General features: G+C 56.9%; 4 protein-coding genes and 2 non-coding genes across 11 annotated transcripts in view; 4 read left to right on the top strand and 2 right to left on the bottom strand.

Moving 5' to 3' along the window:
* The window catches only part of DPP8 (dipeptidyl peptidase 8), a 51,708-nt gene extending 43,371 nt beyond the window's left edge, over positions 1-8,337 (top strand). For both annotated transcript variants that reach the window (XM_055125271.1, XM_055125270.1), the window contains 2 exons: positions 1,480-1,591; positions 3,562-8,337. In XM_055125271.1, the coding sequence (XP_054981246.1) occupies positions 1,480-1,591; positions 3,562-3,684 (235 nt within the window). In that variant the 3' untranslated portion in view covers positions 3,685-8,337. The remainder of the gene's footprint in view (positions 1-1,479; positions 1,592-3,561) is intronic.
* A 16,686-nt stretch (positions 8,338-25,023) lies between these two features.
* IGDCC4 (immunoglobulin superfamily DCC subclass member 4) lies at positions 25,024-65,542 on the top strand. 2 transcript variants are annotated; one of them, XM_055127743.1, is made up of 20 exons: positions 25,024-25,129; positions 34,872-35,216; positions 36,276-36,417; positions 43,918-44,054; positions 45,427-45,567; positions 48,647-48,802; positions 49,455-49,868; positions 51,182-51,346; positions 51,879-52,016; positions 52,545-52,715; positions 54,045-54,263; positions 54,522-54,623; positions 57,152-57,335; positions 57,833-57,960; positions 60,410-60,580; positions 60,724-60,861; positions 61,614-61,719; positions 62,082-62,316; positions 62,747-62,908; positions 63,137-65,542. In XM_055127743.1, the coding sequence occupies exons 1-20, from the start codon at positions 25,060-25,062 to the stop codon at positions 63,527-63,529; spliced, it is 3,717 nt and encodes a 1,238-aa protein (XP_054983718.1). In that variant the 5' UTR covers positions 25,024-25,059; the 3' UTR covers positions 63,530-65,542. The 2 variants fall into 2 exon arrangements, with proteins under 2 accessions (XP_054983718.1, XP_054983717.1); XM_055127742.1 differs by having other exon boundaries at positions 54,027-54,263.
* A 3,863-nt stretch (positions 65,543-69,405) lies between these two features.
* On the top strand, positions 69,406-107,919 carry IGDCC3 (immunoglobulin superfamily DCC subclass member 3). 3 transcript variants are annotated; one of them, XM_055128844.1, is made up of 14 exons: positions 69,406-69,548; positions 72,049-72,354; positions 99,691-99,835; positions 100,150-100,280; positions 100,529-100,666; positions 101,282-101,440; positions 102,187-102,352; positions 102,583-102,830; positions 102,987-103,151; positions 103,420-103,611; positions 103,722-103,826; positions 104,561-104,699; positions 104,773-104,959; positions 105,204-107,919. In XM_055128844.1, exons 1-14 carry the CDS (start codon positions 69,434-69,436, stop codon positions 105,330-105,332), a joined length of 2,325 nt encoding a protein of 774 aa, XP_054984819.1. In that variant the 5' UTR covers positions 69,406-69,433; the 3' UTR covers positions 105,333-107,919. The 3 variants fall into 3 exon arrangements, with proteins under 3 accessions (XP_054984819.1, XP_054984820.1, XP_054984821.1); XM_055128845.1 differs by lacking the exon at positions 103,420-103,611; XM_055128846.1 differs by lacking the exons at positions 69,406-69,548; positions 72,049-72,354 and adding an exon at positions 87,085-87,335.
* Positions 107,920-111,125: 3,206 nt separating this feature from the next.
* LOC129402750 (U5 spliceosomal RNA) lies at positions 111,126-111,241 on the bottom strand. The gene has a single exon (XR_008628796.1). It is a non-coding gene; the product is annotated as a U5 spliceosomal RNA (small nuclear RNA).
* Positions 111,242-118,625: 7,384 nt separating this feature from the next.
* Positions 118,626-118,741, bottom strand: LOC129402751 (U5 spliceosomal RNA). Its single transcript, XR_008628797.1, has one exon. It is a non-coding gene; the product is annotated as a U5 spliceosomal RNA (small nuclear RNA).
* A 1,656-nt stretch (positions 118,742-120,397) lies between these two features.
* The window catches only part of PARP16 (poly(ADP-ribose) polymerase family member 16), a 19,973-nt gene continuing 2,049 nt past the window's right edge, over positions 120,398-138,321 (top strand). For both annotated transcript variants that reach the window (XM_055129434.1, XM_055129433.1), the window contains exons 1-5: positions 120,398-121,145; positions 131,245-131,382; positions 132,861-133,067; positions 136,068-136,239; positions 137,741-137,882. In XM_055129434.1, the coding sequence (XP_054985409.1) occupies positions 120,972-121,145; positions 131,245-131,382; positions 132,861-133,067; positions 136,068-136,239; positions 137,741-137,882 (833 nt within the window). In that variant the 5' untranslated portion in view covers positions 120,398-120,971. The remainder of the gene's footprint in view (positions 121,146-131,244; positions 131,383-132,860; positions 133,068-136,067; positions 136,240-137,740; positions 137,883-138,321) is intronic.

Below are 138,321 nucleotides of genomic sequence, written 5' to 3'. Positions count from 1 at the left end.
ATGTGCGGCACTGCTGAGCCCCCACCCCAGCCCCTTAAGTATATATGTGGTTTCACTACTTTTTTTAAGTATATTATTTGTCTATTTAGTTGGTTTTTTGGGCCATGCCCAGCAGTGTTCAGGGCTTAGTTAGTCCTGGTTCTACTCTCAAGGATCACACCTTTTTTTTTTTTTTTTTTTTTTTAAAATTTTATTGAATGACCGTGAGATAGTTACAAGCTTTCATGTTTGCGTTACAATCTCACAATGATCAAACACCCATCCCTTCACCAGTGCACATTCCCCACCACCAATATCCCGGGTATACCCCCCCTTTCCCACCCTCCCCCTCAAGGATCACTCCTGGCAAGCTCAGGGACCAGGCAAGTGCCCTACCCACTATTCCGTGTGTGTGTCTGTGTGTGTGTTTGTATGTGTGTGTCCGTCCCACTAGACTATCTCCCTGGTGTGTGTGTGTGTGTGTGTGTATGTGTGTGTTTCCCACTATACTATCTCTCTGAGCGTGTGTGTGTGTGTGTGTGTGTGTGTGTGTCCCCGTCCCACTAGACTTATCTCCCTGGTGTGTGTGTGTGTGTGTGTGTGTGTGTGTGTGTGTGCGTGCCCTACCCACTATACTGTCTATCTGGCCCGTGGGGGGGCCTTCCTATTCTATCCCACCCCCATGTGCTTGGGATACACCCAGCAGAGCTCAGGGCTTACCTTGAGTTCAAGGGTCTGCTTTCAAGGGTTGCTTTTGGCAAGCCTGGGGACCATGTAGGGTGCCAGGGATCCAACCCGGACAGGCCATGCGCAGAGTAAATGCCTTACTTGCTGTACTATTGTTCAGACCTTCTTAGTAAGGAATATTTTATTTATTTGTTTTTTTATGTTTTGTGGCCTACTGTAGTGCTTAGGCTTACTCCTGCCTCTGCACTTAGGGATGACTCCTTCCAGCACTCTGGGGACCATATGGGATGCTGGGGATTGAACCTGGGTTGGCTGTGTGCAAGGCAAGCTCCCTACCTGCCCACTGCACTATGACTCTGGACCTTTTATAAAAATATTTTAATAGGAGGGGCTGGAGCAATAGCACAGCAGGTAGGGCATTTGCCTTGCACATGGCTGACCCGGGTTCAAATCCCAGCATCCCATATGGTCCCCTGGGCACCGCCAGGGGTGATTCCTGAGTGCATGAGCCAGGAGTGACCCCTGTGCATTGCTGGGTGTGACCCAAAAAGAAAGAAAAAATATATATATGCATATATATATATATATATATATATATATATAGTAATGGGAACATCTGAACTTTTTGTTTAATCTTTCATGTCATGTAGTATCTGGTTAACATAAACTTAATATGAAGATGCTGTACTATTTTATATCCTTATTTTAATGCTATAGTTTTAGGAGTTAACATGGTTGTTATTTGTTTAGAGGAGTTGAATGGCTCCCCCAAGTGTTCTACTGTTTTGCCTAATTCTCTGATTTCTCCGCCAGACCAAATCGTTTACTACTCTTACATGGGTTTCTGGATGAGAATGTCCATTTTGCACACACCAGTATATTACTGAGTTTTTTAGTGAGGGCTGGAAAGCCATATGATTTGCAGGTGAGTTATTCTAACTTTTCTAATCAAATTGAGTAGTGATCAGGGTTTGATTACTTTGAAATCTGATATACTATGGAGCAAAGCCAAATAAATTTTTAGCTGTGGCCACTCTCTGCTTAAGAAAACTTAAGTAGTAAACATAGGTAGTAATACCTGTAGTTGGATAAAAAATCAGACTCTTAAAGCCAGGCTGGAAGCTGACCTGAGTATGTGACTCCTGTATCTGTGTTTGCCATCTTATGTATGAGACCAGTTTGTAAGCATAGAACAGATGATGGGATTTTAATTGTTGTTGTTGGGGTTTGTTTGTTTATTTTGTTTTGATTTTGGACCACATCCAGAGGTGCTCAGGGCTTACTCCTGGCTCTGTAGTTAGGCATAACTCCTGGCATTGCTCAGGGGCCCACCACTATACTATCACTCCCGCCCCTCTTTTTGCTTTTCTTATTCTCCTTGGAAGGTTGGAGTATGCTGCTTGATTTCCTCTTCTAAGAGTATTCTTCAGACCTGATTATGTCATCTTGTAATTTTTTTTTTTTAATTTTAACATTGGAACAGAAACCAACAAGTTACTCCTTTTCATCATAATAGAAAACGATTTTTTGGGGCTGGAGCGATAGCACAGCGGGTAGAGCGTTTGCACACGGCCGACCCAGGTTCGATTCCCAGTATCCCATACAGTCCCCCTGAGCACCACCAGGGGTGACCCAAAAAAGTGAAAAAAGAAAAAAAAAAGATTTTTTAAGGCCAGAGAGATTGTACAGAAGATGGAATGCTTACCTGCATGCACCAACCCAGGTTCAATCTTCAGCACCCCGTATTGCCCATCAAGTCTACCAGGAGTAACCCCAGCATCCCATATGGTCCTCTGAGCACTCAGGGGTGATTCCTCAGTGCATGAGCCAGGAGTGACCCCTGTGCATCGCTAGGTGTGACCCAAAAAAGCAAAAATTTAAAAAGTTGTTTACAAAAAACTGTTCTGGCACCAGAGAGATAGTACAGTGGGTAGGGCACTTGCTTCATACTAAGAAAAGGTTGTTGCTGTTGTTAAGTTTTTTTGTTGTTGTTGTTGTTTGCTTTTTTGGGTCACACCCAGCAATGCTCAGGGGTTACATCTGCCTCTGTGCTCAGAATAAGTCCTGGCGGTGCTCAGGGGACCATGTGGGATGTTGGGGATTGAACTCGGGATGGCTAAGTGCAAGGCAAATGCCCTACCTGGTATATTATCACTCCAACCCTAAGAAAAGTTTTTGTTGTGTCTTTGGGCCACACTCCTCACTATGGCCTGCTTTGCTATTATCAAAGTAGGTTTTGTTTCGTTTTGGTTTTGGTTGGTTGGTTAGTTTGTAGTTTGAGGAGACTGTGTGGGGTGCTGGAAAGTGGGGTTGGGCCACACCTGGCAGTGTTGTTTGTCACTCCCAGCTCAGCTCTTAGAACCATACAGTCCCAGGGATAGAACAGTGGTTGGCCACATGCACAAGAACCTTGACCCCTATACTGGTCCTTAAAGTACTTTTGACCTGACTTGGAGATCCTGTGGCCTATCCCTAAAATCTTTTAAATTTAGTATAGTGGGGCCGGAGCGATAGCACAGCGGGTAGGGCGTTTGCCTTGCACGCGGCCGACCCGGGTTCGATCCCCGGCATCCCATATGGTCCCCCAAGCACCGCCAGGAGTAATTCCTGAGTGCAGAGCCAGGAGTAACCCCTGAGCATCGCTGGGTGTGACCCAAAAAAAAAAAAAGAATGTAAATTTAGTATAGCATCAGGAATTATTTTTTAAAAGGCCTTTAGATTCTGTGTGTGTGTGTGTGTGTGTGTGTGTGTGTGTGTGTGTGTGTGTGTGTGTGTATCTTTGAGAGGTTATATTCCGTATTATTCATTCTGTTCAAACTCTGAAAAGCTTAGGAACAAGATGTGTCATGAAATTCATGTTTGCTTTCTGATTTATTTGTTTGTTTGTTTGTCAAGATCTATCCTCAGGAGAGACACAGCATAAGAGTCCCTGAGTCCGGAGAACATTATGAACTGCATCTTTTGCACTACCTTCAAGAGAACCTGGGATCACGTATTGCTGCTCTGAAAGTGATATAATTTTGACCTGTGTAGAACTCTGGTTGTACACTGGCTTTTTAACCAAATGAGGACTCTTAATAAAGGACATAGAGATCATTGCATTTTGGTACCTGACACATACCTTCTAAAGATCCATTTGGTGCCATGCAGCTCTCTACAGCTTGTGGACAGGGATCTGACACCGTCACCACAGCGCACAAAAGCAAGTGACACACTTGTGTGGGATGCCGCAGTGCCGTGCGGACTATTGGCAGGAGGAGGACAGCAGCACCGTGCATCCGTACTACCTTTTCTCACTTCTTAGAGCATTATAAACCTCATGGACTTAATTAGTGTATTTTTACAGTTATAAGTTTGTTCAGATATGAAATTATTAATTGGTTTGGTTCGATTCCAGAATTTATGACTAGTTATGGATTTGAGAGCACTTAAATGTAATTGAATAACTTATGCTTCTTTTTGGGGTGTATCCAGCATGTTCTGAACTAATCACTATTCAATCTATGATTTAACCAGTCATTCATGATTTTTTAAGAATAACATAGTGGCCTCCTAAAGACTTACTTTGTTTCATTCAAGCTCTGGCCAGTTTTTAGCCAGTTTAAACTGTATCTAGTATAAATAGTTCTCTTTGATGATCTTACAGAGTGGGTTTTACCTTTCTGCATAAAAGCGAGTAACTGTATGAGTAGCATGGATTTAATTAGTCTTATACTATCAGTAATTACGGGCAGAAACTTTTTAATCAAATGACTAGAGCTTAAATATTTGCAGGCAATTTATTTTCCCTAGGAAAAGGATAAAGTTCACTTTCACTTGTATTTTTCAGGAAATAGTGGTTCTATAATGAAATGTTGCAGAGTTTAAGAGCGCTGGAAAGAAATTGTGAAGTGGGGAGACCAGGGCATGGAGAAAAACAGGGAGAAAGTGGGAGTCTATACACTGCCTGAGCAGAAATGTATCTAATGTTACCAAAAAGTTTGGAAACGAAATTGGAACTTTAAGTTTCTAGAATATCGGGCTGAAGAGAGAATACAGCAGGTGGGATGCTTTTCTTGCACACAGCTGGACCCAAGTTCAATCCCCAGCATTCTATATGGTCCCCACCCCAGCCTTGCCAGACGTGAGCCCCAAGAATAGAGCCAGGAATAAGTCCTGAGCACCTCTGGGTATGGCAAAAAAAAAAAAAAAAATCTGGACTATTAAAACCAGAATTTAATCTTACCATCACAGTTACAAACTATTTTCCAGGGAGAATTCCTTAGAGTTGATTTTATAATTTTTATTCTAATGTATTTTTCTTTATTTTTAAAAAATTTTTTCTTAAGTGGAAAATCTTAATTTAAACTTTTTCCATCCTCTTAAAACGATATAGGTGGGGCCGGAGATAGTACAGCAGATGGGACGTTTGCCTTGCACGCAGCCGACCCAGGTTAAATTTCCAGCATCCCATATGGTCCCCCAGGCACCTCCAGGAGTAATTCCTGAATGCAGAGCCAGGAGTAACCCCTGAGTATCACTGGGTGTGACCCAAAAAAGCAAAATAATAATAAAAATAAAATGATACAGGCATAATTTTAGCTACTACAAGTTTAAAATGAAAAGGTTTCCCAGCAGCTTCTCACCACCATACTTGGTCTCGGGCAAGGCATGACTCTCAGTGCTGAAAGACCGTAAGGAGTGTTTTGACTCGTGGTTCTCACATTAGCCTGCAAGACAACTCCTAGGCAGTGGTTTGCTGTCCTGCTGTCCTTCTGCAGCCGTGGGGTGCCAGAGGGGACGGCCGGGACAGTGGCAGAGCTGTCAAGGAGCTCACAAGCCTCTTTGGAAAAACTGCCAACGCTTTTCAAAAGTGTTTTCAAAAGTATTCTTTTTCTTTCTCACCACCTCAGAGGCATAAATTTGTCCCCTAGAACAAGTAGCTTCCGCTAGTGAGGCTGTGGCTGCATCCCAGGGGAACTTCATCCTTGGGGCCAGGCAGAAGTGGGGGAAGTCCAGAAGCGGCAGAGTGACCTGCTCTCTGGCCTGGGGCGGAATGGGCTGCCAGGGTCTGAACATGTATACTGTATGAGTACCTCACTCTTTCTATTGGCTGTGTATGGATTGATTTTCCTGTTTACGGTATTTGCCCTTGCAGAGATTCATCTATTGTGGATTTTGGGGGGTTGGGGGGGTGGGTTTGGGGTTTGGGTTTGGTTTAGATTTTTTGCATTTTTTTTTGTTTGTTTTTTTGTTTTTGCAATTGATTTGGGTAGTTTTCCTTCCCAGGAAGGTATTTTCTCCCATGACTTAAGTGTTTATCTTTCTGATTGAAGGTGGGTTTTATTTGTGGCCTATAGTTGGTCTCCACGGACCTATCTTAAAGTTGTGAAGTAGAAATGGTATGCAGTGGCTTTCAGCTGCATACTTGGAACCTCTTATCCACGAAGGCTGTCTCTTCCAAGTGGCATCTCTTATTTTACCAAAACAACCTTAAGGAACCTCATGTGCTCTTGAATCCGCAGGTAGTTTTCCTTCTGAGTCTTTCTTTCTCCTTACCCCCCACAAGGAAAGCTTGTCGTCTCCCCACCCACCCCTTCAGTGGTACCCTCCCAAGGCACTAGACCAGATTCACTTGCAGAAAGATTTCACTGAGTTGAAGTTTTCAAACCAAGATGAAATGCATCGTCATCCATTCAAGTAATTGGTAGAAATATCACCCAGGCTATGCATACCCTGTCTGAGAGTAGCAATGTTTTTAAAGTGAAGAGTATTTTAAAATTCGCAACAGTTGGGGGCTGGAGAGATAGCACAGCGGGTAGGGCGTTTGCCTTGCACGCGGCCGACCCGGGTTCAAATCCCAGCATCCCACATGGTCCCCTGAGCACAGCCAGGGGTAATTCCTGAGTGCAGAGCCAGGACTAACCCCTGTGCATCGCCAGGTGTGACCCAAAAAGCAAAAAAAAAAAAAAAATAAAATAAAATAAAATAAAATTCGCAACAGTTTTGGTGAGAGTTAGGAAATTCGAGAAAGTGCAAGTTGAAACATCAGATGAATTTTGTGCAAGCCTGAGAGACAAGTGCGCTTGGACACCAGCACCCCAAGAGTTGTCTTGAGCAAGGGGTCCAGAAATCTCTTACAGTTCATTGTCAACACTGGGCTGGAGAGATAACACACTTGCCTTGCAGCAGTTGACCCGGCAGATTCAGTCTAACTCAAACAGACGCAGTCGGATCCTCACTTTTGGAAGTTTGCATTTGACTGATTTGGTAGGATACCAGGAATCTGCATGTTTAACAGGCCTTCCTGGAGTTTCTAAAGCAAGTCCTTGTAGACTTGAAACTCCCGTGAGGAATGACTTGGTTTAAGAAGATCATAAATGATTTTGTTTTGTTTTAACATTGAATTGATAAGAAGCTGAAGCAATGTCAGGTAAGCTGCTCATCGCCGACCTCTCTCTGCTGCTGCTCCCAGAGAGGGATCTCTGCCGTGGGTCCCTGTTGCAGGACTTGGCTTTGGAGAGCGTTTCTCCCCCTCCGTGCTGTTCCTGGTTTGTGGATGGGAATGGAAAGCCTCAGACATGTGGATGAAGTCACGGTGCACTTGTGACCTTCCGAGAGACTCCGATTTAGGTGTCAAGGCTTAGTTCTCTTTACTGCCTGTTCTGTTTTTTTATAGAAGGCGTAGCCCATCTCACATAACATTGTTCTCTCTTTAGGTGGAATGATTCCTGCAAGATTTCATTATTATAGGATCATAACAATTCAAGTTATTGTATCTCTGATATAACCTAATGTTCTCTTTTATTAGAGGAGGAACCTATGTATAGAGAACAAGAAATATATATCTATGGCCACGTAGCCAGTTGGGCGTTCATTGGGTACGAAACTCCATCCAGATGTTCTAACTCTTGGTAGTTAAATGTTAATGTAGAAAAGGCAAATTTTTAAGAAGTATTTATTAATATATTCCTATAAAACATTTTAAAGATAACATAAAATGGTTAATTTTTCCATTCTAAAGTAAATGCTAAGCATGCTTATGAATGAAGCAGAACTTCTAATTAGTATATGACATTCTGAAGTTAATTATTACACTAAATATGTCTTCCCTGGTGAGGTGAGAGATTTGGGGGTTGGGTATTAAGTGCTTGCTTAAGTCTGGAAACCCAACTTAAAGCTATTTGAAGAAAGAGAAGACCCGTGACTCTCGACTGATGGAGTGGGTGTCCAGTCCCAGCTACCTAACAGAATCAAGGACGCTTTTTCTCACTCTCCTCCCAACCCCATCTAGCCTCACCTATCCGATGGCGGCCAAAATGTGGAGACGTGTTAGTGCCAAGTGCTCGCTCTGACTTTTCCTATTTTGTGGAGAGACAGCTTTAGGTAATCATTTCAGAAGTCCCTCACAGAGAGAGTGAAGTAGTGTTTGTATGTTTGTTTTTAAATAACCTAAATGCAAATTTATGTTGTATTCAGCGCAATTGGAGTTCAGGTCTTTAATTTTAGAACATAAAGTGCCTGCTGTTTGAAGCACTGACTTGTATAAAAAGAGAATTGCATGTCTCACTCCAGTAAGTTTATGGGTTTCTCATTTTCAGTTACATGGCTTTTAATCATGTAAAGTGGAACATTAGTTTTGTTGCATTTTATTACAAGTTCTTTGTTTCAATAAAGATGCTGCTAAAATTAGTTGATGTAAATGTTCCTTTTTCCTCCATTCCCCATGTATGCAATCTTGCCTTGATTAGTGGCAACTGGAGTGATCAAAACATATGAACAAGTTTGTGTACATGTTGGGTCCAGGGTGCAGTGGGAGGCTGTTTGCCTTGCACGTGGCTGACCTTGGTTCAGTCCTCAGCGTCCCATATGACCCCCATCCCATTACTACCAGAAGTAATTCTTGACTGTAGAGCCAGGAGTAACCCATGAGCACCACTGGGTTTGACACCAAAACAAACTAGAAGGGTTGGGAGTTTACAGTATAGGGAGGTTAAGGTAAGTATGTGGAGTTTCCTGTATAAACACCAGAAAAATGCATCTAGGGGCTGGAGCAATAATTCAGCAAGGAGGGCATTTGCCTTGCACATGACCTACCTGGGTTCAAACCCTGGCATCCCATATGGTCCCCTGAATATTGCCAGGACTAATTCTTGAGTGCAGAGCCAGAAGTAACCCTGCCAGGTGTGACTCAAAAAGAAAAATAGGGGCTGGAGTGATAGCACAATGGGTAGGGCGTTTGCCTTGCACGCGGTTGACCCGGGTTCGATTCCCAGCATCCCATATGGTCCCCTGAGCACCGCCAGGAGTAATTACTGAGTGCATGAGCCAGGAGTAACCCCTGAGCATCACCGGGTGTGACCCAAAAAGCAAAAAAAAATTAAAAAAGCATCAGAACCCAGAGGAAAGAAAGGGCTAGAAAGATAGTGCTGAGGCACTTGTTTTGTGCATGACTGATCCCAGTTCCCTAGCACCATAGTCTTCTGAACACCCCAGGAGTGACCCCTGAGCACCACCAGAGGAGGTATGCAGGGAACCCTGTGGTTCCAGCAGTGGGGGCTGGGGGTGTGAGTCTCTTGCTGCCTTGGTGGAAAGTGAGCATGAAAACAGCTGCTGTATGAGAATTGGCAGCTTGTTTGGCTTTTGCAGTTTCTTGGACTTCAAGGTCCATCAGCCCGACTGTCCATTGGTCTGTCACTGTGCCCCTGCCACGCTGGAGGACATTTGGCTCCATTGAAATGGCTGATATGATGGGCTGGAGCGATAGCACAGCGGGTAAGATGTTTGCCTTGCATGCAGCCGACCCAGGTTCAATTCCCAGCATCCCATATGGTCCCCGAGCACCACCAGGAGTAATTCCTGAGTGCAGAGCCAGGAGTAGCCCCTGTGCATCGCCGGGTGTGACCCAAAAAGCAAAAGAAAAGAAAAGAAAAAAAAAAAGAAATGGCTGATACGGGACTTAATGCAGATTTGGAGCCTGCTGGGTGGCTGTGTGCTCCTTTCTGAAAGTTTTCAGTGCCCAGACTTGAGTTTTGTCTTCGTCTGGGGGCCACACCTGACAGTGCTCAGGGCTTCTCCTAACTCTGCGCTCAGAGATCACTCTTGTTGTCTCCAGGGGAATCTGTGGTGCTGGAGATTGAATCTAGGTAAGCACCTACCCACTGTACTATCGTCCCAGCCCTCAGAGGAGTTCTTTTTTTTTTTTTTCTTCTTTTTGGGTCACACCCAGCGATGCACAGGGGTTATTCCTGGCTCATGCACTCAGGAATTACTCCTGGCGGTGCTCGGGGGACCATATGGGATGCTGGGAATCGAACCCAGGTCGTCCGCATGCAAGGCAAACGCCCTACCCGCTGTGCTATTGCTCCAGCCCCCCTCAGAGGAGTTCTTGCAAGTTTGAGGAAACAGTTGCCGTGACCCAGTTCTAGGTATTCTCTCACATATGCCCGCAGAAGTGGCGCCTGGTTTATTCTACCATCCTACTCAAAGGTTCTCTGCAGAAAAACCCACTGGCCCGGTAGGTTCTGGAAGTCACCTGCCACCCTGCTCTTCTCTGAAAGGAGCTCTCTGTTGGCTCGTCTCGGGCACAAGACGGGCAACTGCGCCCCCAGCACTGTGTGACCAGTGCTGTCTGCAGCTCCGTGCTGGGCACTTGAAGAGGTGCTGCCTGATTGCTCGGAATCGTCTCGGCTGTCCCTTCCTCACTGCTAGAGGCCCGTGCTGTGGAGCAGGGGGACTAGCGCACGGCCACTTGCTGCTGTCTCGTTGGTTTGGAGGCCACACCTGGTGATGCTCGGCGCTCGCTCCTGGCTCTGCTCTCAGGGATCAGTCCTGGCGAGGTTCAAGGGATTATATGAGGTGTCGGGGATCAAACCCGGGTCAGGGGGCTGGAGCGATAGCACAGCGGCTAGGGCATTTGCCTTGCACACGGCCGACCCAGGTTCGGGTTCCTTTAAATGTTTGGGAATTGGGCCTGAGCGTCGAGGGGTATGATTCAAAAAAGCAAAAAAAAAAAACCAAACCCCGATCAGCCTTGTGCAAGGTCAGTGCCCTCCCCCTGTAGGATGGCTCCACCCCTGCGATAGCAGCTTCCTAGCCTGGGGAAGGAGGTTCAGGGGAAGTTCGATTTGACTTCAAAAAAGGGGTAATCCTTTCCATTCCCATACTTTTTTTTTTTTTTTTTTTTGCTTTTTGGGTCACACCCAGCAGTGCACAGGGGTTACTCCTGACTCTGCACTCTGCACTCAGGAATTACTCATGGTGGTGCTCAGGGCACCATATGGGATGCTGGGACTCGAACCCGGGCTGGCCCCCTGCAAGGCAAATGCCTACCCGCTCTACTATCGCTCCAGGCCCAATTCCCAAACATGTAAAGGAACAATTATGTCAAAATGAGAAGAGCAGGATGAAAGACTGACAGACCCTCAGCATTGAAATACAGAGACAGGGGCTGGAGTGATAGTACAGGGCATTTGCCTTGCACGCGGCCAACCCGGGTTCGATTCCCAGCATCCCATATGGTCCCCTGAGCACTGCCAGGAGTGATGTGCAAAGCCACGAGTAACCTGATCATTGCCAGGTGTGATCCAAAAAGAAAAAAAAAAGAAAGAAATACAAAAGCAGTTGCCACATTTTAGGAGGGTGGGGACTGAGGGGTTGGAGAGGACCAGACTAGACGCAGTGGTGAAGGGTTCATGTGCTTCAGTGGCTGCAGTAATTTGTCTATGGACACTATAAACTGGGATCGTTAATTTAGGGAGTCAATTTTTTATATAAAATTTTAAAAGTAAAAGCCAAACTGTTAGACGGCGAGGAAACAGATGCAGGCCACAGCCTCTGCTCGCAGTGGGCTTCCCCTCACCCCTCCCCCTCCCTGCTGCCCAGCCTGCATGCTGCAGGTGCCCATGTGTCTCGTTTTTCTGGCAGGACGTGATAAGAGTCTTGCTTTGTGGCTAGTTCCTAGTCCTGTTCATGTGGCTGACACTCGGGCTAGAGAACCCTGACCGTGCCAGCCTCCTAACTGCCCACCAGGACAGGCCTCTTTCACTTGAAAACATCCTTCCTGGTCAGACCCAGCCAGCAGGGCCTATGGGGGGCAGAACCTTCCTAACTGCAGAGGTACAGTGGTTACTTGTCTTTGGGTTTTCTTTTGTGTTTTGTACTTTTTTTTTTTTCTTTTGGTCTGGGGTGCTTAGAGGCCAGACCTGGCAGTGCTCAGGACTTATCTGGCCCTGTAACTAGGGATCACACCTGGTAGTACTCATGAAACAATATGCAGTCCGGGAATTGAACCGGGGTCAGCTGCATGCGAGGCAAGGATCTGATACCCCCTCCCCGTACCTCTCTCTCGCCCCAACACTGGCTTTGGATGCTTGTCTCTGCTAGGTACTTGCTTTGCGGGCTTGGGCGTGTTTACACACATTCAGCTACTTAGGTATGAAATAGGAATATTTAAGCACCGTTATTCCTGCGTTTGCCCACCTGAGCAAATCGATGAACAATGGGATAACAGTGCTACAGCGTTACAGTGATGCCTGCATTGTCTTTTCAGCCTCAGAGCATCAAAGCATTTTCCAGTTAAAAAGTACTTGGCCAGGGGCTGGAGCGATAGCGCAGCGGGTAGGGTCTTTGCCTTGCACGTGGCCGACCTGGGTTCGATTCCCAGCATCTCATATGGTTCCCCCAAGCACCAACAGGGTAATTCCTGAGTGCAGAGCTAGAAGTAACCCCTGTGCATTGCCGGGTGTGACCCAAAAAGCTAAAAAAAAAAGTATTTGGCCAGGGGCTAGAGCGATAGTACAGTGGGTAGGGCCTTGCACGCAGCCAATCCTGGTTCGATCCCCCGCATCCCACCCAGTCCCCCGAACCCTTCCAGGTGTGATTCCTGAGTACAGAGTCAGGAATAAGCCCTGAGTATCGCCAGATACGGCAAAAAGAATCCTTAAGGGGGGCTGAAGAGACAGTGCAGTGTGTAGGGGTCTTGCCTTGTACACGGCTGATCCCGTTGGATTCCCACCAAGAGTAATTCCTGAGCTTCCCTGAGTGTGGCCTCAAAACAACAAAAAAGCTGCTGTCCTTGCCTGCAGTCAGCTTGTCTTTGAGCTTAGCACCACAGAATCCCCTGAGCACTGCCAGGTGTGGCCCAACGCCCACCCCACATGCACAAATTAAAAAATAAAATATAATGAAACAGTGATGGAGAGATAAGAGTTAAGGTGCTGGGGCTGGAACGATAGGCATTTGCCTTGCATGCAGCAGACCCGGGTTCGATTCCCAGCATCCCATATGGTCCCCTGAGCACCACCAAGTGAAATTCCTGAGTGCAGAGCCAGGAGTAACCCCTGAGCATTGCCGGGTGTGACCCAAAAAGAAAAAAAAAAAAGTTAAGGTGCTATGGCTGCTCTCCACACTCGGGCCGATTCTCACCCATGAATGAATCCTCAGAAAACCCAGGTATGTGGGATTTGTGACTGAAAACTCCAGGTTCAACAGAACCGTGAATGGGTGACCTCCCACTATGTCCCCCTGTTTTCAGCAATTTGGCACTCACACCTACAAGCCACCTCTGGCTGGTGCCAGATAATCTCATCAGCGGCCATGATCCAGAGACTCATTGTTCTGTCTCGGAAGAGAGCATAAAATGACTCGTCATAGCCATGCTGCCAGACCCCTCACAAGGCCCCTCCTGACCCCAAGGGACCCAGCCCTCGCAGCCAAAAATCTCCAGAACTCAACTGCCGCCATGCTCATGGCCACTCTCCACATGCTCAGGCGGAGACTCACCCACGAGTGACTATCCCTGAACCTTGAGACATCTCAGACCTGGCACCACCCATACTCCAAGAGTAGCACAGCACATTTGATGGGGTTTAAAGTAGAAGGCAACAAATCTTAAGAGGTAAACATATTTTTACATATATCCATATATGCCACCACCATGCTCAAGGCCACTCCCCACACGTTCAGACGAGCCTTAAGCATGAAGGGACCAGCAGAAGAACCCAGGTATGTGAGGGACCCGGGGCTGAGATCTCCAAGCCTGCTCGGATTGGGACTGGGCCTTCTCCACCCAGACCCCCAATTTTCCAGTAGGTTGGCAGCGACACCCACAAACTGCCCTTGGCGCCATGTATTTCACCAACAGCCAACATCCAGAGACTATAAGACCAAGCTCCTGACATCTAATAGCCTTGTTCTCCCTCTTGGAGAACCTGACAAGCTACCAAGATTCTATTGCCCCCACGGGAGAGCCTTGCAAGCTCCCCATAGTGTATTCATATCTCAAATACAGTAAAAGATATATACATACCTCTCGGAGAGCCCGGCAAGCTACCAAGAGTATCCCGCCTGCATGGCAGAGCCTGGCAAGCTACCCATGGCGTATTCGATATGCCAAAAACAGGAACGATAGGTCTCATTCCCCTGACCCTGAAAGAGTCTCCAATTGTTGGGAAAGACGAGTAAAGAGAGGCTGCTAAAATCTCAGGGCTGAGTGTAATAGAGACGTTACTGGTGCCCGCTGGAATAAATCGACGAACACACGAGCCTCAATCCTTAACAACATATTAGTAATCTCTTATAGAAGGGCTTAATGACTCCTGGGTGAAATACAACAATCTTCACACACTCTCCTCTAGGGAAAGTTTTTGGAGTAATTTCAGCCACTTATTCATAACAAACAATACAAAATAAATTATTTCAGTTCTGCTTTGGGGCAGGGTTGGGGTTCAGGATGGAAACATCCAAATTATGGTGGTGGGAAGGTGTCATGGCGGGATTGGTGCTTGAATATTAAATGCAATCAAATATTGTGAACTACAAAATAAAATTAAAAAGAAGAGGGGGCTGGCGTGATAGCACAGTGAGTAAGGCGTTTGCCTTGCACATGGCCGACCTGGGTTCGATTCCCAGCATCCCATATGGTTCCCTGAGCACTGCCAGGGGTGATTCCTGAGTGCAGAGCCAGGAGTAACCCCTGTGCATCGCCAGGTGTGACCCAAAAAGCAAAAAAAAAAAAAAAATTAAATAAATAATTAATTAAATTTCATTTATTTATTTATTTATTGCACGCGGCCAACCCAGGTTCCTTTGCCAGTACTGCTTCTGATCCTCAAATACTGCCAGGACTGACTCCTGAGTAGAACCACGAGTGAGTCCTGAGGGTGTGACCCCAAAAAGAAAAAAAAAGAAAAAACGTTAATGGAGTCAGGAATAGAAAGCATAAACCCCACTTATTGTACCCTGGATTTAGTCCCTAATTAGAAGCTCAGGCTAGTAAGGGTTTTTTTTTTTTCTGTTTTTTGCTTTTTGGGTCACACCTAGTGATGCTCAGGGGTTTCTCCTGGTTGTGCACTCAGGAATTACTCCTGGTGGTGCTTGGGAGACCGTATGGGGTGCTGGGGATCAAACCCAGGTCAGTGCGTGCAAATGCCCTACCTTCTGTACCATGTCTCCGGCCCCCAGGCTAATAAGTTATTAAGCAGACGGACCTGATGTTTGAGTGCCTCTAGTCACATATCACCACAGTGGGGTAGGGAGCAGGGGCACAGAGTCTGTTCTCCTTTTATTTTCATGTTTTTGCTTGGGACTGGAGCGACAGCACAGCGGGTAGGGTGTTGGCCTTGCACTCGGCCAACCCGGATTCGATTCCTCTGTCCCTCTTGGAGAGCCTGGCAAACTACCGAGAGTATCCCGCCCTCATGGCAGAGCCTGGCAAGCTACCCGTGGCGTATTCGATATGCCAAAAACAGTAACAAGTCTCACAATGGAGATGTTACTGGTGCCTGCTTGAGCAAATCGATGAGCAACGGGATGACAGTGACAGTGACAGTTCTTGCTTTACTAGGCAGTGCTCCAGGGCTGCTCTCAGCTTGGGGGTCATTCCTTGTGGTGCTCAGGTTCCAGAGTCAGGCCTCCTTAACTCAGTCCAGCCCTGCTATCTTAACATTTTTTAATTCTGTTTTTTGTTTGTTTGTTTTTGGGCCACACCCAGCTGTACTGAAAACTTTATCCTGCCTCGACTCAGGGGACCCTCTGGGGTGCCGAGCATCAAATCTGGTTGGCCGCATGCAAGGCAAACGCCTTCTATGTTGTTCTATCACTCTAGCCCTATTATCTTAAGTTTTTAAAACTAATGCAGAGCCATAATAGTCTCTGAGGTAGAGCAGTGGGGGGTTGTAGCAAAAGAAAAGCTCGAGTCAGAACAGGTTCTTAAAAGTCATCTTTCAGGGGCTGGAGAGATAGTACAGCGGGTAGGGCGTTTGCCTTGCATGCAGCCGACCCCGACCCCGGTTCGATTCCCAGCATCCCATATGGTCCCCTGAGCACCGCCAGGAGTAATTCCTGAGTGCAGAGCCAGGAGGAACCCCTGTGCAACGCCAGGTGTGACCCAAAAAGAAAAATAAAAGCCATCTTTCAGTTGGGCCAGAGCAATAGTACAGCGGGGAGAGGGTTTGCCTTGCACTCAACCGACCCCGGTTCAATCCCTGGCATCCCATATGGTCCTCTGAGCATCACCAGGAGTAATTCCTGTGTCCAGAGCCAGGAGGAAGCCCTTAGCATCGCCAGGTGTGGTCCAAACCCCACCCCGAATCATCTTTTGGGAATCCTCCTTTAGAAGAGCCCTCTCAGGGCTGGAGCGATAGCACAAAGGGTAGGGCATTTGCCTTGCACGTGGCTGACCCGGGTTCGAATCCCAGCATCCCATATGGTCCCCTGAGCACCGCCAGTAGTAATTCCTGAGTGAAGAGCCAGGAGTAACCCCTGTGCATCGCCGGGTGTGACCCAAAAAGAAAAAAAAGAGCCCTCTCATCACCTGGGAGCTTCCCTGTGTTCCTTTCCCACCCCCTTTCCCACCCCTTAAGTAAAGTCTTTCCTGGGGGAAATCACCTTACCAGGCTGGGAGAGAACACGGGGCTTAAGGCATACACTTGCTTTCGTGCTGTCCATCCCTGGGTTAATCTTTGCCAAAACCTGAGTTGCTGCCACATGTGGCCCACCCCCCACTGCCACCCCCACCCCCAACAGAACATCTGACCTGCTGCTTCGCAGATGAGACTCCGAATCCCGGAGCCAGGAAGCGAGGCCCCCAGCTCAGCGGCTCAGAATCCTGAAAACTGGAACCTCATCTTCTAGCTCTGTCTTTCAGAGCAATGTTCTCCTGAACCGGGCGAATTGGCTCAAGTGAAGCTCCAGCTGCTGCCAGGACGGCCCTGGCAGATGGAGGGAAGTGCGAGAGTCACAGGATCACAGCCACTGACTCCACCTCCTCCAGAGCAGATCCGCTTCTGGCTCGGAAACCTGTTTCCCAGCCAAACTCTGCTGCTTCCCAGGCCCCAAGGCAGGACGGGGGATGTGGCTCGGCAGCCAAGCACGTCTTGGCACCACCCGCCAGAAGTGTCCAGAATCTGCTGGGTCTAGAGAGATGATTCACAGGGCTGGGGAGCCTGCCTTCCCTGCACAGGGCCATGGCTTCATGGCACCACCTGGCCCCTGTCACACCACCTCATATAGCCCGGGAGGGGGGTGGGGTCTGCAGCACCAACATCCCAGCATTTGACAGCTGCAACTAAAGCCCAGAAAAGGACTGCAAGGCCACACAGCTGCCATAAAGCAGAGCTGGCACGGAGACATGCCAACTGAGGTATGGGCACAGGACACCTGAGTGGACTCTCTAGAATTCCTTCCGTAGAGCCAAAGCTGTTACTGTTAGATCCTGAGACAGTGCTTCCTTTGCACACCACCTACCTGGGGTTGGTCCCCAGTGTTCCATCTGGTCCCCGCAAGCCCTATCAGGAGTGATTCCTGAGCACAGAACCAGGAGTAAGGCCTGAGCACTGCCGGGAGTGGCAATAAATAACAAACACAGTACATAAAAGCAAATCACAGGGCTTGGGCCAGAGAGATAAAACGGAATAAGTGCTTGTTTTGCACGCAGCTGACCCTGGGTTTGCACGTAGCACCCCAGGAGTAAGCCCTGAGCACAATCTCCCCCCACCCCAATACCTTCCCAAATAAAGAATGTGTCCTAGAATCAGAGAAATATGGTATTTGTCTGAAAGCTTATTTTCTTCAGGGACCGAGCTCAAGCTAAGCCCAGAAAACATGCCCTAGTCAGGTCTTGGATATGAATCTCCCAGAACTTGGCCGGACAGAGAAGGGGGACCATGGGAAGGACCAGGGGATCTAGAATCTGACAGACGAGGGTTCAGGTTCAACAGACATGGTCTTAAAGTGGGGACTCGGGAGTGGGGTTCTAATACCCCTTTCTCATGGAGACGCAGTGAGGCCAGCGTGCCAAGTATGGGCCTTGGACACGGGAGAGGAGAGGAGGTGTGAGCTGGCACACCCACACGTGTCTCACCCCATGTCCTCCAAGGAATCCAGAGCTGCCAGCGGGAACGGTCCAAGTTCTCGGCCCCACCCAGCCCCAGAGAAAGATGGATGCTGAGTGCCGGGAGGAACATGACTCAGCCCCGGGGGATGAGAACATCGGGTTCTGACGCCAGAGCGAGGAGGCTGAGCCCAGCGCTCTGCTCTCCGTGGCAGGGACCAGACACTGCCTGTCTTGGCCACTTACTTCCGTCAACACCCTTCTACCTGTGAGCAGATGCCACCTCTGCCTCTCAGCTGGGGACGTTGTACGGTGAGCGCCTGCCCCCTGCAGGATGCTCCCTCACGGCTGCAGCTGAATCCCCCACAGCCAGTCAGGCCGAGGGATCACTTCTCTCTGCCCCCGCCCAGAAAAGCTCAAGTCCCAGGGATGTGGGTGCCTTGCCCACGGCCACAGAGCTCGCGTGGAACGTGGTCCTGGCTTCCACGGCTGCGGGCCCTGCTGGGAGCTGAGGAGCTGCCAGGGTCAGGGAAGGCTCCGGGGGAGCACTAGCCTTAGTGCCAAGAGGTGCTGAGTGCCACAGTTAGGCCCCGGAAATCAGTGGGTTCACCCTCTGCCGCTAACCCACGGCCTGCTGTGTCACCAGAGGCCCATGACTTAACCTCTCTAGGCTTTGGCTTCTTCAGAACAGAGCTGTTGAGATAGTACGGCCTCAAAGCGTGGCTGAGGACTTTGGAGAAAACGCACAGTGCTCATGGGGGCTAACATTTGCCTTGCAAGCAGCCAACGTGGGTCTGGTCTCCTGACAACCCATATGGTCCCCTGAGCCAGCTAGGAGTGATGCCTGAGTGCTGAGCCGGAGTAAGCCCCGAGGGGCCGGAGCGATAGCACAGTGGGTAGGGCACTTACCTTGCACGCAGGCGACCCGGGTTCAATCCCTGGCATCCCACAAGGTCCCCCAAGCACCACCAGGAGTAATTCCTGAGTGCAGAGCCAGGAGTAACCACTGAGCATTGCTGGGTGTGACCCAAAAAGCAAAAGAGAAAAGGAGTCAGCCCTGAGCACGGCTAGGTGTAACCCCCAAAAGACAAACAAAAAACACCCCCCAGTGAAGGGGCTTTTTCCTCGGGGCAGCGGTGAGAGAGGGCAGGTCGCACTCCACAGGGGCTGGGGGGAGTTTCCGGAAGCAAGAGGTCTGGGCAGGGGTCTGTTTCCCTGGAAGGGGCTCCTGCAGCTGGAGGGCAGAGTAAGAGAACCAGGGGGGCCTCTCCTCTTCACCTCAGTAAACTGACTTCGAATGAACGGTGGGAAAGGCCTCCTCTGACAGGTGAGAGCAGGGGAGAGGGGTGAAGGGGAGCGCATCCACACAGCCACTGGCGCGCCCAGATGGCCTGCCTCACCTACCTTTCAGTTGGGCCGAATTCCGTGTCCAGTAGCAGGAGGGGCAGCCAGGGACCCCCCCCCAAAGAGAGCATATTCAGGGGCCCTCAGGAAAGGGGGGTGCAGGGGCCGAGTAGCAGCACAGCGGGTAGGGCGTTTGCCTTGCATGCAGCAGATCAGGGTTCGATTCCAGCATCCTTGAGCACCGCCAGGAGTAATTCCTGAGTGCAGAGTCTGGGTAACCACTGAGTACTGCCAGGTATGACCCAAAAAGCTGTCACTGTCACTGTCACCCGTTGCTCATGGATTTGCTCGAGCGGGCACCAGTAACGTCTCCATTGTGAGACTTGTTGTTACTGTTTTTGGCATATCGAGTACACCACGGGTAGCTTGCCAGGCTCTGCCGTGCGGGCGAGATACTCTCGGTAGCTTGCCGGGCTCTCCGAGACGGGCAGAGGAATCGAACCTGGGTTGGTCGTGTGCAAGGTAAACGCCCTGCCACTGTGCTGTCGCACCAGCCCACCCAAAAAGCTAAAAAAAGGGGAAAAAAAAAACGGATTGTACAAGGACCCACCTGAGTGCTGGCCTGTAGGAGGGGGCAGGCCTCAGGCAGGAGCCAGCTCTGGGGGCGCCAGCCAGGCGGTGATGGGAATGGGGACGAGAAACAGTGTCTGCTGGAATGCAGGACCCCGTGGCACCCTTTTTTGATTCAAAGCTAGTTTTCTCCCTGGTGCTGGGGATTAACCACTGTGCCACACGGCCAGTCCCTTTAAGGTCCCGTTTATCTTGGTTACATAGGCATACAGCCAAGGAGACAGCTTCTAAAACCAATCTCTGGATAGATGAGGAACGAATTTGAGTTCATCTTTTTGGGGGCCACATCCTGCAGTGCTCAAGGATCTCTCCTGGCGGGGATCAAACCTGGGTCAGCTGTGGTCCAAACACCAAAACCAAGTACTGTAGGACGGGTCCCCTGTGTAGCGCCAGCATCTGCCTCTCGGAGCTCCAGCGGCGTCTGAGACCCGCCGAGTAGGGAAGTGGAGGAACTGTGTGGAGCAGAAACGGGCCATGTCCACTGAGTGGTAGAGACACCCAGTGCGGCCTGGAGCCGCCTGTGAAGGAGCAAGGACTTGAATCTGGAAGGGAGTGACTTAGGGGTCACACTCGGCAGTGCAGGGATGCAACCTGGTACCGGGTGTAGAGCCATGTCCATATGTGTTCAGCATTTGCTCTGCTATTTGAGCCACACCCCTGGAGTGGGGAGTAGAGGGTAGGAGGTGTCCCAAGGGCCTGGGGCCAGTCCCAAGATTACATGATGTCAGTCTACTCAATCTGTTGGTGGCCAGGGATGCTGTCCTGCACGGGCCCAGCAGGCCACCAGGGTCTCCCTCAGCAGTGCTGGTCCTGTGGTTCTTGCAGATCAAACCTGGGCCTGCACCCCTGAACCCTGAGATATCTCCCCTGTGCCCCCACCAACAACACCACCCCCCACAACACACACACACACACACACACACACACATTCACTTTTATTTTGCAGTGCCAGAGGTTAAACCCAGGCCTCGAGCTTGCAAGATAGGTGCCTTCCTCTTCAGCCACATACCTGTCATCATATTCACTCTTTTTTTTTTCTTTTTGGGTCACACCCAGCAATGCTTAGGGGTCACTCCTGGCTCTGCACTCAGGAATTATCCCTGGCTGTGCTCAGGGGACCATATGGGATGCTGGGAAACAAACCCGGGTTGGCCGCGTGCAAGGCAAACGCCCTACCCGCTGTGCTATTGCTCCAGCCCCCATATTCACTCTTTTTGGAGAGGAACCGCACCCAGTGGTGCTCAAGAAATCATGTCATAGGGGAACTAGGCTTCCAGCATGCAAAGCACTACACACAGCTCTTTGAGCTCTTCTCTGGTCCCCGTATTAATCTTTTTTTTTCTTTTTGGGTCACACACGGCTATGCACAGGGGTTACTCCTGGCTCTGCACTCAGGAATTACCCCTGGAGGTGCTCAGGGGACCATATGGGATGCTGGGAATTGAACCCGGGTCGGCTGCATGCAAGGCAAACGCCTTACCCACTGTACTATTGCTCCAGCTCCCAACCCCCGTATTAATCTTTTTGGGGGATATTTGCAATGGTCCTGGTGGTGTTCAAGGAATCATACAAATGCAGAGATCAAATCACAATCAGCTGCATGCAAGGAACATACCTTACCCCTGTACTATTTCTCCAGCCCCTATAATTTTGGTGGGGGCGGAGCACGCCTTCCTTGCTCAGTGCTCATTCCTGGCTCTGCACGCCTGGCTAGTCTTAAGGGACGCAGGCTAGCTGCACACCACACAAGTGCCCCACCCACTGCACTATCTCTCCAGGCCTTTATATTTACTTTTTTTTTATTGGGGGGGGTCATACCCAGTGGTGCTCAGGGCTTACTCCTGGCTCTGCACTCAGGGATCACTCCTGGTGGGCTCGGGGGACCATATGGGATGCTGGAAATCAAACAAACCCGAATTAACCACATGCAAAATAAATGTCCTTCCCACTGTGCTACCACTCCAAATTCACTTTTTTTTTTTTTGCCACACACAGTATAGCTCAGAAGTTACTCCTGGCTCTGTGCTCAGGGAATCACTCCTGGAGAGCTCAGGGGACCATATGGATGCTGGGGATTGAAACCAGGCCGGTCTTGTTAAGACAAATGCCCTACTCACAACACTGTCTCTCCAGCCTCCCATATGCACTTTTCATGGCAAGGACGCTCCAGAACTCTCGGGGTGAATGTGCATTACACTCCAGTCCTCCCTCTTTCCAACAGGAGAAAGCTGAGGCCCCCGAGGGAGTGGAGGGAGAGACAGTCGCCCAAGCTGACCCAGGAGCTGTCCCGTGGCCAAAGCAAAACAAGAACTGCAGCTCCACTCTTCATTCCACGGGATTTGGCTGGCCTGACCCAGTCTCGCCTCAAATCTCCTCCTGACCCCACGCCTATGTGTTGATTTTTTGTTTTGTTTTGGGGTCACACCCGGCAATGCACAGGGGTTACTCCTGGCTCTGCACTCAGGAATTACCCCTGGCCGTGCTCAGGGGATCATATGGGATGCTGGGAATCGAACCCGGGTCTGCCTCATGCAAGGCAAATGCCCTACCCGCTGTGCTATCACTCCAGCCCCGAACGCATATGTGTTGAGCGATGAACACAGAAATCTTCCCTGTGCACTGGTGGAGGGATGCGTGTTTGATCATTGTGTGATCGTAACCCAAATATGAAAGCTTGTAACTATCTCACTGTGATTCAATAAAATTTTTAAAAAAAGAAAAGAAAAAGAAATCTTCACTGGATTGTGTGTGCCCCGGGCTCTCACTGCTGGAATTCAGGAGGGAACCTTGAAGACCAAAATGGGGAAATAAAAACACCCAAAAACCCATTCCTCTTGCCATGATGCTACAGTCTGACTAGGAGGAAAGACAGATTATGGACAAAGTAAAGCAGAACAGGCTTGAAGAGGTGCAGAGCGTAGAGTGGGGGGAGTCATAAGGTGGCAGGGGTGGGGGTACACTGTGTGTTGAGGGGCATCCCGAGGCTGGGAAAGGAGAGGCGGGCAGAGGCCAACTTACAGCAAGGAGGCAAACAGGCCAGAGCAGACCAGGGCTGCAGGAATCTGGCTGTGGTCAGAGATGGTATTGGTGGGTTTTGAGTAAAAAAATTTCATGATTGCTGGTTTTAGCTTGTGATCATTTTAAGGCCACACCAGGTGGGGGCTGAGGGTCCTCTCTTGGCAGGCCTCAGGGGATCTTGCGACACTGGGAATTGAACCCACATTGTCTGTGTGCAAGGCAAGCACCTTACCCACGGTACCATTGCTCCAGCCCCTGATCTTATTCACATTTTAACAGGGTGCTGCATAGCGATGACTCGACAGAGACAAGGATAAAAATTAGGAGGGTGGGGGCTGGAGCCATGGCACAGCGGGTAGGGCGTTTGCCTTGCATGCGGCCAACCCGGGTTCGAGTCCCAGCATCCCATGTGGTCCCCTGAGCACCACCAGGGATGATTCTTCAGTGCAGAGCCAGGAGTAACCCCTGTGCATTGCCAGGTGTGACCCAAAAAGAAAAAAAAAATGAGGAGGGTGGTGAGGAGATTCCGCCACAGCCCATGGGGGGCAAAGGGGTGTGAAGATGTGGCCTTAAGGCATCAAGGTCCACCCCAACATTTGGGGACCACATGTCGTGGTGGCTCAAGGACCACTCCTGCCGGGGCTCCAGGCACTCTCTGTAGTGCCAGAGTATGAACGCAGGTCTATCACGTGCAAAGCAGGCTCTTTACATGCTGTGCTGTCACTTTGGGGGTGGGGGGTGGGGGAACCGCGACATTTTTTTTTCTTTTTGGATTATACTCTGCAAGGCTCAGGGATTACTCCTGGCTCTGCACTCAGAAATGACTCCTGGCAGTGCTTGGGGAACCATATAGGGTGCTGGGGAGTGAACCCGGGTCATGCAAGTTGCATGCCTGGCAAACTCGCTACCTGGTGCACTATCAATCACTCCAGCCCACCCCAACATTTTTGACCCAAGTAACAAGAAGGCTGAAGCTGCTAGAAGCTGAACTCGGGGAGACGGTGAGAGGAGCGTGTCTGGGGACAGTTAGCTTCCATGTGCCTCTTGCCAGTGCAGTGTTCAGCAAACAGCTGGATCAACAAGGCTGAGCTTCCAGAGAGGCGTCCAGGCCAGAGCACACACAGCTTAAAGGCATCATTTAAAGCCTGGATGAAACAATGTCACCAAGAGAAACAAGTGGGAGAAAGACAATCAGGTTAGGCCGAGAGAGCGAGCACAGTGGATAGGGATAGCCTTTGACCACGTATGGCTGGCCAGGGCCCCACCAGGATTGATCTCTGAGCCTGACAGAGCCAGGAGTAAGTCCTGAATACAACCGGGGGTGGCCCAAAAGCCAAAAATACATAAATGGATAAGTAGTAATAGGAAGCTAAGACTGTGGGGAGGCTCGGCCCAGGCCCCTTCGCTTAACACCAGGTCCTCTGAGGCCGGTGAAGTCCCGGCAACAGAGAGGATCATAGAGGACGCCCAGCAGACCGGGCCACTCAGTAAAGAGGCCTCTTGGTCTTAAACGGGACCTGAAAAAGTCACCCAGTCTGTCCTCAGCTCGCGGGGATGGTGCCTCCCTGGCTTGAGCATCCGCCTATCTGGGGGACCCTGGAGCGAGCCGCTGGGCAGGAAGGAGGAAGGCACCGTTGAGTTGGAACCCAGGGCCCGCTCCTGCGCGTCTGGAGGCCAGTCACTTGTGTCCTGTCGTTTCCCGACCCTGCTCGTCCCTCCCAGCGCTGCCCAGTGGCCCTGGACGCGGTCGTGGCCGGCGTGGGGTGGACGTCCCGCTGGGCCCGAGAAAGGGAAGGGGCCCGGCCACGTCCTGGGGGGCGGAGGCCCGTGGTCCGTGACGCTGAGCGGGGTTCGGGCGGCCGGGGCCTGGGTGGGAGTGGGGGCGAGGGGCCGCCTCGAACCCCGGGTCCGCGCGGGCCGCCCCAGATGGCGAGGCGGTCGCCGCGGCCCGCGTCCCCCCGCGCGGCCGGGCCCCCGAGGCCGCGCCCCCGCCCGCGCGCCGCGCCTCCCGGGCCGCTGACGCCCCGCGCGCCCTCCCGTGGCGGCGGCGGCCGGGCGCGGGCAGCGGCGGCGGCGGCGGGCGCGGGCCCATGGCGCGGGGGGCCGCGGGCCGCGGGGCCGGGCTCCTGGCGCTGACCTTGTGGCTGCTGGCGGCGCGCGGTAAGGGCGGCCCGGGGCCCGCGGGGGGTGTGTGTCCCGGCGCGCACGTGTGTGTGTGTGTGTGTGTGTGTGTGTGTGTGTGTGTGTGTGTGCGTGTGTGCGCGCGTGTGTGTGCGCGCTTGCGCGTGTGCCGGCGCGGCGGGGCCGAGCCGGTGCGGGGCCGGCGTCCGCGGGGAGCGCCCTTGCCCGTGGCGGGGGCCGCGGCAGGACGTGCCGGGCCCCCCGAGGGGGCTTCCGAAGCCCTCCGCGGGGCCCGGTGGGTGTGGTCCCCGGCCGGGGCGTGCGTGTGCGCGCGCGCGCGTGTGTGCGCACGGCGGCGGGGGCTCCCCCCGGCCAGAGACCCCCCTCCGTGGCCGGGAAACCAGTTGCTTTCGTGGAAGTGTCCAGCGCTCGCTCTCGGGGTGGACGCGTGTCACTCCGGGCCCACCCCCACCCCCGGGCGTGGGGGACCGACTTTGGGGAGCGCGGACGACGGGGTCGGCGCGGCCTCCGCAGCCCCCCACTTCCCCGCGGGGGGTGGGGTGGGGTGGGGTTGGGGGGTCGGCGCGCGCGCCGGAGAAGGGCCCGAGCCCGGGGCGGCCGGCGGCGGCTCCCTCCCGCAGCCCCGCGGGCCGTGCGCGTGTCGGGGCGGCAGAGAGCGGAGGGAGGTGGCGGGGCCGGCGCGGGGGATGGGCCGCCGGCTTTGTTCGCCCGGTTCTCCGCTTCCCCGCAGAGGGGGGCCGAAGATGTGTCCGGGGCGAATCCGGGAGGGACTTGGGGGTGGGGGTGGGGAGGGGGTTTCTCTCCAGCTGCTGCGGCTTTGCAGGGACTGCCAGGCCACGTGGGAGGGAGGCCGGGATTGAAGGGGAGGGGTGGGGGTGGCGGGGCAGGAGATTCCAGACCCGTCTCCTGCAAACCCCAATTGCAGGTGGGAAAGTGGGGGCTGCCCCCACCCCCTTCCCTCTCGACAGAGACCATTCTCCTCTTGGGCAGGGACTGGGGGCGGTAGGGGCGGGGCTGTCAGGTGGCTCGGGCCGCGGGGGTACCAGCGGGGTCGGTCCTGGCGCCCAGAACTGAAGGAAGAGCCGTGCCCAGGCGCTGTGCTCTCCCAAGGATCCAGGGAGGAGCTGTGCTCGCCAGCCAAGGGGCACGGAGGCCCACACGGCTGTGGGCGCTAACGTGAGGGGCCCAGGGCTCCCGTTCCCCAGCGCCAGCCTGCACAAGGGGTAACCGGAGGGGCTCCCTGGGCTGCAGTGGGCACTGGACACAGCACGTGCTATAGAGATGGGCAGTTGCGAACCTTGTGAAAACGCGGCGGGCCAGGGACACTTGGACTTAGCAGCCTCCCCTAGACCAAGGTCATTCATTCATTCATTCATTCATTCAACAAACCGAGGTAACTTGTGCAGGTGCCCGCCTAACACCCTCCCACCCCCTCCAACAAAGATTTCAGGACAGGGAAGAGGCTGACGGGCAGAGGGGCCTGCCTTGGACTGCTCCGCGGGCACCTGGGAGGGGTCCTCCAGGACTGGTGACCCGGGAACTGAGTGCAGGGCACAGAGGGAGGAGGGGGACGCGGCTTGCAGGCTTGCGGGCCACCGAGTGCACCGAGTGCAGTCTGGCTGGAGTCGCAAGCACTGGAGGCAAGGCTGGAGCAGGGACCTTGAGAAAAGGTCCAAGCCAGGACCAGACCCGGCTCTGAAGGCCTCAAGACTCCACTAGGTTCAGGCATGAATCCTGGGGTGTGGTTTTTGTTGTTGTTTTTAGGGGCGAGGGGGCACACCCAGCGGTGCTCAGGGCTTACTCCTGGCTCTGTGCTCAGGGATCACACCTGGAAGTGCTCAGGAGACCTCATGGGGTGCCGGGGATTGAACCCAAGGCAAGCGCCCTCCCTGCTGTGCTGTTGCTCTTGCCCGAGCCCTCGGGTGGATTCTAAGATCAAGTTCGCAGTAGCTGGTTGGCGCCAGAATGGACAGGGGAACAGGACTGAGGCTGTGGGAATACTGCAGAAGTAAGGGGGTGGCATCTGGGATAGTGGGGTGCCAGGAAGCTGGATTCTGAGGCTGGTTAGAGAGTAGACTCAGTCGGACTGGAGGGCGATGGGTTTGTATGGGCTGCGAGTTGGCGGATACAGTAGACGCTTTATGACCTCAATATGGTGGAGTGGGGAGGGGGGATTGTTTGGGTCCAACGGTTGCATCCACATCTGTTCAAGCCTGCGGTAGGGAGCTGGGAAGATGTGTTTTAGGAACGGTACTTCTGTCTTTGGGGGTAATAGAATGTTCTGGACGGTGTTTATTACATGCAAGAAATGCGGCTCTCGGGGCTGGAGCGATAGCACAGCAGGTAGGGCATTTGCCTTGCACGTGGCTGACCCAGGTTCGATTCCCAGCATCCCATATGGTCCCCTGAGCACTGCCAGGGGTGATTCCTGAGTGCAGAGCCAGGAGTAACCCTTGTTCATCGCCGGGTGTGACCAAAAAAGCAAAAGAAAAAAAGAAATGGGGCTCTCTGTCCATGCAGTCAGAGTATGGCAGACTGGAGACTCTGAGAACATGGGGGTCCTCACCCAGCAACAACCCCCTCCTATCTAGAGTGTGGGTGTGGGGTGGCCCTTTTGGACCCTAGTTGGAGGTAGGAACCAGGTGGAGCACAGGTCCTCTGGGCAATGAATCTTTGGTGGGGGTCAACTAAGATTCTCAGGAGGTCCAGAGGGCTCCCCATCCCCCCAGTGATGCTCAGCTGTCAGGCTGAAAGGTCACATCCTGGACTGGAGGATGCAGGGCAGGACCCTCCTGGGTCCTCGGGGCCTTCACGGCTACTTGGAGGACACTGGGGGTGGGAGTGGGGGGCTGGGGATTGACCTTAAACCCTGCTCATTCTCTCTGATCCCGTGAGAGTGAATCTTACCCAGGAGTTACGTGAAGTTAGTACTGTCATGGTAATCACACACATGGCGGAAGGTGAACTGCAGCCTGTCCTAACAGGGTCTCTCGAGGGGTGGAATCTCACAATTAGAGAAAGTTTCCCATCGTCCAACGTCAGGGACCGCAGATACAACTTCAGCTTGAGCCCATTTCACAGATGAGACAACCCAGCCATTTCCCAGAGATTGAGCAGGAGCAGGGGGGCCGCTCTCCTCGCCCCAAGAGTGACCACACTTTCCGAGGTCCCTCATGTGAGGCTGAAAATCGGGGTGCCCTGCCCCTCACATCTCTCATCACTTTTGACTCCAATGCCACCTGGGTTCTGGAATCCTCCCCCTAACCCCTTACCCACCCACTGCCTCTAGTTTGGCCCCACTGCATCTGGGGTACCCAGAATACCCAGAGTTTCAGGTGCAGAAGAAATGTCACTGCCACATGGACCTAGGACCTCCCTAGATCCCCCAGCATTCTCAGGGGTGGGACCCTTCCCCAGGCTGGCCAGAGGGGTCAGGGATGGGTGAGCTGCAGAGCTGCAGGGTGGGGCTGCCAGGCCCGGAGGAGGGTGACCTGCCTTCTCTCCCTGTCCACCCAGGGCTTGGCATGGTCTGCCTTTGGGGTCTCTGGGCTCAGGAGGTTCCGTCCACTCTCCCAGGTGCAGGCCGAGGCTGTGCGGGGTGTCCCCAGGACTTGCTGCCTTGTATTGTGGCCCACAGGGCAGAACTTGTGGGGACCAGGAGGCAAGTTCACACAGGAGAAATGTGTGTCCCTCTCTGTGTCGTGACACCTACTGGTGCTGAGATCAGTCAGGCACCCACCGCACAGAGCCAGCTCTGGGCCACACCAGGCGGTGCTCAGGGCTTCCTGCTGGCGTGCACTCAGCGACCACTCCCGGCGGGGCTCAGGGGGTCGTAGGAGATGTTTGGTGCTGGAGATCGAACCAGAGTCGGCTTCGAGCAAGGCAAGCGCCTTCCCCGCTGTATCATTACTCCAGCCCAGGGAGGATTATTGATTTATTGATTTTATCTCACCTGAAACTCATGAGTTCTCTGCCCTGGAACTGTTTGTAGCACAGAGTTTCTTTGTGGATGTGTGATTCTGTTTCTGGACCTTATCAGCATTTTAGGAGGTGTCTACTAGGAGCAATTGTAGTATGCGAGCCGGTTTCCACGTCATCCCCAGAGGAAGGAAACTAATACAGTTTCTACTATTACAGATGAGGAAACTGAGGCTTAGAAAAGCATGGCTAGAGCAGGGGGCAGGGGGTGGGGTGGTGGCATAGTGGGGAGGGCGTTTGCCCTGCACACAGTCAATCTGGGTTCAGTCCCCAACATCCCCATATAATCCTTCGAGCATCACCAGGAGAGATTCCTGAGTGCATCGCCAGGTATGGTACCAAAACAAAAAAGGAAAAGGAAAAAAAGAAAAGTGTAGCAGGGGGGATAGAACAGGACCTTTCAACACCACCCCAGGTGGACCTGAACATTGCCAGCCACAGCGAGGCACGACCCAAGCCCATTGACCCACCCCCCTCAAAACATAGGGGGGTTGGTGTATTGTCTTTCAGGGTATGCTTCTGTGTCACCTCCCATCTGGTCCAGGAACATGTTTCTGAAGCATCTACTATGTGCCAGGCCCTATGGGTCCCGAGTACCGTGCATAGACGAGTTGACGGGAGGGGCACGTGCCCTGTGGCCAGAGACCTATACAGCCGATCAGTGCCTGGCCCTGAGTTGGCCCCCACCATCGAACACCCACTGCCCGCAGCACGTGTCCGGTGCCAACCTCAGTAACAGGAGCCTGGCGGGGCAGAGAGACCAGGACAGTCTGGGAGAGGCAGGAGTGTGGCGAGACGGGCAGAGCCGTGGCCAGCTGCGTCACGCCACCGCGCCACTCACACACCAGAGTCACATCTCTCCTCCCCCAGACCCCCGCCGTGGGCTCCCCCCTCACCCCGGCACAGTCTGACCCCTTACTGCAGACCTCCCGCGTCTGACCCCTGCCTGCACACGCATCTCCCGACAGTCAAGGTCCTGCCTGCCCAGCCTGTCCCTCCCTCTCTCACCTCTGCAGTCAGACTCTGTCTGCCCACGAAGCTCACCTCCGTAAAGGAAGGCGGGCACGAGTCCTCTCAACACTCAGATCACACCGTACTCTGAAAATGGAAGGAATGGGGGGTTGCTCGGCTGCCCCCACCTCCAGGCTGAGTCTTCTCCCCAGAATGGTGCTGGCGGGCTAAGGGACCTGGAGCCTTCCAGGCGGCTGGGGCTGAATGTGCAGTCAGGGCAGGGAGGGAGGTTTCTGGAAGGACCCAGGTGGGTGCTGGAGTCACGGAGCATTGCCCCCAGACAAGGCGTAAGTCTGAGGGGCCTGAAGTCCAGGCACCACAAGGCCAGGGTCGCCTTAGCTTTGTGAGGGCAGCACCGGCTTGGCCTCTCTGTCACCCCTCTGCCTGATTCCTGAACCGTCTGCCTGATTCCTGAACCGTCTTGGGGGGGTCTCCAGAAGTGGGAGCCCAGCCCACGGCAGACAGCCTCTCCCCCCACGGCCCCCCCTCCACCTCCCACCAAGCAGCACAGGGCCGGCTGGCGCTGGCCTCAGCAGCGAATCTCCTGTCTGCTTTCTGAATTGGCCTCGTCGAATCTAATTCACGCTCTAAGTGGGTAAAGTTGTCTGTCAGGGATGGGAGATTGAAAGACGCCCTGCGGCCCCCACGCGTTGAAACTGTCTCTGTGTCTCCTCACGTTGGGAACGAGATGGGGCGGCCCCTAGGGACAGAGCTGGCCAGCGAGTGTCCCCTGAGCAGCTGGAGGGTGTCGCCGTCATCCTGAGCGCCTGAGCTGAGAAAACTGGTTTCTTTTTGTTTGTCTGGGGGCCGCATCCTTCCATGCTCGGGGCTGACTCCTGGCTCTATGCTCAGGGACCGCTCCTGTGCAGTGTCAGGGGCCTCCCCCGCTGTCCTTGCTCTCGGGGAGAAAGTCTGAGAACTGGGCTGACCCTTCATCTTAAAATAGAAACACGGGGCTGGAGCTATAGTCCAGTGGCGAGGGCGCCTGTCTTACACGCGGCCAACCCAGGTTCAATCCCCGGCACCCATGGGGTCCCCCGAGCCCTGCCAGGAATGATTCCTGAGTACAGAGCCAGGAGTAACCCCTGAAAAATGCTGGGCGTGACCCCCAAACAAAACGAAACAAAAAATAATGGACATGCGGAAGTCCCAGGACTCTGACTCCAGCCAAGCAAACCTTGTCCTCCCTCCTCTGGTGCAGTGCAGAGGGGACATGGGCAGGGGACCTGCAGTCGGCTCTGGACATATGTGGGAAGAAGCTTCCAGCCCCTCTCTGCCCCACCCCCGCCCTGCGGTGGGGCCCCAGAGGTTGGACCTTGGGCAGGGAGAATCATTTCCCGGATCCTTGGCCTCTCTTTTATTTCGGGGGGGGGGGGGGAGGGTCACACACAGCGATGCTCAGGGGTTACTCCCGGCTCTGCACTCAGGAATTACTCCTGGCGGTGCTTGGGGGACTGTATGGGATGCCAGGGATCGAACCTGGGCCGGCCACGTGTGAGGCAAACGCCCTACCCGCTGTGCTATGGCTCCGGGTCCCGGCAGTTTTAGGTTTTTTTTTTTTTTTTTTTCTTTTTTGGGTCACACCCGGCAATACACAGGGGTCACTCCTGGCTCTGTGCTCCGGAATTACTCCTGGCGGTGCTCAGGGAACCATATGGGATGTTGGGAATCAAACCCGGGTCGGCCGCGTGCAAGGCAAACGCCCTCCCCGCTGTGCCACCTCTCCCGCCCCTAGTGCAGGTTTATCACTAGAAGGGGACAGGGCGGATTCCCCAGACTGTCTCCCAGAGAGGAGCCCCTCCGGGCGTCCATTCTCCCTTTGTAGAACGACACACACAACACACACACAGCACAGTGCTTCCCCCCACCCCCAGTTCCCTGAGTCTCTTCCCCACTCTCCGCCCTGGCGGGCTGGGGAAGGTGGACATCTGCCGGGCCATGAATATTCAAGAGGGCGCGGAGCCGCCCAGCGCCCGAGCCAGCGGCCCCTCTGGCCCCCGTCCTGCCCGGCTGCTGACATGCCCAGCAGCTGCTCCGGCCCCAACTGCTCACATTGTTCCCAGGCAGGGGATTTTCCAGGCCCGGGACTCGCTGGGCGGGGGTGGGGGGAGGCGGCGGCTGGAGGGCTCGGGGGTTCTTGTCCCGGGGGCCTCTTGCTCCTGAAACTCAACCCCACGGCTCAGGGCCTGGGGCAGCTGGGCCCAGCGCCTGGTAAAGGCCTGTAGCAGCAGGGAGGGGATCAGTCTCTGGGCAGCCCCGGGCGGGCCCCAAGAGCCTGGACGGGGGAGCCCCTGGGTTGAGTCATCACTCCTGGTGTTTATCGAAGCATTTGGTCACCTTCATTTCATTCGGGGAAACGGAGGCCCAGATCTCCGCTGGAGGACTACAGGGAACTTGGCTGCCCCCCAGGCTGAAGGCTGTGTCCTGCCCAGCCCGGGGCCTGCGATGTTCAGGGGTCTCCAATGAGAGGGGCTGACCTCATGTCCAGCTAACTCCAGTACAGCCCAGCCAGCAATGCTGCTGGACAGGCCGGCAGAGGTCACCTGAGGGACCGGGAAAGACAGTGGCTAGGGTTCTGCCTGTTGGTAGGTCCGTCTGTCCATCTTTGGCCCCCACCCTCCCCATTTCTTTTTTTTTAATTTTAAAATTTTATTTTCGTGGGGCTGGAGTGATAGCACAGCGGGTAGGGCGTTTGCCTTGCACACAGTCAACCCGGGTTCGATTCCCAGCATCCCATATGGTCCCCCGAGCACTGCCCGGAATAATTCCTGAGTGCAGAGCCAGGAGTAACCTCTGAGCATCGCCGGGTGTGACCCAAAAGCCAAAAAAAAAAGAAGGTGGGCCTGGAAGTCGCAGGCCAGCCCGTCGGAGATGTGGCTGGGAGAGCCAACAGCTCTGAGGAGCGATAGTATAGCAGGGAAGGCGTTTGCCTTACACGCAGCAAACCCGGGTTCTATCCCTGGCGTTCCATTTTGTCCCCCGAGCAGTACTAGGAGTGATTCCTGAGTGCAGAGCCAGGAGAATCCCCGGAGCACCACTGAGTGTGTCTGCCCTCCAGAAAAAGAATAGCAGGGGAAGGAAAGGGGGAAGGTATCCGTGGTCTTTATGTGTATGTATAGGTATGGCCAGAGCAATAGTACATCAGGAGGGGCATTTTCCTTGCACGCAGCCAACTCAGGTTCCTTCCCTGCCATCCCATATGATTTCCTGCGCGCTACCAGGAATAATTCCAAGCCAGGATCCCTGATCACTGCCAGATGTGGCCAAAAGAAAGAGAGAGAGAGAGAGAGAGAGAGAGAGAGGGAGGGACGGAGGGAGGGAGGGGGGAGGAAAGGAAGGAAGGAAGGAAGGAAGGAAGGAAGGAAGGAAGGAAGGAAGGAAGGAAGGAAGGAAGGAAGGAAGGAAGGAAGGAAGGAAGGAAGGAAAAAATAGGCACAATTCCAGCAGTTGGTACAGGACTATTGTGATTACCCAGGTGCTCTTCCAGTCTTGGCAGGTTAGGGTTGTTTACTAGGTTAAAAATATTTTCTTAAGGGGCTGGAGCAATAGCACAGCGGGTAGGGCATTTGCCTTGCACGCGGCCAACCCGGGTTCGATTCCCAGCATCCCATATGGTCCCCCGAGCACCGTTAGGAGTAGTTCCTGAGTGCATGAGCCAGGAGTGACCCCAGTGCATCCCCGGGTGTGACCCAAAAATAAATAATATATATATATATATATATATATATATATATATATCTTCTTAGGGGCCAGAGTGATTGTATAATGGGTAGGACATTGTCTTGCTGTAGACAACCCAGTTTTGATCCCCAGCGTCCCATATGGTCCCCAAGCATTGCGAGGAATAATTCTCGAATGCAGAGCCAGGAATACCCTCTGAGCATCATCGGATGTGACCCCCAAACAAACAAAAATAATAAATGTCTTCTTAGGAGGCTGAAATGTTAGTACAGCGGGGACTGTGCTTGCCTTGTACTTGGCTGACCCAGGTTTGGTTCCCGGCATCCCAGATGGTCCCCAAGTCCCATCAGGAGTGACTCCTGAGCACAGAGCCAGGAGTAAGCCCTGAGCCCTGAGTGTGGCTCCCCCTCGGCCCCCCAACCCCAAGGAAAAATATATGCACTGGGGCCAGAGAGATAGCACAGCAGGGAAGCTACTTACTTATATGCTGCTGACCCCAGGTTCCATGCCGGACACCGCATATGGACCCCTGAGCCTGCCAGGTGTGGCCCCAACACAAACAATTCACATTGACCTGTATATGGTGGTCCCTCCCCTGGGATCGCCCCTTCCCCCGGGGCTCCCCCAAACTCTTCCCTTTATGGCAAGAGCTTATGGAGTCTCGGGCAAGAACGGGGCCCAACATGGCGTAGGAGACAGACACTGCTTCTGGCTGGCCGCCTGGCTCCAGGGAAGGACCCTTGGCTCTTGGCGCGGGGGAGGTGGGGGGCATGGGGGCCAGACTCATCGGGCACCTGGGCGACACAGGGCGCCAGTCACTGCCCCGTCCCAGTGGCTGCCGTGTTTCCTCGCCTCTGTGCCCTGAGCTCTGCAGCCCCCTGTCCCGCCGTGCGGCCGTCCAGGGTCCAGGCTCAGCCCTGGTCGCCGGGTCCAGCGGGTGGGGGCGGGGTTGCTTCCTGCGCTCTTGTGGGCAGAGGGGCAGCGCCCGGGGGCACCCAGCCGTTTGTGGGAGTCTCCCTGGATGTGCCCAGGGCTGGGGGGGGCTGGGGGCACCCTGATGGCTGTTCCCCCCTTTGTCCCCACCACGCAGGGGAGCTGCCGCAGCCCCAGGAGACGGTGACGGTGCAGCTGAGGTGCGGCGCGGGGCCGCTGCGCGTGGTCCTGGGCCCCGGGCAGGCCGCGGCGCTGGACTGCGGCCTGGGGACCGTCGCCGCTGCCCCCCCGACCCACGTGACGTGGAGCAAGGACGGCGGCGCCCTGCCAGAGCACGAGCACCTGCACCTGCTGCCCAACGGCTCCCTGTGGCTGGCCCCAGCCCCGGGGCCCAACGGCACTGACCAGGCAGCCCCTGCGGGCGTCGAGGGCAGCTACTCGTGCCTGGCCCACGGCCTCGGCGGAGCAGTGGCCAGCCAGACCGTCCTTGTCCAGCTTGCCAGTAAGTGCCGCCCCGGGGCCACACTGCCCTCAGGAGCCCGGGTGGGCAGTGAATGGGCCCTGCGCCAGCCACAGGCCCCTCTGCGTGGAAGGGCCCCCTCCCGGCCCTGCCGCCCTGCTTCCCGCCACTTCCCTTTGAGTCCAGACGCTTGCCTCCTACAGGAAGCCCTCCAGACAGGCTGAGAATGGGGTCAGACCCACAGAGGTGCTTCCTCGTGGGGCCCCCCTCCACGAGGGGAGACTAGCCCCCCGGCCCACCACCGTGTGGGGGCTCTTGGGCACAGACCGGGCAGCAGCGTTCTCCCTGCTGAAGAAGCCCGGTTCTTCCTAGCTCTAGGGATACTTGTTGTCACACCCAGCAGTGCTCAGGGCTTACTTCTGGCCCTTCACTCAGAGACACTCCTGGTGGGATTTGGGGGGGCCACCTGGGGTGCCGGGGATGGGGGCTAGGCTGGCTGTGTACGGAGCCGGCACCCGCCCCACTCTGGTGCTGTGGCGTCTCTCGGCCTCTGAGAGGGCCATGGTGTCAGTGCAGAGACCGATGCTCCTTCCCCCGCCGCTCCCCTGGGGACCCCCACTCTCCCCCTGCCTGCCGGGGACCCCACTTCTGCCCCCAGCCTGCCGCCTCTCTCAGCACCTCACTCAGTTTGACCTTGCCCTGCTTGCACCTGTCTGTGTATGTTCCTTGTGTGTCTCTGTCTGTCCATGTGTGTGTCTATGTTTGTGTTTGTGAGTGTGTCTATCTTTGTGTATCTGTGTGTGTGTCTGTTTTTGTGTCTATGTGTGTGTCTATGTGTGTCTGTGTGTTTCTGTGTGTATGTGTGTTTCTGTGTGTCTGTATCTCTGTGTGTCTGTGTATGTCTGCATGTCCTGTGTTTCTGTGTGTATGTATGTGTCTATGTCTGTATGTGTCTGTGTGTTTGTGTCTGTGTGTGTCTCTCTGTGTATATCTGTATGTGTCTCATTGTTCTGTGCGTGTGTCTATGTCTGTGTGTGTGTTTGTGTCTGTGTCTCCCGGGCTCCCCTGCGGCCCACCCACATGCCACCATCCTGTCCCCAGCACTCCCAGATTTCTCCCAGCACCCGGAGCCTCAGGCGGTAGAGGAGAACGGGACGGCCCGGTTCTCGTGCCACACCGAGGGGCTGCCCGAACCTGTCATCACCTGGGAGAAGGACCAGGGGGCAGTGCCAGAGGAGCCCCGGTGAGTGCCTGGGAAGGGAGGGGCGGGCGCCAGGGGCCTGAGGTGGGGTCTGCCTTCCCCACCTGACTCCACAGAGCTCCCCACAGCCGGTGCCTGCTCCTGGGGGAAAACTCCCAGGAGTTGCAGGACTTGGCTGCCGGGAAGTGAGAGCATCCTTCCAGCCCCTTCCAGCCCCTTCCAGCCCCTTCCAGCCCCTTCCAGCCTGTTCCGGCCTCTTCCAGCCCCTTCCAGCCCTTTTCAGCCCCTTCCAGCCCCTTCCCTGCCTTCCCAGCCCTCCCTCCCTCTTCCAGCCCTCCCAGCCCTTGTCCAGCCACTTGTCTGATGGAGAGAGGGAGCAGAGGGTCGGAGTGGACCTAGGTTTGTGCAGGGCCACTCAGTGTCACTGGCAGAATGTTCGTTGTTTTCTCAAAGCCAGGAGGCTGCTGGGAAGAGTCTTCTCTGGGCAGGGTTTGATCTGAAGCTGGAGGCTCTGGATGGTGGCAGGATAGACCCTGAGCCCCCTTCTCTGCTACATAGGGCTATGTGACCCCCACCATGCAGGGGGCAGCAGCATCTGGTGGGCATCATTCCTGCCCACCCAATCCCTGTCCATCAAGGCAGGAGAGAAGTTGAGGCCCTTGGTTCCCCCTGTGGCCTCCTGGGCAGACCCTGGGGTGTAAGTGTGACCAGCAGCTCATCTGCTAGGAGGTCTCTGGATAGCCCCGTGACCCCACGGGCTCTCGCATCTTTGGAAATGTGACTCCAAAGGCCTGGTCGCCATGCCTCGACCCCCGTGGTGCCCTGGAGTCGTCCTCTCTTCTCCAGTGGAGGTGGCCTTGCTGGGCCTGACACTGCAGAGTGCCACATCCCCTAGTGCCAGGCCTGCCTTCACCCTGGGCGGTGCCCACAATGTCTGGGTAGCACAGAACTAAGGGATGCTGGGGCAAGAGAGACAGCACGGCAGGTAGACAGACAAACCGGGCTCATTCCCACCTCCACATATGGTCCCCTGGACCCTGCCAGGAGCGACCCCGGGTCTGAGCCAAGAGTCAGCCCTGAGCACTGCCAGGGTTGTTTTTAGTGTTTTGTTTTTTTAAAAAGGCGGGGGGGGGGCTGGAGCGATAGCACAGCGGGTAGGGCGTTTGCCTTGCACGCGGCCGACCCGGGTTCGATTCCCAGCATCCCATATGGTCCCCTGAGCACTGCCAGGGGTAATTCCTGAGTGCATGGGCCAGGAGTGACCCCTGTGCATTGCCAGGTGTGACCTAAAAAACAAATAAAATAAAATAAAATAAAATAAAATAAAATAAAAAGGCGGGTGGGCTGGAGAGAAAGTACAGCAGGTAAGACGCTTCCTTGTGTGCAGCCAACCCAGATTCGATTCCTGGCATCCCACATGGTCTCCCAAGCACCACCTGATTCCTGAGTGCCAAGCCAGGAAAATCCCTGAGCATCTCCAGGTGTGGTCCCAAACCAAAACCAAACAAACCCTAAGTGAACACTAAGAACTAAGCACTCCTGTTGACTTTGGGGACTCCTCAGCAAGTCCCTCGCTCAGCTTCATCCCCCCACAACACAGAGCCCCCAATTTGGACCCAGAACAAAACCAAAAAGGCATGTACCCCTATACAACCCCTCAGGCCCCACCAAATTATCCCTTTTTTGTTTTGGGTCACACTCAGCAGTGCTCAGGGCTTTACTCTTGGTTTTGTGCTCAAGGATCACTCCTGGCAGTGCTCAGGAAACCATATGAGGTGCTAAAGAGCAAGCCCAGGTTGGCTACATACAGGGCAAGTGTGTCCTACCATGGGGCACAGTGGGTAGGGTGTTTGCCTCGCACATGGCCAACCCGGATTCAATCTGCGGCATCCTATGTGGTCCCCCCAGCACCGCCAGGAGTAATTCCTGAGTGCAGAGCCAGGAATAACCCCTGAGCATCACTGGGTGTGACCCAAAAAGCAAAAAAAGGTTTTTAAAGTTTGTCCTATCTGTGGTACTCTTTCAAACCCCTAAATTACCCTTTTAAAAAAAAAATAATTGTGATTGGGGCTGGAGCGATAGCACAACGGGTAGGACATTTGCCTTGCACACGGCCGACCTGGGTTCGATTCCCGGCATCCCATATTGTCCCCTGAGCACCGCCAGGAGTGATTCATGAGTGCAGAGCCAGGAGTCAGCCCTGAGCATCACCAGGTGTGACCCAAAAAGAAAAAAAAATTGGGATTGTGGGTCCGGAGAGATAGTACAGTGAGTGAGTCAGGCATTTGCTTTTGCCTTACTAGTATTCGAGCTAGGTTTGATCCCCAGCACCCCATATGGTCCTCCTGACTCTCATCTGGAGTGCTCCCTGAGCACGGGCAGTTGCGGCCCTCCAAACAGTCACAACAAAAAGGATTGTGTTGCAGTGTGCACTCTTCCCCCTCACACAAACAGGCGTTCTCTCCGTGTTTTCTGTAGAGGTGGCCCGGGCAGGTGTGGCTGGAAGGCGGGTGGTTGGGGGAGGGACCCCGGGTCAGAGATGGACGGAGCATGCCCAGATCGCAGCGCGTGTAGCTGGGACAGAAGCTTCCCCTCTGACCCCTCTGTGATTTCGAGCTTGTGTTGGGCAAACTTCGGGGTCTGAAGAAGCCCCCTGCTGCCCGGGATCCGGCTGGGGCTCCGAGCAGTTTCTTCCCTCGCGTTTCTCAGCCCGCGGCGGGACTCCTGCGTGTTCCAGCCTCCCGGCGCGGGCATCGCCCCGCGAAGTCACTCGGGCCTTTCCCAGGAGTCGGGAACTGCTGCTTCCTGGACTCCGGGAGCATTCGACCCAAGTCCTCTGAAAAGTGATCCTCGTCTATAAATAAGCCGGGATCACATGTCCCCTGCACACTGGGTGGGGGAATAAAGAAATGTCTAAAGCAGCCACTCGGTTCTGCCCAAGGTATGTATTTTTACACATGCTCAGATATAGCACATGTACAAATATGCTATTCATAAACTCCGGGCCTTGGCTGCCGGGGCCATATGGCGCGGGCTCGGCACATGTGCAGTTAATAACACGCTCAGTGGGGGTGGGGCATAGTTTCGGAGCTGGGGGGGAAGCGCCAACCCTCAGGCCCCTCAGGCCGTTCCTTACGCTAATTTCTAATGATAGGGGATAATCTTTCCCTCCCCGGGACCCGGTGGGCAGTGAAAGCTCTGCTCTCCGAAGCCCAGACACCCGCCAAGCCCCTTCATGAGTCCCGTCTGTCCGTCGACCACTGCCGCAGTCACTCACTTAATATATTATTTCCCGCATCAACTCTCCTCTGTAACTTTCACACATACCGAGAAGGCGCCACGAAGACCGGACCCTCCCCAGAATCAGACGGTGCCGTGAAAGCAAACAACCCCTGGAGCACAGCGTGTGAGGGGGGGCTGGAGAGCAGGACCCCAGGGAACTCCTCCTACGCGCAGCCAATCTGGTTTGGTCTCCGACCCCCATCATCCCCACAGGCTGCCAGGATGCCCCCTGAGCCCAGAGCCAGAAATAGCCCTGAGTATCACAGGGTGTGGCCCACACCCACCCCACTCCCTGAAACAGTGTGCTGGGGAAAAAACCAAGAAGTGTGCTGGAGTCACGTGGAGTTGGGTTATCACTATTCACTCACACTTTTTTTTTTATGGGGTGGGGGCTTGGGGCACCCAGCAGTGCTCAGTGCTTACTCGGGGATCACTCCTGGTGGGCTTGGGGGACCCTATGGGATGCCGGGGATCAAACCCAGGTCGGCTGTGTGCAAGGCAAACGCCCTACCCGCTGTACTGATGCTCCAGCCCCTATTTCATTTCTTTTACATTTTTTCTGGGGGCTGGAGCGATAGCACAGCGGGTAGGGCGTTTGCCTTGCACGCAGCCGACCCGGGTTCGATTCCCAGCATCCCATATGGTCCCCTGAGCACTGCCAGGAGTAATTCCTGAGTGCAGCGCCAGGTGTCACCCCTGTGCATTGCTGGGTGTGACTCAAAAAAAAAAGTTTAAAATTTTTCTGTTCCAGGGGCTGGAGCAATAGCACAGTGGGTAGGGCATTTGCCTTGCACGCAGCCGACCCGGGTTTGATTCCCAGCATCCCATATGATCCCCTGAGCACCGCTAGGAGTAATTCCTAAGTGCAAAGCCAGGAATAACCCCTATGCATCGCCAAGTGTGACCCAAAAACCAAAAAACAAACAAACAAAAAATTTCTGTTCTGGATCTTGGGCCATACCTGGCTATGGGCAGGGCTTACTCCTAACAGGTCTCAGGGGACCGTAGGGGGTGCCAGGAATTGACCCTCAGGTCAGGCATGTGCCTGCCACACGGTGCCCACCCTCTCTGGCCCCAGACTTGAAGAGGTGAGCTTTAAAGGTGGCCCCATCTTGCCTCTTGGCCACAGCAGGGCCCCAGTGCCGTGAGCGTCTTCCTCTCCTGTTGAGCCCAGTGGAGGAAATTCTCACAGGAGCCCTGGTCCTGGCTTCCCACAGCAGCTTCCCTGGCATGGCTGGGGAATTTTCTTTGTTTGGGGGGAGGGGGGCTTGGGGGTAACACCCAGCATTGCTCAGGGGCTGCTCCTAGCTCTGTGCTCAGGAGTGATCCCGGGCGGTTCTGGGGATTCGAACTGGGGGTAGCAGGGTGCAAGGGAAGCATCTCCCCTCCTGGGCTCGCTGTCCAGCCCTGAAGCCGGAGAACACTGCGGGGCTCAGAGGCCTGGGCAGTCCACAGCCGGGGGAGGGTCTGGGAGCCCCAAGTAAATTAGGTGGAGGGGCTGGAGTGATAGCACAGCGGGTGGGGCGCTTGCCTTGTACATGGCCGACCTGGGTTCGATCCCCAGCATCCCCACATGGTCCCCCAAGCAACAGCCCGAGTAACTCCTGAGTGCAGAGTCAGGAGGAACCTCTGAGCACCGCTGGGTGTGGCCCCAAACCCAAACAAGCAAAATAGGTGGAGGGAGACTGGCCAGCCCCTGGCTTTGTTTCCAGGTGCTCCTGTGTGTACGCCCCTGTCCCCTCACCCACCTGCAGCCTGTGCAAGCCCGTTCCTGGCCCTGAGTTCCGCTCTGTCCACCTGTCCCCTCCCTGTCCCTGTGCTGCTCTGGCCCTGAGTCTGCAGCAGCTGGAGCTCAGTGGCCCCAGGCGCCTCTCGGCCGTCTGCCTTCTCCTGGGCTGGACACTGCCCCCTGCCCGGTTCCCACTCAGACCTGGGTCGGCACCGCGAGCCCTTGGGGACGCCAGCTACAAGCCGGTCAGGGGTCGGTCAGAGTCAGGGGGGTCCAGGAGGACCTTCTCCCATGCCCAGTCTTCCTTTCATGGCAGTCAGCTGACACTTTGCTGCACGGCCTCTGGGCCTTCCCGCCAGGCTGCTCCGAGAGGGAGTGTCTCACCTGCCGGCCCACCCCCCACCTCAATGAGGAACTTGCATCTGGGGGTGGAGGGACCCCCAGCAGGGCTCTGGAAACCAGGGCTCCCTCCCAGCTGTGATCCTCAGCCACCTGGGCTGGTAGCCAGTGTGAGGAGCTGAGAATGCCGTGTTTCTCGGCCCTCCGTGCTGGGGAGCCCCGGGCTGTTATTCTGGCGGAGCCCCGGGCCTCAGAGCTGCACCCACCAGTGCTGGGGACCTTGTGATGCCAGGGATTGAACCAGGGTCATCCCACTGCCAGGCAAGTGTACTCTCTCTGGCCCCGTGTTTTTTTTTTTTTTTTTGCTTTATGGGTCACTACCCAGTGGTGCACAGGGGTTACTCCTGGCTCATGTACTCAGGAATTACTCCTGGCAGTGCTCGGGGGACCATATGGGATGCTGGGAATCGAACCTGGGTCGGCCGCGTGCAAGGCAAACACCCTACCTGCTGTGCTATCGTTCCAGCCCCTCTGGCCCCAGTTTCAATTTTTTTGTTTTTTGTGGGGAGGCAGGGACCAACGGAAATGTGCAACATGCCAAGGGAACCAATCTGAGGGGCCGGAGTGATAGTACAGCAGGTAGGGCGTTTGCCTTGCATGTGGCCGACACAGGTTCAATCCCCGACATCCTGAGCACCACCAGGAGTAATTCCTGAGTCTAGAGCCAGGAGTAACTCCCGAGCATTGCTGAATGTGACCCAAAAAAACCAAAAGCCAAGTGAACCAATCTGAGATTCCTGAGTTAAAAGGTTTTGTCAGTGGATCTGAGCGATAATACGGCAGGATGGTGCTTGCACACAGCCAAGTCAGGTTCGACTCCCTGGTACCCACATGGTCCCCCAAACCCCACCAGGAGTGATCCCTGAGCACAGAGCCAAGAGTAAGCCCTAAGCACTGCTGGGTGTGGCCCCAAAACAAAAGCAATAAATAAATAAATTAATTAATTAATTAAATGTCAGCTACACAGTGGACCGTTTCTGCCGACTGGCACAGGTGAGGGGAGACCAGGGAGTCTTGGCCTGCAGGATTGCAGGGGGCTCTCTCAGACCGGGATTGGGTACCCCCAAAGCCCATGGTCTAGTACCAGCTTAGGGTCACGATCTTATGGCAGAGGTCACCAGCCCCAGCAGGGTGGCAGTGACTGTCTGGCCCTGCCTGGCAGCCCAGGTGCGGGGCAGAGCTGTGAGGTGGGCAGAGACTGCTCGCAAGGGCAGCCGCCCAGCCGGGAGCCTGCAGTGGGTTCCGCTGGGTTTTCTGAATCCTCTTGTCCTTGCCGCTTTCAGGGAGCTTGAAGACAACGATGGAAGGAGGTGCCGGGAAGGGTCAAAGGGTTCCCTTGGGGCTACGGGGCCAGAAGTCACCGTGTCCCGAGACCCCCAGGTTCCAGGCTTAAGTTTTGGTTTTTGTTGTTGTTTGGGGGCCACACCCAGAGATGCTTCAGGGTGACTCCTGGCTCTGTGTTCAGGGATCACTCCGGGCATTGTGCCAGGGATGGAACCCTTGTTAGGCCACGTGCAAGGCAAACACCTCCCTGCTGTCCTATTGCTCCAGCCCCCTGTTTTTGCTTTTTTTTTTAATGGGGAGGTGAGATTGCAACCACACCCACTGATGCTCAGGGCTTCCTCCTGGTTCTGTGCTCAGGGATCACTCCTGGCAGGACTCGGGGATCATAAGTGGTGCCGAGGATCAAACCGGGTTCAGCCACATGCAAGACAGTTGCCTTCCCCGCTGCACGCTCTGGTCCCTACCAAAGGGTTAATAGGAACAGACCCACAGACCATCTGTGCGCGCCACACCTCCCTTTAACCAGCCAGGGGCTCACTGGGGTCTTTGTTACAAAAAAACAGCCTAGGGGTGTTTCTCCATTCCCCCCATCCAGCACTGGGTACATGTGTGAGGACTTGTGGGGGGCAGGGCACGTGCAGGGCTGAGCTACCTCCGGCGAGGCTTTGAGGGTGGACGGACGAGGCTGGTCTCCATCCCTCTGTCCACGTGGGCGCTGCTGGGTCCTCGGGCACCTAGCAGTGGACCGCTGCCAAGTACTAAAGGGGGGATGGGAGGCGGGGGGAGGGGTCACACGGCCCTCCGTGGGACTCCTGCCCCCCTCACAGGCACCCTCTCCCCTTCCCAAGATTCATCACGCTCCCCAACGGGGTCCTTCAGATCCTGGACGTTCAGGAGCAGGACGCGGGTGCCTACCGATGTGTGGCCACCAACTCAGCCGGCCAGCACTTCAGCCAGGAGGCCTCGCTTGAGGTGACCCGCGGAGGTGAGGTGGCTGGCTAGGGGGGGTCCCCAAGGGCTTGGAGGAGTCAGTCCTGGGGGCGGGGCCCTCAGGTGGGTGATGGGAAGGCCGGGAGAGCACGGCAGGCAATGTGGTGCTGCCCACCCGGGTTCCACCCCTCGCACCCCAGAGGGTCCTCTCAAGTGATCGCAGAGACAGAAGGGACCCCTGAGCGCCACTGGGTGTGTCAACCCCCAAAAAATGTGATGGGGCAGGGGCTGAAGCAATAGCACAGCGGGTAGGGCGTTTGCCTTGCACATGGCCCACCCAGGTTTGATTCCCAGCATCCCATATGGTCCCCTGTACTTACCAGGGGTAACTCCTGAGTGCAGAGCCAGGAGTAACCCCTGTGCATTTCCAGGTGTGACCCAAAAAAAAAAAATTTTTTTTTTAATTTTAAAATGTGACGGGGCAGGGGCTGGAGCGATAGCACAGCGGGTAGGGCGTTTGCCTTGCACGCGGCCAACCCGGGTTCAAATCCCAGCATCCCATATGGTCCCCTGAGCACCGCCAGGAGTAATTCCTGAGTGCAGAGCCAGGAGTAACCCGAGCATTGCAGGGTGTGACCCAAAAAGCAAAAAAATATAATAATAATAATAAAATAAAATAAAATGTGACGGGGCAGAGGATGGCCCAGCTGGGAGAACAGGGCCACCCGCGGGCCCAAACCCCAGACTTTGGACTTGGGGTCCCCATTTCCTGCAGGCTGCCAGCACTAGGACAGGGGTGTGAGGGGAGGCTGTGGAGGGGGTGTCGGTGCCCACCCCAAGTGGGTGTACCCCTGCCTGTGCCTGGACACCCGGCGGAACCAGCTCCAGGGTGGGTCACTGGGGAGGGGGGGCGCGGACCGTGAGTCCAGAAGGGCTTCTTTAAGTCTGCCCTCCCCACGCACCATCTGCGTGGCCCTGGGCGCCTTATCAAGTGTCCAGCCAGGGATAATCTCCAGGAGTGGCAGGCAGCGCCCCCGCCCCGCCCAGCCCTCCCCGTGCGCCCGCGGCTGTTCCCAGTCTGGCTCGCGCCCCCGCCCCTGCCTGGGGCGTCTGCCGCCACCTGCTGGACAAACGGGGGACGGACCGCGCGGCCCGGCTGGCCGGCACCGGAGCGCCCCGCCGCCCTGTCCACCCGAGGGCGGTGCAGGGGGACTGCCCACGGTCACACGGCACGGCCGTGGCGGGCTGGATTCCCGGTGCAGGCGCTGGCTCTGGGATGGGGGGGGCGGCCGAAGGTGTGCCGGGGCCTGGTGCGCTCCGCTCTGCTGACCTCTGCAGAACCCCAGCTGAGGGTCAGTGCCCAGCGAGGCTCTGGGGGGGAGAAGGTGACCCCAAAGTAAGGCTCTCTCTGCATGCCCTCTCTGCAGGACCCCCGGTGTCCACCAGGGGGCAGGACGTGGTCATCTTGGCCGCCCCAGAGAACACCACGGTGGTGTCCGGCCAGAGTGTGGTGCTGGAGTGCGTGGCCTCAGCTCACCCCACCCCCTTCGTTTCCTGGGTCCGTCAGGGTAAGTGGATGGACGGGAGGGTGGTCCGTGGTCACTGCCCCCTCGAAGCTGCTGCCCTTGTGTGTCCAGGCCGGGGAGGAGTGGGGGGAGGGGGCGGGGGGCAGGGATGTGCAGCTCTCAGAGGTCACCAGTACCAGGAAGCAGGACAGTAATGGACTGACGGTAGTGTAGAATGCGCTGGCAGGGCAACCGTGCTGGACCTAATGCCCACACCCCCCGCTGCACGCTCTCCTTCACCCAGGTACCTGGGGCAGGGCAGGTGGGACCACAGCTGCTCTTCCCAATGGGCAGGTGAGATTGGGGCCCAGATGGGAGTCACCCACACGCGCACTCCTCTTTCCCATCCTGTTGGGAACAAAGCAACCAACTTCCGGGGCCAGAGAGATAGATAGTACAGCTGGCAGGGCACTGGTCTTGCACACGGCTGACCCAGGTTTGATCCCCGGCATCCTATATGACCATGAGTGATTCCCCGGGCACCACCAGGAGAAAATCCTGAATGCAGGGGCTGGAGAGATAGCACAGCAGGTAGGGCGTTTGCCTTGCACGTGGCCGACCCAGGTTCGGTTCCCAGCATCCCATATGGTCCCCCAAGCACCGCCAGGAGTGATTCCTGAGCACATGAGCCAGGAGTAACCCCTGAGCATCACCGGGTGTGGTCCAAAAATTTTTTTTAAAAATGCAAAGGACTACTTTTGTCAGTAAGGAGTCACTTGTGGGGGCAGGGGGACCCACCAAGGTGAAGGTCAAGTGGAAGAGAACATGGCTGGCACCAGCTTCGACCTGTGCTCGCTTCACAGGCCACCCAGAGTGACCCCAAAGTCTGAAGCAACCCTGGCAATGGTCCCCACAATAACAGCAACAACTAATCTCAACAGCAATAACAAAATGTAACCTCCCAAGTTGGTGGTTGAAGTTAGTCTTTATTTATTTTATTATTATTAGTCTTTATTTTATTATTGTCATCCCTTTGCTCATCGATTTGTTCAAGCAGGCACCAGTAATGTCTCTCATTGAGAGACTTATTATTACTGTTTTTGGCATATCCAATGCGCCACGGGTAGCTTGCCAGGCTCTGCCGTGCAGGCACGATACTCTCGGTAGCTTGCCAGGCTCTCCGAGAGGGGCGGAGGAATCGAACATGTGTCAGCCACGTGAGGGGTGAACACCCTACCGCTGTTTGGGGCCACAACAGGCAGTACTCAGGAATTACTCCTGGCTCTGCATTCAAGATTTGCTCCTGGTGGTGCTCGGGGAGCCATATAGTGTGTCAGAGATTGAACCCGGCTCGGCTGTATACACGACAAACCCCTTGTGTACTGTCACCGCTCCTGTCCCCAGTTTATTTTATTATTTTTAACTTGAAACACTGTGGTTTGCAAGATTGTTAATGAAAGGGTTACATGCACACAGTGGTCCAGCACCACCTCCTCCACCTGAGCACTCTCCCAGGTTAGCCTTAAATCCAGCTCTCTTTGGGGGGGCCACACCTGGCTGTGCTAAGGGCTCATTCCTGGTGGGGCTTGAATCAGGGTCAGTTGCCTGCAAGGAAGGCCTCACTCCCAGGACTGTCCTCCGGCCCCAAGCCTGGCTTTCTCTACTACCCTCTTCCTGGCTCGATTTACTTCCCTGCCACACCAACTCTTGACTCAGTGCAGGGTGTCTGGTGAGCACTGAATGTCAGAGGAAAGTAATAGAATCCTGGGGCCAGAGGGACAGCACAGCAGGGAGGTGCTGGCCTGTCCTAGGCCCCACATCTCAGGGAAAGTTGTGTCTACAGTAAGAATTTGAGAACTGCTGGGGCTGGAGCCATAGTGCAGTGGGGAGGGCGTTTGCCTTGCGCGCGGCCAACCCAGGTTCGATCCCCGACATCCCATATGGTCCCCCAAGCACTAGAGCCAGGAGTAACCCCTGAGCATCGCTGGGTGTGATCCCCACCAAAAAAATAAATAAAATAAAAAGAATTTGAGAACTGCTGATCCTTGGGGTTCTGAGAACTCACTTGGAGAAACCAGTAGTGCTCATGGGCATATGGGTTTTGGACCACAACCAGCAGTGCTGAGGGCTTAGTCCTGGCTCTGTGCTCAGGGGTCACTTCTGGCAGGGCTTGGGGGAGTCAGGGATTCAACCCGGGTGCCAGGGATTCAACCCGGGTCAACTGCAACTGCCCCTCCTCGCTGTACAATCAATGTGGTCCCAGAACTACTTCATTACTTCATTTCTTGCCTGCTCCTCTCTCTCTCTCTCTCTCTGTCTCTCTGTTTCTCTCTCTGTTTCTCTCTCTGTTTCTCTGTTTCTCTCTCTGTTTCTCTCTGTCTCTCTCTCTGTCTCTGTCTCTGTCTCTCTCTCTTTCTCTCGCTTGCTTGTGGACCACAACTGACAGTGCTCAGGGGTTACTCCTGGCTCTGCACTTAGGAATCACTCCTGGCAGTGCTCAGGGACCATGTGGAATTCGGGGATGGAACCTGGGTAGGGCTTTATGCCTGAACCCATACAGGACTCTGGTTCCCAGGAACTTACCAGCAAGTCAGGAAGGAGCACAGCTTGTTTGTCTTCATGTTTTCATCACATATGCTTGTGGTAGGAAGCGTGGGGAAAGCAGAAAGCAAGCAAGCCTGTCACCATGCAGACTGAAACAGTTCACATTGGAGCGTGTTTTCTTCCATTTGTCTTACACATAAACATATAGGAATTCTGCATTTAAAGTCCCAAGTGCTAGTTCATTCAACAGTAGGTTTCCCTGCTTTCCTTCCAAAAATATTTTTGATTCCCACTTAATAGTAATTACTACTTGCTTTTAATTAATACGTGATAGTCTGTCACTTATTTATTTGGGTTGGGGGGCCACGTGCAGCGGTGCTCCGGGCTTGCTTCTGACTGCTCAGGCTTCGTTCCTGGCGGGCGCAAGGGAGCATCTGCGGTGGGGGACCCAGCCTGGGTCAGCCGCATGCCCCCTTTACAAGGCAGGGCTTTTAAAAGATTAATGGGGGAAAGGATTGTTTTCTCCTTCCCGGAGACTTCGCTGCCGAGGGTCCGGGCAGCCGCAGCGACCCCCGCGCGCTCTCCCTCTGTCCCGCAGACGGGAAGCCCATCGCCACGGATGTCATCGTGCTGGGCCGCACCAACCTGCTCATCCGCAGCGCGCAGCCCGAGCACTCGGGCGTGTACGTGTGTCGCGCCAACAAGCCCCGCACGCGCCACTTCGCCGCGGCGGCCGCGGAGCTCCGCGTTCTGGGTGAGCAGCCCGGGCCCGGGGTCGGGGGCGCGGGTGGGGGTTGCGAGTCGGAGTCGGGGAGACTTGCGGGCTCCGAGGGGTGCCTGCGGGATGGAGCTGGGGGAGGTGAGCCCAAGAGGGGCTTGGGGGACTGGGCGGTAGGAGGGACTCAGGAGTGCGGGGAGGGGGCACTGGGGTTGGGGGGAGTTGGATAGAGGCAGTGGGTGTGTGTAAGGAAAGGGGCCCGGGGGCTGCGCTACCTGCGAGGACGGATCCACGTGAGAGATGTGGGGGACCCTGGAGGGTTTGGAGGTGGTTGGGGGCAGGGTTACACCGCGGGTGGCGCATGAGGATGCGGGGGTCGGGCGTTTACAGACGACGGAGGGGGATAGAACGGTGTGGGGGGGCGGGGATATGGGGGAGAGGGCGGGGTGGGAGGGGGTGGGGAGGGCGGGGCGCGCGGGGATGCAGGGAGAGAGGGCTGGGCGGGAGGGGATGGGGAGGGCGGGGCGCGCCGGGATGCTGGGGGAGAGGGCGCGCCGCCTTGTTCTGGGGCTGTGAGGAGCAGGCTGGAGCGAGTGGAAGGGATGTCTGAGCCTGTGCATGCGTTTGGAGGGTAGGGGAGGGTGGCGCCCCCGCGGCCTGCTCGGTTCAGCGTCCCCTCTGCCCGCAGCGGCCCCGGCCATCTCGCAGGCGCCAGAGGCGCTGTCCCGCACGCGCGCGAGCACTGCGCGCTTCGTGTGCCGCGCGTCCGGGGAGCCGCGGCCCGCGCTCCGGTGGCTGCACGACGGGGAGCCGCTGAGGCCCAACGGGCGCGTCAAGGTGCAGGGTGGCGGCGGCAGCCTGGTCATCACCCAGATCGGCCTGCAGGACGCCGGCTACTACCAGTGCGTGGCCGAGAACAGCGCGGGCACGGCGTGCGCCGCCGCCCCGCTGAACGTGGTGGTGCGCGAGGGGCTGCCCAGCGCCCCCACGCGGGTCACGGCCACGGCGCTGAGCAGCTCCTCCGTGCGGGTGGCCTGGGAACGACCCGAGCTGCACAGCGAGCAGGTCATCGGCTTCTCCCTCCACTACCAGAAGGCCCGGGGTACGTCGGGCGGGAATCAGGAGCCCCAGAAAAGGTGGTGGGGAGGCTAGGATGAGAGCGCGGGCGTGGGAACCCCGGAGGAGGAGACGGGGTGGCTGGCGCTAGTGCGGCAACGTGTGACAGTCTCTTCCCCTCACGTCAGTTTTGATACCTAATTTAGAGGTTGAAGGTGGGGGGCACACCCAGCTGTGCGAAGAGATCACTCCTGGCAAGCTCCGGGGACTGTATGGGGTGCCGGTGCATGAATCCAGGTCTACCGCATGCAAAGCAGACTCCCTCCCCAAGACAGTTTGCTTTGTTTGGGGACCATACCTGGTGGTGCTCAGGGCTTAATCCTGACCATATGGGGTGCTGGGGATTAAACCACCTCCCGCCAGCCAGCTTATTTTGAGAAGAGAGGTTGCTTCTTCCATGGAGAGTATCTTAACACCTGAAACCAGGGATCCGGGTGGAACCCCAGATAGCACAGGTGCAAGGCAGTTGCACCAGGTCACATGGTGGCCTGGCACTTTTTTTGTTTTATTTTTTTGTGGAGGGGCTCCATACAAGTTGTCTTCAAGGCTTACTCCTGACACTGCTCAGAGGTCACTCCAGTGGTGCTCAGGGGACCATATAGGATGCCAAAGAGCAAACCTGGTTGGCTCTACATGCAAGGCAAACACCTACTCATTATACTATAGCTCGGGCCCTGGAGCCAGCTTTTTTTGTGGGGGGGGGGTCACACCTGGCGATGCACAGGAGTTACTCCTGGCTTTGCACTCAGAAATTACTCCTGGCGGTGCTCGGGGGACTATATGGGATGCTGGGAATTGAACCCAGCATCAAACGCCCTACCCACTGTGCTATCACTCCAGCCCCTGGCGCCAGCTTTTTACTGCGACAGGAGTCCCTGCACCAGAAGCTTTCTTTTTTTTTTTTTTTTTTTGCTTTTTTTGGGGTCACACCCAGCGATGCTCAGGGGTTACTCTTGGCTTTGCACTCAGGAATTACTCTTGGCGGTGCTTGGGGGACCATATGGGATGCCGGGGATCGAACCCGGGTTGGCCACGTGCAAGGCAAATGCCCTACCCGCTGTGCTATCGCTCCGGCCCCCCCCCCCAGAAGCTTTCTTGTAGCAGAGAAATAGAATGAGTCTAGAAGCAGGTGGGGCAGCTTCCACTCTCCGGCTCAGATGTCCTGAGGTGCTCGAGCTAACTAACAGAGCAACTGTCCCAGGTTGGAACAGTAGGAAGGGTTCCAGGACACCCAGCAATGGATCGGGCTCCTGGTTGGCCCCATGTCGACTGTCTCTGTCCTCTGTATCACTGCCACAGGGGTGGACAATGTGGAGTACCAGTTTGCAGTGAACAATGACACGACAGAACTGCAGGTTCGGGACCTGGAACCCAACACGGACTATGAGTTCTATGTGGTGGCCTACTCCCAGCTGGGGGCCAGCCGCACCTCCAGCCCCGCGCTGGTCCACACGCTGGACGATGGTAGGGCCCAGAGAACCCCTGGGTGGGGGGAGAGTAACCCACCTCTGCAGGTATCAGCTCTGGCTCTTTCCCGGCTTCTTGCCCTCTCTGTGCCCTGTGAGAGGGGACAAGGGCACTTCCCAACTTAGCAGGTGAGAATGAAGCCCAAGAAAACGAGAGTAACTCGCCCATGGTCAGTCGTCCAGCAGCGACTCCTGCTCCCTGTGTCAAATAGCCCGTCCTCCTGACAGCCCTGTCCCATTGAGTCAGGCAGAGGCCAGTGACGGCAATCCCTGGGTGTGGGAGACTAGACCCCACTTCATTTTCTCATCTCCAATTTGGGGCTTCTGGAGAAAAGCTCCCATTCCTCCCTTAGTCCTTCTAAGCCCCTTAGGACAGAACTGTCACTTGTAGCCTAGCTCATCCAGCCCCGCCTCCCACGGTGGGTGGAGCCGAGCTCACTGGTCCCGCCTCCCACAGTGGGTGGAGCCTAGCCCACTGGTCCCGCCTCCCACATGTGTGGAGCGGAGCTCACGCGCTTCTCCTGTCTCAGTCCCTAGTGCAGCCCCCCAGCTATCCCTGTCCAGCCCCAGCCCCTCGGACATCAGGGTGGCGTGGCTGCCCCTGCCCCCGGACCTGAGCCATGGAGAGGTGGTGAAGTACAAGATCGAGTACGGTTTGGGAAAGGAAGGTGAGTGGGCAGTCTCCCTGGGTGGCGATTATCCTTGATGAAGGGAGGCTGCGATAGCTGCTGAGTTCCTGCCTCGGTTTCCACCTTTGTAACTTCGTTCACCCCTGGAGGCCCTTCAGGCTGTGAAAGTGGAGGGAGGAACGGGCGCTGTGGGACTTGGGAAATGGGGCAGGGAGGAGGGAGGGTGTGGGAGAGATGGTTTTAGCCCAAAGAGGGGTTTTGAGCAGGGGGTGGGGTAGGAGAAGGCTGGGAAAGGGGGGAGGCGGCAGCCAGAGGAATGGGGCAGTCAGGGCTCCGGGAGACGTGGCACCCCTCAGCCTTCTCTGCTAAGCCCTGTGCTTGCGTCTCTCCTGGTGTGCAGGGGTGTGGGGAGAGGAGAGCAGGCCAACGGCCCTGGAGTCCAGCACCTCTCAGCCAGGGCTGTGCAGGGGCTCTGGTTCTGGGGACACTGAGGAGCCGGGACTCGAGCGGGGAGGGTCGCTAGCGTGGTTTCGGGAGCCCCCACAGCCCGTTCCCGTGTCCTCGCAGACCAGATCTTCTCCACCGAGGTGCCTGGCAATGAGACGCAGCTGACCTTGACCTCACTGCAGCCCAACAAGGGGTACCGAGTCCGCATTTCGGCCAGCACTGGTGCCGGCTACGGGGCCTCCTCGCAGTGGACAGAGCACCGGACACCCAGTGGACACAATCAGAGCCTGGGTGAGGAGCCAGCATGAATGGCCCATGGGGCTCTATGGGGCTCAGGTCACTCCGACCCCAGACCCAAATGCCCCCCTCCAGACACCCTGCATGCACCCGTGGGTGTTGGGGGCAGGCGTAGGTGCTGGCCTGGAAGAAGTCCCTGGGCCCCAGTGTCCCCTCTGCCTGACCCTGGAGCTTCATTTCCTGCCCGCCGTGAGCCTGGTGTCAGCAGAAGGTAGTACTCGACAAAAAGCGCCTTGTTCCACACCATAGCTGTGGCTGTGGCTTTGTGGGTCACGGTGAAGGGCTCAAATGTGGACCGGAGCACCGCAGCCAGTGGCGTGAGGCCCTGGTGGTAAGCCCTGGAACCAAACGAAGACAGCAAAACCTTGGGGGCTGGAGAGATAGGACAGTGCATAAGGCGCTTGCCCCGTTTCATCTCGGCACCACCAGCCATGTCCCCCAAAACAAAACCTGAAACGAAATCCGCCCCATTGCTGTCTCTGTGATCCTGGTCTGCCTTTCTCTGGGCCTCAGTTTTCTTATCTTTTAAATGGGGTCAATAGTGTTTACATTGTGCTCTAGGCTCGTGAGAATAGGATCTGAACACAGTCATCCCTGTGCATAGGACCCAGTGCCCAGAACACTGTCACCAAGTCACCCAGTCCTCCCCCCTGGCTGGCCAGTACCTGCATGTCCCTTCCAGAGGCCACAGCCCTGCTCTGGGCCAGGTGTGGTGCCCCTCCCCGCAGCTATTTGCTTACCTGGTTGCTCGTTCTCAGGAGCTCTCCGTGCGTTCTCCACACCCGCTTGAGGTCCAGTCTGCAGTGAGTTCAGGCCAGGGCCGGGAGCTGGCTAAAGGGTGTTTGGGAGGAGGCGACAGGCTCTCACTGGGCTCTGGGCCTTTGCTTCCTCCTGCCTCTTCCTCCCTTCCCGACCCTGCTGGCTGCCACCTCTTCAATCCTGTTCTCCTCCCTGTCCTGCTCCTGCTCCTGCTCCTCCTCTTCCTCCTCTTCCTCCTTCTCCTCTTCCTCCTACCCCTCCTCTTCTCCTCCTCTTCTTCCTCCCCTCCTCTTCCTCCTCCTCTTCTTCCTCCCCTCCTCTTCCTCCTCTTCCTTTTCTTCCCCTCTTCTTCCTCTTCCTCCTCCTCTTCCTCCTCCCCATCCCCCTCCTCCTCCTCTTCCTCCTCCCCCTCCTCCTCCTCTTCCTCCTTCCCCTCCTCTTCCTCCTCTCCTCGTGCTCTTCTCCCCCTCCCTTCCTTCTCCTCCTCCTCCTCCTCTCCCCCTCTCCATCCTCCCCCCCTCCTCCCCCTGCCCCTCTCTGCCCCAGTCCCGTTTGCTCCAGCAGAGCTGAAGGTCCGGGCGAGGATGGAGTCCCTGGTGGTGTCTTGGCAGCCGCCCCCACACCCCGCCCAGATCTCTGGCTACAAACTCTACTGGCGGGAAGTGGGTCCTGAAGAGGAAGCCAATGGGGAGAGTGGCCCTGGGGGCCGCCAGGACCAGGCGTGGGACGTGGGGCCTGTCAGGCTCAAGAAGAAAGTGAAGCAGTATGAGCTGACCCAGCTGGGTGAGGAGGCCCGGCTGGGGTGGAAGGACAGCGCAGTGGGGGGCGAATGCCTGGCATGCGGTCAGCCCGGGATGGACCCCCAGCCCCTGAGCACCGCCAGGAAGGATTCCTGAGCACAGAGCCAGGAGTAACCCCTGAGTACCACTGGGTGTAGCCCCCAAACAAGCAAAAAAGATAGCTGAATGAGCTGGTGGGACATGGACAGGAGTCCTAGGGGTGGGGCGTAGCATGACCCCAGGCCCCTGTGACCTTCCGCAGTGCCCGGCCGGCTGTACGAAGTGAAGCTGGTGGCATTCAACAAGCACGAGGACGGCTATGCTGCCGTGTGGAAGGGCAAGACGGAGAAGGCGCCCACGCCAGGTGGGGCACAGGGCAGGCGGCGGGGGGTGGGGGTCGGTGGAGGGGAAATGAGTCCGGCCAGTCCTGGTGGTCAGGCCCCCCCTGACCGGCTTTGCTGCCCCCAGCCCTTTCTGACCATTGCTTCTCAAAGTGGGTGGGATCGAAACCACTCAGGGGATGCCTGGAGCCCTGGGTGCAGCTGGGGACGCTTTCAGTGCAGAAGCGCAAGGAAGGCTGATTTCCAGAGAGGCGCTGGTGGTTCTTTTTCTGGGCGATAGGGACCCAAAGGCTTGCCTGGCTGGCAGCTGACCCCAGTTCAACTTCCAGCACTGCAGAGGGTCCCCTGAGTATGGAGCCAGGAATTGGCTCTGAGCACCCCCGGGGCCTGCGTGTTCCTCGCCTGTGAGCTGTGCTAAATTTTTGTTTGGTTTTGTCTTGGGGCCCACACCCAGTGGTGCTCAGGGCTTACGGATGGCGGGCTCAGGGGACCATACAGGGGATCAAACCCAGGTGGGTTAAGGTGCATGGAAGACAAATGCCCAGCCCACTGCACTATCCCTCTGGCCTCCACTTGGGTTAATTTTGTTGGTTGATTTTTGGGTTTGGGGCCCCGCCTGGCGGTACTCAGGGCGGACTCCTGGCTCTGTGCTCAGGGATCACTCCTGGAGGGGCCGGGAATCAGCCAGGGCTGCCCCTGGTATGCAAGGTGCCTTCCCTTCTGTGCCATCTCTCCCTCCCCATAATTTTCTCTTTGGCCACCAGGAAGCCGAGGCCTAGAGAGCTCAGCTGGTCCCACAGAGCCCAGACTGGTCCCGGGGCACTGGGTGTCAGGCAGTCTGTGTCCTACACGGCCCTGCACTGGACACCTCAGTGGCCCATCCTGCTCAGGGGGATCTGTGGGACAGTGCCAGGAGCAATCAGCCAGGAGCCCAAAAAACTGGGTTGAATTCCAGGCTATTCACTCACCAGTTCTTTTCAGGGGCACTGGGTGGGAGGTTTGAGCCACACCCGGTGGTGTTCAGAGACTGCTCCTGGCTCTGTGCTCAGGGCTCACGCCCAGTGGTGCTTAGGGAGCCATGCAGACAAGCTGTGTGCAAGGCGAGCACTTTAACTCCTCTACTGTCAGTGTGGCCAGTTAGTGAATCTTTAATTGAGTATCTACTATGTGCCAGCTCTGTACTGGGAACTGAGTGTGACAAACCACACTCATGAACCGTCTGCAATGCCCTGAGCACATGTGAGGAACCTGAGGTTAGGTCCCCTGAGCACTGCTGGGTGGGACGCTGAGCACTGAGCCAGGAATAGCCCCGAACATTGGCAGGGTGTGGCCCTCCAAAGAAAACACATCAAAAAGACTCTGGGTTTGGTCCTGGCACTGCACAAAAAAAAAGGGGGGAGCAAGCCAGAGCAATCATTTCATGAACTGTGTCCAGATTTCACCATATGCACTGGGGGGACATGCCAGATCTTCTCTCTAACTCCTCAAACTCCAGTTTCATTCTAAACTCCTGACAACTCCATGTAATGGGCCCTTTTACCAGGTCCACTTTCTGGAGTGAAGGCACAGAGAGGTCATGTGACATCTCCAGGGTCACACAGCCAATAGGAGGCAGCACTGGCACGGTACCAGGGCCACCTTGTTCTTGAAACTCTGCTCCTACTGCTGTGATTTATTGCCTTTCAATTGCATTCCTGGTGGTGCTTGGAGAATTATATTGGGTGATGGGGATGAAACCCAGGTCAGTTGTGTGAGAGGCACATACCTACCCGCTGTATTATCTCTTCAGTCCCTAGAATACATTTTTACATTTTTACTGTTCCACAGTCTGTTTTAAGTATAACCTTGGCAAAAAAAAAAAAAATCACTTGGATGCGGGGCTGGAGTGATAATCCAGCAGGGAGGGCGCTTGCCTTGCACAGAGCCAATATACGGCCCATCTGGGTTTGATCCCCAACAACCCACATGGTCTTCTGAGGCCCAGCAGGAGTGACCCCTGCCAGAAGTAAGCCCTGAGTACCTCTGGGGTGGCCCCCAAAGCAAACAAACAAAAAACTTGGGTTATGAGAGCCTTGGTTTCCAAATTAGGGAAGCAGGATTAATGAAACTTGCAGCTTCAAAGGAGAGAGTGGGGGCTGGAGCGATAGCACAGCGGGGAGGGTGTTTGCCTTGCACGTGGTGGACCTGGGTTCGATTCCCAGCATCCCATATGGTCCCCTGAGCACTTCCAGGAGTAATTCCTGAGTGCAGAGCTAGGAGTAATCCCTGAGCATAGCGGGGTGTGACCCAAAAAGAAGAAGAAAAAAAGGAGAGAGTGGCTGGGGCTGGAGATGGGGCTTGGGGGGAGAGAGAGAGAGAGAGAGAGAGAGAGAGAGAGAGAGAGAGAGAGAAAGGAGAGAGGAGAGAGAGAAGAGAGAGAGAGGGAGAGGAGGAAGGGAGAGATGGAGAAAGAGAGAAGGCGGGAGGGAGGGGTTCTGCTGAGCACTGCTGGCCATTCCACCTTCTCAGAGGCAAGTGTCCCCCTTCCCCACCCTCTGCCTGCCACCCTCAGATCTGCCTGTCCCAAGGGGGCCGCCCCTGCCGCCCGCCCATGTCCATGCAGAATCTAATAGCTCCACGTCCATTTGGCTGCGGTGGAAGAAGCCAGATTTCACCACGGTGAAGATTGTCAACTACACGGTTCGCTTCAGCCCCTGGGGGCTCCGGAACGCCTCCCTAGTCACCTACTACACCAGGTGGGACAGAGGGGGCCCGGGGCCCACCCAGAGGGCCTGGGGACCTGCTTGGGGGAAGGGTGCCTTCCCACCCCAGCCGCCCCGTACCCAGTCCAGGCTGCAGGACGGTTCCCCCACGCGCTGAGACCACCTGAGCTGGGCCCTGGGTAGGCAGCCGCCCTGTGGAGCTGCCGGCTCAGCAGACGAAGTGTGGGGCAAAATGCAGCCGACCCAGAAAGTGAAACCTAAGTCAAGGCCACGGTGCCCAGGCAGTTTGCGTGGGTGGAGAATGACTTGCATGAATCCTGGTTTCCCTGAGGAGGGGGCCCCGCCCGGGGGGTTGGACAGTGAGCCCAGGAACCCTCCGTCTGTAAGGAACCTCCCTTGCCAGGAAGCGGGTGCCTTTGCTCGGGGTGAGGTGTGGGGGTGGGGTGGGGAGAGGCCTTTGGGGGGGCCCCCCCGGGGCCCGGTCCCACCAGCAGAGGGCGCTGGAAGCCCCGGTCTCTGCTTCTCTGCAGCTCCGGAGAAGACATCCTCATCGGCGGCCTGAAGCCCTTCACCAAGTACGAGTTTGCAGTCCAGTCCCACGGGGTGGACATGGATGGGCCCTTCGGCTCCGTGGTGGAGCGCTCCACCCTGCCAGACCGTGAGTGGCCACCGAGCCGTCCCATCCCCACTCCCCTCTGCCCCCGGCTTTGCATCTGTTGAGGACAGCCCTGTGCTGCCCGCATCCAGTGCCCCGAACCCGTCCTGACCTGGCCTTTGGACACGGCGGGTGACGGGGTCCAGTGCAGGTGCCAGGACTGCGCAGTGGTTGTGCCTGTCCTGCTCCTCTCAGCAGACTGGCTTGCCCAGATCATTTCTCCACTCCTAGTGGTCATCATCTGTCAGAGACCGGAGTGGGCGATAGTGCAGGGGGCGGGTATTTGCCCTGCATGTGTCCCATTGGAACCAGGTTCCACCCCCAGCTTCCCATATGGTCCCCTGAGCACCGCCAGGAGTGAGCACAAAGCCAGGAGTAAACCCTGAGCACTGCCTTGTATGCCCCCCCCAAAAAAAATGAGTGGACAGAGAGATAGTGCAGGGGTTAAGGCATTTTCCTGCGAATGGCAGTTTAATCCCAGCACTGCCTTTGATCCCCTGAGCACTGCCAGGAGTCACCCCGGAGTACAGAACCAGGAGCAACGCCTGAGCACTGCCAGGTGTGACCCAGAGGAAAGAAAGCATGGAGCAGGCTGGAGCAGTAGCACAGCGGGTAGGGCGTTTGCCTTGCACGAGGCCGACCTGAGTACAATTCCCAGCATCCCATATGGTCCCCTGAGCACCGCCAGGGGTGATTCCTGAGTGCAGAGCCAGGAGTAATCCCTGTGCATCGCCGGGTGTGACCCAGAACAAAAAAAAAAGCATGGAGCATGTGCATCCCCTGTTGGAGGCCCTGGGGTCCATCCCCTGCACCACACGAATCAGACATTTGCACAGACACACGCAGGGCGAGGGACGGGCCTGTTCCTCCTGCGAGCCCTCGGCCCTCACATGCTCTACGGGCACCTCATTACTCACGATCCCTCCCTCCCCCACCAGCTGCTCCTCAGCTTCCCGACCCTGGACACTGACCTTTGGTCCAGGATCTGAAATCGATTGCAGGATTGGGCAGTTGGAGACCTCCTGTCCTCAGAAATTTGCTTTTTTTGTTTGGGGTTTTCTTGAGGGGGGGAAGGGCCATACCCATCAGTTCCTCCTGGCTCTGCCCTCAGGAGTCACTCCTGGCAGGGCTCAGGGGACCCTTGTGGGTAATGGGGATCGAACCCAGTCAGCTGCATACAAGGGAAACACCGACCAACTGTCCTGTCTCTCCAGCCCCTGTCTTTTTAAAAAATATTGTGTGTCGGGGACTGGAGCAATATCACAGTGGGTAGGGCATTTGCCTTGCATGCAGCTAACCTGGGTTCGATTCCCAGCATCCCGATGGTCCCCTGAGCACTGCCAGGAGTAATTCCTGAGTGCATGGGCCAGTAAGAGGAGTAACCCCTGTGCATCGCCAGGTGTGACCCAAAAAGCAATATATATATTTATATATTTATTTTATTTATTTATATATACATATATTTATATATATATATTTATATATATATATAAATCGTGTGTTTGAGGGGCCAGAGTGATAGTCTAGCGGAGAGGGCATTTGCCTTGCACGCAGCAGACACAGGCTCGATTCCCAGCATCCCATATGGTTCCCCCAGCACCACCAGGAGTAATTCCTGAGTGCAGAGCCAGGAGTAATTGCTGTGTGGGACCCAAAAAAGGAAATATATATATAATATAGTGTTTGAAAAAAAAAGTGCGTGTGTTTGAGGCCACACAGAGTCATTCTCTGGGGCTTCTCCAAATTCTATGCTCAAGAGTCACCACGGAGGGTCGGGAGGAGGAGCTCAGACCTGCAGTGCTCTCCCAGCCCCACCTAAAGCTTTGGTTTATTTTTTTTCCTTCCTCCCTTTTTTTTTAAATTCCTCTCATGAAGTTCCCTCCATCCTACCTCCCTGTTTTCCTTCCTTTCTTCCTTCCTTTTTTTTTTGGGGGGGGGTGTGAGGCTTGCTGCACTCAGGCTGCCTCCTGGCTCTGTGCTCGGGAATGCCTCCTGGTGGGCTCAGAGGACCACATACGGTGCCAGAGACTGAGCTCACACCGGGGGGCCGGAGCTGTAGCACTCGCCTTGCACGTGGCTGACCCAAGTCGGCTCCTCGCAGTCAGGAGTAACCCTGAGCATTGCTGGGTGTGACCCAAAGACCAAAAGGAAAAACAGAACCACATTGCATGGACCTCATGCAAGACCAGTGCCCTCCCCCGCCTCCCTGGCCCCACAGCCCACGAGAGCAGGCAGCATCCTCCACCTCTGCCAGTTTGGGGAGCTTGAGAGGAGCCTTCGGGGTGGTCGGCAGTGCCACCCGCAGGTTCCCCTGGGCCGGACCTCATCGGGCCATGTGGCTGGGTCCCGTGGGAGGAGAGAGAGGCTGTGTCTGCACCCACCGCTCCCAGCGGCCCCTGGGAGTGGGATTCTCAGCAACGCCCCCTCTCCTCCTCTCCGCCCTGCACCCCAGGGCCCTCGACGCCCCCCTCCGACCTGCGCCTGAGCTCCCTGACGCCGTCCACGGTCCGGCTGCACTGGTGCCCCCCGACGGAGCCCAACGGGGAGATCGTGGAGTACCTGATTCTGTACAGCAGCAACCACAGCCAGCCCGAGCACCAGTGGACCCTGCTTACCACCGAGGGTGAGGGAGGGCCCCTGAGTTGGTTCTAAGGCACCTGAGGAGGCGCTGGCCGGAGGCACTGCCCGCAGCAGGGAGGGGTTGTCTCCGCGGCTTCCCAGCCCCACCTGCCAACCCCAGCTCTGCCCTCCCCTCCAAACCTGCAGGCAACATCTTCAGTGCAGAGGTGCAGGGCCTGGAGAGCGACACCAGGTACTTCTTCAAGATGGGAGCGCGCACCGAGGTGGGGCCTGGGCCCTTCTCGGGCCTACGGGACGTGATCACGCTGCAGGAGAAGCCAGCAGGTACCAAGGCTGCGGGTGGGCTGGGAGTGCTGGGGTCCCCCGCTCGCGGCGACCCTGGCCTCGGGCACCTGTGTGCGTGGGGTGCCGTGGCAGGGGTCCAGGGCCTGATCCACGCTGGCGAGTGTTTTGCCGCCAGGGCCACGACTGGACGGGAATAGAGGCATGTGGCCCAGTGCGGGCTGGGAGGTGAGGTCCAGACGGCTGGACCCCAGGGTGGGCTGGGGAATGAGCTTCTTCAGGGGGTTGCTTTGCTCGGCCCAGGCTCAGGGTGCTGGGCTTAGTGGGACGGCTCGATAGCGGCGCAGCTCCGGGAAGGGGAGATAGTCCTGCCCGAAGGGAAGGCCCGGCGGTAGGTGGTAGGCTGAGCACAAGCTGAGCGGGCGCCCCTGAGCGGGGGCCTCTGGGGACGGGCCCTGAGGCCTGGCAAGGATTTGTTTTGGTTCGGTTTGGGGGCTGCACCAGGCAGTGCCCGGGTGCCGGCGACCATGCAGGGCATGCGGGCGACTCCTGCACCACGTGCCCCCCAGCCCTGGCACAGTCACACCTTCTCAAGGCGAGGCCTGCTGGCCCAGGTGGGACCACAGCTCCTGGGGGCAGGGGCGGGGGGGAGGCCACTGGGAGGGAAGGGGTCATCCAGTTCCTCACGGTAGACTTTCAGCCCCCGAGCTGAGACTCCGGCCAGGGCTCCAGAGGAAGCCAGGGCCCCTGAGCCCCCACCAGCCCTGACCTGCCCCGCCCCTGTCCTCTCCCAGATTCGCTGGACGTGCACTCGGTCACCGGCATCATCGTGGGCGTGTGTCTGGGCCTCCTCTGCCTCCTGGCCTGCATGTGTGCCGGCCTGCGCCGCCGCCCCCGCAGGTGAGGGGGGGGCATGAGGGGAGAACTTTCCAGAAGGGCTTCAGAGAGCTGAGGCTTGCCCCAAGACACGCCCCCAGGAGCCTCGCATGCTTCTTTATGAGTCTGGGATGAAGGAAGCAGCGGTGACGTCCCTGCCCCCTCGGAGGCTTGGGGCCCCTGGGCTGAGGGAGGGAGGGAGGTAGGGAGGTAGGGAGGGGCGCTGGCCCTGCTGTAGCTGTCCCGGCTATGGCTATTTTGTTGCACAGGTGGGGACTGGGTTCCCGAGGCGGGCAGGAGCGGATGCAGGGACACAGCTGGTCAGGCCACCCCCGCGCCGCGCGCCCGCTCTCCTGACCACTGTGCTCGCCCGTCTGCCCTTCCAGGGAGGCTCTCCCAGGCCTGTCCACCACCACCACCACCGGGAACCCGGCGCTCTACTCCCGAGCCCGGTTCGGCCCTCCCAGCCCCCCAGCTGCTCACGAGCTGGAGTCGCTGGTGCATACCCGTCCCCAGGAATGGTCCCCCCCGCCCTCGGACATCGAGGACCCCGCCGAAGTGCACAGCCTGATGGGGGGTGGCGTTTCCGACGGCGGCGGCCGGGGTCACTGCAAGAGAAAGGTGAGCGGCCGGCCGGCAGGGGGCGCCAGAGCACAGCCCGGGGCCCCCGCGCCCGGCCGGCGCCTTCCCGGGGCGGCTGCCTGAGCAAAGGCCCAGGGTGGGGCGGGGCTGCAGGTGGGCCCGCCTGGTTCTCTCCGCCCAGGGCAGCCCCGGGAGGCCGCTTGCAGGTGACTCCGATCACGCCCGTGAAGCCGCCTCCCGGCAGCTCGGAGTGGCCTGGGGAGCCGGGGCTGCTCCAGTGCGGGAGGACAGAGGCTGATCTTCCCGCCGCAGCCAATGTCCCTGCCCTGTGGCGGAGACCCCAGATGTGCCCCCAGACTCGCAGCCTTTCTGAAGGCCCCCTGCATGCAGCCTCGGAAGCCCTGCTGTCCCCACCCCTCGGCCCCCTGCCTGCCCCCCAGCTCCCCTTCTCCCTCCCGCCTCCGCGCAGATCTCGTGGACTCAGCCAGGCGGTCCCAGCTGGGCAGGTGCCTGCGCGGGCTGTGAGCTGCCCCCAGCGGGCCCCATGCCCACCCTGACCCGGGCCCTGCTGCCCCCTGCGGGCACCGGGCAGACGCTCCTGCTGCAGGCGCTGGTGTACGATGCCATCAAGGTCAGGCAGGGTCTCGGGGATGGCCGGCTGTGTCCTGGGCTGGGGTGGGACCCCTCAGAGTCTCGGGGAGGGGGGTGGCCTGGTCATCGCCCTCCCGGAAGGGGCTTCACATAGCCACAGGCTCCGGGCTCCAGGGGCCCCGTCTCCCCGTTCCCGTCCCCTGTGGCCATTGCCCAGTGCTCGCTCCCTCACGGTGGTCGCCCTGTCTCTGCTCTCTGCGCTGACCAGGGCAACGGCCGGAAGAAGGTGCCTCCAGCCTGCAGGAACCAGGTGGAGGCCGAGGTCATCGTCCACTCTGGCTTCAGTGCATCCGAAGGGAGCCCTGAGCTCCCCCTTCAGGACCTGGTGGACCCTGCCGACCCCCCTCCTCTGGACACTCCGGCCCTCACCCCGGGCCTCGTGGACCTCGGGCCAGCAGCAGCGTGGCTGGACCGGGAGCTGGGAGGGTGTGAACCAGTGAGCCCCGGGCCAGACAGACTCAGCTGCCTGCCAGAGGCCCCCAGCGCGCCCTGCCCCTACGTGGCCCCCCAGACTGGCGAGGCGCAGCAGGAGGCCCCCGGAAGCAGTTGCCCACCTTGGACCCCCTGCCCGCCCGGAGCCGCCTTCTCCTCTTCTACTTAGCTTCTCCAGGGGGCGCAGTGGGGGAGGGGGCAGGCTGGTTGGATGTGACATATGTAGCCATGCGTGCACGCACGTGTGACATGCATGTGACACACGTGTGCCTGCAGAGGTCATCTGGGGGCTTCTGCTGGGAAGAGGGAGAAATGGGTGACCGGCCCCCCCTTCTCTGCGGCACCGGGACACCGAGCGGCTCCGGCCCGCTGCAGAGCGGAGAGGTGTGGGCCCCGCTCACCTTTTATTACACACTCTGCGAGTGTCTCCAATGCCCTGTCTGACAGACAGCCTGCCCCGTCCTGGCCGGCCCCCCTCACCGCCGTGTCCCTTGGCCCGGCTCGGCTGTCGAGCCGCTCTGCATTTCATGTGGTAACTCGGGAAGTGCCTGGTTTCAACGCTCAGAGTCCCCTCGGCGCTGCTCCCCGCCCCGCGCTGTCCCCAGCCGCCTAGCATGTGCTTCTCCCGCCTGGCTTCCGTCTCTGCACCGCTCCGGGACAACATGGCTACCTCATGTCTGCTTCGAGGCCATAGCGTGACCCCGTGTCCGCCTTCATCCCCTGGTCCCCTTTTCTCTCTGTGCCTCCATGCCCTGCCCTGGCCACCCGGCGCCCCTGCCTGCTCCACTGGCCCCTCCCCGCCCGAGGATAAGATGGGATGGGGGGGTTTCTCCTCGGAGGTGATGCATTGACTCCCCGCTGCGACATTTCCAGTCTGGGAAGGGAAGGGCCCAGGAGAAGAGTCCCGGGCCGCTCCCCCTGACTTCCCACACTGCACCCCCATCCCACAGGCTGGCTGGGGGGCAGCCGGCTCCGCTCATCTCGGGTTTGGGCTTTGGGTTTTGCGTTTGGAGTCAGTCTGAAGTTCGGTTCTGTGGAGGGGCTATCCAAGGACAAGCTGGGTTTCTGTCTCCTGTGTCCAGGACACAATGCCATGCGGTTCTCTGATTTTGCACCCCGCATCTCTGACTCTGACGGGAGCCCTTTCCTCCTGACCTGCCATTCCTCTTTTGTTTTGTAAACTGATCGGCACATTGAGGGTTAACTCCGGCTTTCCGGGCCAAATTAGAAACCACCGGTCTAGTCTATCCTTCACTTTATTATTATTATTTTTTTAATGGTGAATGTCTCTCAGAGTTGCTGCCTCCTCCTCGGGGCCCTTTCTGCATCTGCGTTTATTACACCCGCGTGTCACTCACAGTTGACACTCGCACTCCGGCTCTGGCTCCTCCCCTCCCCCTTCCCTGCAGCCTGTGATAGCACTAAAGATTATTAATGTGGGGTTTGTATCTCGTTAAGAACGGGATTGTCACTGGCGCTGTTTCTGCCGCGTTCGGCGTGCTGGTGTATAGGTTTCAGCGTTGCTCTGAAGGTCAAAAGCCTCGTTTTATTTTGCTGGTTTGATTTTCTTTTTTTTTTTTTCTAAAGGGGGGAGCAAAACCTGTCCTGAATCAAATGGCTATTTTAACAGGAGGCGCTTAGCATTACGCCACGTAGTCATTTTTCATGTTCTTGTTTAACAGGCACTGAGGTTCTGGTTTAAATTAAATAGCTGCAAATGAGACAATTTATAACCCATTAGGTTGGGTGGAAAATTGTTTCTCAAAAGCAAATAAGTAATAAATCTGGTATCTGCCTATAACTCACAGTTGATAAGAAAGAGGCCGTTACTTACTAGCCCTATATATGATTTGGGCTTCAGGTAATTTGGGAAGTGTTAGGTTTGTGTCTCTGTAGCAGTATTTTTTATTAGAAAAGTCTATTGGCCTTTTACAGTGTCTTAATCCATTGTCACCTACCATTGATGCCTTACGTTTTTTGAGTCTTTTAAACCTTCCTTTTCTTGATGCATGGCAAATATAACTGGCAATCTGTTCATTTATTTGTATTTAGTTGATGCCATATTATTTAATTCCTTTCCTGGCGCTTGTTCTCCTTCCAAATATGCTTTTCTTTAGTGTTAAGCCAAGGCATTGTTCATGTATCTGTCCCTATAATGAAATAATAAACCGTTTTCCAAAAATTGTGAAATTCTCTTTGGGATCCTGAGTGTGGAATTTCCTGCGTTTTCCTGCTCTAGAGACTGTTCCCTACCAGGATGGAACAAGTTGCATTTTGAGGGGAGAAGGTGTAGTTGTCAGCTGTGGGAAGGACATAAAACATCTTGCTCTGGTAACTAGAGGAAAATACATTTTGGGAAGATTCATTCTTTGATTGCATCTTTTTGGAGGCTGGGGGGCACACCCAGTGGTACTCAGGGCTTACTCCTGGAGTCGTTTCTGGTGGGATTTGGGGACCATATTAGAGACCATATTAGAGATCATATTAGAAACCATATTAGAGATCATATGAGACCATATGCTGGGGATCAAACGAGGTCGGTCATGTGCAAGGCAAGTGTCCTACCTTCTGTGCCAACCCTCTGGCCCCAATCGTACTCTATAGCTCTCTGGGGATCTTTTTTTTTTTTTTCCTTTTTGGGTCGCACCTGGTGATGCTCAGGGGTTACTCCTGGCTCTGCACTCAGGAATCACTCCTGGCGGTGCTCAGGAAACCATATGGGATGCTGGGAATTGAACCCGGGTCGGCCGTGTGCAAGGCAAACACCCTACCCACCTAGCCCCTCTCTTTTCTTTTTGCGGGGACTTGTTTGGGGGCCACACCCAGCGATGCTCAGGGGTCACTCCTGGCATTGCACTCAGGAATTAGTATTGGCGGTGCTTGGGGGACCATGTGGAATGATAGAGATAGAACCTGGGTCGACTGCATGCAAGGCAAGTCTCGCCTTACCTGCTGGTCTATGTCTCCAGCCCTCTTTTCTTTTCTTTCTTTCTTTCTTTCTTTCTTTCTTTCTTTCTTTCTTTCTTTCTTTCTTTCTTTCTTTCTTTCTTTCTTTCTTTCTTTCTTTCTTTCTTTCTTTCTAACTTTCTTTCTTTCTTTCTTCCTTTTTTTTCTCTCTTTAGGGCCACGCCAACTATGCTCAGGTCTTACTCCTGCCTCTGTTCATAGGTCACTCCCGGTGGGCTTGGGGGAATACATATGTGGTATCGTATGTGGTATGAAACCCAGGTCTGCAAGCATGGCTAGCTCCTCACTCACTGTATTATTGCTCTGGCCCCTGGGGGATCTCTTCTCACTCTTTCTCACTCTTGAGTGCTATTTTGAACTTTCATGGGTGCAAGCAGGTAGTGAATGAATGACTCCAGAGATTTGGGCCTAAGAGTGTGTGTGTGTGTGTGTGTGTGCGTGCGTGTTCCAGGAATTGAACTCAGGGCTTCACACATGCAAAGTAGGTATTTTGACATATCCCTGCTGCAGTCTCCTTCCCCCATTCTCATCCTGCTCACCAGAATTGCTCTTAACTGTACACTCACACACAGAGCTCTGTGCCTTCAAGCTCAGAGACCTGCAGTGGACATCCACCCTGTGTCCCTAAAGTGACCCACTACTCCAGGCTCACACCCATCTCAGGAGCGGGGCTGGATTTGGGCAGAGACTGGAAGAGTCTCCTATTTCTATCGGAGGCTGCGGGCCCATGACCACCCCCCAAATGGTCTTAAGGGTGAGAGCAGGGAGTTAATTGACAGATCATACAGAGAGATACTGCACATTTTGCACACAGCAGAACAGACATTATTTGCATATCACTCTCCAACCAAGCTTTGCGATAAAAAAGAATTAAACACTTGTCAAAATGAATTTTAAAATGACAGCAGCTTAGGGCGCTGGTTTGACCTCTCCGGAATCCAGGACAAGCCTAGAAGCCTGTGTTGAGTATTCAAAACCTGCAGGAGGAAATTCCAGGACTTTACACCCAGGGATGCCTCCCTGCAATTAAGTCAATGTTTGGCTTGGGTGGGCGGGCAGTCGGGCAGTCGGGCTGGGTGTCCCTGGTTCTGCATTTCTCTGGCACTTTGCTCGGCCTTAGGACCTGTCTCTTGGACTCACCTTCTGAATCCTGGACTGCATAAAGCCAGGATGAACTCAGCTCTGGTTTCTTCCGGAGGCCTGTGCTGCTTCCTCCCTCAGCACCAACATTAGCTGGTTTTGTTTGGGTTTGGGGATTTTGATCACACCCGCTGGCTCAGTGTTCAGGAGGGCTCAGGAGACCATATGGGGTTCGAGGAATCAAACCTGGGCCCGCTGTGTGCAAGGCAAGACCTTTACCTGCTGTACTATTGCTCCAGCCCCTAAAACTATATATATATGTGTGTGTGTGTGTGTGTGTGTGTGTGTGTGTGTATTTGGGATGGCAGTGCACACCCAGCAGTGCTCAGGGCTTACTCTTGGCTCTGCACTCAGGGATCTCTTGGCAGGGCTCAGGGGTGGGGGGCAGAGGGGGAGTAGGCAAGTGCCCTACCCACTGTATAGGGCTCTGACTCTCTAGTTTTCTACCTTGTAGCACTCTTGCTTCCAAGATTTCAAAATTGGCACCAAGTGTGGCTCATTCTGGAATGTTCTTACCTGAATGTTCTCTTCCCTCCTCGTGTGTTCTCTGACATGAATTACTGTCTTCTTTACTACATAGAAATGCAAATGTTCGGGGCGGGGAGGCTGGAGAGAGGCACAGTGGGGAGGACGTTTGCCTTGCACGCGGCCCACCGGCCCACCTGGGTTCAATCCCCAGCATCCCATATGGTCCCTCAAGCACCGCCAGGCGTAACCTTGAGCATCGTGGGGTGTGACCCCCCAAAAACAAAAAGAAATGCAAATGTCACTTAAGGCTTACTGGGGGCCATGTCTGGTGCTGGGGATTGCGCCTTGGTTGCTGGCCACGTGGAAAGCAGGCAGCAGCCCCCCTGAACTATCTCTACAGCCCCCAGAATTTTATTTATTTTTATTTTTTTTTTATTATTATTTTTTTTTGCTTTTTTGGGTCACACCCAGCGATGCACAGGGGTCACTCCTGGCTCGTGCACTCAGGAATTACTCCTGGCGGTGCTCGGGGGACCATATGGGATGCTGGGATTCGAACCCGGGTCGGCCGCGTGCAAGGCAAACGCCCTACCCGCTGTGCTATCACTCCAGCCCCCAAGCCCCCAGAATTTTAACTTCCAGTGTTTTTCCAGTTTCCCGGTCGTCTATGAGGACCACGTCGTGTGAGTGTTGTGAGTTACAGAGAGAGGATTCTTTTCTCTCTTTCACTCGGGCACCTGGCCAGGCAAGGTCTGGGGTGGAACCTGGGATACTCTGGGGCTCTCATTGTGCTGTTGGGCGTCTGGAGAAACCTGCCGCCTCAGCCACGTCTCCCGGTCCGCCGGGGGTGGCTGGAGAAACTTCTAGCAGCTGAGCGTCCCGTCCTCCGGGTGGAAGGAGCACGGAAACCCCTGCCAGACCGAGTCTTCCGCAACTTCGTGCAATTTTTAGAGAACGATCCCGGAACGATCCTGGGACCGGGTGGTGGGGAGCGGGCCCGGTGCTTCTCCACCGTCGCCCCCCACCGCGTGCCGCGCCGGACTCCGGACTCCGCGCCGCTCTCCCCGCGCGTCCCGGGGCCGGCGGCGGCCAGGGGACCCGTCGGGGCGCGGCCCGGGACGGCGCGGGCCGCTCCGGCGCAGTTCAAAGCGCAGGGGGGCGCGTCCGCCGCGCAGCCGGGAATGTCCGGCCGCTCAAAGCGCTCGCCGGCTCTTTTGTTCCCCAGACCCGGCCTCCGGGGAGCGGGGCGGGGGAGGGGAGCGGCGGGGAGCGCGGGGGGCGGCGGGCGGGGCGGGGCGCGCGGGTGCGGGGCGCGCGCCCTGGGCGAGGCTGACACATCGCCGCGGCGGGTGCAAGATGGCGCAAGCGGGCATGTGGCCCCGGCCCCCGGCCGCCCGGGCTCGGCCCCGGCCCGAGCCCCGGCCCCGGCCCCGGCCCCGGCGCCGGCCCCGCGGGACGCTGTGAGCGCCGGAGCCGCGGAGCCGCGCCCGAGAGCCCCATGGCTGTGCCGCGCGCCGCAGCCCCGCGCCCGCCCGCGCTCCTGCCGCCGCCGCCGCCGCCGCTGCTGCTGCTGCCGCTGCTGCCGCTGCTGCTGCTGCCCGCGCCCGGCCGGGGTGAGCGCAAAGCCCGGCCCGGGGCGCGGAACCGCGGGCCGTGGGGCGGGGCGGGGCGCGGCGGGCGGACCTGTTCGCTGCGGGGCCGGGCGGGACGGGCGGAGCCCCGAGTTCCGCACCGAGACGCGGATGCTGGGGATCGCGCGCCCCGCGCACGGGACGCGGAGTTCGGCGGAGGCGCGCGGCTGGAGTCGGGGCGAAGGGGACCCGGGCCGGGGCCCGCGGGGCTGAACCCCTCCGGCGTGGGGTGCGCGGAGCCCGCTGTGGCACCGAGTGGCCCTCGGCGGCCGGAAGGGGGTCCCTGCGACCCTGCTGAGCTGGAAGGAGGCGACGGATCCAGGAGGGACTGGGCGAGTGCGCGGGATGGGATGGGAAGCCAGAGGACTCCCGGGAGGAGGAGGGGGAGGGGAAGACTGGGCGCTGGAGGAGGACTTCGGATGTGGAGGGGCAGGAGCAGCACCCCTCAGCGCAGAGAGAGCCCCCGCGCAGGAGGGCAGGGAAGCGCCCAGAAAGCAGCTCCCAGTGTGGTGCCCGCGTCCCCGCCCTTACCCCACACTCTGCACGCGTACGCTACAGAGCCCAAGTGACCTGTGGCTGCCGCCAGGTCCCTCAGTGCCTGTGGGGGGTGTCACGGGGCACGGGACAGGGGTGCCGATGCGATCCTGGCAGACCTCGCCCCTCTCTCTGGGCTGGAGGCAGCTCCACCGCAGCATGACAGAAACTTTATTCCTGCAGTTGTTGAGTGGGGGCTGGGGATGTCGATATGCAGAACCTGGGTGGGTGCCGGGAGGGGGGGTGCAGAGATTTGGGGGGCTTTGGGAGCTTTGGTCAGCCAGCCAGTGGACTAAAACATGACATCCCTCCTCCAGGTGGGGAAATGCCCCTGTCTCCTCCTTTTTCCACCCACCTCCTGCCAATGCAAGATTTCATATCTGCCCTCGCAGCCCCTGTGGCACTTTCCTGTTTTTTTTTTTTTTTTTTTTTTTACTTTCCTGGGTTTTTGTTTCTTTGGGGGCCACACCTGGCTGTGCTCATGGATCACTCCTGGCGGGGCTCGGGAGACCATGTGGGGTGCAAAGGGAACCCGGCCGGCAAGTGTGCAAGGCAAGCACCCCACCTCTCAACTTGTAACTGACCTGGCATGTTGCTCATTGGAAACGTTGGCCACTGGCCTGCGGCTGGAGAGTGGTGCCCCGGGCCAGGGTTCTCCCCACTGCCGCACCCCCTCGTCCCCATCCCCTTATTTTCTTTCACCTCCACCTCTCCCGCCTGACTTCTGCCAGAGCCCAGGACCAATGTTTGGAACCTCTGCTCAAGGTTGGGAAATGACTAACGCTTGTTAGTGTGTGTCCCTGTGACCAAGGCACGCTGAGCAAACCCAGGGCTCGGAGGGCAGGGGCTCACCCCCACCCCAGCCCCGCACCCCACACTACGCTGGCCTTGGATTACTTTGCTGCCCAAAGAAGCAACAATATTTTATTATTGTTTACAATTTTGTTTATTGTTGTTTTTATTTGGTTTGGGGGCCATACTGGCAAACATACCCCCCTGGAGGGCTTAGGGGACCATAGGAGTGCCAGGGACTGAACCTGGGTCAGCTGTGTACAAGGCAAGTGCTTTAGCCTCTGTGACATCTCTCAGCCCTAGAGCACTTCACTTCCATAGTATCCTGGAGTCGATTCTTTTTTTCTTTTTGGATCACACCCAACTATGGTCAGGGGTTACTCCTGGCTCACGCACTCAGGAATTACTCCTGGCAGTGCTTGGGGGACCATATGGGATGCTGGGAATTGAACCCGGGTCGGCCGCGTGCAAGGCAAACGCCCTCCCTGCTGTGCTATTGCTCCAGCCCCCTTGGAGTCGATTCTTTAGATCACCCATTCCCCCTCCGACACAAGCTCTGTTGTTCCGGGAAGCCAAATCCAACACTTGGCCTGAAGACCCCGCAGTAACACTTGGCCTGAAGACCCCGCAGTCCGGCACAGTGCCCTTAGCTATGCTGAGATCAGTTTGCTTTCGGTCCCCAATCCGTTAAGTGCAAGGACTTCCCTGGGTGTCTGTCTCCGCATCTGTCAACGGGCATCTATAGACAGTGTCTCCGCCACACGTTCTCCCGGCTCCTGCACCTCGTGATGATTGTGTGGAGCCTTGGGTACCCCCAACATTCCTGCTCACAGTACAGAGCAATGGGGTTGGGGTGCTCAGACTCGGGGATCCTGGACGCCTGTGTGTGACTCCCTTCCTGACTGCACCTTCTGCTCTCTCCTCTGTTTCTGTTTGTTTGTTTTGTTTTTGGAGTCACACCCGGTGATACTCCGGGGTTCCTCCTGTTCCTGCACTCAGTCAGGAATCACTCCTGGCAGTGCTCAGGTAACCCTAGGGGATGCTGAGGATCAAACTCAGGTCATAGGCATGCAAGGCAAATGCCCTCCCTGCTGGACTATCGCTCAGGCACCCCCCCCCACCTCTCTGTTTGCTTTTCTCTCCCCACCCCACGCAGCGGTTGGCCGCTCTCTGGAACTGGCGTTTGCTCTGGAGCCACGCGACGATGTTGCCATGGCCGGGCAGCCTGTGCTGCTGGACTGTGTGGTGGAAGGCAGCCCTCCTGTTCGCATCAGCTGGAGGAAGAATGGGGTGGAGCTTCCCGAGAGCGCCCATGCCTGGGTGATGGCCAACGGCTCCCTGGTGATCCCTCACTTCCGGCTGGATGGGACAGGCAGCGTTTCCGATGAGGGGGACTATGAGTGTGTGGCTCAGAACCGCTTCGGGCTGGTGGTCAGCCGGAAAGCTCGCATCCAGGCTGCCAGTAAGTGGACACCTTTTAATTTCTTGGTGTATGATACTTGGATGGTGGTCAGGGGTGGTGGGAAAGTTGTATCACGGTCTCAACTGAATGATGTGAATGTGATGTGGCGAGTCTCTGGTGGGGAGAGCAGGAGCGAGTGGGGGAACTTGCTCCTGTTCCTGGGCCAGCGCCTTGGCTCCTGCACCACGGACTTCCAGCCCAGTGAGTCTGTTCCTGCGCTCAAATAAGTCATTGTCATACTTTGTGGGTGACTTAAGAGCCTTTTTTTGTTTGTTTGTTTGCACCTGCTGATGCACAGGGGTCACTCCTGGCTCTGCACTCAGGAATCACCCCTGGCAGTGCTCAGGGGACCATACTGGGAATCGAACCCGGGTCGGCCATGTGCAAGGCAAACGCCCTACCCGCTGTGCTGTCGCTCCAGCCTCAGACTTAAGGGTATTTTGAAAGGTAGTTTGGGCTCTGTGAGAATTTTCAGTTCTAGGCTAACTTTGAAACCTTTGTGGAAGGTAAAATTTTTTCTCTTGCTGGAGAGATCATACAGGGGATGAGGCCTTGTAGCAGCTGACCCTAGTTTAATCCCTGGAAACGCTTCTAGTCACCTGGACACCACCAGGAGTGATCCTTGAGTGCAGAACCAGAAGTACCCCCTGAGCACTGCTGGATGTAGCCCAGAGCCCAAGCTGCCCCACCCCCAAATCACATTATACCTGTAATTAAGTCCTGAAGCTTGCCAACAATTTGCTTTAAAAATATATAATTAGTTCAGGGACGTCACAGAGATTGCATTACTCCTGCTCACGTCCATGCTGATGTGATTTATTTATATTTGGGTTTTGAGGCCACACCCAGCAGTGCTCAGGGCTGACCTCTGGCTCTGCATTCAGGGATCACCCTCCTTGCAGGCTCTGGAGACTATATGGGGTGCTGGAAATCGAACCCTGGTTGGTTGCATGTAAGGCAAGCACCCTGCCCACTGTGCTATCTCTCCGGACACCAAGTAATCTATCTGGATGTGACAAGTTACTGGGGTTGGGGTGGTGGTATTTGAGGGTCACTGCTCTGATCGGGCAAAGTTTGTGGCAAATGGATCATGTTCCCTGTCTCCTATCTTTATGTTTGTGGGGAAGAGGTACCCCTTTAAAAATCTTCCTCAGACCCTTGTTGGCCATCGCTCTCACTCACTCTTCTAAGCCTTGCTGTGTGACAGACACGCTTGCCTCATGCTTTGCCTGGACATATATTTCTTTTGCTTTTTGGGTCACACCTGGTCATACTCAGGGGTCACTCCTGGCTCTGAACTCAGGAATTACTCCTGGCGGTGCTTGGGGACCATATGGGATGCCAGGGATTGAACCCGGGTCGGCCACGTGCAAGGCAAACGCCCTCCCCGCTGTGCTATTGCTCCAGCCCCAGCCCCAAGTCCGGATGATTTTATTTAGTCATCACAGCCCCACAGGGAGGCATTTATCCTCCCGTTTTGCAGAGGAGGAAACAGACGCAGGGGCACGCAGGTACGTTCTGAGAAGCGGGGAACGAGAAGGGCCCTTTGAGTAGCACACTGCCCTCCGCAGCAGCCCACGCTAGCCCACGCCAGCCTGCTGCTGTCGCCTCCCTCCCCTGCCTCCTGCTTGTCCTCCTCCTCCTCCCCTCCCCCTCCTCTGCTCGCTGACAAGTTTCTTCCTGGCGCCCAGGGCTGGTGCGTGGTTGCTCCTGAACGGCTGGTGAGTGATGAATCGCATCAGGACACCCTCCCCGTGACTTGAAGTCGCCCCTTTGTTCCCGGGCAGGCAGGCCCAGACCCCCAGATGGAGCTCTCTGGGAGGCGGCCCTGCACCCTGAGACCCCTTCTGCCCCAGCGGGCAGGCGCTCCGGGGCGGAGTGGGGGAGCGTTAGCAGATGGCTGGGTGTGAGGCAGGGAAGCGTGGACAGAGGGTGGGAGCGCAAGGAAGCCTGGCTGGTGTGCGAGACGTGTCTTCCTGGAGTGGCCTCCCCTCCCCCCAGCCAGCGCGCATGCTGATGCCTCCCCCCCTTCAGCTCAGGCCCCCCGGGGGGTCTGAGTCTGTACCGGGAAAGCTGGGAGAGGCGAGGCGCGTGGTTCCCCAAAGCTCCTAACAGTCTGAGAATCAGTCTGAGATCAGCTGGGCTCATCGTTTTTTGGGGCCCGGGGTGTGGGGGGGGCAGCTGGAGGGATCTGATATGGCCCCTCTCCCCTCAGGACTGGAACCCTCTGCTCTTCACAGACAGATGTCCCTAGACACCTCCAGAGCTGATTAACGGACGCCGGTGCCTCTAACAGCTCCGAGTGCTGGGCCCGGGGCCCGCAGGCACTGCAGATGTTGTGTGATGCGGAGGGCGGGTGCCCCGCACGGGAAGGTGTGAGGAGCCCTCCAGAGCACCCCGCTTCTGCCTGGTCCACGGGGGCTGTGAGGAGGGGCCTCCAGGCCCTCCCTAGAGACACACAGCCCACCCCCTGGGGCCTCAGCTCCTGGCTGGGTGCTCCGGCCCGGGTCCCAGTGTCCCGGCCCAGGGCCCTCTGAGTGGCGGCGAGGCACACTGGCCGCGGGGGGACTCCAGCTCCAGGCACCTCCCTTTGGAGATGTTCCTGGGATGGCTGGGCTGGTGCATGGGAGGTGCCAGCAGTTCCATGGACAGAAAAAGGTGTTTTTTGGTTTTTGTTTGGGGACAACACCTGGCTGTGCTCAGCGATCGCTCCTGATAGGCTCGGGGCACCCTAGGGGGAGCCGGGGATCAAACCCAGGTGGGCCTGAGTAGTAGACAGACGCCCTACCCACTGCACTATCTCTCCGGCTCCGAGAGGTTTTCTGACCATGCCAGCAAGGTCTGAGGGCACCCCCCTCTGCACAGTTCTCCTCCTCTCCGGGATCCAGGTGACGGCGCTCCAGGGCACCTGTCGAGGATGGGTAAGTGGAGGCCGAGGACTGCTCTTCTGTCCTAACCCTTCCTGAGAGGCCCAGTGTCTCTCCTGCCCCTGGGCATGGACGGAAGCTGAGCTGGCCGGAGCCCCACTGCGGTCTCTGGAGGGTCCCGGGCGCACACGGGGTTCCCCTGCTCTGGTGGCTTTTGTTTTGGTTTGGGGACCACACCCAGCAGTGCTCAGGGCTTACCCCTGGCTCTGCACTCAGGGACCAGTCCTGGTGATGCTGGGGATCGAACCCGGGTCAGCGGTGTGCAAGGCTAGAGCCTGGACCCTGTGCTAGCTCCTGTTCACACCTGGCGTTGTGGGAACAGATGTGTTCCCTTGTACCTTTGGGGGGATCTGTGTGCTGAGTGACCCAGAGAGGGGTCTGCTAGCTACGGGAGAGGGGAGATTGGGGTGCAGGTGCCCTGAGTCCCTGCCCTACCCAGGGTGGGGTGCTGTACGACCCAGGGCCTGCCTTCTCAAAGGTTCTGTTCCTGTCAACTACCTAGGGACACTGAGGAAGTTCAGATCTCAGGAGCTGGAGATACAGTCCAGGTGTTTATATGGTGCTCTGAGCCTACCAGGAGTGCTCCCTGAGCACGACCCCCCTCTGCACCCTGCTTTCTTCACTGCCAGCTTGGCTGGGTGACTGAGGTGTCCCAGTGGCTGACCCTTCCCTAACCAACCCCCTCCCATGTCCTCCCGCCCTCCCCTCGGCCAGAGTTCCTTCTCTTTCCTACTCTGCTCTACTTTTTTTTTTTTTAATTAAAATATTTTTTTCTTTTGCTACGGCCGGCAATGCTCAGGGGCTTCTCCTGGCTCTGTGCTCAGGAATTGCTCCTAATGGTGCTTGGGGGACCATATGGGATGCTGGTCCGCTGCGTGCAAAGCAAACGCCCTCCCTGTTCCGCTCTTCTGAGGCAGCCTCTTCCCTCTGTCGCGTTGCTCCAGCTGCCTTCTCTGCAGCAGTTCTCACCAGGCCTGGGCGCAGGTGGCCTTCTGGGTGGCACTCTGGCTCCTGTTCCATCGTAGCTGAACGGAGAGCACAGTTCCCAGCAGCCCCTGGGCAGGGGGGAGGCAGGGGAAGGGCAGGAGCATGGGAGGGCTGTGACGAGGGGGCTCCCCCCGGAGAAACAGACTCATCCCTGCCAGATGGGGTATGAATCAGGGACGAAGTTGCTGGGAACCCCCCGCCCGTCTTGCCCGGGCCGGAGGAGGCCCCCACGCCCCCCACCCCTGCAAGCCTCGAGTGTGGAAGGCAAAGGCCGTGGTTCCCACACCTTGGCTCTGGGGCTGCAGGCGGCCAGCTGGCCCCTCGAACACAATGCGCGATCTTCTGTGTCCCTGGTCCCAGCATTGTCCATGGCCGGGCGCCGTGGCTGGGAATGTGCGCCCTGAATAGGAGAGGCATTTGCAGCCTGCAAATGAAACAGGCCTGGGCCCGCCCCCTGTCCCCAGCCACCCCCGCAGAGAAAGGACTTTTTCACTCCTGGCCTTCTTGGATTGCCTTTCCCTGTCTGCTCCCTAGTCCCCGTGGGCCAGTGTGTGTGTGTGTGTGTGTGTGTGTGTGTGTGTGTGTGTGTGTGTGTGTGTGTGTGAGAGAGAGAGAGAGAGAGAGAGAGAGAGACAGAGAGAGAGAGAGAGAGAGAGAGAGAGAGAGAGACTTTTCAGAGTAGTATGAGGGCTATTCTAGCTGTCAATAAAAGCGGCTGGGACAAGAGTGCACCCAGGACAGAAAACCAAACAGTTCACCACTGTCTTTGTTTAACTGGACCGAGCGATTCCAAAAATATCAGCCTGTGTAACTAACCTGTCACCCTGAGACTGACCTGCGCCTCGTTGCAGCAAGGAAGACCTGTGTGTGTGTGTGTGTGTGTGTGTGTGTGTGTGTGTGTGTGTGTGGTGTGTGGTGTGTGGTGTGTGTACGTGTGTGTGCGTATGTGTGTGTGTACGTGTGTGTATGAGTGTGTGTATGTGCATGTGTGTGCGTCACGCTGTGGGGGCCTGAGCCCCTGCTGTGTACCTAACAAGGCCTCTGTGCTGAGGCCGGGGTGAGAGCTCAGTGGCTGAGCTTGTGTTTTGCCTGCTGGAGCCCAGGACCCACTCTGGCACTGCACGGTCCCCAGCACCACCAGGAGTGGCCCTGAACCAGGAGTGCCCCTGAATACCTAGCCAGGTGTGACTACCCCTCCAGAATGTTCAGGGGGCCCAGGATTGGAGGCTGACCACTCAAAGGACTTCCCCCCTTCCTTCCAGAGGGGCCGGGCTGGAGAGCTAGAGAGACAGGCCAGAGGCGGATCATTATTTATTTATTTATTATTATTATTATTATTATTTTGCTTTTTGGGTCACACCCGGCAATGCACAGGGGTCATTCCTGGCTCATGCACTCAGGAATTACCCCTGGCGGTGCTCAGGGGACCATATGGGATGCTGGGATTCGAACCTGGGTCGGCCGCGTGCAAGGCAAACGCCCTAGCTGCTGTGCTATCACTCCAGCCCCGCAGATCATTTTTTAGATGCTGCAGGAAGCTGATTCTTAGCAGAGAGCTGCAGTGAGAGGTGAGCCCAGCAGGGGGTCATTGGCTCAGGGAGGGGCTGACCTGACAGGCTGCACACAAAGCCTCCTGGAGTCTTAACCACCTTCCTCCTTCCCTCCCTCCCTCCCTCCCTCCCTCCCTCCAGTCCTTCCTTCCTTTTCTCTGGCAGTGTGGTGCTGGGATCTAATGGGGTCGGCTTCACGCCGGCAAGCCCCTTAACCGCTCCGCTCTCTCAGCCCCTTCACTGTAGTTCTCTTTCCACTCACCCCCAGAGGACTCCACATCGGGCTGGAGTGATAGCACCTCTAGAGGGTAGGGCGTTTGCCTTGCACGCAGCCAACCCGGGTTCGATTCCCAGCATCCCATATGGTCCCCTGAGCACCGCCAGGAGTAATTCCTGAGTGCAGAGCCAGGAGTCAGCCCTGAGCATCGCCGGGTGTGGCCCGAAAAGCAGAAAAAAAAAAAAGAAACCACAAAAATCAGAGGACTCCACGTCATTCTGAGCTGGTTTCTCTGTCCCCGTCTTCGCCCCTCCTCTTCAGTGCCACTGTCCTCAAAGACAAGGGCAGGGCAGGAGAGGGAGAGCGCTGGTACTGGGACCCAGAGAAGGCTGGGTGGGTTCAGCGGGAGAGTGTCACGCCCGACCTCAGTCACTGTGCTCCAGGGGGCTGGTGGGCACTGGCTTAGCCCTGGCTGGCCAGAGGTGAGCCCTGATTCAGAAGCTCTCTCCCGCCATCTCCACCCACCCTGCCCCGCCCCTTCTCTCTGTCTCCATCTCCAGGGCCCTTGCCTGCCCCTCCCTGCCCCTCCACGCCTTCCTGGGAGGCTGTGCTTGGCCTCTTGTTTTTCCGAGCCCCGGTTTCTCTAGCCCCGCCCTACCTCCCCAGCTTTCCTTCTCCAGGTCACCCTTTATCTCTCTTTCTGTTTGTTTGGGGACCACACCTGGCAGGACTCCAGGGGATACACGAGGTGCCAGGCATCGAAGCCAGGTTTGCCGGGTGCCAGGCAAACACCTTCCCTGCTGAACTGTCTCTCCGGTCCCTCCTTCATCACTTTACCATTCTGTTCTTCCTACTGCCTCTCTCCAGCTGTGGCCACCCCACTGTCCTCTGCGGCCGCCATGCTGTCCTCTGCTTGGAGCCCTCTCTTTCAGAAGTAAAAGGAAACCTTCGGCCCCAGCAGAGAGCTGGGCAGAGGAGAGGCTGAGAGGGGAGTTTCCTAGAAACGGGCAGTAGGATGAGCATGTGCGCCTCCATGGGCCGGTCTCCGAGCAGGACACTGACCGGGGTGGCCCGAGCACTGGGACAGCCATGAGCCGCTCTCTGGAATGCCGGTGTTGGGTTGCAGTGCAGATGAGAGCGGCGATAATGGGCAGGAACTGGACTTTCTGGTCTGGCTGCTGCCCCCAAGGAATGTGAGGGGGGGATCCAGCAGAAAGCTGGGGAGGGGCGGTTGGAGAGCAGACCCCCTCCCTGGAAAGGAGCAGGGGTGAGAGACCTTAGTTCTAGCTGAATCTGTGAGCTGCAGGCCACTTTAAAGGAGCCTGAGGCTGGAGCGATAGCACAGCGGGGAGGATGTTTGCCTTGCATGCGGGCAACCCGGGTTCGATTCCCAGCATCCCCTGTGGTCCTGTGAGCACTGCCAGGAGTAATTCCTGAGTGCAAGAGCCAGGAGTAACCCCTGTGCATCACCGGGTGTGACTGAAAAAAAAAAAAGAACCTGAAAATTCTCAGTGCATGGGGGGCTAAGGTGGGGCCGAGGCTTAATTCAATCATATGAGATAGACCATTACAAAGTTTCTCATGATTGGGTGTCAGTCATACAATGTTCCAAGACCCATCCCTCCACCAGTGTATGTTTCCCACGACCAATGTCCCCAGTTTCCTTCCCACCACCCTAACCCTCAGCTGCCTCTATGGCAGACATTTTTTTGTTTGTTTTTATTTTTGGGGGGTTACTCCCAGCAATGCTCAGGGGTTACTCCTGGCTTTGCACTCAGGAATCAATCCTGGCAGTGTTCCTTTACCTACTTTTAGCATACAGATCATATCCAGGGTGATCATTTCTAACTCTCATTGTCCTGGTGGTCCATTTTCTATCGCAGCTGCCTTCTCCTGCAGCACTTGAGGCAGATTTCCAATCCTGAACCAATATTGTTGTATCTCATCCGAAAGACATTTAGACCTTGTATGAGAGATTGCTAAGATGATGTTGCAGGTTAAGTCTTCTGTGTTTATGCCTGTTAATTCAGCTTGGTTGCCTTTTCCCATTCAGTGTGCTACTACTGATTTATCAGTGTTGTAGCGTTTGATATGGCAGGAAGTCGAGTATTTTTATTGGGAAGGTAACAGATGGAATAGATTTTTTTTCATTTTGGATCACACTCAGCAGTGCTCTGGGGTTACTCCTGGTTCTACACTCAGGAATTACTCCTGGCGGTGAACAGGGAACCATATGGGAAGCCAAAGATTAAATCAGGTCGGCTGCATCCAAGGCAAACACCCTACCAACTGTACTATCACTCCAGCCCATGGAGTAGATTTTTTAACTGGGTGGCAGCTTTGGGGTGTGGATGCAACTGCTGGGACTTCTTGGAAGTACAGTGAGATGTAGGGAGGTGGCCAATCCCGACCTGGAGGAAGCCTGGAGATTTCAGTCACAAAACTCATATACCTGAATTTTTAGCAGATTAGTATCTGTCAGGTCCATCCTGAGACAATGGAGTCTGGCTGGGGGCATGACGGCGATTTTGGATTTTGGGAGCAGGCAGCTGCTGGGGGTCTGTTTGGCGGGCACTGGGTTAACACACACACACACACAGTGTCCTGGATGATTCAGCCACGTGCAAGTTAGAAAAGATTTATTGCGGCTTTTTTATCCCTTTTGAGATTTATTTATGGGTCTCTGGAGCAAGACCAGTAGGAGAGCTAACAGGGTAGCACCAGAGTTGTTTCATGGGGGTGACTGCTGGGACTTAAGGGGAGTATAGGAAAGTGGGGGGAGGTAGCCAATCCCGAGTCCAAGAAAGCCTGAAGATTTCAGTCACAAAACCCGCTGTTTTGTTTTGGGGACACACCAGGTTACCCCCGGCTCTATACTTAGGAGTCTTAGGGGACCATATGGGATGTTGGGGTTCGAACCCAGGTTGGCCACCTGCAAAGTAAAGGTCCTGCCTGCTGTGCTCGGGCTCCAGCCCCTGTCCAGATCTGTTTTACAGGTGAGTAGACAAAATCCCAGAATGGCTCATGAACTTGGCCCAAGGTACCGGTACCTGGCAAAGTTGGGCTCTGTCTGCCTGCCTCTGCCTCATGTAGTGGCCTGAGTGGCTGTTCTCAGAAGGGGCCAGAGTACCCTGAGAACATAACTACCAGGTCCCCTGCCCTGAGGGTGCCCCCCGCTGAGAACCCTGTCAAACTGGCCACAGTGGAGCAGCAGCCAGAGGCCCTGGAGCCAGTGCGTTTGGGTGAAGGGGGCGGGGGAGGGGGGGATGGCATACTGTGTGGACAAGGCTTGGGGCAGCCAGAGGGGGTGGGGGCACACGGTATGGACAGGGCTTGGGGCAGCCAAGGGTGCAGTTCCTTGCTGAAAAAGAACCTGGGGGATAGAGGCTGGAAGAGTTTCTTTCCAGGGAGGCTGAAAGACAAGTTCCCCTCCCCCTTCCTTTCCTGGTCTTGTTTCCTGCATAATGACGCTGATTGCTCCACATCTGTCATAATTACTCTTTGTTTGAAAATTCAAAACAAATCACAGGAGAGGAACTGGTGTGGCTGGAGAAGGAGCCTTATCCCCAGGGGTCCTGGGGAAGGGGCTGTGGGGGAGGGAGCCATAATCAGCACAGGAGCCAGGCTGCCGGGTGTTCTTGTGCTGTTCCCTTGCCTTGTCCCCACCCACCAGAATCCCAGAGGGCTCAGGCCCTCTTGGAATGATGTGATCTGATCCCTGGCCCCAGCTCCTGCCCGCTAAGGTGGCAGCTGGGTCCGCCCTTCTCCAACCTGAGAGAGGTCTGTTTTCTCCTGGTCCCTAGACTGCAGAAAGAGTGGGTGGCAGGGAGGCAGTCGGGATTGGAGGAGCATTTTAGGGTGGGGCAGTAAACTGCTTGGGATTGAAGGAACCTGGCAGGGCGGGGCAGTAGGCTGCTTGGGATTGGAGGAGCCTTTGAGGGCGGGGCAGTAGGCTGCTTGGGATTGGAGGAACCTTTTAGGGCGGAGTCACAGGCTGCTTGGGATTGGAGGAGCCTTTTAGGGCGGGGTCATAGGCTGCTTGGAACCGCCCAGTGGCGAGGCAGAGAAACCTGCTGAAGGGCTAGACCCTTGGCAAACACAGACCTTGGCATTTGACTGGCTCGGGAAGGGGACAAGTTGTGTCTGGAGGCCCCTAGAACAGTCTCCTGCGTGAGATGGAGGATCTGGGACTGTTACTACCAGGGAGTAGTCTATTCAATCCTCATGGGGCTCCAAAATCCTCATCCTTCCTCATCCTCCTCCGCATTGGTTCCTCCCCTCTCTCAGACCTGAAGATTTTTTTGGGGGGCGAGGGTAGTCACTCCTAGAATTTGTGCCTGGGTCCATGTCCCTGACAACCATGCGCAGACCCCCTTGTCTACCTCCTGACCTTGACTTCCCACCAGGGATTGTGTGGAGAAATCCATCCTGAAGCCCTACCCTTGCTAAAAGATGCCCTCGCTGTGGAACTGTCCTGGGACCAGACCTGCAGAGCTGCAGCCTACTCAGAGGCAGGTGGGGGTCAGGGATCGACCACACTCGGCTGTGCTCGGGGGACACTCCTGATGGTGCTCAGGGAGCCATATGCAGGTTGAACACGGGTTGGCCAGGTGCAAGGCAAGCCACTGTCCTGCCTCTCGAGCCCAGGCAGGTAGACTTGCAGGCAATCTGGTCTGCGTTCCCACCCCCGCCTCCTTGTACACTGTGCTCTGTGGGGCTGGCGGCCCAGTGCGGAATGGGAAGGAGCACCCCCCTGTCTTGCCGGGAGGAGATAAACGGAGGGCAGGTGTGTGTGGAGCAGGGTCCTGACCCCCATCCATTCTTGCAGGCACCTTTCTTCAGGCTGCACTCACTGGTCCCTGTCATGGGCAGAGCAGCCCCCGGGGGACAGAGATCTGGAGGGAGGACCCCATGAGAGGGGACTGGCCTGGCCTGGTTTGGAGGTGACACTGCTGTCCCATTGCTATAGGTTGAGGGTTCCTGGGGTGGAACTTGTATTTGACCTGGACACCAACCGTAAGGGTCACTCTGGCTTTATCTCCCTGGCTCCACTTTCCCATCTGATAGCAGGTAGGGCGTTTGGTCAGCTTTTTCCTTACCTCCCCACCTCTCCCACACTTTTTTTCCCCCCTCTTATTAAATCTTGGCTTATAAGGAAGGTCACCTCCTCCTGTAATGATTCCCTTGCCCTAATTTTTTAGGTCCTTTTGATTTTTGACTTTTATTTATTTTCTTTGGCGGCTATACCTGGAGCTACTCAGGGCTTACTCCTAGCTGTGCACTCAGGGATCACTCCAGGTGGGGCTTGGGGGTTCATATGTGGTGCTGGGATTGATAGATCAGCCCCGAGCAGGCAGGTGTCTTACCCTCTCTGCTTTCTCTCCAACACTATTTTTTTTTAGCTTTTTTAAAAATTGTGTTCCAGGGGCTGGAGCAATAGTACAGCGGGTAGGGCATTTGCCTTGCACACAGCCGACCTGGGTTCGATTCCGAGCATCCCAAATGGTCCTTTGAGCACTGCCAGGAGTAATTCCTGAGTGCAGAGCCAGGAGTAACCCTCGTGCATTGCCAGGTGTGACCCAAAAAGCAAAACAAAAAAAAAAAATTGTGTTCCAAATCTCTAGCACTTTTGAGAAGCCCTGTCTAATTTAATTCCACTGGCAGACTAGATTAGCATATTCTTGATTTCATTAAGTCAGATCACCAGTAATGATATTACATAGAATTAGTCTTGGGATTGAACCTATTTGACATTCCTCTTCTATGTTTGATTTTGCTTCTCCAATCAGTCACTTTCCCATTAAACTGTGACAAAATCCAGATTATTACAAGTGTGGTCTGGTGTGGTGATGTTGACAGAATCAAGGCTCTTCATAAAGCGATACAACTTTGATTACTTCAATTCAAGAAAGACCCAGGGGCTGGAGTGATAGCACAGCGGGTAGAGCATTTGCCTTGCACTCGGCCGACCCGGGTTCAAATCCCAGCATCCCATATGGTTCTCTGAGCACCGCCAGGAGTAATTCCTGAGTGCAGAGCCAGGAGTAACCCCTGTGCATTGCCGGGTGTGACCCAAAAAGCAAAAAAACAAACAAATCAAGAAGGACCCATTGGCATATATGCCCTGCTTTGCTCTTTCGGGGGGCGGGGGCCTCAGAGACAGAATAATTGTGTGCTTCCTAACACGTGTCAGTCAGTGAACTCTAATGTGTAACACATATACAACCGTGGCCCCTACAAACGAGGTGTGGGCACTAGGCTATCATGGAGGGCCAGGGATGTTGTTCAGTGGTAGAACACAAGCCTTGCACGCCTGAAACCCCAAACAAACAGGGGCCAGAGAGAGAGAGTGCTGCAGACAACGTGCTTGCCTCACTCGTAGCTAGCCCCAGTTCAGTCCTTGGAACCCCCAAGAACTTCCGGGGGTGACCTTTGAGCAGAGCCAGAGCCAGGAGTAGCTCCTGACTGCCACAAGGGGTAGCCCAAGCCTCTCCCCCGCCAAATGCTAAGAATACTGACTTTCTAATTTGCACCTGTAGGTTTCTTGTGCTATTTTGGGGGTTATGTTCCAAAATATAATTAACCTGGACCTTAAGCACTTGGTAAGAGCAGACCACAGAGACCTGTTCCCACATGTGGCTGCCTCTGACCTTAGTTTTGTATTTTTTGTTTTTGTTTTGGGTCACACCCAGCGATGCTCAGGGGTTTTCCTGGCTTTGCACTCAGGAATTACTCCTGGTGGTGCTCGGGGGACTATATAGGATGATGGGAATCGAACCCGGGTCGGCCATGTGCAAGGCAAACACCCTACCCGCTGTGCTATTGCTCCAGCTCCTGTTTTTTTTTTTTTTTTAATTTATTTATTTTTAATTAGAGAATCACCGTGAGGGTACAGTTACAGATTTATACACTTTTGTGCTTATACTTCCCTCATACAAAGTTTGGAACCCATCCCTTCACCAGTGCCCATTCTCCACCACCCGTAAACCCAGTGTCCCTCCCACCCTCCGCAATCCCATCTCCCCCCCACCCCACCCTGCCACTGTGGCAAGGCATTCCCTTCTACCAGCTCCTGTTTTTTTTTTTTTAATTTGAGGTTCTTTCACCTGACCAGGGAGAGTTGCTTGTGGGGAGGGGGGCACAGGGAAGGCACTAGAGGCAGGAGGGTTGGGGATTTGGGGACCCGGGGAGGCTGTAGCAGTAGATGCAGGGGCAGTGATGCTAATGGGGCTCAAAATCACAGAGCCCTAGACAGGAGAAATTTAGGAGCGTTACAACGAAAAATGTGGGTTTCAGAGAGATAGTACAGTGGGCGGGGCACTTGCTTTGCACTTGACGACCAGGACTTGATCCCCGGCACCACGTATGGTCCCCTGAGTCCCACCAGGAGTGATCTCTGAGCACAGAGCCAGGAGTAAGCCCTGAACTCCACCAGGTGTGACCCACACCCCCACTCCCACCCTGGGGAAAAAAAAAGGAAAGAAAACATTATGACCACATCTGTGGTTATGGCCAGGATTAGGTTAATCCTTGAGTCAGAAACGGGTAGAAAAATGGTGAGCTCTATGTATGTTTCCCCTCCGCCCTTTAAAACATGTTCTTCAGGGGCTCTAGCGGTCACAGGTGGAGTGCGTGCCTTGTGTTCAAGGGCCCATGTTCCATCCTTCACTCCCAGGACCCCCTGAGCACTGTTTGGTGAACCATGTGAGTGGGTGCCATTGCCCAGGGTCCCGTGGACCACTCTAAGCCCTTGTTGAAAAACACAAAACAGGGCGGGAGCAGGGCTGGAGTCCAGCAGGTAGGTGCTTGCCTTGCACGCAGCTGACCCAGGTTTGATCTCTGGCATCCTATGTGGGTCCCCTGAACCATGCCCGGAGTGATCCCTGAGTGTAGAGCCAGGAGTAAGCCCTGAGCACTGCCAGGTGTGGCCCCCAAAACAAGACAAAATAACAAAAATAGTCGTAGAGCCCCTCTGAAGAATCAGCTGTGTGACCCTGAGGGATGTTATTAGAGTTGGTCTGTCTTCAAATCCACAAATCAGGGCGGAGCAGGGGGTGGGGGGCCTTGTGTGTGGCTGACCCAGTGTGATTCTCAGCATCCTGTAGGGTCCCCTGAGCCTGTCTAGAGTGATCTCTGGGGGCTGGAGCCATAGCACGGCAGGTAGGGCGTTTGCCTTGCACGCGGCTGACCCGGGTTCGATTCCCAGCATCCCATATGGTCCCCTGAGCACCACCAGGAGTCATTCCTGAGTGCAGAGCCAGGAGTAACCCTGGGCATTGCCGGGTGTGACCCAAAAATAGGCCAAAAAAAGTGGTCTCTGAGCACAGAGCCAGGAGTAAGTCCTGAGCACAGCCGAGTGTGGCACAGAAAGAGAACAAAAAACAAAGAAATCCAAGGTCTCGGCCCCCCTCCTGTGCTGCCTGCTCTGGGGGTCACCCTGCAGCGCCCCTGTGGGAGGGAAGGGTGGGAGGACACTTCTCCAGCTCAGCAGGCCTCACAGTCCCACCGCGTGATGAGGACAAATCCCGGAGGCCTCGGGTGCCCTCTGCACTGGCCTCTCCTCCCTGCCTCCGAGCTGAGCAGGGCCAGAAGGGCGGAGTGACGGGGCCTGGGCTAGACCAGCTTCTTGGGAACGCGTGTGTGGGAGCTGCCGCGGGACCCTCCTGTATCCGAACAGAAGCTCTGGGGCGTCCTGGAAGGCCTGGCTTGGCAGACCCTGCAGAGCTGGGGCCCCCCTGCCTCTGTTGCTTTCCTGTCTTCCCATCATCACCCCAGGCCGCCCTCGGCTCTCCTTTTTCCTTCTCTCTTTCCGAGCCCTCCCTGGCTCCTTCATCCCCCCTGCCTACATCCCTCTCCTGCGCAGTGTCCCCTGTTCCCCCGGCAAACCTGACGGGGCCCGTGCGTGCAGGACACCGGTAGTCTGCGTCTGGGGCAGGGCTGGGAGCGGGACGATGCCCAGCGCGAGCAAAATCCCAGAAGGAACTCCGTGGGGGTCTTGGGGGGGGGTTCCCTGATTCTGCCGGTGGAGAAGACTCGAGAAGGGGGTGCAGAGAGCCCCGGGCAGTGGTGTGTCCCGGAAAGCGGGGTTTCCTCCCACCAGGACTCGGTTGCTGCTTCCTCAGTTTCCCCGGCCGCAGCTGGGGAATTCGCGCCGTGGGGGCGGGGTGGCGGGAAATGGTGCCTCTTCGGGCCCGCGACATCAAACCCTCGTTTGGCGTGGAGGACAATGGGCGTCTTATTTTCTCCATTCGCCGCGCACAATGCCGGCTGCTCGCATTCACCCGCGGCGCGGCGAGCGAGGTAATTAGCGCGCGCCTTTCAGCGCGGCCACTGCAGCTATGCGGGGGGCGCGGGCGCCGCGTCGGGGGATTAACCGCGGGCCGGGGTGCAGCTGCGGCCACTTCAAAGGGCCGGGCGGGCCCGGGCTGTGGGAACCGCGCGCCGCCCCCGGAGCCGCCCCGCGCCCCCCACCCTGCGCGCCCCCCCCCGAGCCGGCCCCCGCCCCACCCTGCGCGCCCCCGGACGCGGCCGCCCCCCACCCCCACCCTGCGCGCCCCCAGACACCCCCGGACACGCACCCCCACCCTGCATGCTCTCGGAGCCCCCCGACACCCTCCCCCCCACTGCGCGCCCTGGAGCCCCTAGCCACTCACCCCTCCCTGCGCGCCCCCGGAGCTCCCCGCCACCTACCCCCACCCTGTGCGCCCCCGGACACCCCCGTTACCCACCCCCACCCTGCGCGCCCCCGGAGCCCCTCGCCACCCACCCCCACCCAGTGCGCCCCCCGGACACCCCCGTTACCCACCCCCACCCTGCGCGCCTCCGGACGCCCTCCCTTCCACCCACCCACCCCCACCCTGCGTGCCCTCCGAGTGCTTTTTTTCTCTTTGAGATCCCGGAGTCAAAGGGCAAAAAGGAGGAGGAGGAGGGGCGGGCGCGAGGGGGTGGGAGCCGGCACAAAGCCGTGACCCCAGGAGCCCAGCAGATGGTCCCACTTACTCCCGCCGCCCCGCTAGCGGCTCTCGGGCCCGCCCCCGCGCAGTGCCTCGATTGGGGCCCCGCGGGGGGCTGCGCGCTCGCCGGCCCTGCAGTCACCCCAGCCCCCTGTGGCTCGCTCCAACGGGCCCCCGCGGTGGCTAGGGCTGGGGGGGCCGGGACTGGAAATGCAGAGCCCTGGGCAGCTCCCCGCGGGGGCTCAGAGCTCCCGAGGTGGGGGAGGGGGTGCCCGCGCTGCCTCTCCGGGGTTCAGGTGGTGAGTGCGGTCCCGACTGAAAAAAGCTGATCCCGGGTGAGAGTGGCCCGATGAGCGGGGCTGGGGGCTCCTACACCGGGTGCTTGTCAGGGTGCGGGACGTGGCGGTGTGTGAACTAACGCGGCGAGTGCACGCAACTGGGTCTGTGTCCTTCAGCGGTGCAGGAGGGCAGGGCCCGGAGGGACAGCAGGAATGAAGGAACAGCAGTGCACATGTCTGTAGCCACCCAGGGGCTGGTCCCACGGGATGGAAGGCAGCTGAGGAGCATCCCCAGGGCGTCCCCTCGGTTCAGAAACAGGAGAACCCCAAAGGTGCCCCCGGAGTTGGAGTAGCTGGGAAGCCGCTTCTGAAGGGCATGCACTTGGTGCCCGGGGTTGGCATGTAAGCCTGAGTCTTGGCTCAGCCCTTAGCCCTGTGGGCACTTGGGCACATGACGAGGCTGACGGGGGAAGAGGCTCGGAGGGGGCGTGGCGATCCCTTTGAGTTCATGGGAGAGCAGCGTTTGCACACACATCTCGGTGCTGAGGGCTCACTTCTGGCTAGCCAGGCCAGCCGGCCCAGATCAAACCCGAGTTTGCAAGGTGAGCGCCTAATTAGCCCCTGCTGCCTCTCGGCCCTGCAGGAAGCTCCCGAAACCCTCTACAGGAGATGGTTCCCCTTTAGGGACCCTCTGCCACTCCGATACGCCGTGCAGCCCCTCGATGAAGTGCCCCACGAGCCTGTCAATCAAACTATGATGAGGCTGGAGCCATAGAACAGCCGGGAGGGCTTTTGCTTTGCATGTGGCTGACCTGGGGTCGATGGCTGCGATTCCACATGGCCCCCTGAACCCCGCCAGGAGTGATCTCCGAACACAACCTGGTGTGGCCCCTAAAACAGAAAAAAAAACTCCACCATCATCTGATCATGCCCTGGGCTCTGTACTGGGAGCCTCACCCTGCAGTACTGGGGGCTCTTCCAGTTTGGTTCCTGGGGGATCCCCAGGCAGCCCTCAGCACTGTCTCCCCCGCACGGAATCTACACTGTGTCCTCTCCAGGAGCACTGTGTTGGGGAGTTGGTGGGTTTGGGGCACCAGCAGGCCCGTGCCGGTTACACCCCACAAGCCGTGAGATGTAAATGTAGCATTGACCTGAGTGTGAGTTAGCCTCAAAGACTGGAGCATTTGTTTTCTTCATTTATTTACTTATTTATTTATTTATTTTTGGCTTTTTGGGTCACACCCAGCGATGCTCAGGGGTTACTCCTGGCTCCGCACTCAGGAATCACTCCTGGCGGTGCTGGGGGACCATATGGGATGCCGGGGATCGAACCCGGGTTGGCTGCATGCAAGGCCAGCGCCCCACCCGCTGTACCATCGCTCCGGCCCCCAAAGACTGGAGCATTTGTTCTGCGTATAGGAGCCCCCCATCCAAACCCACTACTGCAGGACTTGGAGCACTGTGGAGGAGCGGCCCAACACCCCCCAAAAAAGGCGTAGTTTGGGCAAGCCTAAGCTCATGAGTGAATCCCATGGCCACCACGTGTGACACGCATGACACGGGACCCCAGCGAGAGGGGACAAAAACACAAAGAGAGGGTCATTGGACAGGTGGGGGGGCCTTAGGCGAGTGTGGGCTCCCTGCCCTGTCAGATTGCGCCCATGTTTTGCAGTGAGCAAACCAAGGCTGGCATTGGAAGGTCACCCCGCAGGCCGTGCGCAGGCCAGGCCCTCTGCCAGTCGCCCCTGTTAGTGAGTGCCCATGAGGAGGCTGCCCACAGCCCATGGCTAGGGGCGGCTGGACCGGGCCGGTCCTGTGCTCACGTGAAAGCAATTTACTTAATAGCTCCCGCCTGGGCCCGCGGCAGCCGCCTTCCGGGAGGTGAGGGGATCCGGTGTCCTGACGCCGACGGAAGTGAGTTTACATAAGGGAGCCCGTGTCCCAGCGCGGCAGCGACGGGCAGTCTGGCCGGCCGGCGGGCAGGGTCTGCACAGTTTCAAGTCTGCGGCAGGGAGCAGTTCCCAGGGGCGCGCCTTCACCCTGGGCTGGCGCTGAGACGCAGATGTGCCTCAAAGGCTGCAGCGCGCACTGTCCCCCCGGCCCCCAGCTCTCCCGTCCTCCGGAGGAGGAAGCAGGCCCAGAGCAGGGCTTTGGCTTTGCCAACCCGAGATCATACACAGTCACGGTCACAGGGTCACACGGGATCACAGTCACGGGGGATCACATGTCAGTCAGGGACTGAGTGGGTCTTCCCTTCGGCGTCCTCCTCACTCTGCACCCCACGGAAGCCACATGTGTCATGCATTCCCTAATGCGTTGCTCCCCTGCACCACCCCGTCCTCAAAAGAAAAAAAGGAAAGAAAACAAGGGATCGGAGAGAGTACAGCAGGTAAGGCATTTAGCAGGTAAGGCATTTGCCTTGCACATGGCCTACCCAGTTCAATCCCGGGGCCCACAGGGTCCCCTGAGTATCGCTAGCAGGGATCCCTGGCCCAGGCCCGAATGAGCCCTGAGCACCACCAGGTTTGGTGCAGTAACAAAAAAAAAAAAAATGAGGCAACCACTTTGAAACTGGGCTTGTTTTTCTGTTGCTGTCTTGGGGCCACACCCCACAGTTTTCAGGGTTCACTTCTGGGAGGGCTCAGGGGACCAGATATGGTGCTGGGGAGGCACCCTGGGGTGTTGGCCCGATAACCCCGGTACTGTCTCCCAGGCCCCCAGCTTTGCTTTTGAAAACCTAGGACTGGAGCGATAGCAGAGCAGGCAGGGCGTTTGCCTTACATGCGGCCGACCTGGGTTCGATTCCTCCGTCCCTCTCGGAGAGCCCGGCAAGCTACCGAGAGTATCCCGCCTGCACGGCAGAGCCTGGCAAGCTCCCCGTGGCATATTTGATATGCCAAAAACAGTAACAACACGTCTCACAATGGAGACGTTACTGGTGCCTGATCGAGCAAATCGATGGGACGACAGTGCTACAGTGCTACAGTGGTTGAAGGCAGGGGTGCACCCGGAGGGGAGGTGCTTCCAGCCCTTCTTCCCTGCCCCAGAGTGGCATGTGCAGGGCTCTGTGGGGCCCCAGGTGCCTTCATACCTGCGCCCCCCCACCCCCAAGACTGCAGAGCGCCTGTTAGGGCGGGGGAGCGCCTGGCTTGATCTGGAGGAAGGGCTGGAGCTTTTTCTATTTGTTTTGTTTGGGGTTTCGGCCCACACCCAGTGATGCCCAGGGGTTCCTCCTGCTCTGCGTTCAGGGATCACTCCTCTCGGTGCTCAGGGACCGTGTGGGATGGCAGGGATCAAACCCAGCGTGGCCATGTGCAGGGCAAGCGCCCTCCCTGCTGCACTGTCGCCCCAGCCCAGCAATGCTGCGTAGGCTTTGTGGCGGGCTCAGACAGCGGGGAGGGCGGTTGGCCTTGTGTCCTGCCTGCTGCACGTGCTGCTGCTGGGACCCACAGGCACGCTTCCTCCTGCTGCCACTCAGGCTCCCCTGTGCTCCCTGCCGAGGGCGAGCTCTGAGCACAGAGCCAAGAGGAAGCCCTGAGCACTGTTGAGTGTGGCCCCTGAGCAGTGAACAAAAAGACTGATGGGTTTTGCTCTCCTTGTGGCCAATCTCACGACCCAGATAGCTTCCTTCAGCAGGCCTGCCCAGGCCGAGTATCCGTTGGGTCAGAAAACGGGTCTGGGGCAGGAGCATAGGACAGCGGGGAGGGCACTTGCCTCGCTCCTGGCCCTCCTGGCTTCAATTCCTGACATCCCTTACGGCCACAGAGCCAGAAGTGGTCCCTGAGCACTGCCGGGTGTGGCCCCCCAAACAAACACACAAACAAACACACAAACAAACAGAAAGCAGATTCTAAAGGTTCCGAGTCCCGGACCAACAATAGGATGCAAGAATTTTCCCAAGCTTTGACCAAGGTCCCCCGCCCCCCCCCATTCCCCCATCCCGGGCCCCCATTTGTCAGAAGTGGCTCTGGGGAGGGAGTGGTGAGACATGGATTTATGACTGCTGACTTGAAAGACAAAGTTGGCTTTTGTGTGGGAATTGAGGCTGGGGAGCTGTGGGCTGGTGGTGGCGCGGGAGGGGCGGGGGAGGAGGAGGGGCCGGGGTTCAAGGGTCCAACGCAGAGCGTGAGGGGCCGGAGCCGGCAGACAAAGGGGTCCCAAGGCTTTCGGGAGCAGGGTCACTGCTCCCTCAGATCAATGCCATCAGCCCAGCCGTAGCTGAGCCCCCCGGGCTACCCCCCACACCCCGACACCCAACACCCCACTTCCCATCACCCCTGGGGAGAGCCGGATTTATTTTCTTTGTTACTTTGGTGTTTGGGTCACACCTGGTGATGCTCAGGGCTTACTCCTGGCTCTGTGTTCGAGGATCACTCCTGGTGGTGCTCGGGGGACCATATGGGGTGCCGGGATCGACCCTGGGTTGGCTGTGTGCAAGACAAGTGGCCTCCGGCTGCAGTCTCTCCAGCCCACCCCCAAATTTCGATTCTGAGCCCAAAATAAGGAAGTTTGGGGCCACGGTGGGGCTCTGAAAGGGGTACCACGTGTGAGCACCTGGGCCAGGAGCCTGCAGGACCAGGCGTGAGTGTGGTCAGCTGAGAGGTCAGCTGGGTCCCTGCCGTCAACCCGTCCCTCCTGCACACATTTAGAGAGACGCCGCTTGCACACGCTTTGGGGAGTCTAAAGAGTCGGGGGGAGGCGGGCCCTTAGCCAGCTGCGCCCAGTGGTGCCACCGCCTGGGGGGTCTGCCAGGGGTTCGGAGTTCAGCAGGTGCTTTAACTGCACCCCCGAGAGCCACAACCATCCCCCGGAATGTGCCTGGACAATAAAGGCATGAGTTTATGGGCTTCATAAACATTTTACTAGAGAAATCAAGGCCTCAATTACTCAGCGCCTCTCCACTGACAGCCTGTCCGGAGAGGCCGGGGCGGCCCCCAGCCCTGCCCCTCAACACGCAAGCCCTGTGGGTCCGCCTTTAGCTCCCCCCCAAGCCCCCAGATCTAACCTGGGGCATATGGCCCCTCCCCCAGCCCCACCACACTCTTCTAGAGCTTCTTTTTTGTTTGTCTTGGGGCCGCATCCGGCCATGCTCAGGGCTTACTCCTGACCAGGCTCAGGGGACCATATGGGATGTTGGGGGTGGGGGATTGAACCCTGATTGGCTGCTCGCAAGGCAAGTGCCCTCCCCGCTGTACTATTGCTCCGGCCCCTTCCTCACCTCTTGACACGCTTCAAATTCAAGATTCTGTTGCTTTCTGCGAACTACATGCGAGGATTGTTTGCCCCGCGCTGTGCTAAGAAGCCCTGTACAGAGACGGCCCCTTACTGTCCCAGTACGGCTCTTTGCCCCGTGAGCTGCTGTGGTCTCCTGCCCTGGGGGTGCTCAGACAGCACTCCTCTCGGTGCTTGGGGGGTCAGACCCGGGCCCCCTGCCACACAGAGCTGTGTTTCCACTCAGCTGAGTGATCTCTAGCCCCTCTTGGAGGTTGGGTTCACACCTGGCTGTGGGGTTCCTGGTGGTACTCAGGGAACCATATACAGTGCCAGGGATCAAAGCTGCAGGACAGGAGCTGGCACGAATGTGCAGTGGGGAGGGCATTGGCCTTGCACGGGGCCGGCCTAGGTTTGGTTCCTGGCACCCCGTATGGTGCCCTGAGCACCACCAGGTGTGAGTGACTCCTGAAAAGCATTGCCCACCCCCCCACAAAAAAAGCAACCAGCAACTAAGCGAGTGGAGCCAGAAAGCTGGTACAGGGGTAAAGGTGCTTGCCTTGCACGCGGCCAATCTGGGTTCGCTCCCCAGCACCCCATATCATCCCTGACAGCTGCCAGGAGTGGTTCCCGAGCGCAGAACCAGGACACAGAGTCGCAGCGTTGGTCTGGTCTTGTCCTCCAGTGGGGCCGGAGCGGTAGTACGGCAGGTCAGGAGCTTGCTTGCTCGTGGCCAGCCTGGGTTTGGTCCCGGGCATCCCAAACGGCCCTCCAGCGGGGCTGCGTGAGGCTTTAGAGTGTCCTTCTCTGAAGGGATGGTAATTCCTGAGTGTTTATTCCTTCTTCAGTACCTGCCCTGGGTTGTTCCACCCCCGGTTCTCCTGGACACTCCCCTGGCGGGTGCAGGTCTCACTGGCCTGCTTGCTGCTCTCTGGGGCGTATGCTCAGGAGCGCAGAGCCTCAGGTACTTGGATTCTCAGTGTGAGGGGCTGCTGTGGTGTCTCCCGTCCTGGAGACTCCTTTGTGCAGGAAGGTTCCAGTGCCCCGTTGGTTCGCCCAAGGTACAGAGTTTTCATTTGTATCTCCTTAAGTTCACCTTTGTTGTTGTTGTTTTGTTGGGCCACACTCACCAGGGGTGCTCAGGGCTGACTCCCGGCTCTGCACTCAGAAATTACTCATGGCCAGTGCTAGGGGATTGAACCCGGGTCTGCCGCGGGCCAGCAAGTGCTCTCCCCTCGGTGCTGTTGCTCAGTATTTCAGAGTGGACTTGCGGCTCACTGCACTCTGCTGGCCCCGTTGTTTTGACGCTGGAGAACGGCATTCACCCGAGGCTGGGGGGGACGTTGGGGCGGCGGGGTGAAGGGGACCCAGGGGTCCAGGAACCTCTGGTCCTGCTGGAATGACTCCTGACCTTCTCCATCCCAGGGTGGTGGAGCTTGTTTCTCAGGAGCTGCTATGTCTGTGATTGTGTCTGTGTCTGAGTGTGTGTCTATGTGTTTGTGTCTGTGTATGTCTTGCGTTTGTGTGTGTATGTCTGTGTGTCTGTATATGTGTGTGTGTGTCTGTATGTGAGTATGTATTTGTGTGTGTTTGTCTGTCTACATGTGTGTATGTATGTGTGTGTTTGTGTGTGAGTGTGTGAGTGTGTGTGTCTCTATATGTGCGTGTATGTGTTTGTGTGCTTGTGTATCTGTGTATGTGTTTGTGTGTCTGTATGCGAGTATGTATTTGTGTGTATGTCTGTGTGTCTATATGTGTGTATGTGTTTGTGTACCTCTATAAGTGTATGTGAATATGTTGTGTTTGTGTATGTCAGTGTGTCTGTGTATGTGCTTATGTGTTTGTATGTGAGTGTGTATGTGTGTAAGTGTGTATGTGTGTGTTTGTGTGTCTATGTGTGTGTGTTTGGGTTCCTGTGTATGTTTGTGTGTCTGCATGACACACAGCCTGTATGTGAGTATGTGTTTGTGTGTATGTCTGTGTCTCTGTATGTGTGTGTGAGTGTGTATGTGTGTGTTTGTGCATGTCTGTGTGTGTCTGGGGGTCATAACCCCCATGCCATTGGCCATGCCTGAACCCCCCCTCCTAGCTGGAGAGATCCAGGCTGACTTGGGGGTCTCTCCTCCTTCAGCTCTGCCGCTGCCCGGCGTCCCCCCAGAGCCCATCTAATCAGTTCCAGGCCTCCCCTGGCCAGCTGCCCCGACCCTGACCCGGAGGAGCGTGGCCCGCCCTCTGGATGTGCTCTGAGGTGGGGGGGGGGAAACCAGTGATTCATGGGGGTCGAAGGAGGGTCGGAGGGTCGGTGCCGTTTCCTGTGGCTGTCCCCTCAGCCGTGGGGGGTGGGGGTGAGGGGGTTGGCTCTGCCCATCCCTCCCGCCTGGTGCTGACCTGGAGGGGTGGGGCCCTGGACACCACTTCCCGGATTGCTCAGGGACACAGGAGCCCCTGTCCTCCCTCCCTCCTGCTCTCTGACCCTCATTCTTAGAAGGGGGCTCAGAAGGGGGCTTGGACGGGCCCCAACCCCAGCGTCACCCTCCCCTAGCCCAAACTGTCCCTCCCAGGCCAGGAGATGTGGGCAGGAGCCTGGCACCCTCGTGCTGTCCCCTCTATCCCCGGGCGCCTGCCCTGAGCCCCGAGGAGGCCCCAGGGCCTCTGAGCTCACCCTGGGCCCCAGCCCTGGCCCAGACCCCCCCTCAGAGCGGTCCCCGCAGAGCCAGCCTGCCCTGCCTCTCCCCACAGTGTAAATCTTGGCAAACAGCGGCGCCAGAGCCAAACTGTCCCGTCCTGAGAGAGGCGGCCTGCGGAACCCCCGGAGCTTCTTCCCGGGGTCCAGGGGCGTGGCTTAGCACTGGGGAAAAAACAACAACAACACTTCATCCTCCAACTTCAAAAAGGGGGAAACGATTTTCCCTAGATAGGGACGGCAGGGGCACCTGGGCACCCCATTACTCCCGCTCGAGGGAGCCGAACCAGGGCTGTGAGGGAAGCGGCAGGCAACGTTCTGACCACTCAGCTCGGCCTGGGTACGGGGCTTGGGCAGAGAGCGGAGGTGAGCAGGATCAGGGACACTCTTGTCCCCTGTCCCCGGGGCCATGGGACTGAGACCCTCTTGGGGACTCCACTCTCCTCCAGGGCCCCTTTGCAAGGAGCATGAGGACATCCAAGGAGTGGTCAGTTCGGGACCAGCTGTGGCGCTTCTGACCCATGCTGGGAGAGGACCCCGCCTGGGCAGGGCCTGCTTCCCCCTGGTGAAATGGGGGCGGGGCTCTCAGCGGTGGCTTTCTAGCACTTGGTTTGGTTGGTTTTTTTTTTGGTTCCGTTTTGTTTGGTTTTTGGCCCACCCCGGGTGGTGCTCAGGGCTGACACGTGGCTCTGTGCTCATGGATCACTCCTGGCAGGACTCGGGGGGCCATCTGTGGTGCTGGGGACTGAACCCAGGCCGGCCTCGTGCCCTGCCCGCTGTCCTAGCTCTCCTGTCCCTGTCACTTTTAGGGCAAAGCTTCCATTCCAGTAAAATGTTGGACAGAGGCCAGAGACATAGGACCCGGGGGGTACGCAGCCAGTTTGATCCCTCGCACTGCGTGTGATCGATCCCTCAGGCCCTGCCAGGAGTGCTCTCTGAGCACAGAGCCAGGAGTAAGCTCTGAGCATCGCTGGGGGTGGCACAACAGGCCCCCCCTTCCCCACCCCCCACCCTGCCACACCGCCAGCATGTTGGGCAGAGCTGCAGGCTGGATGGGGGGGGGGGTGCTGCCCAGTAGCTGAGCACTGGGGGACTCGGGGCGGGGGAGGGTGCAGCTGCGTCCTTGCACCCCTGGGACTCCGAGCGCCGTGCAGTGAGCACCGTGCCGTGAGCCGTGTCACGCCAACACTCCCTATGCGCATCCTTTGCAAGCCAGCGCCTGCCTTTGGGGGCTCCAAGGCGGGCTGAGGGGGGAGCAGGGTGGTGGCCAGCCCTCTTTCTCCCCAGTGCTGCCTGGCCGGAAGCCGCCCTCTGCCTCACGGTGGCGAGTCTTTCTCTGGGCAGCTCCTCTGAGGAGCTGGAACCCGGGCGGGCTGCGAACACAAAAGGATTCAAGGATTCGGCTCCTTAACGAGGCAGCATCTGGACTCAGCACAGCCATTAGTGCCCCCCCATCCCTGGGGGCTGCCAGCGCCTCTCCAGCTGGACTCGGGCGCTCCAGACAGCTGCACCCCCACAGCCCGCCTCAGCCCCTCTCCCCCAGGCTCCTGGACCAAACATCGCCTTTGGCCTGGCCCAGGCCCCCTGAGCCCGGGGCTCCCCAGCGTGCGGTGGGACCCATTCACAGAGCCTGGAGCACCTTCCCAGCCTCCCACCCCGGGGTACCCACTGTCAGGTCTGTGCCTCCGTGGGAACACACGGCTGATGACTGGAGTCCCCACATCTGGCTGTGGCAGGCGCGCAGGGACCCCAGAGAGCTGGGCAGCCCGGGGCACACCTGCCGCAGCATTAGCGGGAGCCCGAGCAGGGAGAGCCCCCCCCCCTGCTTTTATGCGTGTTTATATTTAATGAGCCACATGCAAATGAGAAGGAGGAGGCACCACAAAAGCTGCAGCCCCGGAGGAGGCTCTGGGAAGAGGCACAAAGACTCAGCCTCGGGCGCCTGGAGTCCAGGACCGGCCCTGAGTCCACGCAGGGCTGTGCCACCCGCCCCAGGGAGCCCGGAGCAGGCGCCAGTGTCCCGGGAGGGGACAACTGTCCCGGTTGATGGAGTGTTGTGGGAGGGCTGGCTGTCGGGACAGATGGTGCGCCTCTGCCCGCACTTGAAGCAAAGTGGATTTTAATGAAATCTGCGCTGGGCGCTGTGGGCAGGGGCGCGCCAGCCATCGGGGCTCAGGCATGGCGAGAATCAGGGGGACCAGCCGGCCGCGCGGGCCCGAGAGCCCATGGGTCGCTCTGCAGAGATCTCTGTAGAGCTCCAGGGTTAGTGCTGACGCACTGCCCGGACACAGGGACCAGCAGGTCTGACCACTCCCGAGAGGCTGGTCACTGCAGGCAGATGAGGGGGGAACCATGTCCTGGGGCACAGAGGCCTGGCATGCTGGAACCCCGGATTCCATCCCAGCACCCCCAAGAGTGGCTCCAGGGTACAAATGAGGGCTGGAGAGAGGGTCCCGGAGGGGAGGGACTTACCTTGCGTGTGAATGCGTCAGCCACAACCCTGGTTCAAACCCTGGCACACCATACGGTCCCCTAGCACTGCCAGAGGTGACTCTGAGCTCACAGCTGGGGTGACACCCCCCTTCCGCTCCCCCCCCCACCCGCCCGTCAAGCGCCATCGAGCGTCCTTGGTAACCATGAAAGCTGCGAAGCGCCTGGAATCAGGCCTGCATGACCAATCCCCGCACTGGGCCAGTCCGGGCTAGTCCTTCCCTTTTCTGGGTCTCAGGGCCCTGGGCTGTGACACCCACCCTATGGGTGAGCCTCACAAACCTCCAGAGACTTTATTCAAGTAAGTTCAGGGGCCTTGCATGCAGCCGAGCCAGGTTCAATCCCTGGCACCCCGTATGGTCCCCCGAGTGCTGCCAAAGTCATTTCTGAGTACACAGCCAGGAGTGATTGGGGCTGGAGCGATAGTGCAGTTTGCCTTGCACGCAGCAGACCCAGGTTCGATTCCCAGCATCCCATAGGGTCCCCCAAGCACCGCCAGGGGTAATTCCTGAGTGCAGAGCCAGGAGTAACCCCTGAGCATCCCCCGGGTGTGACCCAAAACAAAAACAAAACAAAACTAAGGTCAGAGGCAGCCACATGTGGGAACAGGGCTTCGTGGTCAGCTCTTGGGGCATCCCAGGCGGCTCCAGGCTTCCTTGTTAGGAGTCAGAGCCAAAAGCTCTGTGGAGCTTCCCATGGAGGGTCCCAGCACGGCGGGCCCACCCATTTGGGGAGATGTTTCCTGCAAGTGCTGAGGCCCCGTCCCTGCGGTCTTGTAGTCTGCGTTTTATTTTGCTTGGGTCCATACCTGGTGCTGCTCAGGGGTTACCCCTGCCTCTGCCCTCTGGAGTGACTCCTGGCAGTGCTCGGGGACCCTATGGGATGCCAGGGATTGGACCCAGGTCAGCCATATGCAAGGCAAGTGCCCTCCCGCGGTACTATTGCTCCAGCCCGTCCACTGGGCACAGCCGCTGGGCTGCCCCTGCTTGCCGTGCCCGGCAGGGTGCCCTGCCCTTCCATCGCCCTCGTCCCTCTTCCAGGCATGTCCGACTTCCACGTGCACCCGCAGGCCACCAAGGGCGAGGAGGGTGGTGTGGCCCGATTCCAGTGCCAAATCCACGGGCTTCCCAAACCCCGGATCACTTGGGAAAAGAACCGAGTCCCCATCGACACAGAAAATGAGAGGTGAGCCCATGGGGGGGAGGGAGGGGCAGCTGTTGAGAGCGGGTGTCCATGGGGCCTGCTGGGTCTGGAACGGGCATCAGAGGAGGGCTGGGGGTGGCGCTGGCAGTGCAGACAGCCAAGCTTGGGCCGACCCCCGGGTGACCCCCTGAGTGCAGAGGCGTGGGCGAGCCCTGAGCCTGGCTGGGTGTGGCCCCCAAACAGACAAAGAAACAGGTGTGTTTTCAGTGGCTGGCGTCTCTGCCTTGGGGGGGGGGGCGGGGGCTCCGGTGTGTCTCAGGGACAGCGGTGTCACGTGGGACCCTCGCCCTCTGCAGGTACACTCTGCTGCCCAGGGGGGTTCTGCAGATCACGGGCCTGCGGGCCGAGGACAGCGGCGTCTTCCACTGCGTGGCCTCCAACATCGCCAGTGTCCGCGTCAGCCGCGGGGCCCGGCTGACGGTGTCCGGTGAGGGGCCCGGCCCGCCTCCGTCCCCTGCAGAGGAGTCCGAGTCCGCCCCCCAGTTCCCTGGGGGTGGGGGCGGGGCCCATGGGGGGGCAGTGAGCAGGGTCTTCTGCCCCCTCTCTGCCCCTGGGCCTGGGCGCTGGGCTGGTGTTTATGCCCAGCCCCGTGGGGGGTGGCGTGGGGGGCTGTGCTGGGTGGGGACAGGGCCAGGCACTTGGCTCACGTGTGCAGCTGTGACCTGTGTCCCCCAGGCTCTGGCTCCGGGGCCTACAAGGAGCCAACGATCCTCGTCGGGCCTGAGAACCTCACCCTGACCGTGCACCAGACCGCCGTGCTGGAGTGCGTCGCCACCGGCAACCCCCGGCCCATTGTGTCCTGGAGCCGCCTGGGTGAGCCCCCAGCCCCCGCTGACCTTCCCGCCTCCTGCACAAGGGTGGCCAAGATGGAATCCTGTTTGCTCTCCCCAGGGTGGGGGCCTGCCCCAACCCCCTTCCGCGCCTGCGCGCGGCACATTCACTGGCTTAGCTCCCCGGTTTTCTTGTCCGGCCTTGGCACCCCACTTCTCTTCACCCCCCAGGGCATGGCACCCCTTGACCCTCTCTGCAGCCCTCAGCACGCCCTAGTCTCCCCCTCAACAGCCTCAGGCCCCCCAGTCTCGAGCCTGCCCCCTCCAATCCCCAGACTGCATCCCGAGGCAGCTGACGGTGAGAAATGACAGGCTGCTCAGATGGGGACAGTGAGCAGGAAGGGCAGGGCCACCGCCAGTGCGGAGGGCGCAGGGTCCTTTCACCCGCGCCCTCCACTCTGTGCCCCACGGATAATGGAGTAGATTTCAGCACTCGAGGCGCTGAATGGGGAGCTGTCTCCCCCTTCCCGCCACGCTAATCTGATGGGCCGGGCGGGCGGGGTGGGGAGAGGCGCCGGCACCCGCGGGCCCCACCATCTGGCCAGCGCCGACCCGCCAGGGACATAGCAGGACTGCCAACCCTCCCCCTCCTCCTCAGATGGCCGCCCCATCGGGGTGGAGGGCATCCAGGTGCTGGGCACCGGCAACCTCATCATCTCCGACGTGACGGTGCAGCACTCGGGCGTGTACGTGTGCGCTGCCAACAGGCCGGGCACGCGCGTGCGCAGGACAGCACAGGGGCGCCTGGTGGTGCAAGGTAGGGCCCGCCCCCCGCGCCCTGCCTACTCCCTGCTTCCCAAGGCCAGCCCCCCACACCCCTCCTGCCTCCTCAGCGTCCCCCACCCCCCCTTCCCTCACCTCTCCCCCCTCTCCTTGCAGGAGCGCCTGCTCAGCCCCCACCCCGGGAGTCATATGCACTTTGAAAGCCCGGGGGGTCCCTGGCCTGTGAGGGCACACGTGCCCCCCTCCCCGCCAATGTGCTGTTTTCATTCACACGTGTGGCACTTCCGCACTCTCACTTGCCTATGCCTTCCGGGGGCCAGTGTCACTTTCACACTGTCATGCCCGCCCGCCAGCATCGCACACGTGTGTGCCCACGGCCAGCAGCTCCCTGGGACCCTGGGGCGGGGCGCCAGTGTGGTTGGTGTTAATGCAGCCCTGAGTCCGGATTGGAGGAGGGCGAGGGGCGCCTGTTGGGGGGGCGCTCATCCATCTCCCCTTCATTAAGTCCTTGGAGGCGCAGCCAAACCTATTAGCACATTTATTTATTTAACAATTTCCTGAGCACGGAGCTCAGCCTGATTGCTTGCGGATACGAATGTCAGTCTTTGAAACTGCCGTGAAAACGGGGCTCTCTCCTGCTTCCGGGGCCAGGGCTGGGGGGCCCAGCTGAAGGGGGCTTTGTGGGGAGGGATCGTGTGGGTGTCCCCAGCCCCCCCACCACGCTGCTGCCTCCCTCCTCCCTCTGGCTCAGGGTGCCCCCGTCGCTCTGTGTGCCCCCAGCCCCCGCAGAGTTCGTCCAGCACCCCCAGTCCATCTCCAGGCCAGCTGGGACCACCGCTATGTTCACCTGCCAGGCGCAGGGGGAGCCGCCCCCGCACGTCACCTGGCTGAAGAATGGACAAGTGCTGGGGCCCGGAGGCCACGTCAGACTCAAGAATAACAACAGGCACGTTTGCGTCTGTGCATGCATGTGTGTGTGTGTGTGTGTGTGTCTGTAATGTGTGTGCATTCGTGTGTGTCTGTGCATTGTACGTGTGCAGGCACGCATTGTGTATGCGTGTAGTTGTGCGCATGGATATGTGTGTGCGCGCGTGCGCCGGGCTGACTCGCGGGGCCGACCCCCCCCCCCCCCCCGCCCTGTGACTGCGGCTGAGCCTCGCCGCCCTCTGCCCGCAGCACCCTCACCATCTCTGGGATCGGCCCTGAGGACGAGGCCATCTACCAGTGCGTGGCGGAGAACAGCGCGGGCTCCTCCCAGGCCAGTGCCCGGCTGACTGTGCTGTGGGCCGAGGGGCTGCCTGGGCCCCCCCTCAACGTGCAGGCCGTGTCGGTGTCGTCCACCGAGGTGCGCGTGTCCTGGACGGAGCCCCTGGTCCACACCAAGGAGATCATAGGCTACGTCCTGCACATCCGCAGGGCTGCCGGTAGGTGGCGCCCGTGCGCCCGGCCTCTCACGCCAGCACCCCCCACCCCACCCCACCCCACCCCGACCCCCACGACCCTGCTCACCGCTGCAAAGACTCCTTGGGCCCCTCACAGCAGCAGTACCCCCCCACACACACCGACCCTCTGCCTCCCAGACCCACCGGAGCTGGAGTACCAGGAAGCAGTGAGCAAGAGCACTTTCCAGCACCTGGTGAGCGACCTGGAGCCGTCCACGGCCTACAGCTTCTACATCAAGGCCTACACGCCCAGGGGGGCCAGCTCGGCGTCCCCGCCCACGCTGGCCAGCACGCTGGGGGAAGGTGAGACTGGCTGCGCGCCGTGCTGGGTCTGCTGGGAGCAAGGGGCGTCGTCCCCTGCATCTCCGGGGTGGAGCGGCTGCTGGAGCCAGAGCCCCCGACCCCCGCAGAGAGAGAGAGAGAGAGCGAGAGAGGGGAGGGAGGGAGAGGAGAGAGGGAGAAAGGAGGGGGGAAGAGGGCGAGCGGAGCGGAGCTGCCCGTCCCTCCCGTTGCCCGGGAAGCTGGAGTTCGGGCGGAGTTTGGGTCCAGCCCCGCCTCCCTGTGCCCGCAGCGCCGGCTCCGCCCCCGCTGTCCGTGCGCGTGCTGGGCAGCGACTCCCTGCAGCTGCTGTGGGACGCCTGGCCCCGGCTGGCCCAGCTCCAGGGAGGCTTCAAGCTCTTCTACCGGCCGGCCAGCAAGGCGGCCTTCAGCGGGCCCATCCTGCTGCCCGGCACCGCGTCCTCCTACAACCTGACCCAGCTGGGTGAGGGCGGGGCGCGGGGGCGGGCGGGGGCGGAGCGGGGGTGTGGCGCGGGGCGGGGCGGGGAGGGGTGTAGGAGTGAGAGGCCGCCCCTCCAGCCCCCTCTCCCCTAGACCCCAGCGCCGTGTACGAGGTGAAGCTGCTCGCCTATAACCAGCACGGGGACGGCAATGCCACTGTCCACTTCGTGTCTCTCAGGGGCGCCTCTGAGAGGACAGGTAAGGCTTTGGTGAGCCAGGACGCGCCCCAGCAGGGGGGCTCAGGGTAGGAGGCAGCGCAGGGGCGCGGGTAGGAGCAGGAGGGGTCTGGCAGCGGAGAAGACAGGCCTGGGTCCCAGTTTACGTGCAGGTTTCTTTCTCCTCTCTCTCTTCTCTCTCTCTCCTCTCTCTCTCCTCTCTCTCTCTCTCTCTCTCTCTCTCTCTCTCTCTCTCTCTCTCTCTCTCTCTCTCTCTCTCTCTCCTCTCTCTCTCCCATATATTTGCAGGAGTTCAAAATGATATTCATAGCATCTTCCAAAATTTCGCTGACAAATGCATTTCGGGGCCAGAGCAATAGTACAGTGGGTAGGGAGTTTTCCCGTGCACACAGCTGACCTGGGTTCGAGCCCCAGCACCGCATACGGTCCTCTGAGGCTGCCAGGAGTGTTCCCTGAGTGCAGGAAGCCCTCAGCATCACCGGGCATGGCCCAAGAACAAACAAAATGAAATGTTCTGAGTAAAAAGTTATGTTACTTCCTTCTGGCACCCAGTTACGGGTAAAAGAGCCGAAAGGTTGGGCCCAGGAAGGGCTTGGGGGTGGCGCGTGGCCCTGTGAGCACGGCAGGGGGAGGGGAAGGAAAGTCCTGGGAGGTTCCTTCCGAGGGGTTTCCTGTGGGTCTGGACCAGAGCAGATGAGAGGGGCGCTCTGGGCGCTGGTGTGGGGGGTTCACTAAGCCCCCCCTGCACCCCCACAGCCCTGAGCCCGCCCTGTGACTGCCGGAAGGAGGAAGCGGGTACCCCGACCTCCACCACCAGCATCGTGATCGGCATCCACATCGGGGTCACCTGCATCGTCCTCTGCGTCCTCTTCCTGCTGTTCGGCCAGAGGGGCAGGTGCGTCCGGGCGGGGCGCGGGCTGGGGGAGGCAGCCCGGGGAAGGCGGGGCTCACTGTCTCTGGCGCCCCAGGGTCCTCTTGTGCAAGGACGTGGAGAACCAGCTGTCCCCGCCCCAGCCCCGGAGCCAGAGGGAGCCTGGTCTCCTGGCGCTGGACGCCGGGGGCCGCGGCCAGAAGCCCGCGCACACCAAGGAGCTGGGCCAGCTGCCCCCGCCCGCAGGGGCCCCAGGACCCCCAGAGCCCAGCCCCAGTGGCCCGGTGAGCCTCCTCCCCACGGCAGCCGCCTCACCCTCTATCCCTTCCTGCCTCCTCCCTCTCCTCTCCCCCCTCCTCCTCCCCTCCCCTCCCTTCCCTTCTCCACCCTCTCTTCCTCTACTTCCTCCTCTCCCTCCTCCCCTCCACCCCACCTGTTTCCTCCCTCTCCCCCTCCCTCCCTTCCTGTGGGCCGGGGCTGGCTCTGGGGTCTCTGTCCCTGTCCCATGCCTGTGCCTCTGTCCCGCAGGTCCGGTGCGAGGAGACGCCCCTGTCCAGGCCGCTGCCGCGGGGCTTCCCTGAGGAGGGGGCCACCGCGACCCCCTGCGCAGGCCTGGCGGGTGCCCCTGCCGCCCCCTCGGCGCCCTCTGGACAGTAGCGCGTGGCCGCGCCGTGGGGACACCCGATTCTCAGGTTAAGGGCGACACCTGTCCATCTCGTGGGCCCCTTGGGTCTTCCAGCGCCGCAGCCTGGCTGGCCTCAGGTGGTTGGGATGTGAAATCGCCTCGTGGGGACCCCCCTGGACCTAAGGGGACCCCCCCCCAGACTGCCCGCCCCGAAGCCCCAACCCCGGCTAACGTCCCCTTACGGATACCTGGTGCCACTCGACTTGGAACTGAAGTAACATTTTCCTTTTGCAAAAAAAAAAAAAAACAGACTTAAAGAGCCCAAGTGAGGCAGTCAAGGCCCAGGTCCAGGGGTCCCAGCCAGGGTCCCCCCTCCTGACCCGCATCGGCCCTCAGGCCTGCCACCTGGCGGGCCCGCACCTACCTCAGCCGGAATGAATGTCCCCCGCAGCCCCCGCAATCCTACCTCAAGGCCCCGTGAGGGCTTCTCCAGCCCCTCCCCTCCCCCACGCGTCTGGTGTAAAAAGAAGAGACACCGCGCCCCGTGTGCAGGGGTGAAGAAACCTCTACCTCAGGGCTCGCTGCTGCGGCCTGCGTCACCCTCCTCCCTGTCCACGGAAAGTGAAGACAGAATCAGTCAAAGAAGACGAGAAAAAGCCAAAAAATGAGAGCACGCTTCGCTTGTCGCTCTGATCCAGCCGGCTCGGGCTCCCCTTCCAGCCGCCCGCCCTCTGCCCGCCCCGTCCACCCACCCACCCGCTCCCACCCACCACCTCAGCCCCTCGTCCTGGCTGGAACGCCCCACGCTGCTCTCTCCTGTCCCCCCAGACTTGGCCCCTGAGGTCTCTGGCCCCGAGAAGGCCCTGCGTGCGCCCCCGCGGGCTGACCTCAGCAGGCAGGGCTGAAGCTATTTTTATATGTGAGGTGTTGCAAAGGCCTTCTTTGCTGATGCTTCTCTTTTCTGTTACGTTGTTCTTTGAAATACTTAAAAAAGAAAAAAAAAACAAGGAAAACAAATACCTATTTTTACTTACACCCAGAAACTTTTTTTTTTTAAGAAGGAAAATTTTTTAAAAGAAAAAAAAAAGAGATAAATGTATATTCCTGAAGTCTGAGACAGACCCTAAAGCACCCCCCAGCCCCCAAACTCCTCAGACCCCCATCCTGACATTAGCCGCTTTGCTAATGGGATTTTTTATTTTCTAGAAGGTCCCTGTGGATTCAGAGGCCTGTGCCCCGGGGCTCCCCGAATTCCCAGGTGGCGCCCCCTCTTGCAGTGGCTTGTCTGCACCCCTTACCCTAGAACCTGTCCCTTAGCGAGAAGCCTAGGAGAAGTCGTGTCCCCTGGCCCGTCACTGCTCATCTGACTGAGAGTCCTATTGCCAAAGTAACCCTGAGTTTGGGTGGGGGCAATGCTGTGTGTGCCAGGTCCCCCAGTGGCCAGCACCCCTCACCCCCCACCCTTTGTGAAGCCAAGCTGGTAAAGGACCCGATGGAGGAAGGAACAGCCCAGGTCACACTCTGGCTGTGGCGGGGTCAGAGTTCACACCTAGTTCAGGCTGCCCGGCTTGTCCCCATGTCCTGGGCTGGGGGTCTGAAACCACGCACTCAGCTCCGTGGTGGGTGCTGTCTGACCTTGCTGAGCCCGGCCCCGCCTACAGGAATGTCCCTCCCCTCGCTACGGAGCCTGCTGTGACTTGACTGGACTCCCCTCCTTGCCTCCTATGCCGGCCCCCTGCGGCCAGTCTAGGAGAAGACATCAGGGGAAACTTGAGAGGTCACAGCCCTGGCAAAGATCTGGGCGTCTCGGGGGACTTCGTGCTCAGGAAGAGGTGGTCACGTCTGCAGCTGCCTGGACCAGCCGTGTCCTCTGTGACCAGTGCCCCTGAGGGCCAGCGGCTCTCCCAGAAGCACACTGGGTTCCCCGGGTGTGACTCGAGTGCGGGAATCTCTCCTGCCCAGAGCTGTGGCACTTCCATATGTGAGACCTTCTGTGGAGTTTTCCTTTGCATACTTCTCAAAGAACAGTCGAGAATTCCCTCCTGGAGGAGGGTTGGGGGTGGGCAGGACTGAGGCAGGCCGGAAATGGGGAAATACGAGGTGGGACGTGGCCCGGCTTCCTGTAGCCGTTGACTTGCCTGATTTTCCCAAAGGCAAAGACTCAACCCAGACATGATGCTTCCTCTCTTTCCATCTGAATCACTCTTAGCAGTGCTCAAGGGACCATATGTGATGCCAGAGATCGAACCCAGGTCTGCCGCATGCAAGGCAGGTGCCGACCCTCTGTACCATCGCTCCTGCCTCTATGTCTCCTTCCTTCCTTCCTTCCTCCCGCCTTCCCGCCTTCCTCCTTCCCTTCTTCCTTCCTTCCTCCCTCCCACGTTCTTCCTTCCCTTCAGAGGATGGCAAGACTCTAAGATGGGGACCGACGCAGTAGCCAGAGAAATGCTACAGGGGCCAAGGCACTTGCCCAGCACGCTGTTGATCCCAGTGTAGCCCACAGCCCCCCAGGTCTCCTGAGCCCCACAAGAGTGATCCCTGAGCCAGGATTAAGATCTGAGGACTGCTGGGTGTGCCAGACCCCCAATAAATAAAAATAAATAAAACATTCAAACAGTCCCACTGTTCCTGGCAGAGAAACTGGGAATGAACTGACAGTGGTGGTGGACAGGGGATGAAGCGGCAGCTGTCAATCCCAGCCTGGAAGGCCCGGCGCCTGGGAAGGCTGCGGCGAGGTGGGTTTTTGCTGCCATCTATCGGGAGAATGACAACTTTGGGGTGAAGGTCAGTCCCGCCCCACAGGGTTAACTCCTGCTCTGCCAAAAGCAGTCCCCAGGCCTCCGGCTGTTGGGGTGTGTGTGTTGGGGGGGGGGCACACCCCTTGGTGCTTGGGTGTCACCTCACCCCCCCCACCCTACATAGTCCTCGAAAAGCCACTGGGTCTGGGGAACGAATTCAGACCCCTTTTTGCCAAGCACAGTTGTCGTTTCCAGCCTCAATGGTACTGGCTTGGGGCAAAAATAATTGCAGGGGCGGGAACGGGAGACACGCACTGAGCAGTGGCTTGTGGCCTCAGCCGCATCCCTAGCACCACAAAAAAAAAAGGAGGCACGGAGGCCGAGAGATAAGACCTCGGGGAGGGTGCTTGCCTTGCAAATAGCTGAACCAGGGTCGATCCCCAGGACCTTATAGGGTCCCCCAAGCCCCGTTAGATCTCTGAGCACTACTGGGTGTGTGTGGCCCATAAACAAAGAGTGAAAGAAAAGAGCCGGTGAAGGCGAGAAGACCTGCAAAGAACCCAGGCCCAGCTCCATGCACCTTACGACTTCAGGTAGCCGGTGAGCAGATTCTGGGGACTTTGCAACTCTTCCTTGGAAATTATTGATTTTTTGTTTGTTTGTTTGTTTTTGGGGCCACAGCTGGCAGTGCTCAGGGATCACGTCTGCTGGGGCTTGGGAGACTCTCTCCAGTGCTGGAGGTTGAAACCGGGGCGGACCCCATCCCCTGTACTCTCTCTGCTGCCCTTAATCTTATTTTCACTCTGAGCCACAGCAGTAAAAATGACTTGAGAAACCTTAGTGACTCCAGACTTGATCTTCAGCCTCCCTGAATTCAGCCGTTTCTGGGTATTTCTGAGTCCCTGAAGCCCCAGCATTCTCGTGAGCACCCGGCAAAGGCTCTGTGTTACGGGGTGATGATGGGACGATGCAGGGGTTCCACGCCTGTCTGGACGAAGCACCACGCTTGGTTGGGGAAGGGAGGTGATCCCCAAGCTTGGGGAAGATGCCTATTGTCCCAGCCTCAGTGTGACAGGTAGCAGCTGGTGTCTCCTGCCCCCCTGCTCCAGCTCCCCTCCCCCCCAGTCACAAATAAAGACTCCAGATTGCTTGATTAAATGAAGCAGATACACAATTAATTTCCATTTCAGATCTCACTGCCTGCCACAATATTCCAATTCACACACTGGCCAACGCCGGATTTTCCAGGGCTTGCCATAGCCTTTGAAGTGACCAGACCAGACTACTGATTTATTTCCAACTAACCTCTCTCTTTGAACCCAAAAGGGTCAAGGTTAATTATATAATAAAACACACAGTGCCCAGCTGCCCCTCTCGGGCGCAGGAGCCCCGACCTTTCTGAGGTGGAAGGAGTAGGGATCGGATTTCTGATCTCTTGCTGCTGCATTCATTTCCTTCATCGGGGCCCATTAAGAGGAAGAAAAAGCCCAGCCCCCTCATTTCCTTCCGAGAGATAAATTTTAATTTGCTGGAAACCAACAAAGGGCCCCTCAGTCGTGTCCAGGCTGCACTCTGGAATTGAAAATTCCTCCACCTCTTTCAGAGCTGGCTGGGAGCTGAGAATGCAGGGGAGGAATTAACCGGGGTGGTGGGGTGGGGTGGGGGGGTATAAACCCAGGGAAGAAGACACAGAGGGTTGACTGCAGTAAGCCTTGGGGCCACTAGGCGTCAGGACGGGTGCCGGCTCTGCAGGCTGAGAGCACTGTTTGGGGTGAGCCCCAGCGCAGTGAGCAGTAGCTCGAGACCCGACTGGTGTAGCCCCAAAACCCGGAAAAGGGGCCGAGTCAGTACAGCGGGTAGGGTCCTTGCCTTGCTTCTGGCTGACCCCAGTTTGATCCTGGGACTCTCTATGGTCCCCTGAGCCCAGCAGGAATGATCCCTGGGCACAGAGCCAGGAGAAAGCCCTGAGCACAGCTGAGTGTGGCCCCCACACCAACACCAAACAAAACAGGAAGAAAGGAAAGAAAAAATAAGGGCGTAGGGAAGGAAAGAAGGAAAGGAGGGGAAAACAAAACCAGTCCTAGATATGGAAAGTAGCAAGCGTCAGGGCTGGGATTTGGACCCAGACTTTTCTCTCGTGAAATAATCATCTCTTCCTACATACTTCTACCCCTGGGGAATGTTTTTTGTTGTTGTTGGGGTAGGGGGCACACCCAGCAGTGCTCAAGGTGCACTCCTGGTTCTGTGCTCAGGGCTTACTCCTGGCAGGCTCAGTGGACCATATAAGGTGCCAGGGATCGAACCTGGGTGGGTTGTGTGCAAGGCAAGAGCCCTAGCCATTGTACTATTTCTCCTGCTCCCAACAGATGCTTTTTTTTTTTTTGCTTTTTTTGAGTCACACCCAGCGATGAACAGGGGTCCTGGCGGTGCTCACCCGGGTCGGCTGCGTGCAAGGCAAATGCCCTACCCGCTGAGCTATCGCTCCAGATGCCTTTTTTTGGGGGGGTCACACCCAGCGATGCTCAGGGGTTACTCCTGGCTTTGCACTCAGGAATTGCTCCTGGCAGTGCTTGGGGGACCATATGGGATGCCGAGGATCGTGCGGACTGGAAGTTGTACAGGAGCCCGGACAAGGTGCAAGGGAAGCAGCAGACCTGGGTTCCATCCCTGGCATCCCAATCTGGTCCCAAGCCCCACACGCAGTGAGCCCGGAGCACAGAGCTAGAAGCCCTGAGCACAAGCAGGGTGTGGCCCCAATACACAAAATGTGAAAGACTGGGTGCAATGCACATCGCTGGGAACACCCTGAAAGCATTGAGCTTGTGAGTGGAAAAACGCTGGTCACAGGTTAAAAGCTGCTAGGCGTATAGAGCTCGCTGCTGGCCGCCGGGAATGGAATCCCGGTCCGCTGCGCGAAAGTAACCGCAAGAAAAAGAAAACGCCTTTAATCAGTGTATAATCGCTGCCCATGCGGGTGGACTATAGATGCAGAAGCCCGCTTAGTACTTTAACCGAAAACTTTGTAGGAAACGACAACATACAGGTCTAAGCCCATAATAGCTGAATCTTACTTTGACTGACAATATTAGCCCTACCGAAGTAAGGCCTCAAAAAATTGGGTTAAGACTCAGAATTGTTCCTCTCCACGGAAATCTTTAGTAAAAGGCGAAAGATTTATACGATCTGAAGAGAAACCAGAGCATACTGGTCGGCGCTTGTAACTCCAACCTCGGGTCAGAGCCATGCCTAAAACACTGATGGTGGCACTACACCGCCGAGTCCGTGTTCACACACGGTTTTTAGACTGACTGGTATAGGCGAGAAAAATCTCAAAAAACCTAGATGGAGAAGAACTTTTCCAGTTTGCCCTTTCAACTTGGAGCAGGGTGCGGTGCATTGTGGGTATGCAAAATAACCGAGTCGTATGCAAATAACCGGGGCGCCTGCTCGGGCGCGGGAACGGGGAGGGGGGGGGCGGAACCAGCGCGGCGCGTTGGCTCGGCGTGGCCGGCAGGGGGCGCAGCGGCCGCCGGAGAGGAGCGCTGTGCGAACCGGGCTGAACGCCTTAATGTACACTTGGCCTGGATTTATTTTCTTTCTTTTTCCTTTTTTCTGTTTTGTCCTTCAGGTCACACCTGGAGGTGCTCAGGGGCCCGAACTGGCCCGGCCGCGTGCCAGCCAAGCTCCTGAACCCATACCAACCCTTCGGAACCTGAGTTGGATTTTCCTTCTGTCTGATTTTTTTTTTCTTGTAATCGTTGCTATTAAATTGAAAGGGAAATCAGTTAGCACAAAATTCATAGCTTCCCTTCGGAGCAAGGTAGGATAGGTGAGTAGGGAAAAAACACGTGACTTTTCTGCCGGGTAGAAACGGATGCATCTCCTTTTCTTTGTGGGTTTTGTTTGTTTGCTTGCTTTTTGGGTCACACCCAGCAATGCACAGGGGTTACTCCTGGCTCTGCACTCAGGAATTACTCCTGGCGGTGCTGGGGGACCATATGGGATGCTGGGAATCGAACCCGGGTCGGCCTCGTGCAAGGCAAATGCCTTACCCGCTGTGCTATCGCTCCAGCCCCACATCTCCTTTTTGTTTTTTTGGGAACCACAGCCTGGTTCAGGTGGACTTATAGTCACTGGTGCCGCATACTTGGGTTCTTTTAGCGGATTCATTCTCACTCATGGGGGGCTCGGGACAAGCCGTGAAGGCTGGCTGTGAGCGTGGCAGCTATTGGCTTTTGGAGGTTTGCGGCTGCTGGGGATCCTTTGGGACAGGGGAGAGACACGCCCGCCCTCTTCCTGGTGCGGGGTGGGGAGACATCTCTGTTCGTGCTGTTCTCCTCCGAAATTCATTTGGGAGTCTCTGAGTCATGGCCATTAATGCACTTAAATGGCCTGCTTTTGATCTCTTTGGAGACTTATGGCTCTCTGAAGCAAGGCCAATAAATGAGTGTGTATAGCTGAGCTGGAGGTGGTTTGTGGGCGTGACTCCCACATACCTAACTTTTGGTCCTTGAATTTCTCAGGGAAACTTGGTCCCAAGTTTGGGGTCTGGCTAGAGACACAGTGGCAATTTTGGGGTATCGGGAAACCTGGAGGCACGTGCAAGGCACTATACTCTCTGTCTCTGGTCTCCCAAATTTTTTTGGGGGGGCTCATAAGTCCTTTTTTCCTTATACTTATTTTTCTACTTCCATTTGTATAAGAACTAATATATTTTCAGGCCAGAAATGTTTATATTTTATTTTATTTTTTGCTTTTTTTTATTTTTTATTTTTTATTTTTTTGCTTTTTGGGTCACAATGCACAGAGGTTACTTCTGGCTCTGCACTCAGGAATCACCCCTGGTGGTGCTCAGGGGGCCATATGGGATGCTGGGAATCGAACCCGGGTTGGCCGCGTGCAAGGCAAATGCCCTACCCGCTGTGCTATTGCTCCAGCCCCCAGAAATGTTTATTGATCAGAGAATACTTTTTCTATGATAAATTAAATACCTTTATTGAATTAAAATAATATCCTCATAATTCAGTGAAAACTTTGCTAGTTGTCAAGGGGAGAAATGTGATAGGATGGGAAGAATGAACAGGGGCCTTCTGGGGGCTGTGGATGGAAGCATTGAAACTTTGGTGCTTGGAGAGGTGATGATTATACACATGGACGTTTGAAGTTAAACTCTGAAGTTCTCTAATAATCTAAACGTAGGATAAATAAAAGAAAAAATTCCTTATTATTATTATTTTAAATACTCACATATTTATTTATCTCATTTTGGGGTCTCACTCAGTGGAGCTACCTCAGGGATTATTCCTGGCTTTGTGCTCAATTTTTTTATTGAATCACCATGTGAAACATTACAAAGATTTCAGGCTTAAGTCTCAGTGATAAAATGCTCAAACACCCATCCCTTCACCAGTGCCCATGTCCCACCACCAGGAACCTCCCGCCTCACCACCACCCCTACCCCCCGCCTGTGTGGTTGATAATTTTCACTTTACTTTCTCTTTACTTGGATTACATTCAGTATTTCAACATAAAACTCACTATTATTATTTGGAATTTTCTCCAAAAGATCGAACCTGCTGAAAAGACAGCATTTGATAATTTGTTTTCCCTTGCTGAGAATGAAGAGACATAAGTTCACGAGGCCGTGGTAGCAGCCGCGTGGTTTTGGATTTCTGTGTTTTAGAAGCTAAGTCCACGGAAATTTCTGCCAAAAATTGCATCATTGCAAGCTTAGTTCACAGTCTGGAGGCATTTCTGCAAGAAGCTGCTGGTGCTGAGAGTAGTTAGATGGCCTCTGGGATCATGGGCGATGAGCAACGGAGGGGCCGCCAATGTGCAGTCACCCGGATCACATCTGGGCGGAGAGTGGCCCCCCATCTCAGGGATTACGTCTGGTGGGCTCAGGGAACTGTATGGAAACCAGTGGTCAACTCCAGGCCAGTCACATGCAAGGCAAACACCTGACGTGCTGTTATGACTCCAGCCCCTACGTTTTAATTTTCTTATTTTTATTTTTTTTGCTTTTCGGGTCACACCTGGCGATGCACAGGGGTTACTCCTAGCTTTGCTCTCAGGAATTACTCCTGGCGGTGCTCAGGGGACCATATGGGATGCTGGGAATCAAATCTGGGTCAGCCGAGTGCAAGGCAAACGCCCTACCTGCTGTACGACCAGCCCCTACTTTTTTTTTTTTGCTTTTTGGGTCACACCCAGCGATGCTCAGGGGTTACTCCTGGCTTTGCACTCAGGAATTATTCCTGGCGGTGCTTGGGGGACCATATGGGATGCCGAGGATCGAACCTGGGTCGGCCACGTGCAAGGCAAACACCCTACCCGCTGTGCTATTGCTCTGGCCCCAGCCCCTACATTTTTAAACTTAGAGGCACATGCGTTATTGTTATTTTTCTTCTGGACTGACTTATCAGTACAGTCATTAGTAGTACAGGCTTGATCAATCTGACAATTGTACAATATGGGGCCAGAGAGATAGTACGATGAGTAGGGTGCTTGCCTTTCAAGCAGCTGACCTGGGCTCCATGTCTAGTGCCCCACGTGGTTCCCCAAGCACTGCTAGGAGTGATCCCTGAGCACAGAGCCGGGAGTAAGCTAGCTCTACTGGGTGTGACCCCAAAACAAGAAGAAAATGAACAATCTATTATACAGTTTGATCATTATTAAACAAAAATTGTCAGTTTATTGGAACTACTTCTCTTGATTAGGTGGATTTATATTATTTGAGGTAGGGTTAAGTTCCAATTTGATCATTTCAAAATATGGGGATAGAGGCTGGAGAAAGAGTACAGAGGGTAGGGCATTTATCTTGCATGAGACCAACCTGGGTTCAATCCCTGACACCCCATATGGTTCCCTGAGCCCAGCCAGGGTGACCTCTGAGCACAGAATAAGAGTTAACCTGGAACACAGTCATGTGTCACAAAACAAACAAACACTACCCACCCCCCCCACACTTTCTCTCTCTCTCTTTCTCTTTCTATATATATATTTGTGTGTGTGTATATATATATATATATATATATATATATATATATATATGGGGGCCACACCCAGCGGTGCTTGGGGGTCAGGCCAAGAATCAAATCCATAGCCAGAAGTTAAACTCTGGAATCTCACATATAAAATATGTATTTTAGCCCTTTGGACCATCAATTCAGCTCATAAGACAAATTCTTTTCTTTTTTCTTGTTACTGTTGTACTCTAAGAAACTCTGCTCTCATAAATCTGTCGCTGGATGGGGTTTCAACATTGTCACTCACTGACACATAATGAACTACCAAATGACAACTGGATTAAGTGTTACTAATTCTGCTGAAAGAGAGATTTGGAAATCTTGTAACTTACTAAAGAATGTGTTGTCCAGGGGCTGGAGCAATAGTACAGTGGGTAGGGCGTTTGCCTTGCACATGGCTGACCCGGGTTCGATTCCCAGCATCCCATATGGTCCTCTGAGCACCGCCAGGAATGATTCCTGAGTACAGAGCCAGGAGTAACCCCTGTGCATTGCCAGATGTGACCCAAAAAGCAAAAAAGAAAAAGAAAAAAAGAAAAAGAATGTGTTGTCCAGAGTCCTTCACTCTCATAAATGGATGCAATTTTTTATTTTAAGTAAACAGATTTTATTTAGAGGTTTCTGAAGGAAGGAGGAAGGGATAAGTGGGAGAGAGAATAGTAAGAATAACGCGCTCAAGAGAGAACGCAGGCTTCTCCAAGGGTGGAGAGAGCCCCTACACACATCCTAGCACTAGACACGAAAGTATGAAAGTACACATCTCAAGAGGGGAGATGCGGGCCACACACGTGCTTGGGAGACACATGTGCTCAGGCGACACATGTGCTCGGCCACGTGGGTGCAAGCAGCACATGGGCTCAGGCAGCATATGCGCCGGATGCAAATATTTTGTGATTGACATTTGTTGAGAGCCCTGGATGACTTTTCATTCCCCAGCATGTCCATCAATCTCTTCGTTTCTTTTTTTCTTTTTTTTTTTTTTGGGTCACACCCGGCAATGCACAGGGGTTCCTCCTGGCTCTGCACTCAGGAATTACTCCTGACGGTGCTCAGGGGACCATATGGGATGCTGGGATTTGAACCTGGGTTGGCTGCATGCAAGGTAAACGCCCTACCCGCTGTGCTATTGCTCCAGCCCCTCTTCGTTTCTTTTTGTGGTGAGTTGCTCTAAGCTCAGTTCAATGCTTGGCCCCATGGGTGCCAGGAACTACCAGGGTCAAGCCCAGCATGGTGCCTAGGACTGAGTTCCTGTCCCAGAATTCCTGACCAATGAATCATCTCCCATCTTCTCTATCCTTTATGCAGATACCTGGCCCAGCCTTTCTGGGCAGGTGAGATGACTCGGAGGTTCCCTCTATGATGTGGATATTGAAAGTGTTTTGGCTTAGGGTAACAACAGAAATGGATTGTATTCTTTTTTGTTGATGTCGTTGATTTTGTTTGCTTGCTTTTGGGCCATACTCGTCAATGCCCAGAAGTTACTCCTGCCTCTGTGGTCAATAATTCATCATCATCATCATCATCATCATCATCATCATCATCATCATCATCATCATCATCCCGTTGATCGTCGAATTTCTCGAGCAGTCTCAGTAAAAGTCTCCATTTGTCCTAGATCTGAGATTTTAGAAGCCTCTCTTTACCCGTCCTTCCCAATGATGCTGCATTGGAGGCTCTTTCAGGGTTAGGAGAATGAGACCCAGCATGTTACTGGTTTTGGCATATAAATACACCATGGGGACCTTGCGAGGCTCTCCCATGTGGGCAGGAAACTCCCGGTCGTTTGCCAGGTTCTCCCAGAGGAGAAGTAGGTAATAAGATGTCGCGTGGCTGCAAAGCGGCCGCGCGCTTCCTGGAGCTTGTTTTTAAGTCTCTGGATGCTGGCTGTGGATGGGATTACATGGCACTGGGGGCAGTCCCTGCGTGTGATCGCCTAGCTACTGGGAAATGGGAAATCTGGGCAGAGGAGGCCCAGTCCTGATCCGAGCAGGCTTGGAATATCAGCCCCAGGTCCCACACACCTGGGTTCCTCTGCCAGTACCTTCATGCGTGAGGCTCGTCAGAACGTGTGTGTGGAGAGGGGCCTTGAGCATGGCAAAATCTCAGCTCAATAATTACTCCTGGCAATGCTCAGGGGTTATATGGGATGCTAGAAATTGAACTCGGGTTGGCCACTTGCAAGGCAAGTGCCCTACCCATTGTACTATCACTCCGGCCCCAGCTGTATTCTCTACTGCCCAAAAGTCAGCCACTACTAATGTAGTGTGGCTCCAAAGTCCTCCAGGTCACTGCTTCGCAGGGTCTGAGCAGCACTGCATCCTTGGCCCTGGCACTGAAATGCTAGGTGTTAGCTGGGAATGGTGGGGAGGGTCGTCCCAAGCTGGTATATCCACCAGCTCCTATTTTAGTGCTCATACCGGCATCATTGGCTTCCCTCGTTATAGGGGCTCAGTCTCTGTAGTATGTGTATGGCTATAGTACCCTATTTGTCTGGAGAACCCTAATACAACAGCCCTCCTGTTAAATACTCTGAGACTATGTGTCACAGCACAGTTCTAGAGTTCTTATTGGAAAAGGGAGACGGGGGAACAGACAAGATTATAAATTTCAGGGTCAGAGAGATAATACAGTAGGAGGGCACTTGCCTTGTTCACCCAAGTTTGATCACTGGTAACAGCCTGTATGCTCCCCTGAAAATGAAAGGAACCCTGTTTTTTCTTTTAACTATCTTTTACATTTTTCTATTTCCTAGTTAGCCTTTAGTGTAATAGAGTTCTCCATGAATCAATGTGGTACGTGTGACAAACCAAGCATAACATTTTTCTGACTGCCACCTCTGCTTTGTGTAAGAGAAAGGTTAAGAATATAGGAGTGTGGGCTTATACCACAAGTTCAGGGTAATATTTGGTATATTATAAATGCTGAATTCAGGCTTGGGAGTCGCACTGAGCTTTTAATAAATATCCTGGTCTATCTCTATCCAACTGAGTCTGGAGTGTGTGTGTTGAGTGACAGCCTAACACCCTACATCCTACCATGTGTGATAAAGCAAACCTTGATCACGCCTAGATTTGGTTTTCAAACAAACAAAATTCTTAGCCTGAGCTACAGATGATATATTTTTTTTAATCCCTGTGATGTTTTTGTATCTTTCTATTAGGTAAAAGAAAGATGGGAGAGATGGGGCGGGAGCAATAGCACAGCGGGTAGGGAATTTGCCTTGCACATGACTGGGAGTAGCCTGTCCGGTAAAAACTAGTAGCAAAGATCTCTTAGAAATACCTGTGCTGTAAACCATAAGGCAAAAAAAACAACAAAAGTACCTCCTATGAAAAAAAGCTGAGAGTGGGGAATTAAGGGCATGGTTCTAGATCAAATACAATAGAAAAAATAAATTTATAATTGTGAACAGCAATAAGAACAAGAAACACCAAATGAACTGCCCACAACCTGATAGCATTATAATGAGTACGAAAAAACGTCTTTAGTTTATTTAGACCTAACCTCAATCTGACCGAAAAAGAATATTGATTAGTCTACTTTTATACTGAAACAATATAGCCTTGCAAGTGCAAGGCCCTAAAAAATTGAGTTAAGACTCAGAATTGTTCCTCTCCACGGAAATCTTTAGTAAAAGGCGAAAGATTTATACGATCTGAAGAGAAACCAGAGTATACCCTGGCCCTTGTGTACTGTATTTTTCAGGAGACAGCTACTCCTAGTTCACAGATGGTGGCTATATATTCTAGACGGTAATGCCTTTAGAAATTTATCCAAGAAACTCAAACAATAATATTCGCATATTTATAAAGATTTATAAGGGAAATATAGTTTCTCAAATTGGGAAACAATGATAGTATTAGTAGTGTATTATGGGTATGCAAATGACCTGGAGGCTCACTTTAGGACTCCGGAAACAGCCGAACCCGAAGGTGCCTTCAGGGTCCCGGAGAAGCCGCACGCGGTCCTGGTTCCGTCGGCTCGACTAGAGAACTCAGGGCTGTCTATTCGGTTCTTTTAAACAAAGGGATTTTCTCGTCGTCGGGGACAGGGGGTGCGGGACATGAAGACCACCCCCCGGCGGCGCTGCGGATTCGAACCCTGGTCTGCGGCGAGTGCAAGGCGAGAACCTTAACCCCTGCACTTTCTGTCCCTTCCCCTTGTGGCTTTTCTTAAGACTGTGATGGATGCAGGCACCAGGATTTCATTTAAGTACGTTACAAATTATACTTGTCACATATACTATTATTATTTGGGGGATGTCACATGTCACATCCGGCAGTGTTCAGGAACTACTTCCCTTGTTTTGTTTTTGGGTCACACCCAGCGATGCTCAGGGGTTACTCCTGGTTCTGTGCTCAGGAATCACTTCTGGCAGTGCTCAGGGGGCCATATGGGATGCCAGGATCGGACCCAGTCTGGCCATGTGCAAGGAAAACCCTCCCCCTGTACTATCAGGTGGTCTAGTTTTAATCTCTGGTATCTCATGGCCCCCTATCTCCCGAGTACCTCTGGATATGACCCCCAAGCCCCCCAAACAACATCAAAACAAACCTCACCCAAACACACGATTTGAAACGACAAGACAGGGCTGGGGAGGGGTATGGTGGTAGGGCACTTGCCCCGCGCATAGCCTACCCGGGGTCGATTCCCGGCACCAGATACGGGTCCCCGGCGCTGCCCAGAGAGACGCCCGAGCACAGCGCCGGGAGCCTGTCCTATGACAGCCGGGTGTGAACCTTGGATTCACCCCGTCGGGCCCGGCGGTGTCAGAGCCGCACACAGGGCCCAGCGTTCCCGGGATAAACGCTCCTTCTGGCCGCAGGAAAGGCAGCAGGAGACGCGCAAGCCCAGCCCGCGACGCGGGGACAAAGGCGACTTCAAGGTCGCGCGCGCAGCCCAGCTCCCGCTCGCCAACCCCGCAGCCCAAGGTGCGCAGTGACGTGGCCACTCCGCCCGGGCCGCACCTCCCGGAACCGCGCGCGGAGGGCGGGGCGCGGGGCGGGGCGGGCGGAGCGGGGCGCGGGGCGGGGCGGGGGCGCCGGGAGGACCCGGGGCGGAGCGGGGCGCGGGGCTGGGCGGACGGAGCGGGGCGCGGGGCGGGGCGGGGGCGCCGGGAGGACCCAGGGCGGAACATGTCGGGATGGGGCGGAGCGAGGCCGGGCGGGGCGGGGCTCCGGGAGGACCCGAGGGCGGAGCGAGGCGGGGCGGGGCTCCGAGAGGATCCGAGGGGCGGCGCAGGGCAGGCGGGGAGGAGAGAAGGGGCGGGGCGGAGCGAGGCGGGGCGGGGCGGAACGTGGAGCGAAGCGGGGCGGGGCGGAGCGGGGCGGGGCGGGGCGCGGGGCGGGTGCTGGGCGGCGACGAGCCGGAGCTCCGGCTGCGCGGGGAGCGAGGTGGGCGCGCGGCGCCGGAGACCCCCGCAGGAAGGCGCGGCGTGCGGCGTGCTGTGTGCGGGGCTGGGGGCACGCGGGGCGGTGGGGCGCCGGCGCCGAGGACAGCCGGCCGAGCCCTGGCGCTTGGGCCGCGACACCTGGAGGCGGAACAGGAAGACGCGGGCGGCGCCGCGACCTCGCCGGGCGCGGGGCGGGGGCTGTGTCCGCGCACCCCTGGGGGAGCCTCGGCCGCGGCCCCTGCCAGGGACACCCCGTTGTCCTCTCATCCCATGTCATAGCCCCTCCCGTAGGCCCGGGCACCCCGGACCCCATTATCCCCCAGCCCCTCTCTGGCGCTGACCCGCGTCCCCGCCGGCCCGTCTCCTCGGCGGGTCCCCGGAGCCCCGCAGGAGCCGCCCGTCAGCGCCTCTGCCGGCCCCCGCGATCCCGTCCCGCCGCCGAGCTCCAGCCCCGGCCCCGGAACCCGGTCCAGCCCCGCGCTCCCGCCGGGCCGCGCGCCCGCAGCAGCTGGGATGCAGCCCGCAGGCCTGGAGGCCGTTCGGGAGGCGGCGGGCCGCGACGTGCTGGCCGCGGACCTTCTGTGCAGCCTCTTCGCGTCGGCGCTGCAGAGCTACAAGCGCGACTCGGTTCTGCGGCCCTTCCCCGCGTCCTACGCCCGCCACAACTGCAAGGACTTCGAGGCCCTGGTGAGTGCGCGTCCGGGCGCTGCCCCTCCACGTGTCCACACGCCGGGCGTGGGGAAAGGTCCGGGGGAGGCTTCCCCATGTGGAGCAGGAGCCCAGGGAGCCGCGGCGGAAGGCGAGGTCTGGGGTCAGCTGCTGCTGCGGACTGGGATGGTGTCGGCCGGCGAGCAATCAGCACCGAGTCGCCCAGACCACCCAGACCCCCTCGCTAGGGACGCGATGCACGGATATCGTACTTAGAGCACGGTAGTCATTTTTTTTTCTTTTTTGTTTTTGAACCACACCCGGCAGTCCTTAGGGCTTACTCCTGACTCTGTGCTCAGGGACCACGCCTTGCAGGGCTCGGGAGACCATCTGTGGTGCCAAGGATGGAAGCCGAGTCAGCTGCGTGCAAGACCGGTGCCCTACCTCCTGGACTGCCTCTCCAGCCCGCTGCACTGATCGTTTCTGATATTCACAAGGCACAATTAACTACCTTTTCAGTTGAGGGTCACACCGAGCAATGCTCTTGACTCTCTGCTCAGGAATGAACCACCAGTGGTGCTCAGGGAGGGGCAGTGTGGGATGCTGAGGATTGAGCCCGAGGTCAGGTGCGTGCAAGGCCAATGCCCTACTCTGTTGTATCTCGCCAGCCCCTGCACTGGACATTTCTGATATTCGCATGGCAGTTGATTGAATTTTTAGTTTTTGGATCACACCCAGCGATGCTCAGGGGTTACCCCGGCCCTGCACTCCTGGCGGTGCTGGGGGGGAATATATGGGATGCCGGAGTCTGGTGCATGCAAGTCAAGCGCCCTACCTGCTGTACTGTTTCTCCAGACCCAAGATGTTTAATTGAGTGTCCATCCCTAGCATTCCATATACCAGTTACCTTAGTTTTTTTTCTTTTGGGGGGGTGTGGGGGAGGGTATTACGTGATGGTGCGTAGAGCTCATTCTTGGCTCTTGTACTTGGGAACCCTGTGAGGTGCCAGTTTGAACCATGGTCTGCCTCATGCAAGGCAAGCGTCTTGCCACCTGTACAGACATGTCTGTCCTGCCCCCCCCCCTCTTTGTAATCCAAATTTTGGGACTACTTAGGAAAAATATCTTAACCAGAATTGGTTCTTTGAGAAGGGGAACATCAAAATAGCCTAATAATTTTTGTTTGTTTGCTTGGGGCCACACCTGGCAGTGCTCAGGGCTTCCTCTCGGCGGTGCCTGGGGAACCATATGGGATGCCTGAGATCGAACTCAGGTCAGACGTGTACAAGGCAGCACCCTACCCGCTGTACTATTGTTCTGGCCCGCACGTTTAGATTTATTTTGTTTTGATTTCGGGCCACACCTGGGGCTGCTCAGGATTTACTCGAAGCTCTGTGCTCAGGGAGTGCTCTGGGGGACCATATGGGGTGTTTCTGGGTTGGCTGCAGGCAAGGCAGATGCCCTACTACTCTGGTGCAGGTGTTTAGAATTCTGACCAGATGGTCGGGGTTTGTTTCCTCTTGTCACTCCCAGGGGCCAAGAGACAAGGTTTGGTGCTTTGCAGTGTAGAAACTTACTGGGGGTGCTGGGAACCAAACCCAAGACCTCACACACCCGGGGCAAGTGCTCTACCACTGAGCTACGTCAAAGGCCGTCGGGATGTCCTGAGGCTGCTCAGGGCTTGGCCCTGCTACTCGGGAGTTTCAGTGCACAGAGCGATCAGGGAGTGTTGAGCCGACTGACCCGCTTTGTTTGGTTCTGCAAATCCGTATACGCCGTTTGGTGACCTGGTGAGAGCAGAGTGAGGGGAAGCATCCTTCCGTGTCTTTGGGGGTGGTGGTCGGGTCCACTTGCGTGGGTGTTGGGGGTCCAGCCACCAGGACCTCGCTGTAGGTGCTAGGGATGGCGCGCGGGCCCGTCCACAGGAGGAGCTCGCTCTACCACCTAGGGCAGGTCCCCGCTGCCGGCTGCAGATGGACCTGCAGAAGCCTCGCGGCGGGTCTAGCGTCAGGGAGCCAGGGGGAGGTGGACAGTGTCCAGCAGTTCGGGGGGGGGGGCAGCGGACACGGACGGGGCAGGCAGCGTGGAACAGGGGCAGTGGCTAATGCTGTGCCAGGTCTCTCGGAACTTACAGGGGTTTTCGGGTGCGGAGGGGAGGAGGGTCTAGGGGTGTCAAAGGGTGCACAGGAAACCCCGGGGAGACAAGTCCAGTTTGCTGTGGGAGAGCAGAAGGCCGCGAGCTCGCCAGGGCCCCCAGACTGGCCCCCGCTCGCAGAGACTCACGTGTCAGGCTGCCTGCGGCTGGATCCGGGATGCACTTCTGGACGACCTCCGTGGTAGCTTGAGAGGAACCTTGGGTCTCCTGATGTGGCACCCCGCCATGCAGTTTATCAGGTTTCTTTTTTTTTTTTCTTTTTGGGTCACACTTCAGGGGTTACTCCTGGTTCTGCACTCAGGGATGGGATGCTGGCAAACGCCCTGCCTGCTGTGCTGTTGCTCCGTCTCCAGTTTATTAACTCTTATCCAGAAACACCAATGAGGGCCGGAGAGATAGCACAGTGGGTAGGGCGTTTGCCTTGCACATGGCCAACCTGGGTTCGATCCCCAGCATTCCATATGGTCCCCCGGGCATCGCCAGGAGTAATTCCTGAGTGCAGAGCCAGGAGTAACCTGAGCATCCACCGGGTGTGACCCAAAAAACAAACAAACAAACAAACAAACAAGCAAACAAAAGCAGAAACACCAATGAATGGGGGTGGTATGACTTGGTTTGGGATTTTTTTTTTTTTGGGTAGGTTGGTGTTTGGGCTGCTCCCAGCAATTCTCAGGAGTTGCTCATGGCTATGCACTCAGGGATCACCCCTGGTGGTGCTCAGGGGACCCTAGGGTGGCCTGGGTCCGATCAGCCCTGAGTTGGTCATGCTCGCCCACCTCCCGGGCCCCTTGCCATGTTCCTCCTGCCATTACAGTCACCAGGAAAACAATCTGGTGTGTTTGATGGAGATGGAATGAGCGCAGTGGAGCTTTGGAATTGTTTGGATTTATCCGTGCCTTTTCATATTTACACGTTTTGATTACCTAGCTTTAAAAAAATTTTTTTTTATTAGTGAATCACTGTGAGGTACAGTTACAGACTTAAAAACTTTCGTGCTTACATTTCAGTCATACAGTGGTCGAGTGACCGTCCTTCCACCAGTGCCCATTCTCCACCACCAATGGTCCCAGTATCCCTCCCCCCACCCCACCCTGCCTCTGTGGCAGGGCATTCCCTTTTGCTCTCTCTCTCCTTTTGGGTATTGTGGTTTGCAGTAGAGGTATTGAGTGGCCATCATGTTCGGTCTATAGTCTACTTTCAGCCCGCATCTCCCATCCTGAACGGGCCCTCCTAGCACCCTTTACTTGGTGGTCCTTTCTCTATCTGAGCTGCCTTTCCCCCCAGCATGCGAGTCTGGCTTCTAAGCTGTGGAGTAATCCTCCTGGTACTTATCTCTACTGTTCTTGGGTGTTAGTCTCCCATTCTGTTACTTTATATTCCACAGATGAGTGCAATCTATGTCTGTCCCTCTCTTTCTGATTCATTTTACTTAACATATACTGTCCGTGTTGATCCACTTATATGCGAATTTCATGACTTCATCTTTTCTAACAGCTGCATAGTATTCCATTGTACAGATGTACCAAAGTTTTTGTTCTTGAGCAGTCATCTGTTCTTGAGCACTCGGGTTTTTCCAGATTCTGGCTATTATAAATAGTACTGCAATGAACACATACGTGCAGATGTCACTTTTACTATACTTTTTCTGCCTCTCCGGGGTATATTCCCAGGAGTGGTATTACTGGGTCAAATGGGAGCTCAAGTTCTAACTTTTTGAGAATCGTCCATATTGTTTTCCAAAAGGGCTGAACCAGTCGGCATTCCCACCAGCAGTGAAGGAGAGTCCTTTTCTCCCCACATCCTCGCCAACACTGGTTGCTTTTGTTCTTTTGGATGTGGGTTTCCTAGCTTTTTAATAGGCGCGTTCCCCACCACACACCTTAGCAGATCTGGGGGGCCCGGGGCTGTCCTGGTGCTTCAGTGCCGGTGCTTGGCAGCGCTGGGGTCGGACGTGAGGCCCTCACACGAGCCTGAGCTCTCCCCCTGGGCCTTACATACTATTTATTTTGATGTTGGGCTACACCTGGTGATGCTTGGGGCTGGCTCCTGGCTCTGCACTCGGGAATCTCCCCTGGCGGGGCTGAGGGAGCCGTGTGAGATGCAGGGGAGGGCAGATCCGGGTCAGCCATGTGCAAGGCAAACCCCTACCCAGGTATGCTGTGACTCCAGACCTTAGGGTTTTTTTTTGTGTGTGTGACAACTGACTGTGCTCAGGACTGACGTCTCTGCACACAGGGGTCACTGCTGGGGGGTTCCCCGGGCCTTGTGGGGAGCCGGGGATGGAACCCGGGTTGGTCGTGTGCAAGGTTGTTAGGTGAAAATAACCTACCTACTATATTGCTGATACAGCCCCCTAAATTTTATAATTTTATTTCTAATTATATAAGTACTGTTGGAATATTCTCTCTCTCTCTCTCTCTCTCTCATTTTTGGGTCATACCCGGCGATGCTCACGGTTTTCTCCTGGATCTGCACTCAGGGATCACTCCTGGTGGGGCTCGGGGGACCATGTAGGATGCTGGGGAATTGAACCCAAGTCGGCAGTTGGGGCCAGGCGCGTGCCTAACTCTCTCCGGTCTCTGTTCTCGTGCTCAGGGGTCGCTCCTGGTGGGGCTCGGGCCCCTCTTGGCGGTGCTGGGGATCGAAGCCGGGTTGGTTGTGAGCAAGACCACGGCCCCACCAGCTGGCCTTACACCTGTTTCTCCGGACCCACAGACAGACTCCCACCATCTGTTCTCTCACCTGTTCTGTGCTGGGCACTGCCCTGGGGAAGCTCAGCCGGGTCCGGCACGGCTTGAGTGAGAGTGTCCTGGGCAGGGTGGCACCGTCGCCGGGTGTGCACCTGTCCTGAGACTAACGTTCTCGCCTCTTGCCAGTGTGAGAGTCAGAGGTTCACTCTTGAATAATGTTTTTGAATTTGGTTTGTATTTTTGCTTGGGGCGGGGGCTTCTCCAGTTCTCTAGGGGGCCACTAGCGCTGCACGTGTTGGTGCCTGGGGGAGCTCCCCGTGCCACCATGTGTGCCAGCCACGTGCTCCAGCACTTAGAGCTGCCTCAGCTCGGAGGTCGGCTCTGGAAGGAAAGGGAATCGGGACAGGACCCAGGATCAGTTGTGGTGCCCTGGAGAGGAAGGGGAGGTGCCAGCAGAGGTTTTCATTTTCTTTTTCTTTTTCTTTTTTTTTTTTTGGGTCACACTCGGCGATGCACAGGGGTTATTCCTGGCTGTGCAGTCAGGAATTACCCCTGGCGTTGCTCAGGGGACCATATGGGATGCTGGGAATCGAACCCAGGTCAGCCGCGTGCAAGGCAAATGCCCTACCCGCTGTGCTATGGCTCCAGCCCCTTCTTTTTCTTTTTTTGGGGTGTGTGTGGCGCATCTGGTGTGTTCAGGGGTCACCCTGGCTCTGCACTCAGAAACCACTCCTGGCGGGGCTCGGGGAACCCGTTATGAGGTGCTGGGGAGTGAACGGAACCCGGCCAGCTGTATGCAAGGCCAGCACCCTCCCTGCTTTCCTGTCACTCTGGCCCCTGTTGTTTTCCTTTGTTTAGCAAATGGCACTCAGAAGTAACAGGGAAAGGCCAGTGCCGGGGCCAGAGGGATACATACAATGGGTATTGCACGTGTCTGCCCAGGGTTGATCTCCAGCGCCCCGTAGCACCACCAGGTGTGACCCAAAAGCTGAGAGAGAGAGAGAGACAGAGACAGAGACAGAGAGATGGAGGCTTGTCTTTTAGCCGTTGTGCGGGGACCACGATACGAGAGAGTTGAAGGCTTGTCTTTTTGCTATTGTGCGGGGACCACAGTACGGGTTCGAGCCCCGGCCTAGCTGCCATGAGCCCGTCTCTGGCTTCCCGAGTCTCAGCGTAGTCCGGCCTCCGCCTCGCTCTCCTGCGTCCTTCCTCCGGGCCTCCTCCCAGCCACTGTTTGCTCTGAGAAATAATGGTTTGATAAACACCCCTTCGCATTCATCACTGTTTAAGCCCCTGGTTATTTCCTGGAGACAAATTCCTCATGGTGAAACTGCCAGCTCGGAGGCTGACCAGCCTTCCAAAGGAAGACTCTGACTGTCTTTCCAGATTGGAGAACAGGCTGTTAGCATTGCTGGTGGCTTGCAAGGCAGAGAGAATCTGATGAGATTGGTTTGAAGTGGAGTCTGGGCATTGGGGCGATTTTGTCTGTTTGCAGAGAACATGTGACTAGCACTCCCCCCGGTGTTTATTGATTTTCTCAGAAGCCACTCTCTGCTGGTCAGTGAACAGGTCCAACTAGGTGACGTGTTTTACATCTCAAGGTAAAAATTTCCTTTTGTTATCAGATCAAGCTTTTATTATTTCTTTATTCAGGTTTGGGGGCTACACCCCGCTGTGCTTAGGGCTTATCTTGGCCCTGTCCTCTGGGATGTCTCCTCACAGGCCTGGGGGGCTGTGTGGGGTGCTGGGGCTCGAACCCGGATCAGCTGTATGCAAGGCCGGTGCTTCACCCCCTGTGCTCACAGACCCTCGTGTTGCCTGTATGTCCTCAGTTCCCAAAGACGGAATCCCAAGCATGTCCGTGTGCAGTGTGCACCGGGAGAAAGACAGAGACCGAGTGATGTGACCGTCATAGGGCCGTGACTTGAAAGAGTAGCAGCCGCGGCCCAGTGAGGTGGCGAGCCCTGCGGTGGGACCCCACTTCTCGAGCAGCCCCCCTTCTCAGCCCTCCTGGGCAGGCGACGGCCTCTCGGTGGAGAGGGTCAGCGAGTATCTCACTTTTATCAGGCGGCTCTTTGTCTTCGCCAGCTCTGTCCTCTCCGGTGGTTAGGGACCTCGCCTCCAGCAGTGGGGCCTCCCCGAGTGCTGCCCCCGCCTGTCCCTGGGCTCACAGTCCCTGGGGTCTGCCGGCGTGCTTGGCGGGGCCCTGATGTTCGCCCCAGCCCTGCTGGGACTCCCGAGCACCGCCACAGAGGGCTCCCCGCTGGACTATCTCCCAGGGCTGGAGAGGCAGAGCAGCGGCAGGGAGCTTCCCTTGCATGCAGCTGCCCTGAGACTCAGCCCTGGGTCCTCCTAGGAGTGACCCCTGAGCACCACCGAGGATGGCCCAGGCTCAACTAAGCCCCAGATCAAACAGCCCCAAACCCAACCCGGTCATGGCCTCTGCACATAGGCTCCTGGGTCCCTGCCAAGGAGACTGTGGCCCCTGGCCTGGCCGTCCTAGAGCTGGACAGTCATGGGGTCTCATGGTCCTTCCACCTCTGCCGGTCGCAGCAGGCGCTGCCCCTGCCCCGCCTCTCCACCTGGTCTGCTTCTCGCCCACAGATGGCCGTTTGCTGGGGGCTGCTCCGGGCTAGTGCTCAGGCCTGGCCCCCCTCCCCCCAGCCTTCTGGGCCTTGTGGCACGAGCCTGGTGGGATGCGTGGGGCTGACCCAGGGCCCCGTGTGTGCTCGGCGTGTACTGACCGCAGCCTGCACGTCCAGCTCGGCTCAGGCCGGCCTCCCCCCAGGCAGCGGCTGCAGTGGCCCGTGTCTCACTCCCTTTCTTGGGGGTGACTTATATGGAGGGGGAGTGAGAGTGCTATTGGATGCCCTGCTTCCCCCACCGCAGTCCCGGGAGGGTCAGGACTGATCACACCGGCTCCCGGTGCCCTTCCGGTCGAGACCCCACTCGGACGAGGTTCCCTCGATCCTCATGGTGGGGGCTGGTACTCCCCACCCAGTGTTGTGGGTTTTTTTGGAGAAGACACAACCATTGGTGCTCAGAGGCTACTCCTGGCTCTGCACTCGGGAATCACTCCTGGCAGGGCTCAGGGGACCCCAGGGGGTGCCGGGGATCGAGCCCAGGTTGACTGTGTGCAAGGCTATCATATTGCTCTGGCTCCTGCCGTCCGGTTTCTGGGGGAGTCGGACACCTGGGATGGAGCGAGGACTCTGCCCTCTGCGGGAAGGGAAGAGTTGGTCCTGGTCCCGGCTAGGGTCCGAGACCTCAAAGGAGACCGAGGGAGAAGCGAGAGTGGGAGGGCCGGGGAGGAGAGCAGCACAGGGATAGGGGCACGGTTCCCGCTGAGATCCAGTGAACCCCCAGGATGGAGAATGCTTGTCTTCCTTAAGGCTTTGATAAGGGTCTTCCCAGACGGTGCCCCCCACTTGGAACTGGTCCTGTCTGGCCTTTCTTCTTGGAGGGCCAGAGAGATGCTCGTGGGCCTGGAATTTCGCTCGAGAGTCTCTGACTTGCTCACTGGCTTCCGGGCTCAGACGCTTCCATGCCTTTAGTCTGTTTCGAGACGGGGACGGTTGACTTTTCCCACCCACACTGTCAGGGCGTCACTGCACCCCTCTGTTCTTGGTGAGTGGCGCCACCAGGTGGACCCCAGCTGGGGCTGCCGGGGTGCTGGGATCACACAGGGCCTCCTCCACACCTGCCTGGCCTGCCGCCCGTGTGAGCGCTGGCCCCGCTGCTGGGATTTTATTTCCCCTTTTCCGTTTGTCATTGGGATGGCTAGCTCGGGGTCACCTCTGGCAACGGAGATGACACGGGTTGGTGTGGGGCGTCCAGGGCTTGAACACAGAGCTCCACGTTTGCAGGGCAGATGCGCTCCCACTTGGCCACACCCAGGGCTCCCAGGGAGGCCCCAGAGTGCCAGGAATCACATGACTTATGACTTATGTTTAAACTGAAGATGTTGTCAAGCTAAAGTTCACCATTTTTCTGTGTTTGATTTTGGGCCATACCCAGTGGTGCACTGGGCTGACTCCTGGTTCTGTGCTCAGCGATTACTCTTGGCAGGCTCGGGACCATATGGGATGCTGGGGATTGAACCTGGGTTGGCCTTGTGCAAACAAGCGCCCTGCCCACTGTACTGTTTGAGCACCGTAAGCCACGTGTCCATTTTGCGGATGCCTTGATGGCTTTATCTGGCCGCCAGGGGAACAGGTGCTCCAGAAGCTGGACTGCTGGAGTTTTGGGAAAGGGCTTTAACTTTTTTTTTTTTTTTCCGCTTCTTGGGTCACACCCGGCGATGCACTCAGGGTTACTCCTGGCTCTGCACTCAGGAATTACTCCTGGTGGTGCTCGGGGGACCATACGGGATGCTGGGAATCGAACCCAGGTCGGCTGCGTGCAAGGCAAACGCCCTCCCCGCTGTGCTATCGCTCCAGCTTTGTTAACTTCTGCTGCAGGTGTTGGCAGCCCCGGCCAGGTGGGTCTGTGACCAGGCTACTCCTACTCCTGTAGCAAATGCCTCTTGGTGCAGAATGTGGGTTTGGAGGCAAACGAATGATAAGATAATCTTCATAAGATGAAACATGCAGTTTGCTGCTGGGTGGATGATTCTGGAGAGGGACAGACACAATGATCGCTGAGACGGGATTTAAAAATGCCGAGTAAGGGAAAAATAAATGCCCGAAGGCAACAGAAACTGAGCTTGTAGGAAGCCACCGCATGGGTCAGTGGTGGCGGGAAGCAGACCCTGGCGAAGGCTTTGGTGATGGAATGTTTTATGTATGGAACCTTACCATGTAGCACTGTCCTCCTGTTGTTCATCCATTTGCTCGAGCGGGCACCAGTAACTCCATTGAGAGACTTGTTGTTACTGTTTTTGGCATATTGAATACGCCACGGGTAGCTTGCCGGGCTCTCCGAGAGGGATGGAGGAATCGAACCGGGTTGGCTGCGTGCAAGGCAAACGCCCTACCCGCTGTGCTATCGTTCCAATCCGAACCTTAACCATAGTGCCTAAAAATATATATATTTTTAAGGCTCTGGAGAGATAGTATAGTGAACAAGTCACTTTCTTGGCATGCAGCCAGCCCTCCAAGCGCTACCAGGTGTGGCCCCCAAAGTAAAAAAAAAAAACATAAAACAGAAATGGACCTGTGTGCCTTGAGCGCATTCTTGGTGTTTGCAAAGGATGCTGGTGAGACTGAGAGAAGCGCCGCTCCCTGGCCTCGCCACTAGAGGGCGCGGCTCTCTGTGTTATGCATCCAGCTAACCGAGCGTCTTCCTCCCTACAGCTCGATGACGCCAGCAAGCTGCCGAACCTGCGAGAACTTCTCCAGGCCTCGGGCCACAGAGACAGACGGGCCTGGGACCTGGTGGGCTGGATCTTATCGTCAAAGGCCCTGGCGATCCACAGTGCAGGAAGGTCGGAGGTGAGACTTGGCTCTGTTAGGATGCGGGGCTGGGGCCCTCCCACCGTAGCGCCTGGTGGAAGATGCGGGTTCCTCCGCTCGGTACCCAGAGAAGCTGCTCGCGTGTTGGGAGTGGGCCCCGGGAACGTGCTTGCACGCCGCCCTGCCACGCTCCTTCCGGCTAGCTGCGTGCGTGACCTCGAGTTGTTTGCAGGGTGCTTTTTAGCAACCCCATTTCCAAAGTCACGAAACAGGGAGAGTGATGGTTGATTTCATCATGGATGGGCTGTACTGTGGGTTTTCCTACGTGGTTCAGTGTGCAAGGACACACAACCACTCGCCCCCAGTTCTGGTCACGTGGACCCTCGGCCACACCGTAGGTGAGATTTGTGGTGGGGCTGGAGAGAGAGCCACAGTGCTTGGCTGGGCACACAGCTGACCCCGGGTTGGTCCCTGGCTCCCATTACGCCCCCTGAGCCTTGGAGGGTGAGACCCAAAGTCCCCCTAAATAGAAAAGAAGCCTTTGCCTCCTTGGATCGTCGGGTATCAGAGCAGAGCCTGAGGCCGCCTCAGGTGTGCCTGCGTCTCCCTTTGTACACCTGCGGGCTGAGTCACGGGCTGGGACAGGATGAGTGTCACTCCACCACCGGTTCCAGCGTGGCCCCCGCATTCTGTGACCTGGTTTCCCTTTCTGCAGGCTGCCAGGGTGGACTGTGCCCGGCCCGTCTTGCCCTTCTTTCCTGTCAGCGGGCGCGCGTCTGTGGGATGTCTTATTTTTTGTTTATTTTTGAGACACACCCGGCTGTGCCCAAGTCTTATTTCTGACTCTGTGCTTGGGGATCATTCCTGGCAGGGCTTGGTCGACTATACGGGATGCCGGGGATCAAACCCGGGTCAGCTGCATGCAAGGCAGACGCCCTTCCGCTGTGCTCCTTGGCGCCAGAGGAAAGAGTCTTAACCTTTAAGCTCTGACTTAATTATAAACCCATGTTTATGAGTGGATGGTTTATTTTGTTTTTGGCCGTACCTGACAGTGCTCAGGAGCTATTCCTGGCTCTGTGCTCATGGGTCACTCTCAGTGGGGCTCAGGACCAAGTGGTCCCCTGGCTCAAACCCAGACCTCCTGTGTACAGCGTGTGGTCATCCTTGAACTATTCCTTTGGCCCCTAAGTTAGTGGTGTTTTTTTTTTCTTTTTGGGTCACACCCAGCGATGCACAGGGGTTACTCCTGGCTCTACACTCAGGAATTACTCCTGGCAGTTCTCAGGGGACCATATGGGATGCTGGGAATTGAACCCGGGTTGGCCATGTGCAAGGCAAATGCCCTACCCGCTGTGCTATTGCTCCAGCCCCAAATTAGTGTTTTCATTTTCAAAAAACCAGCTGTCCTCATGAGCTGAGCCCATGGGCGTGAAGACCAAGGCTTTCGGAGGCTATTTTGCGCTCTGGAAGCTCCCAGTGTCCCATGTCAAACTGTAACCCCTCTTCACGCTTTCAAGTTTGAGAAGATTCGGAAGCTGACCCGGGCCACCCACGTGGCCGTCCCTGTGCCGAACTTCCTGTTTGAGATCGAGTACTTCGACCCGGCGAATGCCAAGTTCTACGAGACCAAAGGCGAGCGAGAGCTCATCTACGCCTTCCACGGCAGCCGCCTGGAGAACTTCCACTCCATCATCCACAACGGCTTGCACTGCCACCTCAACAAGGTGGGTGCGAGGCCAGCGCTGGGGGCTCTGCAGCCTGGGGCGTGCCGGGGGCATGTCAGGAAGGCGTGTTCCGTGTATGGGCTGCAGAAGGCCATGGAAGCGTGAGTGGGCCTGTGGACCAGGAGCAGCACCTGCCGAGAGCAGGTGCTCCATGGAACTGCAGAGATACTACAACAGCGTGACCCTCTGAGTTGTAAAAGACTCTTTCATAAAGGTGGCACCCAATCCTGGCTGCACATTTATTATTTTTTCTTTTTGGGTCACACCCAGCAATGCACAGAGGTTGCTCCTGGCTCATGCACACAGGAATCACTCCTGGCGGTGCTCAGGGGACCCTATGGGATGCTGGGAATTGAACCCGGGTTGGCCACGTGCAAGGCAAATGTCCTACCCGCTGTGCTATTGCTCCAGCCCTGCACATTTAGAATCACTTGGGGAGCCGAAAAATATCCCAGCGTCTGTCTGAGCCCCGAGTAGTTGAATGAGAACCTCTGCAGAAGGCCCCGATTTGTGTGATGTAGAAGCTCATCAGGGCGCCGGGAGGTGTTAGAGCAGGGAGGGCGTTTGCCTTGCATGCAGCTGACCTGAGTTGGACGCTCACTATCTTGGCTGGTCCCCTGAGTCCTGCCGGGATTCCTTCCCCAGTGCACAGCCAGAAGTAAGCCCTGAGCATCTCTAGTGTGGTCCCCAAACCGAAACTTTACACACAGGAGACCCTGGCATGTAGCCAGCCCTCTTCTCAGCATCATGGCTGGCCCCGGGGCTTGGGCTGTGGCAGGTCAGGCCCCCGCAGGACCACCTGATTAACCACCCAGGGACTGACTCACTCATTGAGGTTTGAGAAGCGCCCGCTGACACTGCAGGAGACTTGGCCCTCAGCTTGTTTAAGTTGGGGGTGCAGCAAGGGCAGGGATAGTGTCCCTGCTCTGTCTTTTTAACTTACTGTGACATAACTGTTACCTAAAAAAAGTTTAAAGGGCGCATATGCTGCCTGAGCCCATGTGCTGCTTGTGCCCACATGGTTAAACGCATGTGGTGCCTGAGCACGTGTGTCACCCGCATCTCCCCTTCTGAGATGTGTACGTTCATGCTTTCCTGCCTAATGCTGGGATGTGTGTAGGGGCTCTCTCCGCCCTTGGAGAAGCCCGCGTTCTCTCCACTCTCTCCCACTTTCTCTCCCTACTTCCCTTCAAAACCTCCAAATAAAATCTGTTTTACTTAAAAAAAAAAATTAAGCTTTTGATGTGGGCCAGCGGTACTAGGGGGCTATTCCCAGTAGTGCTTGGGGGACCATGCGGTGCCGGAGATGAGACCTGCGCCCCACGTGGAGAGCATGCACCCCAGCCCTGTGACACCCCCCTGGGCCACTCTCTCTGGGGTCTGCGGGCTGCGGGCCACACCAGGCAGCTCCTGAGCGCTACTTCTGGCCCTGTGCTCGGGTGCTGGGGAACTGGGCAGTGCCAGGGTGGCCACACGTCAGGCAAGTGTCCTGACATCTGTCCTGTCTCTCTGTCCTCCCCAGCACATGCTTCCCTTGTCTTTAAGAGTCTAAACAAGGGGGCTCAAGTAGTTAGAGCATATCCCCCGCACCACCTGCCCACCAACGTGAAAAGAAATCAGTTATCCTTTCTCTCACTCGCTTGCTCACTCGCTCTCGTTCGCTCTCTTGCTCTCTTCTCTCTCTGTCTCTCTCTCTCCTCTTTTTTTTTTGTTGTTGTTTTTGGGTCACCTGGCGATGCTCAGAGATTACTCCTGGCTCAATCACTCAGGAATTACTCCTGGCAGTGCTCGGGGGACCATATGGGATGCTGGGAATCGAACCCGGGTTGGGCCGCGTGCAAGGCAAACGCCCTACCTGCTGTGCTACTGCTCCAGCCCCTCTCGCTCTCCTCTTTCTCTTGTTCTCTCTCCTCTCTTTCTCTCTCCCTCTCTCTCTCTCTCTCTTTTTCTCTCTCTCCTCTTCCTCTCCTCTCTCTCTCTCCTCCCTCTCTCTCTTTCCTCTTCCTTCTCTCTCTCAATCTCTCTCCTTCCCCCCCCCCCTCTCTCTCTCTTTCTCTGTTTTGGGTCACACCCAGCAGTACTCAGGGCTTACTCTGGGCTCTTCACTCAGGCATCTCTGATGGCAGATTCACGGGGACCCTGTGGGATGCCGGGGATTGAACCCATGTGGACTACGTGCTAGGCAAGCGCCCTTCCTGCCATACTGTCTCTCCCTCCCGCACCTGACAGCTGGCGGCCATGTTCTTGGGACCACCAGGAAGCTGCTGCCCTCAGGTGTTTTCTGTCCCTGTATTTTTGGGGCCGTGCCTGGTGGTTCTTGGGTACCAGGCTCATTGCTCAGGGATCGCCCTGGGTGCTTTCAGGGGACCTCAGGGCTCTGGCCTGCCAAGCACGTGCTCCAGCCTGGCCTCCTCCACTGGGGAGCATTTTCTTGGTGGTCAGTACACATAGGTGGACCCTTAGCCTGCCCGGCATGTCAGCTGGCCCTACCCACTGCAGTTCTGGCCTGAGAGATGCTGTTCCAGACACTGACTCAGTTCCTGCCCCCAGTCCTTAGTCAAGACTCCGTGCCTGTCAGGGCACGCCTGTGGGGCCAGAGAGATAGTCCAGTGGGTAGAGCACTTGCCTTGCATGCGGATGAGACAGGTTTGATCCCAGGCATGCCCTGAGTCTGCCAGGAGTGACCCTGAGTGCAGAGCCAGGAGTGACCCCTGAGTATCTCGGGTGTGACCCAGAAGCAAACGGGGTCTCTGGTCTCCCAAGGTGCGTTTCTCTCGCCCAGCCTGGCCCCGGAAGCCGCAGGTTTTCCACTCAGAGTCGGTTCAGCCATCGCAGATGGAGGACTGTCACCCTCCGGCGTGTCACGGAGCCACTGATGCGTCTGGGGGGGGCCAAACCAGACTCGACAAGCGCCTGGGCAGAGCCCCGCCGGCCCCCTGGCCCCGCCAGCGCCCGGCTGCACTCACCACCGTGTCCTCTCTGTCGGCTCTGCCCTTGCAGACGTCCCTGTTTGGGGAAGGCACCTACCTCACCAGTGACCTGAGCCTGGCCCTCATTTACAGCCCCCACGGCCTCGGGTGGCAGCGCAGCCTCCTGGGCCCCATCCTCAGCTGCGTGGCCGTGTGCGAGGTCATCGACCACCCGGACGTCAAGTGCCAGATGAAGAGGAAGGGTGAGTGAGTGGCCGGGGGCCCGCCACGCCGGGGAAACCGTGTCACTTTCCGGCAGAGAGGCGGGGGTGGGGGGGGGGGGCGGGTGGCTTAGAAGGATGGAGAGCGCGGGGTCCAAGTGCTTGAGGCAATCTGGACGGAGCAGGCGACATTCCACAGAGCGGAGAGCGGGAGCCAGGAGCTCCGTGATCATCAGGCTCATTTGCCGGCCCAGAGACACGCGATGCAGGCAGGCGTCCCGGCCGCTCTGGTGCGTGTCAGGGCTGGGGGGCAGCTGAGGCCCCGGGGGGTCCACCCTGGGCTTCCAGAGAGCGGATGACGGGCCGCCGGCGTCAGTCCCCTGTTCTGTGTGTGCCGGCCGGGAGGCCTTGCCCTCTGGCCCTTGCTGCTGGCGCTCAGAGACGGCCGACTCAGAGTGTCCGTCTGGTGTCCTGAGCCGCGGGCTCCCGTCTCTAATGCGAAACAACTGAGGCCAGAGGTGGCTCCGCTGCCTTCCCACGCCGACAGCCAGAGCCTGGCTGCGCCCCGTCAGCTGCTTTGGTCTTTATTGACTTGAGGGGGGGGTGTGAATTTTTCTTTTCTTTTTTTTTTTTGTCACCAAAGGAAACATTTCAGGGTTTTGTTTCTGGTTTGTTTTTTACTTTTTGTCGTTGTTTTTGGGCCACACCCAGCAGTGCCCTGTAGTGCTCAGGGCTTGCCCCTGGTTCTGTCCTCAGGACTCTCTCCTGAGGGGCTCAGGGCACCGCCCCTCGGGGTGCAAGGGGTTGAACCCAGGTTGGCCGTGTGCAAGGTGAGAGCGCCACCCCCTGTACTACCTTCCTAGCCCTAAAGTGCTACTAGTTTTTCGATTTGGTTTTGTTTTTGGACCACACCTGGCAGCGCTCAGGGGTTACTCCTAGCTTTGTGCTCGGAAATTACTTCTGGAAGTGCTTGGGGGACCGTATGTGGTGCTAGGAATTCAAACCTTGGTCTTGTGCGAGGCAAACGCCCTCCCCGCTGTACAGCCCCTAAAGTTCTGCTTTTTATTTATTAATTTTTTTTAGTTTTTGAGTCACACCCGGTGATGCTCAGGGGTTACTCCTGGCTCATGCACTCAGGAATTACTCCTGGCGGTGCTCAGAGGACCATGCTGGGAATCAAACCCGGGTCGGCTGCGTGCAAGGCAAACACCCTACCCACTGTGCTATCGCTCCAATCCCTAAAGTGCTACTTTTTAAAGAAAAATTGGGAGGCCACATCTTACCATGCTCAGAGATTATCCTACTCTCCGCTTTCACTCCAGGTGGGACTCGGGGGATGCTCGGGATTGAACCTGAGCCGCCGCGTGCACGGCAAGCACCCGCCCCTCCAGCCCTTTCTTTCTCCCGTCTGCCCTTCGGAATCATCAAATTCTAGTGTTGCTTCCCCGGGACTGGCCCGCGCCCCCGGGACTGGGAGTGCTGACCTGTGTCTCGTGACCTCCAGGCCCCTCCCCGTCACCGGCGCCTTTCTCTGCTTCTCCAGATTCCCAGGAGATAGACCGCAGTCGAGCGCGAGTCAAGAACAGCGAGGGGGGCGACGTCCCTCCCAAGTACTTCGTGGTCACCAACAACCAGCTCCTGCGGGTGAAGTACCTGCTGGTCTACTCACAGCAGCAGCCCACGGGGTAAGGACGGGCCGCCGGAGGGCCTCAGAGCTGCAGACCCGGCCTGCGGTGACACCACCGCCGGGAGGGCCCCCCGGGGTTCCGCCCGCCGCATCCCACAGGGCCCCTGAGAGCAGAGCAGGAGTAAGCCCTGAGCACTGCCGGGTGAGGCCCCAAGATCACAAAGAACTCAAAGTGGCAGACAGAGTCCCGGCTCTCAGCACGGGCGCGCCCCTGCCCCTCACCCCTGCCAGCCGCAGCCCGCAGTTCCTGTCAGTTTCTCGGGAGAGTTGCAGACACGAACCCTGAGGCCGGGGTGAAGCTGGGGGTCGCGCCCGCAAGCTGAGTTGGTCGGCCGGGGGCGTCACGGCCGCTGGCGCTGTCGGGAGTGGCAGGTGTCCGTGCCTCTCTGGGCCTGGGGTGCTGTTTCTGCCTCTGCACGGTGGTGAGGTGTTGATCC

This window comes from Sorex araneus, chromosome 2 (genome assembly GCF_027595985.1).
Source record: "Sorex araneus isolate mSorAra2 chromosome 2, mSorAra2.pri, whole genome shotgun sequence".
Classification (NCBI taxonomy): Eukaryota; Metazoa; Chordata; class Mammalia; order Eulipotyphla; family Soricidae; genus Sorex; species Sorex araneus.
Note: the sequence above shows the minus strand (reverse complement) of the source record. Positions and strands in the feature narration are given on the sequence as shown.

Coding starts and splice junctions, on each gene's coding strand:
- IGDCC3 (XM_055128844.1), top strand. CDS start 69,434: ATGGCTGTGCCGCGCGCCGCAGCCCCGCGCCCGCCCGCGCTCCTGCCG. Junction 102,831..102,986: donor GCACATCCGCAGGGCTGCCG/GTAGGTGGCGCC, acceptor TCTGCCTCCCAG/ACCCACCGGAGCTGGAGTAC. Junction 103,827..104,560: donor GGGCGCCTCTGAGAGGACAG/GTAAGGCTTTGG, acceptor GCACCCCCACAG/CCCTGAGCCCGCCCTGTGAC.
- IGDCC4 (XM_055127742.1), top strand. CDS start 25,060: ATGGCGCGGGGGGCCGCGGGCCGCGGGGCCGGGCTCCTGGCGCTGACC. Junction 52,017..52,544: donor GTACGGTTTGGGAAAGGAAG/GTGAGTGGGCAG, acceptor GTGTCCTCGCAG/ACCAGATCTTCTCCACCGAG. Junction 57,961..60,409: donor GCGCTCCACCCTGCCAGACC/GTGAGTGGCCAC, acceptor CCTGCACCCCAG/GGCCCTCGACGCCCCCCTCC.